Here is a 144,179-nt window from a genome sequence, read left to right on the forward strand (position 1 = left end):
GGCCGGCCTGGAATGTCTTATGAGGAATTGGTACAGGTCGCTGCAGAAGAGACAAAGACAACGACAAAGCAGACAATTAAGGAAAAAAAACCATTCAAGGGTGTGGTTACAGCTATAAACGAATGTTCGCCCATGGTTAAGGAAGTGGGAGAAACATTAAACCCCCATGGACGTGTACCTCAAGAGAGTGGGGTGGAGAAGATGTTTGCTGAATTATGAGTAGATATTCAGGATATGAAGATAGACCTAGTCCAAATTAAGGGGTCACCAGAAGTTAAACATTTTAACAAGGGAAGGCCACTCCCATTCCAAGGTCGAGGGAGAGGAGGTCCACCAAGGTGGGCCCCTCAGCAGCCAAGAAATGGAGTCAAGACCACGGGAGTGTCAGAAATTGCTGGAGAGGAGGGAAATGGCCAACCCTTGCTGTGGGAAGCCCACCAGTAGGGGTAGAACAAGTGGACTGGTCACACAGAGAGTGGAGTAAGGACAGGCTGGTGGGGAAAACTCCATCACCACAGTTAAGATAGGAGGAGTCTTGGTTACATCTCTTCTGGATTCTGGTAGTGAGGTGTCTCTTGTCTCAGACAGTTTATCATAGATATTTTGAATCTAGGGGAGTTGGATTACATTCCCCGGAGGGTCTCGCGTTGAAAGCCGCTAATTAAGGGTCAATATCATACCTAGGCTACATGTTGGTGGATGTTGAGATTCTTGAATATAAAATAGAGCAGGTCGGGGTTCTAGTGAGGAAGGGGCAGGGCCGGTGCAAGATGATTTGGCGCCCTAGGCAAGCCTTTAGATGTGCGCCCCCTTGAAAGTTTTGATAAGCTAATGTAGGTACAGTAACCCATTACTACATTGTTTTCATCTTGTGGCTTTATTACTTCACCCATGCAAATAACCAATTATTGTTATTGCATTAAGTCAATAAATTCTTGACGTAAACTTCAGAGGTCAGGTAACCTTGCCTCATCCCGACAAAGACAGGGAAGGGGCGGCTCAGCCGCCCTGGCAGTAAGGGAGGGGAGGGGGTGGTGGGGTTGGGAGAAGGGTTCCTCAGATGTCAGCCTTCAGGTCACTGCTCGACAGTTCTCCAGGCCGCCAAAGATAAGGACCCGGGTTAGTCCCTCCGGGGGGTTAACGAATAATATTAAAAAAGAAAACACAGTCGGCTACCGTCTACCTACCCTCGCCCCCCCTTCTAACATCCTGCTCCGACCCTCCACAGCTCCACCACAGTGTCCACCACAGTTTTCCCTTCATTTTTAATTTTATCCAAGTTTGCCCTGAATTTGTGGCGCCCCCAGATGTTGGCGCCCTAGGCGATCGCCTAGTTCGCCTAGTGGGTAGCGCCGGCCCTGGGAAGGGGGAGCAGAGCTCTGCTAGTCAGGCCCCCGGATTGATAGGGATGACGGTACTTAGACAATGTCGAGAAGTTCTAGTGAAGGATTTTGGTCCCCAATATGTTGACTGTAGTATTGTAAAGGGAAACAGAATTTTATCTAAGTGCTTCCAAGAGATTGAGAGCATCCATCGATGGCAGCAGAAAGACCAAGTGGGGTTTGCCTCCTCTACAAGGTGGAAACCAACAAGAATCCCTGCAAACTGTCGCCAGGCAGTCAGTATTTACATCCGAAGCTTAAGGAGATGTCCCAAACTTGAAGTCTTGATTGAGCCGATGCAGGCAGGGGAAGGGTGGTTGCCTCCCAACCTCCTCCTTATCCCTTCATACACTACCATTAGCTACGGTAAGGGGGTTGCCACTGTGGCCAATATGGGTAAATCTTGCATGTGGCTAAAGCAAAACCGGCATGTTGGAGTGGCTCGTGGGGCCGATCTGTGTCCTCAACAAGAAACAGCAGAGGTGAGCTCAAACAGTGTTGAATGGGGGACAAAATGCCCAGCTGATGGACAGAATGCCAGAGATCTAAGGCAAATAGGGCTGAAGATTGACCTAAAACAAATACCCAGTAGCACACGAGAGACTTTGGAGTGTGTTGCTGAAGTACCGCGATGTTTTTCTGGACAGCAAGCGAAAGTTAGGATGCACTGGGATAATCAAGCATACCATCCCTCTCGTAGATGAGACTCCCATTAGGCAGCCTTTCAGACGGGTTCCCCCCACTTAAATCCAAATGGTTAGGGACCATATCAACCAGCTGTTGGAGCAGGGGGTCATACAGAAAAGCACTAGTCCATACGCAGCCCCAATTGTTCTGGTAAAGAAACGAGATGTGTCCCTGCGTTTGTGTGTTGACTATAGGAAACTAAACAAAGCCACGCATAAGGATGCTTTTCCACTCCCAAGAATTGATGAGTCTCTTGAGGCATTGGCAGGAGCCAAGTGGTTTTCAACATTCGATCTAGCCTCAGGATATTATCAGATAGAGATGGATGACAAGGACATCCAAAAGACTGCTTTCTGTACACCATTCGGGCAGTTTGAGCATAAACGCATGCTAATGGGATTATGTAATGCTCCCGGAACATTTCAGCGAGTCATGAAGAGCATCTTTGGCAGCAAGATATTTTCAACCCTGTTGGTGTACCTGGATGACCTCATGATATTCTCAAAGACACTTGATGAGCACATAAAAAGCTGGAAATGGTGCTCTCTAGGAAAGGGACATAACTTGAAACTGAAACCATCCAAATGCAACCTGTTTCAGAGGAAGGTTGCCTATCTTGGATATGTAGCGTCACAGAAGGGAATTGAGACAGACCCTGGGAAGATTGAGGCTGTTAAGCAGTCAGTGGCGTAGCTAGAGTGTGTGCCGCACGGCGGCCCTTGAGTTTGCCCCGTGCCCCCAATACATATACAGTGACTCACTCTTTTATATATATATATATATATATATATATATATATATATATATATATATATATATATATATATATATATATATATATATATATATATATATATATATATATATATATTAAATAGTTTGTGTACCATTATAATATTACTGTACTTTCACATACTCAAATATAGTATGCTTTAAATACACACCAAACATACTTAAACTTTATAAGTTTCCTTAATCCTCAACAGGTTACAGGTTGTGTGTGTGGCGGGGGGCCTCATAGCAAGGGTGTAGCTCATGACGTGGCCGTGATGATGTGGGTCAGGTGTTAGGTCAGACACGACAAGGATTAACTTGCCGCCGATACAAAGGAATGGATTAACGTCTCCAGTAGCTGCAGATATGGGCGATGAGCAGACCCAAAAGTGCCGCCCCCCAAAAGTGCCGCCCAGGGCGGACCGACCCCCCGCCCCCCCCTAGCTACGCTAGTGTAAGCAGTGGCAGGTTCCCACCACCATTAAGGAGTTACGTTCCTTCCTTGGGTTTGCCTCTTTTTTCCGATGGCTTGTGCCTGGATTTTCAAAATTAGCTACCCCATTAACAGCTCTAACTTCAGGTGCCACCACCCCAAACCAGTCCATCTGCTCGAGGTGGGCCCAGGTGCACGATGATGCATTCAACCAACTAAAGGGCAAGTTAGTCATGGCACCCATTTTGATTTGTGCTGATTTTAGCAAGCCATTTTTCCTAGAGATCGATGCCAGTTTTCAGGGGCTAGGAGCTGTCTTGTCACAGGAGGTAGAAGGCAGAAAACACCCTATTGCCTATGCCAGTAGGAGCTTGAAGGGGTCGGAGAGAAATATGAAGAATTACAGTAGCATGAAGATAGAGCTGCTAGCTTTGAAGTGGGCCATCACGGAGAAATTCAAAGATTATCTGGCAGGCAGCAAATTTACTGTACTCACTGACAACAATCCTTTGACTTACTTAGACAAGACAAAGCTTGGGGCAGTAGAACAGAGATAGGTGGCTGATTTAGCCCGGTTTGATTATCATCTGGAATATCGGGCAGGGAAAGCAAATGGGAATGCAGCCCCAAGGTTAGCTGATGGCTCAGATGGGACAGATACCTATGATGGTGATGATGAGGATGATGCAGGTTGCCAGGTGGGGGACCCACGTCCTGACAGTGGTGAAAACTCTAGGCACGAGGTAGACACACAAAGTTCTAATGAGGACCTGTACCCCGTAGCAGATAGTGAGTGAGGAAGAGTCTCAGGGTGGACTTGCAGTCCGTAGAAGTAACAGCGCTACGGCGGGAAAACACTCAAATATGTTTAAGTTTCCTCAATCGACAATCCAAAGTATTTTGGTGCAATAGATTTAAGTTTTACATTATTAGTTCCTACCTGGCCGTACAATTTGTAAAGTTCCTCCTACCAACTGCTCAATGCCTCAGAATGTTAGGTCATTTATTTTCTTATATACCTAACATGACAATATCATTAATAAAACATGCAGACATAATGTTGTCTCTGTTCAGATTAGGTTAAGATACAGACCTATCTGGTAAATATCTGAGGTGGAAGATGACCTACACTTCTCTTCCTGTAAACTCTGTAACTGTCCCAATGCTAACATCCTTCAACACTACTGTATTGCCCTGACTGTCCCACTGTCAGGAACCTCCTACCACAGGGAGTCATTAACCACTATACAGCATGTCACCAGCTACTTATTCGTAATAATTTAGATTTAATTCTTGTAAGCTCCCATGCTTTGGTGGGTGCTAACTTCCATTCTCCTTAGATCATATCAATATTGTCTCCATATCACAAGTCATAGCATGTCCTGTGAGACACAAGTACCAATGTACTGTATTAGTGTCTGACTGCATGGTCTTATGACTAGGCTTGTCGCCCCCTGGGGTGTAATAAATTAATTAAATAATAAGCCCAGCAGGGCTAAACAGATGCTCACAAGCAGCAGCCAGGTAGTGGGGTGTTAAGCTTCAGAGATAAGTCACATAATGTTGAGAAAAACCTCAGGCGCTCCATTCCATCCCTGGGCATGCCAAGTAGCTATCAAGCTCCTAAATTTGAGGAGTTTGTGGATTACTGCCTCCATAGTGAATGAGTCTGACTAAGACTCACTGTGAACTGTCCCTCTAATTGGGGTGTGGCTCTGGTGATGTCACTTTTCGATTCTAATTGATGAGTGGCTGAATTTTTCACACCAAGTAACATCTGGTGGGTGCTTGGGGGTCACAGTGCAGTACTTAGTTATTTAAGCAGAATTTTAAATACACTCAGTCTCACATATATGTTTAGATAGAGGCTAAATATCTAAGACAGAATTATGTAAAGCATTTTAGAATCACAGTCTCTTTGAAATTCATTTTAGGTACAGGTATAAGCAGAGAAACTGAAGTCTAGCAAGAACACCAAGCCCCTGAAGGAAAGGTGGAGGAGAAGTGAGGGGATTTGATGGAGGAGGGGGATGAGGTGGGTGGTTGTCAAGATGCTAATGGACACAAAAAGATCAAAAGGAAAGACAGCTGTCATGGCCACTGCCACCTGACCTGACGTCACCTCACGAGGCCTGTAGGTAGGTGACCAAGTGGTATCTCCTCACATCCACACCGGTCCCTTCATGGCTCCACCCACACAACTCTTTTATTATGGTTCATAATAAATATATTAATTAAAAATATATTATAGGTATTAGTTTGCATGTAACGAGTAAAGATTTTTTCCAAAATTATTGGAGTAAAAGTATACAGTATATTAGAAACCCATATTTAAGTGAAAGTACTTAATTTTTTTGAAGTTCAGTACTTTTAAAAAGTAAATACCCAAAAATGTTACTTGAGTACAGTACTCAAGTAAATTTATGCAGTTACTTTACAACTCTGGATATAGGTTACATTACTTTTCAACATTTTGGAGGTATTGTCGAAAGTTGAATTGTTTACCATAAATACACCTCCGAAAAATCTGTCATGTCGCCCCTTGTCATCTGTTAGTTTACAACCGAACCGCTCAGTCTGAGTGTACTCTTACATCCAATAAAAACATAAAATTATACCATGATGCTTCAACAACATTGCTTTCTTTGGTACCAGAATTAGAAAAAAAATACAGTTATTTTTGTTTAATATGGCAGGGGTTCCGGGAAAGAGGCGGGGGTTCAAAGTTAGGTAAGTTTTGGTAGGTTTCTTTGGTTGGTTAGTTCCAAGTACAGTACAGTATATATCTTTGACATGTAAAATCAGCATTTTCTTGAAAAACCATTAATTTCCCAAGGAAATGAAGGTCATATGTGAAGAAAACACACCAAAATACAGTACAAGGTCACCAAAAAAGTGGGTTTTCATGTAAAAAAAAAAAAAAACACGAATATCACTAAAACCAATAATTACCCTCTATTCTTGGACCCACCATGTTTGTGATCTACATACTGTACATGACATAGATGAAAATGTATCAAGCGACATTGTCAAGTTTCCAGACAGCACCAAAACATTTCAGAAGGTAGCAAGTCAAGACAATGACACAATGCATAGACGTGAATGAACCGATAGAATGGAGGTGGTAGTGAAGAAGTTATGCTCAGGCCTTAGCAGGGCCACGGGAGGTGGCGGAAAGTAATGTAGGATCCGAACAGGTTCTACAGCAGCTAGGGACTCTGAAGAAGTGTGTCGAAGAGATAGCATCTACCAGAGCTACTGTTAGGGGAGAGGAGGAACAACGGGAACGTTTGGAGCGCAGGAACAACGTAATAGTTTATGGGGTCCCTGAGAGCCAGTCGAAGGAAGCTGAAGAGTAGGAACACACATGAAAAGTTGCAAGCCTCGCCCCCTCAGGATCACACTAGTGAGTGAGGAGAAGAAATGGAAAGTAATTAGGCAGGCAAAACACTTATAAAGGAGCAGGGCATTTCGGAACGTATTCATTCGCCCAGATCGCACGGTAATGCAGAGGAAACAGCACAAGAAGCAGAGGAAGCAGTAGTCAAGGAGAAATGGGAACGGGTGTATCAAGGGTTATATCCAGGGGGAGGGTAGTGGAAGCAAGAGCCCCAGCACAGAGCCAGGGGGGCAGCTGTAAATTCCCCACCCGCTCTACCTCCCACCCAGGAGGAGGCAAGCGTTTTGTAAACAATGCCATTTCAAACCACACCCTGCAAAATACACTGTACTTCGCAAAGGCTGCAGCTGCTGAGAATGGAGGTGGCCCGGAGTCACTACCAAAATCAGAGACGTTACTGAGAACAAATTCCGCCTTGAATGTCATGTACACTAATACTGACATGTTCCTTGATAGAGAGAGGAGTTTGAAACACAACTGAAGGTACACCAACCCAACATAAGCATTGTAGAACTGTTGTACAAGAACAGGAGAATCGACCCAGAGGAATGAGAGTTCAGTATTGATGGATCATACTTATTTATGAACCTTTCTCAAGAAACTTGCAAGAGGGGTGTGGTTATCTATGCTGGGCAAGACCTAAGAGCCAGCCAGTTGAGGGTACAGGGAGAGGATGTTTTTGAAGAATCCAAGTGGTGTTAAATTAGGGAGTAGACTTACTTATTGCCAGGTGTATCAACAGATCCCCAAAATGTAACTTACAAAACCAAAGAAACTCAAGAGCCTTAATAGACAATGCAGCGATGCTCAACCCTAGCCACCTCCTTATCATGGGGGACTTTAACCATGGCAACATCGACTGGAGAAATGAGTTCACGCCATATGACATAAATAACGCCGCTATTCTTTTTGTAGAAACTCCGAGATCATTTTCTGTTCCAACATGTTAAAGACCTGACGCTTTACAGAGGTGGAGCAAACACCCAAGCCACTGGACCTCATCATAACAAACAAGGGGGGTATAGTTGCCAAACTGGAACATATAACCCCAGGTGGCACCAACGACCATGTAATGTTGTCATTCAGATTTAACTGTTACTTAGCTCACAACAAAACCAGGCCAAGTTGCAAATATTACAAGGGAAATTACAACGGGATGAGCGGTATCCAGACCTGATTCACTAAGGTATAAGAACGCAGACACTACGCTGAATATCATAGCTACTAAAGTGAACCATTTTATTGAGAAATATATATCCAAGACCAAACCCAGTGCCTCTAGGAATACAAGGAGACCCCAACACAGGCACCATGCAGCGGTCGACAAAGTTAAGAAAACCCAGAAATTCAAGAAGTGGGTTAGGTCAAACAATGAGCGGGACAGGAGGATGTATGCAAGAGCCAGAAATCAAGCAAAGTCAGGATGTAGAAAGGCTGAAAAGGAGTTCCAGAGGCTGGTTCGAGCGAGGTAAAATCAAACCCATAGGCATTTTACCGATATGCAAAGTCAAAATTAGAAACGCGAGTAGGAGTATCAGACCTGAGGCTTGAAGATGGTAGTTATGCAGATTCTGACCAGGAAAAAGCAGAGGCATTGAACAGTTCTTTTGCTCGGTGTTCACATGAGAGGATGTGATTAATCTTCCTGTGTTTGAGGACAGACGGTTCGACACAGCACTGACCTACATTGTGTTCACAGAAGAGGTTATATGAAATAAACTGTCAAAGCTAAAGGTTCATAAGATTCCCGACCCTGACATGGTGCTTCCCAGAGTGCTAAGAGAGTTGGGCAACAAGCTTGCTGAACCCCTGAAGAACCTGTTCTGTAAATGCCTGGATGAGCAAAAAGTCCCCAGTTATTGGAAAATGGCTTATGCGAGTCCTATCTTCAAAAAAGGCGATCTTTACTCCACGAATAACTATAGACTGTTAAGCTTGACCAGCATAATATGTAAAGTACTTGAGAGCATTATTAGAGATGCCATGACGGAACATCTAACACAAACCAACCTTGTAAAGGATTGCCAACACGATTTTATGACAGGGAGCTCCTGCTTAACACAATTACTCAAGGTACTGGATGTTTGGGCCTAAATTCTGGAACAGGGTGGTAATATCGACAATAAATACCTAGATTTTGCCAAGACCTTCGACAGCGTACCCCCATGAAAGGCTGTAAATTAAACTGGAAGGGTATGGGATTTGGAAAATGCCCTAGCATGGGTCAGAGACTTTTTACATGACCACAAGCAGTGTGTGGTGATTATCCCTTAAGCCCTGGGTTAGGGTGCTGCTGGTGAAGAGCTGCAGAAGGATCTCTGTAAGCTCCAAGAATGGTCAAGAAACGGCTGCTAAGATTCAATGTCACGAAGTGTAAGAAGCTACACCTGGGACATACCAACGGTAAGGGCGCATATCATATGTCCCAACGGGACAAAGTAACTGCATTAATTGAGACTGAATGTGAAAAGGAGCTGGGTGTGTATGCTAACAATGAGCTAAAGTTCTCGGGCCATTGTGAGAAGAAGGTGAATCAGGCAACTAAATTACTGTATTAGGTCTTATAAGAAGGTCATTCAGATCTAGACGGTCCGTCCCTTGTAACTATCTTCATGAGCGAGGTGCTTCCACGTCTGGAGTACTGTCACCCTGCCTGGTCCCTGAGATATGCTAGGGACTGTCAGTTGATTGAAAATGTCCAAAGCAGGGCCACCAGACTGGTGCCTGCATTTCAGCTACCCTGAGAGATTAAAGCACCTGAAACTGACTAGCTCATACTACAGAAGGGCAAGGGGGGACCTAATTAAGGTGCATAAACATCTCAAGGGGCACTTACTCAGTCGAGTGTCCATACCTGGAGTTGGCGGACACTCGCCCCACAAGGGGTCACAGCTCAAGGGTAAAGAAGCCCCAAGTCCAGAAAACTGTGAGGACAAACTTTTTCGGAGTGAGAGTTGTGAACTCTTGGAACAATCTGCCAGTGTGTTGTGACGGCACCGAGTGTGAGCTCTTTCAAGACCAAACTTGACAAGCACTGGAGCAGGTTCAGATACATTCAGGAGCCAGTGCATGCCCAGTATTTGCCAACAATGCATAACAGAGATGTGACCACTCGCCCAAGTGGCTAACGAACCGATCAGTGGTGAAGAGGATACAAGTCAAAAAGTAAAAAAAATAACTGTTCAAACACTGTAGTTTCGAGACTGGCAAATGCTCTTTAACATAAGGAAATGCAAGACCATACATGTAGGATACAACATCCCTAATCACAGTTATTCTGTTAATAACACTTTCCTGTATACTGTCGATAAGGAGAAAGATCTTGGTGTTGTGATAGATCATTCACTGATGGCAGAGCAACTAGTGGAGCAGCAGTGGAAATGATATAAAGGTTAAGTGTACTTTACCTTTGATTACAAAGAGAAGAAAATGCTCCTTCAACTGTAAAAACTTCCTTTATGTTCCAGTCTGGATTACTGTATACAGGCATGAAAACCGACCTCTAAAAGGATTCAGTAGGTGGCAACAAATACAATACCTTCTATTGTAGTTTTCTGATTTTCAACTCACGATATCTTGGTTAAGGGTAAAATGCACTTAAGTGTCATAGATTTTTTTTCCTGAAATTATCATTAAACAAAAAAGATATTATTTTAGTTTCGGTCATCCGAGGAATCTCGGTAATTAGGTTAGGTTAGATTTCCCAACTATGTTTTTCCAATGGTTTTTGGTGTGCTTTCAACGATTTGGGCCTTCATATGTAGGAAATAGCATAGTATGGATATATAACAAAAGGGATGACCGAAACTAAAATTCTACCCCAAAAATATACCGCTAATGTTTATGACTAACCTGCCAACTCGTTAACTGTTTTATTGTTTAAATTCTTACTATATTTTCATCCAGGTTAATATTGAAGACTAACCCACCAACCTGTTAATTTTTTGTTTGTTGTCTTACTATATGTTCATCAGTGAGTACTGATATGATAATCATTTCTTGTGCAAATGCTTCATTTGGTAGATAATGTACAGTATTTAGGTGCCAAAGGCACTCACTTCTTAGTCATCTCAGCGGTAATGTGGTGGAGACGACTCATCCCCATATGTAAACAGCCAATCATATTGACATTTCAAAACAAGCCACTGCGCTCATTGGAGCTAGTTTCACTTTCACCATGGCATGTGAAGGGTATCGCCAGTCTTGTATGGACATAATTTGCAATTTCAGTGGGAAAAGACAATCTCGCCCTCCAGTTTTTCAAAGACCACGACATCCTTCCTTCCAAAAGAGACTGTTCAGACTGCAGGAATCACTGTGTTTTACAACCGGAGAGGAATTTTTTTGTTGCAATAAAAAACTAATTAATAAGAAAAGCAAGTGGCTGTAACATTGTGGCTTCAGTTCTAGTGTCTTCGAAAGAACTTTGCTTGAAAATGCCAAGATTAAACGAAGTGTTCTACTCCTATTTATTAAAGTTTTTCTTAGAAAATACTTTCACCAGTGTTAAGGGAACTGTACAACGAGCTTGCGGAGCCCCTTAACATCCTGTTCTGCAAATGCCTGGATGAGCAAAAGGTCCCCGATGACGAGAAAATGGCTAATGGGGATCCTATATTCATGAAAGGCGATCGTCACTCCACGAATAACTATAGACCGGTAAGCCTGTCCAGCGTAGTATGTAAAGTACTTGAGAGTATTATCAGAGATGCATAGGATGGAGCATTTACTACGAAACAACCTTGTAAAGGATAGCCAACTCTTTTATGCCGGGATGCTCCTGTTAAACACAATCACTCAAGGTACTGGATGTTTGCACTCAAATTTTAGAATAAGGCATTAAAATCGACATTAAATAACTAGATTTTGCCAAGGCTTTCGACAGCATACCCCCATGAAAGGCTGAGAATTAAATTGGAAGGGCATGTATAATTATACGAAATTGTCATATGCACCTGTGACAAGCAGGGTACAACAGGGCAGTGTATTGTGCCTGTTGTTATTTGTTTGCATCATAAATGATATGCCAGAAGCTATACACTCCTCCATACAAATGTTTGCAGACAATGCCAAGTTATTTAGGTGGTGTATCACATGTCCCAACAGGAGAAAGAAACTGCACTATTTGAGACAATGTGAGAAGGACCTAGGTGTGTATGCTGACAATGAGCTGACAATGAGCTGAAGTTCTCGGGCCATTGCTGAAGTAAATCAGGCAAATAAATTATTGGGTCCTATAAAAAGGTCGTTCAAGAGTGAAGTGCTTCCCCATCTGGAGTACTGTCACCCCGACTGGTCCCTGAGATATGTTAGGGACTGTCAGTTGGTTGAAAAAGTTCAAAAGAGGGCCACCAGACAGCTACCCTGAGAGATTGGAGCGCCTGAACTTGCCTAGCTTATGCTACAGACGGGCAAGGGGCGACCTAATTGAGATGTATAAGCATCTCAAGGGGCACTATTCAGTCGAGTGTCCTTACTTGGAGCTGGCGGACGCTCGCCCCACAAGGGGTCACAGCTCAAGATTGAAGAAGCCGCAGGTCCAGAAAATTGTGAGGGCAAGCTTTTTCGGGGTGAGAGTTGTGAACTCTTAGAACAATCTACCAGAAAGTGTTGTGACAGCACCGAGTGTGAGCTCTTTCAAGACAAGACTTGACCAACACTGGAGCGGGTTCAGGTACATTCAGGAGCCGGTGCATGCCAAGTACTTGCCAACAGTGCGTAACAGAGACGTAACCGATCGTCCAAGTGGTTAACAAGCCGATCAGTGGTGAAGAGGATAAAAGAAAAAAGTATAAAGTAATTAATTTAGTTATTCCAGTGTTGGTTTATGATTTCTACTACTAAATAAATGTCACGCAGTAAATATGTGCTCCATGCAATTAATTTAGTTAATATGTGATTATTCCAGTGTTCACACTGTAAATCCCTGCTTCATGTTAATAATTTAGTTGGTTTATGATTTAACATGGTTTCTACTAGTAAATAAATATCACGCAGTAAATAGAACTTTGTGTAAACCCGGTAAGTGCCAATGTTTAATGTTTCTTGACAAATTGTTTAAGGGCTAGTAAAAATTTATAAGGACTAGTAAATTTTCAAATCTACTAGTCCTGCTGGCGACTTTGAAAAAATGGTGAATTTCTACCCATGAAGAGTGTGGTGCTGTTCCCCGATCTGGTCCCCGACATATGCTAGACTGTCAATTGATTGAAAATGTCCAAAGGAGGGCCACTAGATAGATGCCTGCTCTACAGAACCTCAGCTACCCAGAGAGATTAGAATGCCCGCAAGGAGTAACCTATTCAAAGTGATAAAGCATCTCATGATGGCAATACTCGGTTGAATGCATTGTACATACCTGGAGCTGGCAGACGCACACCCCACAAGGGTCACAGCTCAAGGTTGAAGAAAACAAGTAAAAAAAAAAAAAAACAGCGAGGGCAAACTTTTTCTGGGTGAGAATTGTGAACTCTTGGAATCATCTATCAGTGTGTTGTGATGGCACCGAGTGCGAGTTCATTCAAGGCCCGACTTTACCAACACTGGAGCAGGTTCCAATTTATTCAGGAGCCAGTTCATGCCAGCAGTGCGTAACAGATGTGAACAACTGCCCAAGCGGCTAACGAGCCAATCAGTGGCGAAGAGTATAAAGGTAAAGGTAAAAGTAAAAAAAATACTACAAGCACTACGTCACTAGTTACCTGTTCAGCCACATTCACCGAGACCATAGCACACTCATTCACCACTTCAACGCCGTGGTTCACTGCTTCCCCAGTCTTAGTAACAGTAAGTTTGCCCACAACAGGTATTAAGTTGTGCTAGGTTTTATATTAAGGTTAGGTGAGGTAGGAAATTTTCACTTGTTGACACTAAACAAAATCAAAGATGAAACTATACTTTTCCAATGATTTTTGATATGTTATGAATGCATTTGATCTTTATTTCTGGTGCAAATCAATAGTTTCTGAGATAAGCCACTCCCCCTCCCACCTCAGAATCTAGATTTGCTATAAAAAATCAAGGTAAAACGTATTCAAAACACATCAAAAACCACCGGAAAAGCGGTTAGTAATCTAACCTAACCAAGCCCATGTTATGGGCGTGTACCGCTACATACGTACATATATACATAATTGTTAAATATCTTGCTTATACATAATTGTTAAATATTTTGCTTATACATAATTAGAGCCAGAAATGCAATTGAAGAAACATCTTACAACTGTTAAAATAACCGATTGCAACTATAAAATTACCGATATTTGTTTAGTGACAAGTGAAATAATACTGGTTAGGTTAGGTAAAAAAAAAAATTATAATTAACACATTTGCATGGCTTGGAAGTTCGATAATGTTAGGTAGGTTTTTGGGTTAGATTGGCGAGGTCGTCTATCAACGGTTTTGCTACCTGTTTTTCTTATTAACTAAGGCTAGGTTAGGTTTTATAAATATAGTAACCACTTTTTAACACATTTGCCAAAACTACGAGTGTCCACTATAAAACACAATGAAATTGTGGCTTTGTTAATCATTTTCTATGAAAGACTGATGACGGGTCAGTCATAAATAATTACCAAATATCCTATATTTAATTATGTCCTCTACCATAAATTGACAATACTATATTGTCTGTCCAGTATTAATTCACTTGTTGTCACTAAACAAATCTCAGGAATTTTATGGTTACAATCAGTAGTTTTGACAATTCTAAGAAATGAAGGTCAAATTCGTTAATAACACATCAAAAAAGTCTGAAAAACAATTTCAACTTCAATTTCATATTGTGGCAACAAGAGAAAATTTACCGTCTGCCTACCACGCATGCCCATTTAGCTGCCGTGCCAATAAACATCGACATTTCACATATGACTGCTGTACCTATATCCTGTGGCAATATTTAACCCCTTAATTTTGATTAGGTCAGGTTAGTTCATTTTATGAACTATAAATTATTATGTGGGAGTATAGGATACTTCATCAAGTTCCTTGTCTATATCATCTATTGCGCTTGTGGTTTTATGGCCATCACATACTGTGCATGAAGCAAGGCAGTCCAGCAGGTACAGCATCCTTCTGGGTTAATATTCGTCCACTGGCTGTTTGCAGGTTCCCGACATATTGACCTGAGGCTTTATTCCTCATTTAGTCACTTGTCTCCTCCTCCTCTTTGTAGGTTAAGTTGGTTCCTTTGGTATGAGAATTGGGTTTTTGGTGTTTTACTTAAATTTGGGTAATTATTGATGACTGAGCCACGGCCGATTTTCATAGAAAACGCTTATAAAAATAAAGCAATTTCACTGTTTTTTTTATAGTAGACACGGTTGGAGTTTGTGCAAATATGTTAAAATGTGGTAATTTCTAAATTAAACCCAACCTAACCTTAGTTGATATGAAAACCTAGCAGCAAAAACAGTGTTAGAAGATCTCACCAACCTAACCAAACAAAGCTACCTCACCTAACTTCCTAGCCAGGGAGCTCTGCCCAGCAGCATATTAAACAGAAAGAACTTACTATTATATGGTGTAATTTCACGTTTTTTTGTGAACGAGAGAGCACAGACGGCTCATAAGCATACAGTAAGCATCGGCGCCGATCCAACCAGCGGCGGCGGAGTACTTTGATATACGTCAACATGATTGGCTGTTTACATCCGGGGATGAGACATCACCACCACATTACCACCAAGAAGACAAAGTATACAGTGGTCCCTCGGTTAACGAGATTTCGGTTAACGATTTACCTTCCATAAGATTCTTAACTTCGGTTAACGAGCAATCCCTCGATTAACAAGTTTTTTACGAGCCGACTTCAACATGTTTTCGCTTGCATTTGGCGGTCCACCAGCTGTAGTATTAGTCCGCCAATACATTAATCGGTTTTAGGGCTTAAATTCCTTACTAATTTAGTAAATATCAAGAAGTTTATACTATTCAATAATTTTAAAAGTTTAATATTAACTTTTTTTAAGTCATTTTAACAATTATTGAACATCTTGCTTGAGACTCTCTTCAACTAAACGCTTTTTTCTGTGTTTCCAAGCAAATTATTGGTCATTTTGAAATATATTTCACATATTGACAATATATAATGCAGTGCAGTGTTGATCTAAAAAAAATAATCTTGAAATACACCAAGAGAACTAAAATTTTATGGGTGAAATGGTGCCTTGGGGTGACTTCTCTTCCACCCCAATGCCTTATCTTCTTCCTTCTCCTCCACCCCCATTCTAATTCCCATCATCATCATCATCCAGGAGCCTTCTACATACACACCTCAAAGTAAGTGTACTTTTCTACCTTTTTTGTTGAATTTAGGCAATTTTCGGTGAGCTGGAACCAATTACCCAAAAACCCATTGAAACAATGGTTTCGGTTAACGAGCAACCTGCTGGAACGGATTGCGCTCGTTAACCGAGGGACCACTATACTGTGAGCCAAGGTGCCTAAATATTTACTAAGTATTTGCAAAAGAAATGATTATCTTCTAAGAAATCACCGATGGAAATATCATAAGAAAATAAACCTCAAAACAAATAATGCATTGGTGGGTCAGTCATCAACATTAACCCAAATCTGACCTCCCTTTTTGTGTTAATTGGTGGTTTCAGTTAAAAATGAAGGTACCCGGTAATTATTTACAACACAGCCACGATTTTTCACAAATTTTTTTTTAAAATGCTGCAATTTCCTTGTTTTAAAAGAGGACATTGTTGTAGTTATGGCAAATGTGTTAAAGGAGTGGTTATTTATAAATTAAACCTAACCCAACCTTGGTTGATAAGAAAAACAAGTGGCAGAAGCATTGTTAGAAGACCTCACCAACCTAACCAAAGAAACTTACCCTACCTAACTTCCTAGCCATGAGGCTCAACCCCCCCCCCCTCCCCCTTCCCCAACATTAAACGGAAAGAACATACTGTACTATTATATGGTGTAATTTTATTTTTTTTTTGTGGACGCGAGATTAGCGACCTGATCCATGTGGCTTATAAACACACACTGGACTGGAGTCTAACGTCAATCGGAGATGATTGGCTATGTACCACCGCATCACTCCGAGAAAGACAAAGTAGTGTGCGTCTAGTCCCCTAATTATCCACAAAACATAGCAATTCCCATAAAAATTATTATTATATCAGAACACTGAAGAAAATATTGTAAGAATATAAACATTAAAACAAATAACACGTCGGCTGTGAACTCTTCAATATTAACCTAACCGAAATTTTCATTTTTTTGCAAAAACCACTAATTTGCACATGAAGGTCAGATTTCAGTAAATACAAAAAAATAAAATAAAAATAAAATTTTCTAGTACCAAAACCCGAGGACAAGCCAATAGACGAATATTTACCCCCTTCTAATCCAGGGGTTGGCGGTTTAGAACATAAGGAGTCTGCAATAGGCCGGTTGGCCTGTGCATGGCAGCTCCTGTCGAGAGTTACTAACACACTCTATCATCCATGAATCTATCTAGCCTCCTTTTGAAACTTTCCAGCATTCCAGCACTTACTACAAAGTTGCTAAGCTTGTTCCACTCGTCCACCACCCTATTTGTGAACCAGTTCCTTCCTATCTCCCTCCTAAACCAAAACTTATCCCAGTTAAATCAGTTGCTCCGAGTCCTATCCTGCTCGGATATTATAAGAACTTTATCTATATCCCCTTTATTGATTCCTTTCACCCACTGAAATACTTCTATCATATCTCCCCGCACTCTTGTCTTTCTAGGGAATCCAAGTTTAGTTTCTTTAACCTATCTTGATATGGAAGGTTTCTAAGTCCCGGAATCATTTTCGTCATTCTTCGTTGCACCGACTCCACTGAATTGATATCCATTCTATAATAAGGGCACCAAAACTGAACCGCATAATCGAGGTGTGGCCCGACTAGTGCAAGATATAGTTGCAATAAGACCTGTGCACGCTCCCGGTTCACCCAGTTGTAAATAGGGGTTATTATTTCACTTGTTGCCACTAAATGAATCTCAGTAATTTTACAGTTGCTATCAGTAATTTTTACATTCTAAGACACTTTTCTTCAATGGCATTTCTGGCACAAATTAAGTACAGTGTAAATGAGATATTTAACGTTTTATTATGTTGACTTTCAGATTTAACTGTTACTTGGTTCACAAAACCAGACCAAGGTTCAAATATTATAAGGGTAATTATGACAGGATGAGGGAGGAGATAAGGGGTGATTGGTTGATCCAAAATCATACCCACCAATCAACGTCCAAAGAGCAACTGCTCATGTGTCAGTCTCTAGCGCAGGAGTAATGAACATAGAAACCAACAAATGAAGTTATTATTGTATTTCCGCACCCAACATTCCTACCCCTAATCTATTATCATATTCGAATAAGACGTCTAATTATAAGATAATTTTCTTCAATTACATTACCGTCGCAAATGTATAATAACAGAGATAGCGTATCCAAAATTTTCTCTATTTTCTTCCATTATCGCCGATCTCACGTCCCACACCGTGAGTCTCCTTCATAAATCATCAGGCGCATGTGTTCCGTACACGTCACGCGGCCAATCAAAAGCGTTTTTTTTTTTGCAACCAATTAAAATGATGTGGTTTAATTCGCGGAATTTTTGGCCCAATCTCATGGTGTTCTCCCGACCTCAGTAAAGTGTCCTAAGTGCAAGAACGAATGTAAATGTCGTCAAGACCAACATATGCGGCATTGTGGTAGCTCCAACGATGAACGAGCACCAGGCCAAAAAGGTACGAAATAAGTGATTCCGTCATATGGTGAGTCGGTCAGGTTTATGTTTTTCTAGTGGTTTTTTTTTTGTATTTTGTATTCGCTTAGCCATTATTTTTTTCGGAAAACGCCCCACCAAGATAAAATAAAACGGCCAATTTCCGACGGAAATGAAGGTCATAACCGATCTAAACACACATGAATACACTAGAAAAATATTTTTTTTTTTTACTTTCTAACAGAGTTGGGTGCACTTATACAAATTTACCCAAATGAATACATAGGAACTCTCCGAGACGGTGGTAACAAGAACTTAGAAAAAATATGAAGATTTTCCAATAATTTTTTTAGATTTTCTGACAGTAATAATGAGCAGAGATAATGACACACAAGAATAGTGTCTTAGAATTATCTACGGTATACTCCAGATTCCAAAATTTAAAATCCTAAAAATTGCTGGACGACCTAAACAATAATAATACTGGTTAGGTTAGGTTGGATAGGGTTTTGTTTTTCCGATGGTTTCTGATGCATTTGAACATTTTTCCTTGATTTTTATTGCAAATGTCCAGATACTGAGATAGAAGGGGGATTTCAGAAATTATTCGTTTGCGCCAGAAATTAAGATAAAATTCATTCATAACATCGAAAACCATTGGAAAAACAGTTTTATCTTCGATTTCGAATAATGGCACAGTGAAAATTTACCTAAATGGGTACCTAAGTTCACAACTCGGGGAAGTAAAAGCGGTCGAGTGCAGTACCGGCCATGCTGCCTCCTTGTGTGCAGGTCTAGTAAAGTTCTGTATCCAGTGATCCTTACAGATAATCAAGCCTATGAGCCCCACTTTCACTTTACACATATGTACAAGATTACCCCCAAAAAATTAGGTGCTCGGGCCAAAGTCTTACCTTGACTAAATTGGTGCTTGGCGTCTTCAAAAGCTGAACACCTTGCCTACAACATGTACTGTACAAATGTGTGCTTACTGTATGTGAAACTCACGGAAGTAAAGTTTATAAAAACCTGGTAGAAATGCTTCTTTACCATTAACTTCCGCATTTCCCGAAAATATAAAAGATGCGTTACTCAAATTTCAGTCTTCCTATTAACAAATTTTTTCATGTCCACACCAATTCACATTGATACTTCATTGTTATTACATATACATCATTTAATACATTCCAGTCACAATCCACATACATTATACTTTGGCAAGACTGCAATAGTTTTTGTTTTGACTCAATTATACAACAGATGAAACGAGATATATATAATACCTTACGCTACGTCGTACCAACACACAGCGTTGCAGGACAGGTTACAAGGCGTTCCATTTTCTTTAATGCTCTTATGTAAATATATTTGTCTTAATTTTTATGCCAATTTACTTAATGTACGTAAATTTCATGAATTTTATTATATTTTTAATAACTTATTTATATAATTATATGTATGTATTGAGGAAAACTAAATATTAATCAACATTTCAGAGAGAAGATGTATACCCTACTTTCAGTTCAGTAAGAACGTTTGAAGTGTACAAAACCATTAAAAAAATTGTCTAAATATAGTACATTTAGAATTGACGATAGCTGAAAATATTATTCAAAATTAACAAAATTCTAGGGTTGTATATATAATGCAGGTCATTCAGATGGCATTATTTACTCTATAGCCTGACAAAGTCAGTCTCCTTGTCACCTTATTCTCCTCTAGGCTCTAACTCCACCTTAGACTATTCTAACTCTTTCCCTCCTACCCCTGCTCCTCCAATTGAACCTATGCACTTTCCTATAATCTCCACTCGTAGGGTTGCTGGTGCGTTATCCAGGTTGGATGTGAGTAAGGCGCATGGACCGGACAATACCCGCTCGTGTTCTGAGGGAGTGTGCTGAAGTTTTATCCCGTGCTTGCTCGCCTTTCTCCTTTGCCTTAAAACCCAAACTTTTCCTTCTTCTTGGAAGCATGCCTTGGTTCAGCCCATCCCGAAGAAGGGTAGCCATTCTAATCCCTTTAACTATTGCCCCATTGCCCTAACTTCATCCTTCTCTAAGATTTTTAAAACTGTCTTGAACTCCCATTTTCTCCGTCACCTTGAACGCCATTCTCTTTTGTCGGATCACCAGTATGGCTTTCGCCAGGCGAGATCTACTGGTGATCTGCTCTCCTACTACACCCATCTTTGGTCATCCTCTCTTAGGGATTATTGGGAAACTTTCGTCGTGGCCCTCGGCATCTCCGAAGCATTTGACAGGGTATTGTGGGGTTGTAGTGGACTCCATCTCCTACAAGGGACGACTGAGCCCCCGCGCGCCTACCAGCCAGCGGTGCCGGTAGACTTACTCCCCAGTGCGGGCGCACAGCCGCACACGTAGCAACGCCAGGATCAGAGCGTTTCACACCTTACGCTTAAGCTGCTGTGATTGGCCCTCTCGCTACGCTCACCCCAAATCCTGATCCTCGTAAATTGTATAAATACGGCCATGGCTGGCCAGGGAAACAAAAGGCTACAAAACATTCATCTCCGAAAAACTTGCAAAACCCAGAAACTTGGTAATTAAATTAAAACGCTTCAGAAGCCTGCCAGCAAAAAACAAGTTAAAGTTATATAAAGCCTTTGTCCAATCCCGACTAGTATATCCACCAATTCCCCTACATGCAATAAAACAAACAAACACAAAGAAACTGCAGACAATTCAAAACTTAGCCCTAAGGGATGTATACAACATCAGATATCCTGACATAGTCACCAACCGTCAACTACACCAACGAGCGCAAATAGAACCCCTAAACGTTTACCTACACGAACACTCAAAAAGAATATGGACAAAGAGGGTGCCCAGAAATGTTGTGGGTGAGGTGGTGCTGCAAGGGGGTAATGGTGGGCAGACTGGTGGGGGCTATGGCGTCTACCCGTCTCCGTCGATGTTGCTTCGCCGTGTGGTTGCATAGAGCCTCACAGCGTCTAGCCTAAACACCAAAACGTTGATGGTACCAACAGGGGGTAGATACACTGTGCTGGGGCTGGGGCGTCTGAGGCAGGACGGGTGTGTTGGGGTCGGTAGGACGTGGTGCTTGGGGCAGGAAGAGGAGCAGCTGCATGCTTAGAGGAGCAGAGCTGCTCTAGGGTGTCTAACCTGTGGTGTAGGGATTGTAACTGTAGAGCCGATGAGAGCTGCCTCCGTGTGGATCAGCCAGTCTTCAATGTTGTGATTGAAGACTGGGAGAGTAATTAGTTTCTCCTCCATCCTGTGTGAGTGCGATTCTCCGGGGGTGACCATTTGTGGGGTTTCGTGATGTTGGTTCACACTCAGGATGGGTTGGAGAAAGGAAACTCACAATGCGCTCTCTGTGTATATATTGTATTGGATGTACAATGCAGCTTGATGCTGGGAAGTGGCAGTGTGGTTACAAGCGTGGAGTAGAGAGAGCTGGTTGGGGAGCGTGCTCAGAGGAGGTGTTGCTTGCTGGTGGCTGTAGGTAGAAGAAGGGCAGGTCACGGCGAGGTGAGGTCTTATAAAGCGGAGGTAGGCGTGGCTTGATAGTTGACCTCTGCTCTGTTAGGCGGCGCTGGTTACCGACCTTAGACCACGAGGCGTATGCTGGGGAATTCGAAGAGGGTCAGCTAGTCAGCGACAAACGGCAGTTGCAGGGGAGATATCCATTATAACACTGCCATTATTCAGGTGGGTGTCTCCAGGGCCGGATTTACCTACTTGTGGGCCCCAGGCCAAACTCATCAGTGGGCCCCAAAATTTATAGAAGGTTTCTTGAACTTTATTCTCTCTCTCTCTCTCTCTCTCTCTCTCTCTCTCTCTCCAGTATATATGTATGTATAGACAGATAGATAAATAGATAGATAGATAGATTGATGGTGGGACACGGACATTTAAAAAATGTATATACATTTTTTTATTATCGTATTTTATCTTACTTTCTTCATTTTTCTATAGGGCCTAGTCCGTGGCCCACCTGAGAACCACCCCATGGCCCACCTGTTGAAGACCACTGTGGGCCTATACTTATTGTACAGGGGCCCATATGGTTGTGAATATATTACATAATGAAATACTCGGTGTACACTTGAAACAAGGTTATACGCTGGCACGCTGCGCGACAAATTAGTTTCAGTGGGCCCCCAGATACCGGTGGGCCCTAGGCGAATGGCCTACTTGGCCTATTGGTAAATCCGGCCCTGGGTGTCTCATAATTAAGAAAAATGCTGTAACTGTAGGAAAAATTAACTCATTCACAAACTGCTTCATTCATCTTCTGTTAAATACCATGAAACATTCAAATTTTTCTTACAAAATTATTATGATGGATTTGTTTCATAAATGGGAAAAAAGACTGTGATTGTAAACTGAAAATATCGTAAGGTGAAAGTGACGGTAAACTGTTCACTGTCCTTGCTAATACAATATTAGCGTTACCTTTGGGTTAGGTAGGACATAAATTTTGGTGGGTTGGCCCGCAGAAAATTACCTAAATCGTAATGCGGCCCCTGACTTAGGAAAGGTTGCCCATACCTGGTGTATTATAATATAACATTCGTATGCCAGTAAACATTGGAAGTAGAAATTCACCATAAAATATTATCTTATGGAAATGAGTGCACGTTGATTTTCTTTAAAATTGTGACTATAATTTGTATAGAGTGAAAAACAAGTTTTAACTAGATGGAAAATATTTTAAGTTGTAGTACTTGTAGGTAGAGTTGCCAACTTAGCGACTTTGTAGCTAGATCTAGAGCTTTTTGTTTTTTTCTAGCGACATTTTAGAGCGATTTGCGACTTGTCGCAAATCTAGAGATATCCACAGAAATCTAGCGACTTTCTGGATACTTTTGGACTGTCCATGAAAACTCAGTTTTCCTAATTTCGAGCCATAATATATAGCAACGGGGTTACAGGGACAATAAATAATAAGAAAAGTTTAATACATTTGAACGGGTCGTGGTACAGAAGGAGGGTGTGGGGTTCAAGATGTTTGGTTCACACTCAGGATGGGATGGAGAAAGGAAACTCACAATGTGCTCTCTATATACATGTTGTATTGGATGTACAATGCAGCTTGGTGCTGGGAAGGCAGCATGGTTACAAGCGTGATGTAGAGAGAGCTGGTTGGTGAGGACGCTCAGAGAAGGACAGCTTGTGGGTCGCCATGCTCGCCAGCGGGAGAGAGGACCGCCAGGCAGGCGGAGGTGTTGCTGGCTGGTTGGTGTAGGTAGAAAGAGAGACAGATCACCACGAGGTCAGGTCTTAAATAGCGGGGGGTTGGCGTGGCTTAGTAGTTGACCCCCGCTCCGTGATGTATGGCGGCGCTGGTTGACCTAGACCACGAGGCATACACTGGGGAATTGGTGGGGTCGGCTAGGCAGCGACAAACAGCGTTTGTAGGGGAGAATTCCACTACAAGGGACACGTCTATTTCCTGATCACTTGATGTCAGCCCGTCCATGCATCTAACACCCTAAAATTGTGGTCAGAAGTGGCAAATTACAGAGATGCGACAGGTGAAAACCCTTACCATGATCTGGCTGAAATTGCACTCGCTGCCTTATCTCTTCCGCATTCAAACGCAGATGTAGAGCGCACATTTAGTAATATGAACTTTGTGAAATCAAAATTGCGCAACAAAATGAAACTATCGACATTAAAGGCAATTCTTACAATAAAGTATGGGTTAAAAAGACAGAACACCTGTTGTGCAAGTTATGAACTTCCTAGTGCTATTTTAAGAAAGATAGGGACTGTGGAGGCATACAGTTACAAGAGAACCTGAACCAAGCACTTCACATGCTTCCAGCTCTACAGTTGTTCACACTGCCGACGACTACGGAGAGGACTGGGATGCAATTACTATTGAATAATAGGTAAGTGTGCACATTAAACTTTAAAAAAAATAATATTTTTATTTTTACATAATGCATTTTATTTATACTCCGTCCATTATAGTCGGCATTATGAAAATATTATTTGCATCAAATTACTGAAGGGGAGGAATAATAGCTAGCGACTTTCCATGGAAGATTTAGCGACATTTAGCTACTTTTAGGTACCAGCCTAGCGACATTTGAAAATCCGAGTTGGCAACCCTGCTGTAGGTGTCTCTCAGTTGATCGGTTACAGTAGTCATATGATCGGACAAAACCTCCCCAGCTATGGTAAAGTTATCTTATTTATTATTGTTCTTGTGTGTGAAGAATTGCTACTCTGTGATTTCTTAAACTGTGCTGTAAAGGGAAAATAATATCGGTAGTATTTCTTAATCTATCTTATTTGTATTAGAAGTAAAACCAAATGTATACTTGGTAGGAGGTGGACACCAAAGGTAAACAACCCCCTGCTCATATACAGTAAGCAGTGTATGATATGGCTATGATGTCTTACAGTGAAGCTGGCGATAAATCAAAAAGACACTTCCATTGTTAACTTTTTCATTACCTTTACTAGGTCCGACTAATTACCCAAATGTAGCCGCAATGAAGTCAAATAATGGTCCTACATGAATAGATCTGGGTACCAATCACTTCTCGACTAGTATTTGGTGTCACGAAGTCACAAAAAATTGGTAAACTTAATTTATTCTGAGTTAATAGATCGTGTGCATGTACCGAGGGAGCGAGTAATTACCCAAATGTACCTGCAATGAAGTCAAATAATGGTCCTACATGAATAAATCGGACTGCCAATCACTTCTCGACTGGTATTTGGTGTCACGAAGTCACAAAAAATTGGTAAACTTAATTTATTCCGAGTTAATAGATCGAGTGCATGTACCTAACCTAACCTAACCTCGACTAGTATTTGGTGTCACGAAGTCACAAAAAATTGGTAAACTTAATTTAATCTGAGTTAATAGATCAAGTGCATGTACCTAACCTAACCTAACACAACTCAGATTAAAGTTTACCAATTTTTTGTGACTTTATGACACCAAATAATAATTGAGAAGTGATTCACAGCCCGATTTACGCTTGTACGACCATCATTTGACTTCATTGCGGCTACATTTGGGTAATTACTCGCTCCCTCGGTACATGCATGCGATCTATTAACTCAGATTAAAGTAAGTTTTCCAATTTTTTGACTTTGTGACACCAAATACTAGTCGAGAAGTGATTAGCAATCCGATTTATTCATGTAGGACCATTATTTGACTTCATTGCGGCTATATTTTGCTACATTTGGGTAATTAGTCGGACCGCCTTTACTTGGTTATCTTGGAATATTTATTGTTACAGAAAAGAGAGAATAACTCCAAATTGTTAATGGTGACATGTTAGGTCTAGGGACATATACTACAAAATAGTTGCACAATAGACAAACCTAGATTCTGAATCATCCAATCTACTTTAGGTAAATATGGTAAATATTCGTCCATTGGCTGTCCTCAGGTTTTGATACAAAAATATTGGTATTTTTGCGTTTAGATATTCCACATTCCACCACTAATCTATTATCATAATCTAATAAGACCTCTAATTATAAGATCATTTTCATCTATTACATTGCCGTCGCAAATGTATAATAATGGAGATAGCATATCCAAAAATTTCTCTATTTTCTTCCATTAATCTTACGTCATTATTGCCTGCCTCACCTCCAACACTGTGTGTCTCCTGCGTGTCTCCTTGATTAATCATCACGCGCATGCGTTCCCGTATACGTCACGCGACCAATCAAAAGCGTTTTTTTTTTAACCAATTAAAATAATTTGTGGTATTTTTGGCCCACTCAAAATAAATTTTTATTTTGGGTCTCATATTTCGAAATGCAACTTCATTTCCGACCATGGAAGTCTGTGATGGGTGTCACTTCAATTATATGGAGCTGATTGAGAATTTTGGGAAAAAAACGAAGAAACTAGCATTTTTTCGATTGCATGGTGTTCTTCCAATCTCAGTAAAGTGTCTTAAGTGCAAGACTGAATGTAAATATCGCAAGGAACAACATATGTGGCGTTGTGTAAGAATCTCAGAATCCAATGATGAGCAAGAACCAGTCCAATAAGGTAAGAAATAGGTTATTCCATCATATGGTGAGAGTCAGTTAGGTTAGGTTAGGTTTGGTTTTTGTTTTTCTAGTGTTTTTTTATGTATATTTTATTCGCTTAGCCATTAATTTTTTTCGAAAAACGTCCCACAAAAAAAAATCGAAAAAAAAACGGTCAATTTCCGACGAAAATGAAGGTCATATTCGGTATAAACACACACAAATACACTTGAAAAATATATTTTTTACTTTCTAACAGATTGGGAGGTGGAAGTGCAAATTTACCAAAATATATTTTTTGGTGTATGTGTTTTACTCAAATCTGACTTCATTTCTGGTGCAAATTAGCAGTTTCTGAAAAGGAAATGAAAATTTTCATTTGAAACAAACCGCTAATTTGCACCGAAATGGCAATCAGGTTTGAGTAAAACACCATAAAACACCAAAAAATCCCTAACTTAGCCTAACCTAACCTTTTTTTTGAGCTTACCTGTTACTGTGGTTGAGGATACAGCTGGGCAATGTGGTATGCTTATGGTTACAGACAAAAGAATTTCTGTCTTCTTAAAAGTAAACAATTTCCACCCGTAGGGCACAGTCTTCATTTTTGGTAGGACACTCTGATCTTGTAAAATTTGTTTGCTTTGCTATTGTTCTGATTAACTCGGTGAATAACAGCTAGATATGGGAGAGAGCACTTTTCGCACGCCATCACGAGCCTTCAAAATGGCTTCTTTAAAATGAATGGCCAGCCAAATCACATGACACGATACTTGAAGATCATTGGTTGTCATGTTGCAAAGAGGAGGAGGAGAGGACGAGAAAAGTGACCGGTAACATGGCGGGTACAGAAATTTGTGAGATGCTCCATTAATATTGATTTGCACCAGAGATGATATGAAGAATTTTTTATTTTTTTTAGTTTGTGTATGTAACAATGAAAATTGGAAACCTGCAGACAGCAAATGGTCGAATATTAACCAATGCAAATATGACCTTAATTGACGTTGGAAATTAGCAGTAGTTGAGATATTAAAAAGAAATAAGTGGAAGGTCAAACAAAGTAAAAAACTAAAATTTTACCTTTTAAAAGAGGCAACATTTACTAGAATGTAATGGAACCTGACCTAACCAACCAAAGAAACCTTCCTAACCTTACCTAACTTCCTAGCGTACTTTCACGTCCACAAAAAACGTAAAGTGACACCATGATGCTTCAACGAAGTTGCTTTCATTGGTACCAGATATCAAAATAAGTACTGTACAGTGCAGTACTTTCTGTTTAATATGGCTAGGAAGTTAGGTAAGGTTAGGTAGGTTTCTTTAGTTGGTTAGGTCAGGTTCTATTAGGCTCTAGTAAGTGTCATGGTAAATATTTAGAAGTTGCCAACACCTCCTTACATACAGAAATTGAGTCTTGTACAGTAATTCCTTGTTTAACGTTGTCCCGCTTCAAGTTATTTCGGTAGTATGTCGCTAAACTTTAGAGACCAAAAATTCGTTTAACATCCCAGTGATCGGATACTACCTTGTTATGCGTCGTCAGGGACTACTTTCTATGGCGCATCACCCGCTCTCATCAGGCCGCGCTACGCTGTCCCTTTCTCGGTGCACTGCCCTCACTCGCGGAACGTCACAGCGTCCCCAAGCGACGCCGAGCCAGTCTTTGTTATGACGTGATTAAGTGCTTTTGCTCTAAAACTGTACTCTAGCCATTCGAAATGGCTTCCAAGCACTCAAGTGCTACTGATGCTAGTAAAGTGAAGAGGCAACATAAGACCTTTCCCTGGCTGCGAAAATGGATGTATTAGCCTGTTTTGAAAAAGGGGAATGTGCTGTGGACATAGCTGCTTTGCTTGGTCTAGCCCCCACAATGGTGAGTACTATCCGGACCAACGCTGACAAGATTAAGGTTAGTGCTGGAAGTGGTTCTTCTCTGAGTGCATCTAAGACAACTCGTACTAGAAGCACTGTGATAGAGAAGGTGGAAAAGTTGCTGGCAATGTGGATGGAGGACCAGAATCAACGTAATGCCCCTGTGAACCTTATGGTTATCCAGTATAAGGCCAGATCCTTGTTTGAGAACTTAAAGGCAGAAGAGGGCAAAGGATCGAAGGAAGAGATATTTACGGCCAGCCGAGGATGGTTTCAACGATTTAAGCATCAGTATAACTTCCACAACATAAAGATGACTGAATGGTGTATTGGGTAAACTGTGGTCTGAGTGTTTCAACAGTTTTATGGGATTCGCAGACTTAGTCCCAGCTGTGAATAGGGATATCCTCAGCTTGGCTAGACAGGCAGGCTTTGATGAGCTGGAAGCAGAGGATATTGAGGACGTCCTGGCATCCCATACGCAAGAGCTCACCAATGAGGATTTGCAACAATTAACAGAACACAGTCCCGTTAAAGACGACAATGATGAAGAAGAACCTCAACGAACGCTAACTTCCAAGAGGATGGCAGAAGTGTTCATCATGATCCAGCAAGGAATTTAAATCCTTGTAGATGACAACCCAAATAGAGAACGTAGCTCAAAGATTCAACGCAGCAATGGTGAAAGTCTTGTAGTATTTCCCCAGGCTTTTACAAAGAAATTGACTGCCTGGCTAATGTTATAATTTTTCCAGAAGGCAGTAACAGTCATTGTGGAGGTTGAAGGTACGCCAGGTGGAGCAGGGATGGCGGGGGTTGCAGGTGAGCCAGGAGGAGTGGAGACGGAGGCTGTGAGTGGGCCAGGCACAGTAGCGGAGGCGACGAGGGGTGGACCCTCCTCCTCCTCGCTACTGCTCACAGTTTCAGCAATTTCCTTCACTTCTTCTTGCTTATCAGTTGCCTTCCTCATCTTGTCATGGATATATTTGTAGTACAACAACTTTACATTTGCTATGATTTCTTGGTCTAGTGGCTGTATTTTGGAGGTTGCATTTGGTGGTAAAAGCACAACCTCAACACTAAGGTGACGTCCCACTAGAAATCGTGCATGACTTGGGGCATTGTCTAGAAAGAGCACCACTTTGAAGGATACATTCTTCTTCCGGCAGTATTCTTTGGCATCCTTAACAAAACAATCATCAAACCACTTCTTTGATAACTCCGTGGACATGCAGCCTTTATTTGTCTTTTCCCAGTAGACATTCAGTTTGGACATATCACATCCCTTGTAAGCTCTTGGTCTTTTATTATATTTGTAGATCACCAGAGGCTTCATGAGGCAGTCACCTGAAGCATTACAGGTTAGGAGGACACTAAAGCGATCCTTTGCCATTTTCACACCTTTTGCCTGTTTTTCTTTCTTAGAGATAAATGTTGCCTTAGGGGATTTTCTTCTAAAACAACCCGGTCTCGTCACAGTTAAAAATCTGATCCAGGGTATAACCTCCCTCTTGAATGATTTGATTGGCAATTTCAGGGAAGGAATCTGCAGCCACTAAGTCAGCAGACGAAGCCTCACCCTGATACTTTGCATACTTTGTGCCACTTCTAGTCTTAAACTTATGCAGCCACCCTACTGAGGCATTGAAAGGAGGGGGAGACTTAATGTTTTTCTTTCGAGCTACAGGAGCGTACAATACCCTTGCTTGATCTCGTATCTGAGGGCCGCTAACACTTGCACTGTCTTTCATTCTACAAGCTAACCATTTCACAAGAAAATGCTCTGTTATCACTAACAACCTGTTTCTATCACTTTTATCATTCATAGCTCGCCTTGCATTTCCATCACTACCGAAATATTTTTTAGCCAGCGCAATACTCTTCTTGGTCTCCTCTAAGTTCCTCTTAATATTTCGCACAGTAGACTCAGGACAGTTCCTCTCAATATCAATGTTCCGTGCACCACTTTCAATGAGCTCAACAATCTGTTCTTTATCCTTGACCAAGTAGGCACACTTCTTGTGGCTTTGTCTTTTAGCTTTGGGGTCTTTTTTCTCATTCACATTAAAAGTTCCTGGGCATTCAGGCGTTAAATTTCTCCCTCCACCTCCCCCAGCCCCCACAGGCAAAAACGCGGAAGCCATTGTTGATCACCGACCCTAGCAACCACTGGTTATAGAGGTGAAAATCTCACACGTGGACGCAGCGCTGTATTCCATGTAGCGTGTGTGAGAGTGAGGCGGAGCGGACAACTACGTCATCAACATGGCGGTAAACAAACGCTATCATTGATGCGCTAGGACGCTTCCCGTGAAATCTCTGTTATTCAAGAGAATCCAGATGTTATTATCGAAAATGGGTATCTATTGTAACTTACCGTTATTGTCGAACACGTTATTGTGGAAGTCGTTATTGGCGAGAGCCTACTCTGTGTGTGTGTGTGCGTGTGTGTCACCAGGACACTAAAAGCAGTCCTAGACTCTGTTATATTTCACACAAAGCCTGTTTAACGTGCTTATGGCGCCTTGAACCTCAAATGGATCCTCGTATAATACAGTATAGTCTCGATTTACGCGGATTTGGTTTACGCATTTGGTCATTTACGCGGTGCGTTGCCAGAATACTATGTTTTAATTACGCGGTTCATTGCATCATTTACGCGGCGATAGGTCCAGACTCGCTGTGCCATTTTTTATTTACGCGGTCCATTCGTGACCATAATCAGGAAGCGGTGTGGGGAGGGATGCGCAGTATGTCGCTGTTGCGTTATCGCTGATGTCATATGATATATCGGACTGTGATTGGGCCACGCATCCTTACCTCCCTTCCCCGCTAACTGTGATTCCTCTAATGTATTATGACGTGGCCAGCCATGGGAGGGAAGAAGCTGCTGACCTAGCCGTGCCAGTCTCATTGTTTTCAGTCACCGCGTATACTGTTCTCTCTTGTGCCCGCTAATCTGTTCAACAATGGCTTCTGCTGGACCCCCACCACCCCAGAAAAACCTTGAAGTACCTGGACCAACCCTCCCCAAGCTCAAGAAGATACGATGCGCCCTAAGTTACGAAGTAAAATTCAAAATCGTCCATGACTTAGAAAAGGGAACCCGACAAGTTGATCTCTTGCGCTAGCATGGAGTTAACGAATCTACGATTCGTACAATCAAGAAGGATGCCGCCAAGATAAAAGAACATATGAGCATCACAAAGTCTGCAGGTGCTTCAGTGGTGAAGTATTGTCAGAATAAGGTGCTGCTCAAGACTGAGAATTTACTGGTGAGCTACTTAATTCGTCAGGCAAGACGTAACATGGCTGTCGACACGCGGGCAGTGCAGGACTATGCCCATGAACTCTACGAATCAGTGGCGCGCAAGATGGGAATTGCAGAGTCCAAACCCTTCATTGCTTCCTCTGGGTGGCTGCAATGATTTAAGAAATGTAACAAGATAACCAACATTAACATTGTTGGTGAAGGAACCAGAGCTGACTGTGCTGCCTCCATGGATTTTCCTCTATTCTTACGTGACATTATGGAGGAAGGACAGTACACCGACGACTAGGTGTTCAACATGGATGAATCCAGGCTGTTTTAGGAAAAAAATTACCTTACAAGACCTTCGTTGGCAAGCCTGCCAGCAAGTGTCGGGGCCGGAAGTTGCATAAGGAGCGCATCACTGTCCTGTTTACCACCAATGCCTCTGGCACCTGTAAGCTCAAGTTGTCGGTGATCCACACAGCCCGCAAGCCACACGCCTACAAGAACATGGACATGACCAAGCTAATTGTCCACTTGCTAACCGCACATAAGGCGTGGATGTTCACTGGTCTGTCCCTCTCCTGGTTTGACGACTGTTTCGTTCCCGACGTGAAGAAATTCTGCGAGCAACATAATGTTCCATTTAACATTTTGTTGCTCCTTGACAACGCATCAGGACACTCGCCCCTACTGTTGGATCGTCACCCCAGTGTAAAAGTGGTCTTACTTCCTCCCAACACTACGTCATTAATCCAGCCCATGGACCAGGAGTTGATATGCAACGTCAAGGCTGCATTTTCCACAAAGAAGTTTAAGCTCCTGAACGACTACATCAACACCAAGGATGAGTTGCGGAACCTTCTGAGTGGCACAGATAGCGAGAGGAAAGTTGTTGATTTCCTGGTGGAGGCATGGGGGCAGCTGTCTGTGGCAACGATTCGTCATGCATGGTGGCATGTGTTGCAAGGTATCCCAGGTGGGAGGCAGAGGCAACCTGTGGCTGGTGAGGCTCAGTCTGTTGCAGTGGACCTTGCCAGAGAAGCTGCACAGAGTGTTACAGCTGCAGGCTTCTGCGAGACCACCAACAACGACATAATGGAGGTAATCAGGGGTCCTGAGGTGACTGCCGACGACATGTTGGAAGACGATGATGTCAGTGAGGAGGCAGGTGGTGCGGCAGCACCAGAACAGAAGTTAACACATGGTGATATAAAGGATGCCATCGAGTTTGCCGAGAAACTTAAGCTCATCCTTTCCAAAGACCTTCTCAGTCACCGATTTGAAGTCTCCAATAACCGTCTAGACCAAACTATAGAGCCGTATATCAAGATGTATCACTACTACATCAACGCTTGCCATCAGCATAACATCACCGACTTCGCCCGCAACCCACCACAGCCAGCCCAAGTCAGTGATAGTGACAGTAATGGTGACTTTGAGGGGTTTGTCAGGGAGGCCCTGATATCTGTGGTGGATAGTGATTCACCTGAGGGCCACTAATCTGCCCTCTGCCTCGGAACCAGCCTCCATCCCCGTAAGTGTTAAACCTTGATTTTTCTTTTACCTGGTCCAGTATATTATTCTTTTATTGATATTTCTCTTCTATATTAAGTTATTATGTGTCTGTGCATACCATCATAAAATTAAGATAATATTTTTACTACATCGTACGTATTGTGTCGGAAAAAGTGGAGTTTGGGGGTCGGCCCAGTCTGTATTTCAATTAATCCCATATGTTCTGTTATTTCGTTTACGCGTTTCTCGTTTTATGCGGACCTCCACAGGTTCAATTGACCGTGTAAATGGAGACTATGCTGTATACACATATATATTATTCCTGGGTGTGGGGTATAACTATAAATACCTATTATTTTACGAATTAACAGTGTAAATAAAGGTACTGTAAGGATGCTAAAAAAGCAAAAATAACATGGTTCAATTTTATTCTAGTAAACAAGATAATAATTTTTCATTAATGTAATGCGCATTTAAACAAACTTTAAAGAAGGCTTAATCTTAACGAAACATGTACAGTGGGGTATGCTATAACGAATCTAATTGGTTCTAGAACCTTGTTCGTTATAGCATTCGTTCGTTATAGGATTAATCCGTTCCAGGCCCCCAAATACAACCACTTAACACTGAAAAATATAATATAAAATTGTAAAAATTGTAAAAAAGTGCATAAATATGCATCTAAACCCCTGAAATAAAGAATATCATTAATACTTGTAATAAAAAAACAATAAATTTGCAAAAAAAAAAAAATTAAATAATGTTCGTTGTAGGCGTTTCGTTCGTTATAGCATTCTCAATTTTATAGGTAAAACCGTTCGTTATAGGAATATTCGTAGTAGGATCTGTTCGTTATAGCATACCCCACTGTACTTCAATGTTGAGATGAAATACTATTGTTTGTCACAGCCCACAAAGACTAACTAAAAATGAAAATGTCTCTGATCAACTTTGAAATCAGAGTTGGGTAATCTCATCTAATGGGAGCCTTGAGCCTGGATCTGGCTGGCAAGTTTTTCCAGTCGTGGCTCAGTCGTGGAAAGTGCTACTCTCAAATCGTGTTCAGGTTGCAACCGATTCCTGCTTTTTGTTTTGATGAGAGCCAGAGCGGAAAACCCTGATTCGCACAAATAAGTAGTAGCGAATGGCAATAGCACTTTCACAGCTTCGCTTCCAAGGACTTGTTTCTCCTTCTTAATAGCAGTCCAGAACACTCCGAGTAACTGTCGCTGAAAGTGGAAGCGGAGAGTTTCATCATGTTGTACTTCGATGAGCTCAGACTTCGAATGGAAGACTCTTCTTCTGAGAGGTCTTTGACTTGGACATCGAAGGGTCTGCGCACCCATTTGCATTTCTCGTGTAATTCTTCATCCTGAATATACCTGTAGAACTCATCACTCAACTTCTCAAGATGCTCAACAATGATATGTTGTACGTCCAGAAGTGAGATGTACGTCCAGAAGTGAGATGTCTTCTTCATCTTCGAGAAAAAGGTTCAAGAGTGGAAAGGACGCAGCTTTCCCCCGTTCAATCTTTCCCTTCCACAATCTCAGCTTCTCCTTGAATGCCTTGAGTTTTTCTGACAAAGTGAGATAAGTTTCAACCCTTCCTTGCATGGACATGTTCAGCAAATTCAACTCAGAGAATATATCTGCCAGATATGCCAGCTGAAGCCACCACCTTGGTTCCAAAAGCCTTGATGCCAGTGCGTGTTTCTTCCCGTTCAAGAAGATTTCAACCTGTGTACGCATTTCAAACACTCTCTGGAGCACTTTCCCTCGAGACAGCCACCTGACGGCAGAGTAGTAAAGCTGGTGTTCATACTCCAACCCCATATCAGAGCACATCTGGTTGAACAGCCTTGAATTCAGAGCTGATGATATAATAAAGTTTACTATTTGAATTACATCTTCCATCACAGAGTTAAGCTCATGTGACAGTTTCCGGGAGGCAAGGTTTTCCCGGTGGAGCAGACAATGAACCACTATCATTCCGGGGTTGACTTTTTTACCCTAGCAGTGAAACCCTGACGTGCCCCTAGCATTGCCGGTGTTCCGTCTGAGCACACACTGATCCCTGCTTAGGTTTTCTTCCTTGATGAAGCTGTCAACCAACTTGAACAGTTCCTCACCTGTTGTTGTTGTCTCCAGTCGTTTACAGAACAGGAAGTTCTCTTCCATGTCGCTCTTCCCTTGGTACCGCGCATATACCAAGAGCTGTGCATCGTCACTGACGTCAGTTGACTCATCCAACTGCAAACTGAATTTTCCGCTCTCCTTAATGGCGGCCACTACTTGTTCTTTGATGTCTGCCGACATTTTTTGAATCCGTCGGTTAACTGTGTTGTTTGACAGTGGAATAGTTTCAATCTTTTTCACTGCATCATCTCCGATAACAGTGCGAACCATATCAAAGACTGCTGGCTTCACCAAATTTTCCCCAATTGTGTGTGGCTGTTTACACTTGGCAATTCTCTTTGCAACCAGATAGGATGCAATTGTTGCTTGCCGAACAAAAAACACTGCTGTGTTCATAGGGGTGTCTAACTGCTGATGCTTCAGTTGTTCTTCTTTCCTCTTAAAATACTGGCGGCCCTTCTCTGCCAGCGTCGGATGTTTTCCCTGGAGATGGCGCCTAAGCTTGTTTTCTTTGAGCAACTCGTAGCTGAGCACTTCGCCACATATAACGCATTGAGGTTTTTCTACCCCATGATCGATGAGAAACGTAAACCTAATATCAAGGAATTCTTCTCTGTACACCCGCTTTCTGGACATCACTGAAGAATCTGAAATAAAATATATACTTGCTTACTGATGCATCAGGCAAGAGATGCTCTTTGGTACAAATTTATAAAAAACGCAACTCACATGTATGGAAGGTAAAATTAGCACCAACTTGTGCAACAACCAACAAGTATCACTGACATACTGTGGCACAATACTTTGTCGTCTACCCCTTTCCATTCACCCTCCACCCCTACACCCACTTCCATTCACCTCCCATTCCCTTCCCTTCACCCTCCACCCCTTTCCCTTCACCGCCACCTCCTTCCTACCACCTCCACCGCCCTCCTACTACCCCACCCCCTTCCCTTCTCTTACCCCCCCACCCCATTCCTGTCACCCCAATCCCAGCCCTCATCCCCTTCATCCCCAGCCCATTCTTATCATCCCCACCCCCTTCCCACATCCCCCTCCTTCCTATCACCCCAATCCCCATCCTTCACACCCCACCCCTACCATTCACCCCCGATCCCTTCCTTTAACCCCACCTTCCATTCACCCCAATCCCTTCCTTCAGACCCCACCCCTTCCCTTCACCCCACCCCCTTCCTATCACCTCCCTCACTGTTTCTGGTGATGCTACACTTCTTTTTCATATTCATTTAAAGAAGGATACACTGAGTGTACCTATACAGCACATTCCCAATTCAATATACGGGTAAAAATATATTAACTTACCATCAGAAGATGGACAAGTTACTTTCCCATTCGACCACAGCTCGAGTGGTTGACTGGCTGAGGGGAAACACGTGTGATTCAGGGTTGACGGGGGTTGGCGGTTACTGCATTATATTTATGAAATAATACACAAGTAAGAATTCGCCACCTTATCAGCAGTATTTAACAATATCTCCAAAGCATTCAACCAATATTAGATAAGTATTTTATGAACCTGAGAATCCAGCAAATACTTGTTTTTAGTAGCAACATATAAATATATGCTGGCAACATCTCAGATTTGGGAACTGAACCTGTATGATACACGTAGGGCCGTAGGACGGCGTAGGGCTTGGCGACGGTGTTGCCACTTCTAAGAACGAAAATTCCCATGCACCTTAGCTAATTTCTCCCACGAAATCCCATAGATTTATATCGAAATCCATCAAATTTCATTCTGCACCTCCCATTTAGGCCTATTTCTCCTCCAGATTTGTGGGAATTTTCCATGAAGTGGCAGAACTGCTTCGCGACCCCAGGGTTGGGAAACGGGGATTTAAAGGAAGGGAGCATAGTCTTTGCTCGGATGGGTGGGGGTAAGTTGTTCCACACCTTCACCGTGATATTTTATGGAGGTCTGGGACTGAGAGGAGCGCATGGGGGGTGGTCTTAGTAGCTCTGGGTGCCTTAAGTTGTATCTCTGATTATTCCGGAACTGGAAATAATTATTGTCAAGCAAGTGATTGATAGATTTGTAAACAAAGAGGGCACAGCAGTAGGTGTTAATATTTTGGAATTTTAACATTTTCAATTTAGCAAATTTTTCGTTTGTATGATCTGTTTTTTTCAAGTAGGTCATTGTCCGTACAACTCTCTTTTGTGCAGTAACCAGAGATTGTGTTTTTGAAGAGCCAGAGGCCCCCCATAGTGTGTGACAGTGTATCAGGTGTTGGTAAACAAGATCATGATAGATTTCTTTCATTGCTGTGAGAGTGAGTGACTGTCGAGTGTGATACATGATACCGCACTGTTTATTGACTTTACTGTACTGTGAATGGCTTGTATGTGGTTTCTCCAGTTAAGTTTCTCATCAACAATAACTCCGAGGAATTTAGTATTTTGTTCTCATTTGAGGACTGTATTACCAAGGTACAGGGGGTCCAAGTCTGGGGATAAGTTTTTCCTTCTGTGAAAGATCGTGTAGTGGGTTTTCTCAAGGTTTAAGGTCAGTTTATTACATATTACCCAGGTCCTGACTTTAGTCTATTCTGTGTTCATAGTTCTCATCAAGGAATGGAGGTCTGAGTTGCTGGCATAGAGATTACTATCGTCTGCAAATAAGTTGTATTTTATGAGTGTGCTGGCGTGGACTATGTCGTTTATGTACATCAAAAACAGTACTGGACCAAGAATGGAACCTTGGGGGATGCCATACAAGATTGGTGATGAGTCAGATTGGTGATTATTATAGCAGACATACTGCATCCTGTTGGACAGATATGAGGTAAACCAATTGTGGGACAGGCCCCTAATGCCATAATGTTCAAGCTTTGAAAGGAGGATGGTATGGTCGACAGTATCAAAGGCATTAGAGAGATCCAAGAATATACCGACTGTGAACTGACTGTCATCAAAGGAATTTAAGATGTCATTAGTAAAGGATAGCAGAGCATTCTCATTCGACCCTCTAGCTCTAAATCCAAACCGGGAGTCTGTAAAGATGTTAGGGTGCTAACCATCCACTTTGCTATTACCAAAAATACTTTACTCTGTAAAGATTCATTTTATGCCTTCCTGGGAATTCTATTACTCAAATAGTTGTTTTTTATGTTTTTCTTTGTGATTTAAGCAAATATAATCTTTATTTTTGAGGCTAATGCGTATTTTTTGAAATACGACCTTGATTTGCAAAAAGTGGGCAGGGCTTTGAAGATGAGGGAAAATGTGAGGTTAAAGCATACAAGAAACATCAAACAAATCTTTGAAAACCTGATCAAACCTTTGAAAGTTCTAATTCTATAGGAATAAACTTACCTTCGTTAACCGATAGCAGAGGAAAAGGGGATTTTCCGCTTGTTTTTGGGTGTCTTTAGTGTTTATTTCACGAGGGTGCCATAACGCGAATGAACACTGGTAGATGAACTTTTTTGCACATGCTTATATTTCCCAAGAGATTTCAACTGTCCTTTGTTTGGTCAAAGCAGATCATGTGAAGCTCACGTGAAGAGATATGAATGTAATATTCTGTGAAAATGTGTTTAGTTAACTTAAAAATGTCAATATTGTTGTATCCTCTTCCTGTCCAGATCACTTCTATAATGCGTGAAATACTCATCTAGAAGGTGAAGTAAAAATTTGTAGTTGTAGGGGTGTAGAGGGAGGAAAATGGTAGTGTGACTCTAGGGTGTAAAGATAATATTATGCTGATAACCACAAGGAAAGAAGAAAACACGAAGTTCCCAAGCGCTTTCGTGTAATTCACATCTTCAGGGGTGAGTACAGACTAGAGAGCGAAATACAAATCAAGGTGTATATATACAGAGAAGGGTGAGACCAGGTCCACAATGGTCAGGTATTAGGTAATGACCCTACTAATCTTTAAATAGCACACAACGGTTGGTGGTCAGGTCAGATGGTCAGGTGACCCGGCCTTCTCACCTGGTCACAAATCTTCTTAATTACAAAATTGTCCAGCTTGTACATGCCGTTACTCAAATTCATGTTGAATGCTTCGGTATGTTTAATAAGACTAGATTCTATGATGTTCCTACTATCAATTGAATTACATGGTAATATTGAGGAGGCATTATCCCAGTCAATGCAATGCTTGTTATCCCTCAAGTGAACAAACAGAGCATTGGATTCCTGGCCTGTCCTAACACTGTATTTGTGTTGTTTAATTCTAGTTGCAAGATCTTTACCTGTCTGGCCTAAGTAAAACATATTACATTCCTTGCAAGGAACTTAATAAATGCAACCAATTGTGTTGTTGGGGGAGTTCTTGATTAACATTTGTTTAACAGTGCATGAGCTTTTAAATGCCACATTGACGTTCCAGGTTTTTAGTTGTGAAGGAATGTGTGAGAAATTTTTGTGAAATGGTAATATTAAGATATTCTTATGGTCATGGGTGGGCTTGGGATCAGTTCTATAAAAAGTTTTCTTAGTAATGTTTAGGCATTTGTCTATGAAAGATCTAGGGTATTTAAGGTTTGAGCCAATATTATATACAGTGACCCCTCGGTTAATGAACTCAATCCGTTCCAGAAGGTCGTTCGTTAACCGAAAAGTTCGTTAACCGAAACCATTGTTTCAATGGGTTTTTGGGTAATTGGTTCCAGCTCACCGAAAATTTCATAAATTCAACAAAAATGGTAGAAAGGTTCACTTACTTTGAGGTGTGTTTGTAGAAGGCTCCTGGATGATGATGATGATGATGATGATGATGGGATTTAGAATGGGGGTGGAGGAGAAGGAAGAAGAGAAGGCATTGGGGTGGAAGAGAAGTCACCCCATGGCGCCATTTCACCCATAAAATTTTAGCTCTCTTGGTGTAATTCAAGATTATTTTCTTTAAATCAACACTGCACTGCATTATATATTGTCAATATGTAAAATATATTTCAAAATGACCAATAATTTGCTTGGAAACACAGAAAAAAAGTGTTTAGTTGAAGAGAGTCTCAAGCAAGATGTTACCTCCTGTGAAAACAGAGAGAGACTAACGCCTGTTTGCTGTGTTAAGAGGCTGGATGCCGCGCATTAAACTAGTCACTTTACCTTCAATTATGTTCAATAATCGTTAAAATGACTAAAAAATTGAATATTAAACTTTTAATATTATTGAATAGTATAAACTTCTTGATATTTACTAAAATAGTAAGGAATTTAAGCCCTAGAACCGATTAATGTATTGGCGAACTGATACTAAAGCTGGTTGCCCGGTCAGTGCAAGCGAAAACATGTTGAGGTCGGTTCGTAAGAAATTCGTTAACCGAATTGAAGATCCTTATGGAAGGCAGTTCGTTAACCGAGGCGTTCGTTAAACGAGGGGTCACTGTATATATTTGTATTCCTCATCGATGAATTCCGGACTGCAAATTCTCAAGGCACGTAAAAACATTGTTGAAAATACTGACTGTTTGACTTTATTATGATGGGCAGAATAATAATGAATGTATGAACACACATTAGTTGGTTTTCTATAAATACTGAACTTAAAAGTGTTACCTATTCTGTGTATCAGACAGTCTAGGAATGGCAATTTACAGTCTTGCTCTAATTCCACAGTGAATTTGATCGAGGGGGCTAAGTTGTTAAGTTGTGGCAGGAAAGCTTTTAGGTCCTCATTACATGGCCAGAGACATAATACATCATCAACATATCTAAACCAGACTGCTGAGGGTGGTAAAATATTACTTAATAGTTTCTTTTCAAAGAATTCCATATATAGGTTGCTTAATACAGGTGAGAGTGGATTACCCATTGCCATACCAAATTTTTGAGCATAATATTCCCCATTGAATTCGAATTTGCAATCCTTAATACATAGTTTGATGAGTTCGATGAAGTCGTCTTTCGAGACGGGCAGTGAAATGTCATCCAGGGAATCTATGAGGAACTCTAGTAAATCATCAACTGGGACCTTTGTAAAGAGTGATGTTACATCAAAGCTGACCAGTTTAAAATCATAATTAATGTGTAAGTTATTGAGTTTATCAACCAGATCCATATTATTCTTGATATTGGAGTTAGAAATGTTGCCAACTAGGGGATTTAGTAAAGAAACTAACCATTTAGATAGTTTATAAGAGATTGACCCAACTGAGCTAATGATGGGTCTTGCTGGGTTATTGGGCTTGTGGGTCTTGATTACACCGTACATGTATGGCAGTGGAGGGGACGTTGAAGTAAGATGTTTAATGAGAGTAGCTTTGCCTCTCAATATAAACACAGGCTCAATACAAGTGTAGTACAGTACTGTATATAAAACACCAATGCGTGTTACAGCCTTTTTTGGGGGGGGGGTTAATGGGGGACTCGTACACAATATATTGGTTGATTATGGTGTTCAGTATTCCTATTACCTAAAACCTTCCCCTTCAACTTCTTGTGCCAACTTCACAATTTTTATAACTTCACCACTAACAGAAGTAAACCCTGTGAAGTTGTTCACAACTTCCTTCCACAGGGATTGCCAACATGCATTGTTGGTCGTTGCTTTCATTTCATCTTGGAATTCCTTGATGTTGTTTATGCAGTCAGCAATGTTATAACCCATCCAACATTTATGCACATGAAGGTTCTGATCCTCGTCCATTCCCTGGCGGATCCTGTCAATGGTACGATGAGTATATTATGCTTTGAACGTTGATATAACGTCCTGGTCGAGAGGCTGGATGAGAGAGGTTGTGTTGGGGGTAGAAACAACACCTTAACATTAGGGTTTGCAAATTCCACAGATTTTGGTTGGCCAGGAACATTGTCAATGATAAGGAGAACCTTTGTTTTCTAGGTATATTTCCACTTCCTGTACAGAGCTGTTATGGAACCAGTTCAGAAACATTTGTCCCCTCATCTAGGCTTTCTTATTTGACTTGTAAAATACAGGAAGGCGTTGCTTGTCCTTCCCCTTAAGTACCCTGGGGTTGCAGGAATGGTAAAGCATCATAGGCCTTGTCATAAAGCCTGCAACGTCCCCACACATAAGGAGTGGAACCCGATCTTTTGTTGCTTTAAAACCTGAGGCTCTCTTTTCTTCCTGGGTGAGATGTATGCATGTGGGCATCCTCTTATATCATAAAGCAGTCTCATCTGCATTGAACACTTGCTCAGGCGTGTAATCATTTTCAGTTATTATGTTCTTAAACACAGCTAGATATGCAGCTGCTTTCGAATGTAGGAAAGTAACGGGGAAAAGAAGTAACGGAAAAAGGGTAACGAAAAAGAATCAGGAAAAAGTAATGGCTAAAAAGTAACAGGAAGTAAAGTGTCAGTAAATAGATGTTTTTTTCCAAACTACAGTGGGGTATGCTATAACGAATGGATCCTACTACGAATATTCCTATAACAAACGGTTTTACCTATAAAATTGAGAATGCTATAACGAACGAAACTCCTACAACGAACATTATTTAAAAAAATTTTTTTTTTTTTTTTTACTAATACTTGTATATTGTTTTTTTATTACAAGTATTAATGATATTCTTTATTTCAGGGGTTTAGATGCATATTTATGTACTTTTTTAAAATTTTTACAATTTTATATATTTTTCAGTGTTAGTGGTTGTATTTGGGGGCCTGGAACGGATTAATCCTATAACGAACGAATGCTATAACGAACAAGGTTCTAGAACCAATTAGATTCGTTATAGCATACCCCACTGTACCTCACCTAACCCAACCAGGACCTAGTTGGTAATGCACCCAATATTAAGATCAAAAGAGGTGCTGCAAAACTGCAGAAACGGCTCCGACATCTCTGCCAGGAGAGGGCAGAGGAAAGAATAACCATCTCTGATTTTTTAGGTGTTGACCACAATATCCACCTGAGGCGACTACTAGAATAATGTAATACAGTACAGGTTGTACCTCTCTAGTCCGGCATTCTGTGGTCCGGAAACTCCCATGGTCCGGAACGATTTTAGTTTGTCCAATAGGTAGATAGGCAGTTTTTTTATTTTTTTTATTTTTTTTATGTGAATTATTATTACAGGAGTATTAAATTTTTGCCCCTCAGGCCCCAATGTGGGTCAGTGACCTATGCCTGGGTGGGCTAATCCCCTTAAAAAACAAAAACAAAAAAACAAAGCCGCGGGAAATTAAGGTTTGTTTACATCCGGCAGTTCGGCTGCTCTCTCTCTCTCTCTCTCTCTCTCTCTCTCTCTCTCTGCTTGTCTATACAGAGTACAACATTTAACCCTTCAATATATATGAGCAGTAAATAAGTGTTGCTTTCATATTCTTATGTAGAGTAATGACGATATGTTTTTACATGTGCACACTTACATATGCGCAGTCTCACTTTTTTTTACCATTAATGGTTAGCTACTTATATTGTTCCATTTATTAACATTAAATAACATTACAGGTACTTCAAACAACCATATTAATTTTTTTACATTAATTTTACTACAGCTAAAATCAGGGTCTTATTTTCTTCAGTTTTATATGTAGAACCAATCAGTCGCTGGTTTCGTAAGCTTTAACATAAACAATGCCGGCAGCCGTCTCATCTCCTCTAATATTCGACGTATTATTAATAAATTGTATTGTTAATTTTGCACACGCACACATTAATTCAATAAAAACAAATTCAGAAACATTAATTAAAATATATATGAACAGTAAATAAGTGTTGCTTTCATATTCTTATGTAAAGTAATGACGATATGTTTTCACATGTGCGCATGCGCACTTACATACGCGATCTCTCTTTTTTCTTTACCATTATCGTTAGCTACTTCTATTATTCCATTTATTAACATTAAATAACATTATTTAAAACAACCATATTAATTTTACTACAGCTACAACCAAGGTCTTATTTTCTTCAGTTTTATATGTAGAACCAGTCAGTCACTGGTTTTGTAATCAACGAAAACAATGCTGTGTCATTTCCTCGTTTGTTTTAATATTCTACGTATTATTAATGAATTGTATTGCTCATTTTGCACACATAAACATTAATTCAATAAAAAAGACATTCAGTAATAAACAATAATGAATCTTTTGTACATAAGAGAAATGACGCTGTTTACACGATTATGCATGTCGTCTGCACGTTGGCGGGCCGTTCAAACCCGTCGAAATTCAAGTTTCCGCCATCAAATTTTTTTTTATTTATTTTTTTGTGTGTTCCAATAAAATACGTTAAGAATTAAAAACTCGCGAAATTTGAGAAGCTACTATACGACATTTAACCTTTCAATATGTCTTCAAAGAGACCATGATGCAAAGAAAGTGGTGCTAGTGCTTCCAAGCATAAGCACAAGTCACTATCTATCCAGGAAAAGGGTGAATTTCCATGGTCCGGCACCGGTCAGGTCCCGATGTTGCCGGACTAGAGAGATACAACCTGTATTGTGTACAGTCTCTCCTCGACTTATGACAGGGTTCCATCCCGACGACCGGGTCGTAAGTCGAAAAGGCAAAAATAATACATAGAAATTCTAAAATGAAATACAGTAAAGTAAAAGTAATCAATAATGAAAAATGAATAAAATGTTACTGTGCACTTACCCTTAATGTAGTCAGCTGAATGCACCTGGGGCCTCAATAATTTTTTAGTTAAGCATGGAGACTAGGGTGGTCCCGAAATGGGGGTTAAAATTTTTTTTTCAGAATATGATCACAACCACCCTGCCCCTTTTATAAGAACTACCAAAATAATATAACCCAAACAATTTCAACCAAATTGAGGGATGTTTAGGGGTGCCACCAGCCAGGGGCACAACTTGACACAACTTACTTAATATATATATATATTATATAATGGCAGATTGTTGACATGTTGTGCAGGTGTCTGTATTCTGTCAATCCATGAATGAGCTTGGGTCTATCTGTGAGTGCCACATATCCAATTGGACTTATAGAGAATTTTTTTGTCACTTCTTTGTACTCATTATCAAGCTCAACATCCTAGACTCTACAAACTGGATGTTGGGTGTGAGTTTGTGTTACCTATTGTCCCTAAATTATATATCATATAATATTAATAATAGTAATGGTTTCTCTTTTTAGATGGCTAGTACTAGTGGTAGTGGCACAAAGCCAAAGACAAGGAAAGACAATGAAGTATGGTTGATTGGGCCAACTGCACACGCTTTGACTGGTCTAAAACTGCCTTCTACTGGGGAAGTTATGAGTTTGTTCTTTCAAATTCACAAAGTCAACAAAGCAACCATCAAAGAGAGTGCCAAGGAAGTGATCAAGCAAGTACTCCCATTTTGGGAAATGGCAAGAATACCAACTTGCTCAGAAATTCATGCCCGAGAAAGAGTTGAAAAAATGTTTGTGAAATGGAAAAGCCTTCAAAAAGCTGCCAAGAGGAGAAGCCAAGCTCAGCAAATAAAGGAAGAAGTTTTCAAAGAACAATTAAGTAAACTATTTGACATTGCTCATGCAAATGCTTTGACAATGATCAAAATTGAAGAAGATCGGCAATTCCTTCTAGCACAACGAGATGGAAGGAAAGGATACTTGGGTAGAGTTGATAAAGAACTAGCAGCAAAAGAAGTCCGCTTGGCAATACGAAAAGAAGAAGAACGTGCTCGCTTTTCAAAAGCTTTGGCACAGAAAACAAAAGAAGATGAAAAACAAGGAATGAATCCGCCATTCTCATCATCATCTGAGTCTGAGGAACAAGTAAATTCTTCAGCGTCAGAGTGTTCTCCTCCCAAAAAATCAAAACCTGGGAAACCACGTGCAAAAAACATAATGTCCCCTGTTCTGGCCAAAGCACTAGATCGCACCAAGATTAGTGATCGTGATGCTGTGCATTTGATTGCTGCAGCAGCTCAAACTTTAGGTCACAACGTGGAAGACATAGCAGTCAACCGGAAGACAATTCGACAATCAAGAATGAAGTTGAGAGTTCAGTCTTTTAAGTCTGCCAAAGAACAATTTATACTTAATCTTGATCCAACAATCCCTCTTGTTGTTCATTGGGATGGAAAGCTACTTCCTGAAACAGCTGGTGGTAAAGAAACTTATGATCGATTGCCAATCATTGTGTCCTATGAAGAGAATGAACAATTGCTGAATGTATCAAAGTTGCCCAATGGAACTGGTGAAGCGATGGCTAATGCTGTGGTTGAAGTGGTCAAAGATTGGAAATTAAAAGACTATATAGTGGCAATGTCTTTTGACACTACAAGCAGCAACACTGGACGCCACACTGGGGCCTGTAAGCTCATCGAAATTAAACTGGAGAAAAATCTCCTATGGTTGCCATGCCGTCATCATGTGCATGAGGTTGTGATCGGTGGAGTATTTGACCGTGTAATGGGTCCATCAACTGGGCCAGATATACTTGTTTTTAAGAGATTTCAAGCATTTTGGCCCAACATTGTGCAGAGTGACTACAGTACAGCTGCCACTGATCAAGAAATGGATTTGGTTGTGACTGAAAATCGAGAAGGTCTGCTGAAAAATGCATTGAGCTTCCTTAATGATAATCAGCCACGGGAAGACTATAGAGAATTACTCGAATTGGTTGTTATATTCCTGGGAGGAACTCCACACCGCAAGATATCTTTCAGGAAGCCTGGGGCCATGCACAGAGCCAGGTGGATGGCAAAGCTGTTGTATTCCTTCAAAATATGGATGTTCCGGTCACAATTCAAGTTGACAGCCCGAGAAGTCAAAGGACTCGGTAGGGTGGTTCGATTTGCTGTCCTTGTATACTTTAAAGCATGGTTCCTGGCTACTTTGCCAGTTCAAGCTCCAGCAAATGACCTGCTCTTCCTGAAGAAGATTTCTGACTACACAAAAGTTGACAAGGAGGTTTCAGAAGAGGCTTGCCGCAAATTTATCAATCATCTGTGGTACCTCAATGAAGAAGTTGTTGGCTTTGCGTTCTTTGATATGAATGTTGGTGATGAAACAAAGCAGAGGATGGTGGACAGTCTAAAAAAGGCTCAAAATGGTAACCGCATGAAGGCAGTGGTTAAGCCTCAAGACGTGAATGACATTCACCTTGAAGATTTTGTGTCTTGTGCAACAAGTAAATTTTTTGACATGCTCAATCTTCCAACTGACTTTCTACAGTTGTCCCCATCTTTGTGGCAAACTAATGCAGGTTATTGCAAAGCACAAAAGAAGCTCAAGACAATGAAAGTGGTTAACGATGTGGCTGAGAGAGGTGTGGCACTCATCCAAGATTACATCCATGTAATAACAAAGGATGAGGAACAACGCCAATTTCTACTCCAGGTGGTCAGTGATCATCGAAAGAACTTTCCAAACTCTCTAAAAAGGACTGTAATAGAGGCACTCAAGAAGAATGACCTGTGTTGCTAAATTTAATTGATTTTGCTGTATTACAACTATTAACAACTAACTGTATTGATATTGACTATGTATTGTATACGATTTACACATTTACCGGTACTTGTTCAATATAAAAACTAGATAGTCTTTGTGGCACCTCTAAATTTTATCCAAATTTTAAAAAAAATGACAGATCATTGTTTTAATAGTATACACACACTTAGGCAGGGTGGTCGTTGAAATTTAAACCCAAAAAAATTTCGGGACCACCCTAATGGAGACTACATTAATTGGATTAAGCAGAGGAGGAGACAGGGCTGTCGTATGTCCGGGTTGTCATAAGTCGAGGAGAGACTGTTTTTTATCAATAAAGTGCTTGCATATATGTTTTTATTCATATTTTATTTCATGTACTGTATATGCTTACTACTGTACTAGAAAAATGTAATAATGTGTATTTTATCAATAAAGTGGTTGTAGTATATATGTTTTTATTAATTTTGTATTCACATTTATGCTGTTACTTTTTTCCAGTAAATTGATACTGCCACTTATACTTTTTTGTAGCAAAATTTGTTACTTTTTCTTGTTACTTTCTTTCCGATCACCGCTGCCGCCACATGGTCCGCAGCTGCTGCCTCGCCTCTGAATCTTACGTTGTGCAATGAATAGGTATTAGGCAGCTACCAAACAGGGAGGTACTACCGCCTGGGAAGATATTGGAAGCATAATATATTGTCTAATGGTAGACCCTGCTGCCATATGGCATCACGAAAATTGTGACCACGTCCCAGGTTGCTGATCTGACTTTCTGCCTCATTTACATACAATTGTAGGGTCTCAATTGTTTCTCTTACCATTGACAACACAACATACATATATTGTTTCTCACTCTTGATCTTTTTTCATTTTGTGTTTCTTTATGGTTCTTTAATATTATTGTTATTATTATTATTATTATTATTATTATTATTGTTATTATTATTATTATTGTTATAGTTATTGTTATTATTATTATTATTATTATTATTGTTATTGTTATTATTATTATTATTATTGTTATTATTGTTATTATTGTTGTTATTATTATTATTATTATTATTATTATTATTATTATTATTATTATTATTATTATTATTATTATTATTACCCCCCTAGGCCCCAATGTGGGTCAGTGACCTGTGCCTGGGTGGGCTAATCCCCATTAAAGAAAGAAAAAAAAAAGCTCCTGCTTCCTTGGGAAGGTGTAGAACCTGAACATGTATCCTGGCTGAAATGTTCATAAAGACTCGCTGCTTTATCACGAATAACCTTTTGGTTGACTGGCACATTTTTCCGACTCATGTCCTCAATCCATACACTAAACGCCATCTCCAACTTCTCCATACCTTTATCACGTATTTGATGTGTAAATTTAGCACTGTGCGGTGCACTATGAGCAACACTACTTCTTATTTCCTTGCCTTTCATCTTTATGGAACGAACAGTTGACTCGTTCACTCCAAATGCACGGCCGACCGCTGATGCACTCATGTAGCTATCAGGTTTATCTAACACTTTATTTTCTATGTCCGAGTCATGACTTTCTTCACTCTCTTTGTACCAGATGCACTACCACCAGTTAATGGCCTTTTGGGAGCCATGACAGTTATAATTAAAGTTAGAATTGCCCTCAGATGAGACTAGAGGGTGATGCAGGAGAACTCTCAGACGAGATTGCCTGGAGAACACAGCTGCACGGGATGCAGCGTGACATCATGACGTCGCATCATGGTGGACGCCCATGGTGTTTGAAATAAGCACCTTGCCTTTTTATGTTATTTTAATAGATAAAACCTCCCAGGCTCGTTTCACAGATAGTCAAAATCGCAAGAGTTGAATTTGCGTATGTTGCGGTACTGGTGTTCTTTCGAAAATTAACCTTGTTCTTTTTTTCCAGCAAATTCTTTTATCGGTTTATGTTAGCACACACTTGCTGCCAGTACCTTTTCAATGGAGAGCATAGCCAGTCCACTCAATTTCTCTTGAGACATAGTTGTCCTTAGATACAGTAGCTTTTTATCAATTTACTCCTCTAATGTCACTGTAACTGTCACCTACATGTTACACTAATTCTGCATTTGGGAAGGAATCATTGAGAGATTTTAGAAACTGAAGGACTTGAAGTGCATTTTTTGTTCCTTTGGGAAGGTGTTATTGGAGTACTCCAAACTCTGAAAACAACTCGGCTTCATCAATATCATGAGAATTTCCAACACTCGGTGACTTGACAAAATCAGAGTTGTGCTCAGCTAGTTACTGCACAGCTGCTATAATAAGTGTTAGAACCAAACGCCAATGTTCCTTTTCTTTATTCAAGTCTTGTAACATGTGTATCTATGATATTCATTGAGTATGGACCTTCTTTTCACCTCCAACCATTTGGTTAAGTTGAAGAAGTGTTCAATTGATGACTCATGATAATTTAGTCTCACTAAAATGCTTCCAATCAGCATAGCCTTCATTAACTAGTTTGTGTTGTATTTGAACTGTATAATTACAAACCAGGAGAGTACGAGGCTTGGGGCGGCCAGACTCGCCACCCGCTTGGGACAGCGGTTCTGAGTGCCGTAGTTATGAAAGTCATAGTTGTATGCATATTTTTTGTGCTGTAGGTGAAATTTAAGCAAATGTGACCTCCATAATACCGAATAATCACCTTATGAGCTGGACATGTGGTCCCTATCCCAATCTTGAACTGTGTTGTTCCTGTATAATACTGTTCTCTACTGTACAGTACTGTACTTAGTTTTATATTAATGTATGTTTGTTTAAGCTAAGATTTATTTTCAGCATTTTACAAAAAAATTTGATACCTGATTGATTTCATCAAAATTTGATATTTAGCATTTTAGTATAAATGCTCAGGCCAGTTTTTGTGCTTATGGAAATGTGGAATTTGAAGTAGCTTCATAGTCTGCTTTATGATGCTGAAAATTGTTTGGTAAACTGAAGTAGTGCTTTTTGCTGACTAGATTACACATCTTAAAATGTAACTCTTTTGTTTCATCAGGCTTCATACAGTCAAGAGGATGACGAACATTACCGCGGGGAATTTGGAACTGGCTATGTGGTGGGATCCTTCCCCAAAGATTTTGTGTATGGACCAGATGACCCTGACCAAGATTTGACTCCTATTTTTGCACCAGATCAAAAGCCCAAAATCTTGCTCATGGGCCTTAGGAGGTATGTAAATAAGTACTGTACAGGTAGTAGGTTTGAAATTGTGGTTTTTGAGATGATTAATTCATTTTCCTTGCTCTTGCACAGAAATGATGTTACAGTGAATATCACACAACTGTTGTTACACAAGTATTTTTAATTTCTGTGGATGGTTAACCTATTTGTAGTTTCTATGACAAACAATTAGAAATGCAGAGTTGTAAAAAGTACTGGACTTTGTTACTTAAGTAAAAGTACTGTTACATTGGCAAAATGTTACTCAAGTAGGAGTGCTGTACGTAAAAGTATTGAAATGTCAATGTACTCAAGTAAAAGTTTAAAAAAGTATCTCAATCTAAAAGTATCAAGTACTGAAAGTAAAAAGTAAAAAAAAAATATTTGTCTTAAATATTAAAAAATAAGTCCACAGTAAATTATAAAAAAAAAGTTAAGTAAAGATAAAAATGAAAGACACATGGCATTATACATGTTTATTTTCAAGTCTTTCTATTGAGATTAATCAATAACTGATTCTTGAAATTATGGCTGTCCATTCAGGATCTTTTAGGCCTAAATATACAGTAAGCCCAATATGACCTACCAAAAGAGAATACATTCAGCAGCTCTTCTCCCTACAATCCATCACAGGGATAGTGAATGGGCTGAAATTATATCCATCCAACAGTTTGATCACTTTCTTCATTATCCACACAAGTATCGTCGTCGTGGACTTATGGGCTGCAGACATAATGTTGTCTCTGCTAGTACTTGTATTAGGTTAGGATACAAACTTATCTGGCAAGTATCTGAGGTGGGGGATGACCCACACTTCTCTTCCTGTAAACTCTGTAACTGTCCCAGTGCTAACATCCTTCAACACTACTATATTGCCATGACTGTCCCACTGTCAGGGACCTCCTACCACAGGGAGAGTCACTAACCACTATATGTCACCACCAACTTATTCGTAATAATTTAGATTTAACTCTTGTACGCTACCCACGCTTTGGTGTGTGCCAATTCCCATTGTCCTTAGATCATATCAATATTGTCTCCATATCAAAAGTCACAGCGTGTCCTGCGAGACACGAGTACCAATGTATTAGTGTTTGACCGCAGGTTCTTGTGACTAGGCTTGTCGCCCCCTGGGGTGTAATAAATTAATCTGCCCAGCAGGACTAAACAGATGCTCACAAGCAGCAGCTGCAGGTAGTGGGGTGTTAAGCTTCAGAGATGAGTCACATAATGTTGGGAAAGACGTCAATAACTCCATTCCATCCCCTGGGCATGCCAAGTAGATATCATGCTCCTTCAGTTGAGGAGTTTGTGGATGAATATTGCCTCCATAGTGAATGAGTCTGACTAAAACCCATTGTGAACTACCCTCAAATTGGGGTATGGCTCTGGTGATGTTACTTTTCGATTTTAATTGATGAATGGCTGAATTTTTCACACCACGTAACATCTGGCAGGGGGGGGGGGGCGGCAGTGGTACTTAGTTATTTAAGCAGAATTTTATATACACTCAGTCTCACACATATGAATAGATATAGGCTTTATATCTAAAATGGAATTATGTAAAGCATTTTAGAATTACAGCTTCTTTGAAATTCATCTTAGATACAGGTACAGTAAACCTTCGATAGCTCGGCACATATGGGGCTCTGGCCTTGCCGAGTTATCCCAAATTCCGACCTATCAAGGCACTTTCCCCCTCCTACAAAAATACTACAAAAAAAATTATCGACCCATATATGTGTTCATGTAATTACTAAATGTAAAAAAAAAATTACTAGCACAGCAGGCAAAGATTGAAGCATCATAGTAGGAAACACAGATGCATGGTAGGTGACACAGAGGTATGGTAGGTGAAGCAGAGGCTTGGTAGGTGAAGCAGAGGCATGGTAGGTGACACAGAGGCATGGTAGGTGACACTGAGGCATGGTAGGTGATGCAGGTGGCCAAATGTGCCTAGGTTTTCCCAGATAATTTTATATATCAAGGCATTTCTCGAGTTATACTATAATATATTCCAAGACCATATCCATGTCGAATTATAGGAAATTCTGAGTTATCAAATGCTGAGTTATTGAGGGTGTACTGTACAGTCAACCCTCACTTTACGCGGTCCCACATTCCGCGTTTCCACGTTTACGCGGTGCCCTGCCAGAACCCAGGATGCTCACATTCCGCGGTGGGTGTACCCCTTTACGCGGGTGAAGTATAATTTTTTTATTTAGCTCATAAAATTCATACAAATTATCCAGCCAGAATATAATTTACATTGCTGGAATTCTTACAATTTGATGATCATTTTGAATATAAACATCATAGATTTTGCATTAGACATACAAATTTTAGATATAATGTTTACTCTGAATAAATATGTTATCTTTTGTGCAAAATATATGACATTTATATTCAAAATATCCTGGTCTTACAAGGAATCCAGCAATGTCAATTATATTATCCTAACTTTAGTCTGATTTATTATTTATTACTAAAAAGGTAAACAGTCTGGTATTCCCACACATTTATCTGGTGGGGGGGAGGGAGGGAGGAAGGGACCGGTGACCGACCACCTGGCATGTGTGAAGAATATTTTTTTTTTATTAACTGAAGATATTTGTTTTAGCTCATAAAATTCATACAAATTACCCGGCCAGAATATAATTTACATTGCTGGAATTCTTACAATTTGATGATCATTTTGAATATAAACATCATATATTTTGCATTAGACATAAAATTTTTAGATATAATGTTTACTCTGAGTAAATATGTTATCTTTTGAGCAAAATATATGACATTTATATTCAAAATATTCCTGGTTTTACAAGGAATCCAGCAATGTCAATTATATTATCCTAACTTTAGTTTGAGGTATTTATTACTATACCTGGTTTTCCCCCCAAAATTTCTCAAGAGGGAAGAGCCAGCGAGTGTAGTGTGAGAAGAGGGGGAGGGAGTCAGTCCAATTATTTGAATGGACATTAACTTGGCGACTGTATTTCTCTATTTCTCTTAAGTATTAATTGTGTGCATGTACCATCATAAAATTAAGATGTTATTTTTACAAGAACATAGGTATTGTGTTGGAAAAAGTGGAGTTTGGGGGTCAGCTGGTCTCTATTTCATTTAATCCCATATGTTATGTTATTCACTTTACGCGTTTCTCACTTTCCGCGGTACCCTGTGGGTTACATTAACCGCGTAAAGTGAGGGTTGACTGTATATGCAAATAACAACTGATGTCTAATGGGAAGCCCAAGTCCCTGAAGGAAAGGAAAGTGAAGAGGTTCAATCTGGGAGGGGTGATAAGAGAGTAGGCGAGGGGAGGTGGGTGGTCAAGGTGCTAATGGACACAAGAAGATCAAAGGGAAAGTCTGCTGTTGTGGCCGCTGCCACCTGATGTAACCTGACTTCACCTCACCTCACGAAACCTCTAGGTATGTGACAGCGTGGTGTCTCCCCACACCCACACCGTACCCTTCATGGCTCCACTCACACCATACCCTCCACCCACACAACTCTTTTACTATGGTTAGTATTTAATGAATTAATTAAAAATGTTAATAGTTTGTAACAAACATTAAAATTCTTTGTTTTGGGGCATGTAACGAGTAGCGATTTTTATTTTTTCAGTTGTATTGGAGTAAAATTATTAGAAAACCACACTTTAGTGAAAGTAAAAGTACGTATCTGTGCTAAAAATCTTAGTACAGTAGAACGCCGATTTAAAGCGATTCAATTTAAGATTATTGATTTAAAGCGACACCCACAATTAAGGACAATGTTTTAATTTAAAGTGAATCTTTCATATTTTGCTCGGGTCAATCTGGCATGCTACACTGTCCTAAGGGCAAAGCTGCACTGTACATATACTCAAAATAATGTACTAAGTGATTACTAAAATTTTTGTCTTGTGCAAACTATAGCATGTTTATATTTAAATTAATCACTATCTTATAAGAATTCCAGCAATGTAAATTATATTCTTCCCGGTCACTTCTGCGACATTTTATAAGCAAAAAACATAAACTCAAGCTAAGGGACATAAATAAACAAAAAATACTTCACTAGACCTTCGGCCCCAACTGTCAAACATGTCACTGTCGCTCCCCTCCCTCCCTCCCTCCCTCCCTCCCTCCCTCCCTCCATCTTCCAAGCCAGGGTTTGGTGTTTTAGGTTTAAAGTTTTTATTGTATATAATGTCACAGACTAAAGTTAGGAGAATATAATTTGTATTGCTGGAATCCTTGCAAGACAGCGAATAATTTGAATGTAAACGTCATATACAGGTTGTACCTCTCTAGTCCGGCAACCTCGGGACCTGACCGATGCCGGACCATGGAAATTGCCGGACCATGGAAATTGCCGGACCATGGAAATTCACCCTTTTCCTGGATAGATAGTGACTTGTGCTTATGCCTGGAAGCACTAGCACCACTTTCTCTGCGTCATGGTCTCTTTGAAGACATATTGAAGGGTTAAATGTCGTATAGTAGCTTCTCAAATTTCGCGAGTTTTTAATTCTTAACGTATTTTATTGGAACACACAAAAAATAAATAAATAAAAATTTTGACGGCGGAAACTTGAATTTCGACGGGTTTGAACGGCCCGCCAACGTGCAGACGACGTGCATAATCGTGTAAACAGCGTCATTTCTCTTATGTACAAAAGATTCATTATTGTTTATTACTGAATGTCTTTTTTATTGAATTAATGTTTATATGTGCAAAATGAGCAATACAATTCATTAATAATACGTAGAAAATTAAAACACATGAGGAAATGACACAGCATTGTTTTCGTTGATTACAAAACCAGTGACTGACTGGTTCTACATATAAAACTGAAGAAAATAAGACCTTGGTTGTAGCTGTAGTAAAATTAATATGGTTGTTTTAAGTAATGTTATTTAATGTTAATAAATGTAACAATAGAAGTAGCTAACGATAATGGTAAAGAAAAAGAGAGATCGCATATGTAAGTGCGCATGCGCACACGTGAAAACATATCGTCATTACTTTACATAAGAATATGAAAGCAACACTTATTTACTGTTCATATATATTTTAATTAATGTTTCTGAATTTGTTTTTATTGAATTAATGTACGTGTGTGCAAAATTAACAATACAATTTATTAATAATACGTGGAATATTAGAGGAGACGAGACCGCTGCCGGCATTGTTTATGTTAAAGCTTACGAAACCAGTGACTGATTGGTTCTACATATAAAACTGAAGAAAATAAGACCCTGAGTTTAGCTGTAGTAAAATTAATGTAAAAAATGAATATGGTTGCTTGAAGTACCTGTAATGTTATTTAATGTTAATAAATGGAACAATATAAGTAGCTAACCATTAATGGTAAAAAAAAAAGTGAGACTGCTCGTATGTAAGTGCGCACATGTGAAAATATATCGTCATTACTCTACATAAGAATATGAAAGCAACACTTATTTACTGCTCATATATATTGAAGGGTTAAATGTTGTACTCTGTATAGACAAGCAGAGAGAGAGAGAGAGAGAGAGAGAGCAGCCGAACTGCCGGATGTAAACAAACCTTAATTTCCCGCGGCTTTGTTGTTGTTTTTTTACGGGGATTAGCCCACCCGGGCATAGGTCACTGACCCACATTGGGCCTGAGGGGCAAAAATTTAATACTCCTGTAATAATAATAATAATTCAGATAAGTAAAAAAAAAAAAAAAAAAAAAAGCTGCCTATCTACCTATTGGACAAACTAAAATCGTTCCGGACCACGGGAGTTTCCGGACCACAGAATGCCGGACTAGAGAGGTACAACCTGTATTTTGGACAAAAGATAAAATTTTTTGGTCTGTAATAAAATTCTTAAATTAGAACTAAAATTTGTATGTAATGCGATCTATAGCATACAGTGACCCCTCGGTTAACGAACTCAATCCGTTCCAGAAGGTCGTTCGTTAACCGAAAAGTTCGTTAACCGAAACCATTGTTTCAATGGGTTTTTGGGTAATTGGTTCCAGCTCACCGAAAATTTCCTAAATTCAACAAAAATGGTAGAAAAGTTCACTTACTTTGAGGTGTGTTTGTAGAAGGCTCCTGGATGATGATGATGATGATGATGATGATGGGATTTAGAATGGGGGTGGAGGAGAAGGAAGAAGAGAAGGCATTAGGGTGGAAGAGAAGTCACCCCATGGCGCCATTTGACCCATAAAATTTTAGCTCTTGGTGTAATTCAAGATTATTTTCTTTAAATCAACACTGCACTGCATTATATATTGTCAATATGTAAAATATATTTCAAAATGACCAATAATTTGCTTGGAAACACAGAAAAAAAGTGTTTAGTTGAAGAGAGTCTCAAGCAAGATGTTACCTCCAGTGAAAACAGAGAGAGACTAACGCCTGTTTGCTGTGTTAAGAGGCTGGATGCCGCGCATTAAACTAGTCACTTTACCTTCAATTATGTTCAATAATCGTTAAAATGACTAAAAAATTGAATATTAAACTTTTAAAACTATTGAATAGTATAAACTTCTTGATATTTACTAAAATAGTAAGGAATTTAAGCCCTAGAACCGATTTATGTATTTGTGGACTGATACTAAAGCTGGTTGCCCGGTCAGTGCAAGCGAAAACATGTTGAGGTCGGTTCGTAAGAAATTCGTTAACCGAATTGAAGATCCTTATGGAAGGCAGTTCGTTAACCGAAATTTCGTTAACCGAGGCGTTCGTTAAACGAGGGGTCACTGTATTTATATTCAAATTAATTACTATCTTATAAGAATTCCAGCAATGTTAATTATATTCTCCCAGGTCAGTTTAGTGACATTTTATAAGTGAAAAACTTAAAGTCACTCTTAAGGACAGATAAATAAATAAGCACTAGACCTTGGCATCAACTGTCAAACATATCACCTCACCTCCCTCCCCCCCCCATCTTTCCAGCCAGTAAACAGACCTTTTCGCATCCTTTAATTTTAGCTGTGTTGATTTATGAGTGTTTGTTTTAACATAATACTACAAAAAACTGTTTTGTTTATTCTAGGAATGGGCTGAGGTGCATCTGGGTAGATTGTCAGTCTTTTTAGTATTTTGTGTTTCTCTCAAGTACCAAACTAAATTATTCCATTGAAACAACACTTCGATTTAGTGCGAATTCCGTTTAAAGTTTAAAGCAACCTCTCTTGGAACCTATCTCGTGTTATATCGACGTTCTACTGTACCTTTTAAAAAGTAGATAATAAAAAATGATACTTGAGTACAGTACTCAAGTGAATTTATTTTGTTACTTTACACCTCTATAGAAATGGTATTCTTTAGTCTGAAACTGTTTGCTTATAAGTTACATATATGGGTCTTATGCAGCTCTGTTATTTCATACAGCAGATACATGAGAGGTCTGTATGTATCTTTGGGGCAGAAGACTGGAGTAGCAACACACCTAAAACAGCTTGTACCACATAATGTCACACTGCATTGCATTACTCACAAATTAAGAGTTGGCAGTACTTAATCAAATGAAGAATGTTCGTTAATTAGATATCTTTGAGAGAACACTCATATCAGTGTTCAAGTTATATTACATTTTGCAAAGAAGCAGCATGAACTCCCAGAATTGGACAGCTTCTTGAAAAGAACGTTGTTCACTTTAGTGGATTAAAAAACATATGGTTGTTGCCAAATTGACCGAGGTGTCGGAAATCCAGTGAAAAAGCCGTTTTTTTTTTTCTAAAAAAACAGTTTTGTGATATAGTCCAGAATGCGACGTCTAGCTTTATACCTAGGTATGTAAATGCCTAGCACTAACTCGCCAGGCCAATTTACAGGCAATTAAAACATCTAATAATTACAGTTTCTCTCCGACTTATGAATTACAGTTTTACCCCGCCTAACGCGGTTTCACTTAACGCGTTTTCGCATATACGCGGTGCCTTGCCAAAGCTGAACTTTCACTTAACGCGGATTTTTTCCACATATACGCGGTGAGTGTCCGAGACGCTATTTTTAGATTTGCCCCACCCGCCACCCTGCCTGACTGCCTGTTTTAGCTCATAAAATTCATACAAATTACCAGGCCAGAATATAATTTACATTGCTGGAATTCTTATAATTTGGTGATCATTTTGAATATAAACATCATATATTTTGCTTTAAACTTACAATTTTTAGATAAAAATTTTTCTCTAGGTAACTATGGTATCTTTTGTGCAAAATATATGACATTTATATTCAAAATATTCCTGGTCTTACAAGGAATCCAGCAATGTCAATTATATTATCCTAACTTTAGTTTGAGGTATTATTTATTAAAATTTAGTGGTTATCCCACACATCTCCTTGGGACGGTTGGTGGGGGGTGGGGGGGAGGGAGGGACCAACCGACCATCTGTTACCCTGTGAAGAATTATTATTTTTTTTTATTAACTGAAGATATTTGTTTTAGCTCATAAAATTCATACAAATTACCCGGTCAGAATATAATTTACATTGCTGGAATTCTTATAATTTGGTGATCATTTTGAATATAAACATCATATATTTTGCTTTAAACTTACAATTTTTAGATAAAATTTTTTCTCTAGGTAACTATGTTATCTTTTGTGCAAAATATATGACATTTATATTCAAAATATTCCTGGTCTTACAAGGAATCCAGCAATGTCAATTATATTTTCCTAACTTTAGTTTGAGGTTATCCCACACATCTCCTTGGGACGGTTGGTGGGGGGTGGGGGGGGGAGGGAGGGACCGACCGACCATCTGTTAGCCGGCTGTGTAGTGTGAGAGGGGGAGGGAGTTGAGTCCATTATTTGAATGGACATTAACTTGGCGACTGTATTTCTCTATTTCTCTTAAGTATTAATTGTGTGCATGTACCATCATAAAATTAAGATGTTATTTTTACTACAACATAGGTATGTGCCTTCAAAAAGTGGAGTTTGGGGGTCGGGCCGGTTTCTATTGGAATTAATCCCATATGTTCTGTTGTTCACTTAACGCGGATTTCACTTAACGCGGGACCCTCTGGGTTCAATTGACCGCGTTAAGTGGGGTACAACTGTACTCGACTTACGACCACCCGGACATACGATCGCCTCAGTCGTACCAAAATTTTATCAAATTACGTATTTTCGAGTCCCAACGTTAGTGATTGCGCTGTGTACTGACAAAATTTTTGTTTGTAATTCACTTTAAAATGGCTGGCAAGCTTAAAAGTGAGAGTTTTGTGGTGCTGAGAAGAAAAAGAGACACCCATTTTAGATTTTCTATGTATTATTTAAGCATTTTCAACTTACAACCTGGATTTGGGTCCCTAACCCCGTCGTAAGTCGGGGAGGAGCTGTACTTAAATACGTAATATTAGGAGGATACGTCGCTACCTGGCATTTAATTGCAATTTTCAAAACCCCCTCCCGCATCCTCCATCACACGCACTGCCACCGTCATCTCTTGCCCTAGAGCGAGCAGTAAACAGATGTCAACTCTCGAGGGGTGAAGATGGGTGGGATGTCGACGTCGCATTCTGGACTATATAAAAAAACTGGTTTTTAGAAAAAAACGGCTTTTTGTTCAATCCAGAATGCGACGTCTAGCTTTGAATACCCGGGCAGGAGGTGGAGAGGGAGGTGACATTGCGTATAAGGCTCCGCTGGCTTAGGTCCAGATTATGATTATAAACTGTTTGGAATATTTTCCAATATTAGGAACATTTACCGAAAGATAAAATGTTAATTTACATATCCCAATTAGGATACAGGCATCCCCCGCGTTACGGAAGCCCGGGTTACGGAATTTTGCTCTTACGGAATTTGTAAATTATGACCAATAATTTCGCGTTACGGCCCGTAAATCCGCCCTTACGGAAATTGGGGTAAATTTTAACAAACACAAGGCCTCATACATGCCATTCAGACTGGCAGACTTGACAAGTTTTACCAACCATAAAGACAGTTGAAGCTTTAAACATCACTCACAATGGATCTTGAATATTCCAACTGTAAACAGACATACCAACTGTAAACAGACATACCTAAGTTGCCTCAACAATTGCAACCCCAGTTGCAATATCAAATTCTGTGTCACTACTGGAGATGTTCTGGGTACTTGGTTCTAACTACAGGAGCGAGCATAAACACCTGTAGAGTTCTGTAGGTTCTTATTAACGGAAATATACAGGGGTGCGCTTACAAGAGCAGGTAGTCCTTACACTCCTATAGGGTCAACTGACCTCACTCTGACCTCTCGGGCGACATGTGGTAAGTGGTATACTAGCAGCTTCCAGATGTCGCCAGGTACATTTATCTAAGCGTGCGGTGACATGAAACGGGCATTGCCACACGCTACTGACTAGAGAAATAATGTGTATACAGTGACCCCTCGTTTAACGAACACCTCGGTTAACGTAATTTCGGTTAACGAACTGCCTTCCATAAGGATCTTCAATTCGGTTAACGAAAAAAAATTCGCTTAACGAACTTCTTACGAACCGACCTCAACATGTTTTCACTTGCACTGACCGGGCAACCAGCTACATTAATCGGTTCTAGGGCTTAAATTCCTTACTATTTTTGTAAATATCAAGAAGTTTATACTATTCAATAATTTTAAAAGTTTAATATTCAATTTTTTAGTCATTTTAATAATTATTGAACAAAATTGAAGGTAAAGTGACTAGTTTAATGCGCGGCATCCAGCCTCTTAACACAGCAAACAGGCGTCAGTCTCTCTCTGTTTTCACTGGAGGTAACATCTTGCTTGAGACTCTCTTCAACTAAACGCTTTTTTTCTGTGTTTCCAAGTAAACTATTGGTCATTTTGAAATATATTTTATATATTGACAATATATAATGCAGTGCAGCGTTGATTTAAAGAAAATAATCTTGAATTAAACCAGAGAGCTAAAATTTTATGGGTGAAATGGCACCATGGGGTGACTTCTCTTCCACCCCAATGCCTTCTCTTCTTCCTTCCCCTCCACCCCCATTCTAAATCCCATCATCATCATCATCATCCAGGAGCCTTCTACATACACACCTCAAAGTAAGTGAACTTTTTTACAATTTTTGTTGAATTTAGGAAATTTTCGGTGAGCTGGAACCAATTACCCAAAAACCCATTGCAACAATGGTTTCGGTTAACGAACGTTTCGGTTAACGAACAACCTTCTGGAACGGATTGAGTTCGTTAACCGAGGGGCCACTGTATTTTGCCCCCCTGCGTGGGGTCAGTGACCTGTGCCCGCTGGGCTAATATATATATATATATATATATATATATATATATATATATATATATATATATATAGCAGCAGCAGTATATATATATATATATATATATATATATATATATATATATATATATATATATATATATATATATATATATATATATATATATATATATATATACATATATATATATATATATATATATATATATATATATATATATATATATATATATATATATATATATATATATATATATATATATATATATATATATATATATATATATATATATATATATATATATATATATATATATATATATATATATATATATATATATATATATATATATATATATATATATATATATATATATATATATATATATATATATATATATATGGACAATTGTGTGTATGTAGGGGAGGGGGGGGGTTCTGGATAAATTGGGTAGATGAAGGCACTTTAACCATAACCCTAATATTCTACATCAGGTCAAAGAATCATGACAATATTTCATTACAGATACAGCTCCTCCCTGACTTACGACAGGGTTAGGGACCCAAATCCAGGTCTTAAGTCGAAAATGCTTAAATAATAGATAGAAAATCTCAAATGGGTGTCTCTTTTTCTTCTCAGCACCACAAAACTCTCACTTTTTAGCTTGCCAGCCATTTTAAAGTGAATTACAAACGAAAATTTCTCTGTGTACTGACGTTGGGACTCGAAAATATGTAATTTGACAAAATTTTGGTACGACTGAGGTAGGTCGTAAGTGCGGGTAGTCGTAAGTCGAGTAGGTCGTAAGTCGGGGAGGAGTTGTAACTGCAGGGAGCCCTTAGCCTTTCGGGTATCAGACACTGTTTGCTTAACGACGCGATTTTCGCTATAGACCAACCATTTTCGAACATCTGTAACAACTCCAGCTTCTTAGCTATACTAGTAAGCTTCGTGCACTTCCTTTTGGGTGCCATCATTACACTTCACAACAGTCACAAGGCACAAGAAATCTCGCACAAAATACACGAGGAACAACAAAAGAGGTAGCGAGATGGTGTATACACACTGAGATTACAAGCGAGACTGAGTAGGGATGCTTGCTGTGAGTAGTGGTGGGAGATGCAGACAGGGTCCATTTTAGCACTGGTTGAGTAAATATGGCACATGGACTGAAAGAGAGAGACCGGATTTGAATTTGCCACATCCAGATGTCGTCCGGACCAACCAAAATCCGCATATGAGAGGTCCGGAAGTGCGAGGGTTTACTGTATTATTGATTTAATATTATATTCCACTATGATCAGCCTCTTATGGCGTACTATTCATCGTAAATAATATAAAGTCTTCAAAAACAGAAAAAAGTATACAGTTGGGTCTCACATTACGCGGTTAATGTAACCCGGAGGGTACCGCGGAAAGTGAGGAACGCGTAAAGTGAACAACATAACATATGGGATTAATTGAAATGGAGTCCAGGCCGATCCCCAAACTCCACTTTTTGACGACACACAACTATGTTGTAGTAAAAATATTATCTTAACTTTATGATGGCATGCACACACAATTAATAATTAAGAGAAATATCAATAATATTAGGTTTTTTAACACTTACATTAGTAGAAAAGATGGCTGGGCACACGGGGATGGGCGGTTGGTTCCGAGGCAGAGGGCAGATTATTGGCCCTCACCTGTATCACTTGTATCAATTGTATCACTATCCACCACAGAGGCTTGCAGGGCCTCTTTGTCAAACCCCCCAAAGTTCATTTAAGTCCATATCCTCACTATAATTATCACTATCACTGACTTGGGCCGGCTGTAGTGGGTGGCGGGTGAAGAACTGGTAATGTTTTGATGACTGGGCGACCTTGTGCGCACCATTTTCGCTCCTCTTACACAACATGGCGGATGGCGGGAGGTTTGGATCCAAAAATGGCGCGGCTTGCCAGCCGCTCTCCGCGTAATGGGGTTCACGACCGCGGAATGTGAGCATGTTAGGTTCCGGCAGGGCACCGCGTTAACGGTGAACCGCGGAATGCGGGACCGCGTAATGTGAGGGTTGACTGTATATGTATTTTTACGTGAAAATAAAAGATTAAAGTTTTTCGAAGGTGACGTCTTACTTTATCTACTCTCCCTCCTCCCTCCTTCAACATAGCAACCTAACAAAGAAATTACTCTAAGAGAAGCTATTTATTATGATGAGAAATAAAATAAAATAAGGTATCCTGATAAAGTTATTGACTCTACTTTATAATTTTTATTTAATAATGCCATTATGGAGACTGACTTGATAGAGCATGACAGTGTGCACGACAGAGATATATCAATGGTAGGTGGGAGTTTTTGGGGGGTGGCTGGTTCCTAACCTTCTGAATTTGTTGTACTGTACTGTATTATTATGGGATTTATTGCCTTGAAAATTGTTGATTCACTATCCATTGACTTTTGGCAGTCCGCATATATGTCTGTTTTCGATGTATACTGTACCTGACTAACTGTATATATATTTCAGTTATAACTAGTAAATGAGTTTTTCATTTATTTGAATTTCCTGTATAAGTTATTCCTTGCTTTTTAGTATTGTACAGTAATCACAGTAACTGTAGAATATATTATCATTATCAAGCCTTTTGTTTTCTTCACAATTGTGTTTTAATTAAATTATCTATTTTTATATTTGTAGGAGTGGAAAATCTTCAATTCAGAAGGTTGTGTTTCACAAAATGACACCAAATGAAACTCTCTTCTTGGAGTCAACAAACAAGATTGAATCTGAAAATATCTCAAATTCCTCCTTTGTTCAGTTCAAGATTCTTGATTTTCCTGGACAAATTGATTTCTTTGAGCCATCATTTGATTCTGAGAAGATTTTTGGAGGACATGGAGCACTTGTATTTGTCATAGATGCACAGGTATGTACATGTATTTACTAGTACTGTGTGTGTGTGTTTTAACCCCTTAGCTCATTTTCGCAAGTATATATCCCAAGTTAATTCCAGGGTGGCATTCCCATATGTGGGAAAGTTAACTATTTGTGCAAGGTGGAGGTGTTGGGTGATGTCACTGATGTCTAACTCATTAAAGTCACCGCATATCACTAGTTTAGCACATGGAAATCTGGATCTCAGGGAGTTAGCAGTGTCTATTATATGAGTACAGTAATCAGTACATTGGCGGTTGGTGCGTGGGGGGGGGTTGATATAACAAACAAACAATGAGAGAGGTGTGTGTGTGTGTGATAATAATTAACAGTATTGAAAGAGCATGGCAGCCGGAAGGCTGAAAATATGCAATTATATAATTGGGGAATGGTTCTCTTGATTTACAAATGATGTACAAGTAACATAAGTGATACAAATATGATATATAATAATTAAGTGTTGATAATTTTTACATTGGTTGGGACTGGGCTGTTCTTGTAGCAATCAGTTCGTGCTCGTATGGGCTGGATGCGGTTGGGCAGGTGTGTGGCCACGTGGCCAGGCCAGTAGCTTGGGACACTGCAGGTGTGCTCCATCCTTCAGGTTAGGTCAGGTGAAGCCATCAGGTCAGGTCAGATCCAGCCACAATCAGTAGTGTGTGTGTGTGTGTGTGTGTGTGCGCGTGCGTGCGTGCGTGCGTGCGTAATAATAATAATAATTAACGGTTTATTGAAAGAGCTTGGCAGCCAGAAGGCTGAAAATATACAGTTACATATTTGGGGAATGGGTTACGAATTACAAATAATATACAAGTGACATAAGTGACACAAATAAGACATATAGTAACTTAGATGGGGATCAGCTCAAACTACAGTTCATTTCAACATAGTGTCAGTGTAGGGAGCAGTGTTTACTGGGAGTGAATACACTGATTTATTACATGTTATTGATAATTTTTACAATGGTTGGGACTGGGCTGTTCTTATAGCGATCAGTTCGTGCACGTATGGGCTGGATGCGGTTGTGGTGTCGAACAGCAATTCTCGGACAGGGGATCTCAGGTGGTAGTAGGGGCCGGTGTCGGGGATGGTGTAGAAGCTTCTTACCAAATTTGCAGATGAGGCCGTGGTGATGGTCAGTGAGAGTCGAAAGGGTCAGTGTGTTGAGCGCTTCTTGATATGTGGAGTAGGAAGGGGAGAGAATAATCTTGCATGCCCTCTTTTGCACTTTTTCTAGGTGTTTACGTTGTGTGGCATTTAGGGAGGAAGACCAGGTGGGGGAGGCATAGGTGAGCTTGGGAAGTATGAATGTTGTGTATACACTGAGGAGCTCGTGTGCAGGAACTCCGAGGGACTTGAGTCGGCGGAGGAGGTGGAGACGGAAACTGGAGGATTTGACAACTTCACTGACGTGTGGTTTCCAATTTAGTTTGTTGTCTATGGTGACGCCGAGGAGCTTCGTGGAATCTACAACCTGGAGTGTGTTCGGACCTAGGGTAATGGAAGGAGGTGGGACAATGTCGGAGGAGAGGTTGATGTGCATAACCATGGTCTTGGTATGGTTGATGGTGACATGGTTGTTGGTGGCCCAGTTTTGGAGACTGTTCAATAAATCCTGAAGGGCGGTATAGTTGGGAGCAGAATTGTTGACGCTGATCCCAATGGTGGAGTCGTCGACATATTTCCAGCGAGCAGGGGTTTCTCTTAGGGCATCATTGATGAGCATAAGGAAGCAGAGTGGTCCCATCTTGGTGCCTTGGGGGACGCCACAGGTGAGTGACTGAGAGGTGGAGACAGCCCCTCGGAAGCGTACAGCTTGGCGTCGGTCACTGAGGAAGTCTGTAAGCCATGGTATGAGACTTCTCCGAAGCCCGAGGTCAATAGCTTTGTTTATGATTATATTGTGGTCGACTAGGTCGAACGCTTTAGTGAAATCAATGAAGGCGACAGCTACAGACGTTTTTCGTTTCTCGAGATGGCGGTATATGTAATCGAGAAAGCTGACAAGACAGTGAGTGGTGGAGGAAGTTTTCATGTTGCCAAATTGCTGAGGGTCTACGACTCCTGCAATATCAGCATAAGCCCAGTCAAACACAAAACTTTCACAGATTAGGCTGGGTATTGGGGTGATTGCAATAGGTCGTAGCTGATTTAAGGATTGTGGGCTGGTTGACTTGGGCACTGGTGATACATAAGAGGTCTTCCAGTCAGCTGGGCATCTGGCTTGACTGAGAGAAGCATTGATGATGGAGCAGAGGGGTTTAGCAAGCTCCGGGGAGAACTCCTTGAATAGTTTCATTGGTAAGTCAATGGGGGTGGTAGAGCGTTTTAATTTTAGTTTGTCCAGGCGTTTTGCTACGTCAAATTCCTCTACTAAGTCAGTGGGAAGGGGGCTGGTAGGTAAGCAGGGAGAGTGGTTGTGTCAAGCCGTGGGAGCGTCTGGCATATAGTAGCGAAATGGTTATTTGTTTGCTCAGCTGCGTCAACATTAGTGAGATGGCTAAGGAAGGGGAGGGGGTGTGTCATATTGTTTAGTCCACAGAGTTCTTTAAGCTTACCATACCATTGACTGATGTTGGTCTGCTTCAGGTGTTGTAATTTGGTTGGGTAGTGGGACTTCTTTGCAGTGCGTATTTCGCGGATGACTCTGTTGCGAAGTGACCTGTAGCGGATGTGGTCATTGAGATGAAAGGCTCTGTCTCTCTGTTGCATAAGTCTTTTGATCCGAGGTGTGATCCAGGGCAAGTCAGCTGGGTGAGATCTGACGGACTTCTCGGGGAAGAAGTGGTGGTGAGCTTCGTGGTGGTGTTGGTATAATTTATCCGTGTGTGTGTGTGTGTGTGTGTGTGTGTGTGTGTGTGTGTGTGTGTGTGTGTGTGTGTGTGTGTGTGTGTGTGTGTGTGTGTGTGTGTGTGTGTGTGTGTGTGTGTGTGTGTGTGTGTGTGTGTGTGTGTGTGTGTGTGTGTGTGTGTGTGTGTGTGTGTGTGTGTGTGTGTGTGTGTGTGTGTGTGTGTGTGTGTGTGTGTGTGTGTGTGTGTGTGTGTGTGTGTGTGTGTGTGTGTGTGTGTGTGTGTGTGTGTGTGTGTGTGTGTGTGTGTGTGTGTGTGTGTGTGTGTGTGTGTGTGTGTGTGTGTGTGTGTGTGTGTGTGTGTGTGTGTGTGTGTGTGTGTGTGTGTGTGTGTGTGTGTGTGTGTGTGTGTGTGTGTGTGTGTGTGTGTGTGTGTGTGTGTGTGTGTGTGTGTGTGTGTGTGTGTGTGTGTGTGTGTGTGTGTGTGTGTGTGTGTGTGTGTGTGTGTGTGTGTGTGTGTGTGTGTGTGTGTGTGTGTGTGTGTGTGTGTGTGTGTGTGTGTGTGTGTGTGTGTGTGTGTGTGTGTGTGTGTGTGTGTGTGTGTGTGTGTGTGTGTGTGTGTGTGTGTGTGTGTGTGTGTGTGTGTGTGTGTGTGTGTGTGTGTGTGTGTGTGTGTGTGTGTGTGTGTGTGTGTGTGTGTGTGTGTGTGTGTGTGTGTGTGTGTGTGTGTGTGTGTGTGTGTGTGTGTGTGTGTGTGTGTGTGTGTGTGTGTGTGTGTGTGTGTGTGTGTGTGTGTGTGTGTGTGTGTGTGTGTGTGTGTGTGTGTGTGTGTGTGTGTGTGTGTGTGTGTGTGTGTGTGTGTGTGTGTGTGTGTGTGTGTGTGTGTGTGTGTGTGTGTGTGTGTGTGTGTGTGTGTGTGTGTGTGTGTGTGTGTGTGTGTGTGTGTGTGTGTGTGTGTGTGTGTGTGTGTGTGTGTGTGTGTGTGTGTGTGTGTGTGTGTGTGTGTGTGTGTGTGTGTGTGTGTGTGTGTGTGTGTGTGTGTGTGTGTGTGTGTGTGTGTGTGTGTGTGTGTGTGTGTGTGTGTGTGTGTGTGTGTGTGTGTGTGTGTGTGTGTGTGTGTGTGTGTGTGTGTGTGTGTGTGTGTGTGTGTGTGTGTGTGTGTGTGTGTGTGTGTGTGTGTGTGTGTTCACTTTACGCGGTTAATGTAACCCACAGGGTACCGCGGAAAGTGAGAAACGTAAAGTGAATAACGTTAATAACATAACATATGGGATTAAATGAAATAGAGACCAGCTGACCCCCAAACTCCACTTTTTCCAACACAATACCTATGTTCTAGTAAAAATAACATCTTAATTTTATGATGGTACATGCACACAATTAATACTTAAGAGAAATAGAGAAATACAGTCGCCAAGTTAATGTCCATTCAAATAATGGACTCAACTCCCTCCCCCTCTTCTCACACTACACTCGCTGGCTCTTCCCTCTCTGAGAAATTTTGGGGGAAAACCAGGTATAGTAATAAATAATACCTCAAACTAAAGTTAGGATAATATAATTGACATTGCTGGATTCCTTGTAAGACCAGGAATATTTTGAATATAAATGTCATATATTTTGCACAAAAGATAACATATTTACTCAGAGTAAACATTATATCTAAAATTTGTATGTCTAATGCAAAATCTATGATGTTTATATTCAAAATGATCATCAAATTGTAAGAATTCCAGCAATGTAAATTATATTCTGGCCGGGTAATTTGTATGAATTTTATGAGCTAAAACAAATATCTTCAGTTAATAAAAAAAAAAAATATTCTTCACGACACTATCTGTCAATCAAAGTACCCCACCTTGCCTCCCCCCCTCTTCCAACCGCGCCAGATGGTCGGTCCGTCCCAACCCTCCCTTCAAGAGAAAGGTTGGGTGAAAAAACTAGATTTTAACATTTAGTATTAAATAATACCTCAGATTAAAGTTAGGATAATATAATTGACATTGCTGGATTCCTTGTAAAACCAGGAATATTTTGAATATAAATGTCATATATTTTGCACAAAAGATAACATATTTACTCAGAGTAAACATTATATCTAAAATTTGTATGTCTAATGCAAAATATATGATGTTTATATTCAAAATGATCATCAAATTGTAAGAATTCCAGCAATGTAAATTATATTCTGGCCTGGTAATTTGTATGAATTTTATGAGCTAAAACAAATATCTTCAGTTAATAAAAAAAAAAAATATTCTTCACACCGTGCCAGATGGTCGGTCAGTCCCTCCCTCCCCCCCACCCACTCCCCACCAACCCTCCCTACCAACCCTCCCTACCAGATAAATGTGTGGGAAAACCAGAATATTTACCTTTTTAGTAATAAATAATACCTCAGACTAAAGTCAGGATAATATAATTGACATTGCTGGATTCCTTGTAAGACCAGGAATATTTTGAATATAAATGTCATATATTTTGCACAAAAGATAACATATTTACTCAGAGTAAACATTAGATCTAAAATTTGTATGTCTAATGCAAAATCTATGATGTTTATATTCAAAATGATCATCAAATTGTAAGAATTCCAACAATGTAAATTATATTCTGGCCGGGTAATTTGTATGAATTTTATGAGCTAAATAAAATAAAAAATTATACTTCACGCGTATATGAGTAGCTGGTTATGGCAAGGTGTAAATGAGCGGAGGAAAGTGAAACCGTGTAAAGCTGGGTAATACTGTACAGTATATTTAACAGAAAATTACTACCTCTACAGTCCTTTAAAAAAAAAAAATTAAACACTAAATGAAATGCAAATGAAATTTTAATGTTTACCAGGCTAATTAAATGATAAAATGATAAAATCAGAAGGAATGAGCATGAATACTTGTTAGCAGGTGCAAGCAAGACCCACCATCTGATTCTGGAGTACAGCGCTATCAAAACATGAACGGTGCGTCCAGAAAACAATGGTGCGCCAAGGCAGGAAATTTGAAAATGCTCTCCGAAATCCATGCCGGTAAACTGAAGGTTCCGGTTTATCGATTGCCAGATTTTTGATGGTCAACCTGTATTATTAATCTGCAGTATGTTCCATCAGAAAATAACATTGTTCACTAAACCAGTATCTAAAGAGAAACTAAAGAAGTTTGGTATTATAAGAGTTGTACCCTAGTTTAAAAGGGTGTGTTAGATATAAACTAGGTTACCCCATATTTATGTGAATATGTTATATTATGTTTTGTGTTAGTTGTGGAATAAAGCGCCACTTTGAATGCGCATGTTATGTTTCTTTTGTTTTTACGGATGGTCCCGAAAATATACTGGAAAGAGCAACATCGTTGGTGTCATTGTCTGAGCCTCTTGCATCATATTTCGTTGATATCCACCAAAAATGAACACTGTAACTTTAACATGAGGTGCATTTGGGTAGACTGTCAGTGATTTTAGTGTTTTGTTTCTCTCAAGTACCAAACTAAATTATTTCATTAAAACAACACTTCAATTTATTGCGAATTCGGTTTAAAGCGACCTCTCTTGGAACGTATCTCGTGTTATATCGTTGTTCTACTGTACTTGGCATGCCCAGGGGATGGAATAGAGCTACCGAGGTCTTTTCCGACAGTTGGGAACTTATCTCTCAAGCTTAACACCCCAAACACCCCATTACCTGCATCTGCTGCTTGTGAGTGTCTGTTTAGCCATGCTGGCCTTATGTTTAGGTCTAAAAGATCCCGATTGGACAGCCATAATTTTGAGAATCAGTTATTGTTAATCTCAATAGAAAGATTTGCAAATAAACATGGATTTATTTTAATGTTTGAGACAATAAATTTTGTTTTACTTTTTACTTTCAGTACTTGAGTGCTTTATGAAATGAGATACTTTTTACTTCTACTTGAGTACATTGAACTTTGGATACTTTTACTTTTACTTGAGCAACATTTTGCCAATGTAACAATACTGGTACTTTTTACAATTCTGCTTAAAATTAAGGGGATAGGCTACACCAGGGAGTAAATTAAAAACGGTGCATTTTCTGTATTAGTGGCGATGATGTTTATTATAATCTTTATATTGTTATCAAATTATCAAAGGAGTATTTAAAGTTAGCAGTAAAAAAAAATTCTTTTCTTTCAGGATGATTACATGGAGGCATTAAACCGATTGCACCAGACTGTGTTAAGAGCACACAAGGTCAACCCACACTTGAGATTTGAAGTATTCATTCACAAAGTTGATGGTCTCTCAGATGACACGAAGATTGAGACCCAAAGAGATATTCATCAAAGAGCAAATGATGAACTTATAGATGCAGGTAATGTAATCATGGTTATTTTTGGTATGTGGTATAAGTGTAGTGCAACCTGTGAAAAGAGGCGTGGAAAATACTGTGATTTGTTACAGGACTGTACAAGTAATCTGGAAAGAAAAAGTACAATATTCGAGCTAAAATAAAAGTAGTCTTCATCAATTGTACTTAAGTTAGTGTATAGAAACTACTAATTTATTATGTACAATACTTAAGTACAGTAGCTTTTCAAAAGTTTGTTCAGCATTTCTTCCACACGTCCCCATCTTTGCCTTATTTGACATGGTTATCTCTTAGTATATACATTTATCAATCCATCTCTTATTCTTCTCTTTTGTAGCTCTGAGAGTCAGCTCATCACTCATCATTACTCTTGCCGTCTCTTAATTTACTTTAATATCCAGGTTCTAGGTGTAACCAAACAAAAAAAGTGAAGTAAATTAAAAGGGAATAAAAATAGAGAAAGTTAACCTTTAAGAATTTAATTAAATTAAATATTAACACAATAAAGAGCCTTGTAGGCTGTCACAACAAATTGATTCACTATCGAAACCTTTAAGACACAAATGATACTAAACATCGAAACATCAAAAGAACTGCTTAAATATATAGAATAAAAATAAAGCACTGGATTAAGTTAACACTACATAAACATATAAAATAACTAACACTGAAATTAACTAATGTGAAACAACACTGAATTACTTAAATGTAACTAAGCAAGCACTGATGGACACATAAGAGACATAAATAGGTACTCACATAGATATACCACATTGGTGGTGACAGGAACAACACAGAAATAAAATGAAGTATAAGTAACAGGTGACAAGTGTCACTCAAAAGAACGTGAACTGAATAGTCTCTTTACTCTGTTATTTTCGTCACTTGCTTTTTTTTCTTCACATTAACTGTTAATGATTTCCTAGTAAAACACTCTTTCTAACTCTGCTCCAGAATAATTTTCAAGAGCAGTGTCATTATAACTCCATCTGACTCACCTCCCAAGTACAGCTCATCTAATTACTCAATAAACTAATACTTTTCTCTACTAATGTCAGCTACTTACATCTCTCTTACTAGTCATTGGTTAGAATTCAATACAGCCTTTGATATCCGTCTATTATCAAGAACCAGTTTCCCTTTTCTCCTCTCACTCCAACACGTCCGGATAAATCGGACGAAATCTGAACTGTCTGTATCAAATTTCTGGTTCTGGGATTATCCCAGTTGCAATTGGGGTTGCAATTTCAAATTCTGTGCCACTACTAAGGAATAACAAAGTCCCTGGTGCACTGCACTCTAAGATTAAAAGAAAACGGACGACTCGGGCATCCTGAAGTGAGAGAAAACGGACTCCTATGACGGGGCACTCAAATAAAGAGACATGGTTACATGTTTTGTGGACTACCCATTGTACAGTATTGATAGTATAATTTTCATCACTTTGTAATAAACCTCGTCATGCCTATGTGTGTTTCTGATAATTACCATAACATTATATATTTACATATTTCACTGTTGTACAAACACAAGGCCTCACACATGCCACTCAGACTGACAGACTTAAGTTTTACCAACCATAAAGACAGTTGAAGTTTTAAACATCACTCACAATGGATCCTGAATATTCCAACTGTAATCAGACATACCTAAGTTGCCTCAACAATTGCAACCCCAGTTGCAATATCAAATTCTGTGTCATTACTAAGGAATAACAAAGTCTCTGGTGCACTGCACTCCAAGATTAAGAGAAAACAGACGACTCAGGCGTCCTGAAATGAGAGAAAACAGACTCCTATGATGGGGCACTCAAATAAACATACACATAGCTACATGTTTTGTGGACTACCCACTGTGCAGTATTGAGCGTATCCTTTTCATCACTTTGTAATAAACCTAGTCATGCCTATGTGTGTTTCTGATAATTACCATAACATTATATATTTATATATTTAGCGGTTGTACAAACACAAGGCCTCACACATGCCACTCAGACTGACAGACTTGACGAGTTTTACCAACCATAAAGACAGTTGAAGCTTTAAACATCACTCACAATGGATCTTGTAAATTCCAACTGTAATCAGACATACCTAAGTTGCCTAAAAAATTGCAACCCCAGTTGCAATATCAAATTCTGTGTCATTACTAAGGAATAACGAAGTCTCTGGTGCACTGCACTCCAAGATTAAGAGAAAACGGAAGACTCAGGTGCCCTGAAATGAGAGAAAACGGACTCCTATGACGGGGCGCTCAAATAAACATACACATATCGGTTAATTCGGACAATCAGCTAAAACGGACACCCTTCCCCTCCTATTAGTCCGTTTTAACGAGGGTCGACTGTATAGTGATTTAAGGGCCATTTAGGAGTGTTTCTAACTTTACACGAGGTCCCAGGAACATAACCCTCGCGTAAGTTGCGAGTCTACTGTGTATTGGATAATTCCGATAATTTTAATAGTACAGGTTGTACCTCTCTAGTCCGGCAACCTCGGGACCTGACCGGTGCTGGACCATGGAAATTCACCCTTTTCCTGGATAGATAGTGACTTGTGCTTATGCTTGGAAGCACTAGCACCACTTTCTCTGCATCATGGTCTCTTTGAAGACATATTGAAGGGTTAAATGTCGTATAGTAGCTTCTCAAATTTCGCGAGTTTTTAATTCTTAACGTATTTTATTGGAACACAAAAAAATAAATAAATAAAAATTTTGACGGCGGAAACTTGAATTTCGACGGGTTCGAACGGCCCGCCAACATGCAGACGACGTGCATAATCGTGTAAACAGCGTCATTTTTCTTATGTACAAAAGATTCATTATTGTTTATTACTGAATGTCTTTTTTATTTAATTTATGTTTATGTGTGCAAAATGAGCAATACAATTCATTAATAATACGTAGAATATTAAAACACATGAGGAAATGACACAGCATTGTTTTCGTTGATTACAAAACCAGTGACTGACTGGTTCTACATATAAAACTGAAGAAAATTAGACCTTGGCTGTAGCTGTAGTAAAATTAATATGGTTGTTTTAAGTAATCTTATTTAATGTTAATAAAAGGAACAATAGAAGTAGCTAATGATAATGGTAAAGAAAAAAGAGAGATCGCGTATGTAAGTGCGCACACATGAAAACATATCGTCATTACTTTACATAAGAATATGAAAGCAACACTTATTTACTGTTCATATATATTTTAATTAATGTTTCTGAATTTGTTTTTATTGAATTAATGTTTGTGTGTGCAAAATTAACAATACAATTTATTAATAATACAGTGACCCCTCGTTTAACGAACGCCTCGGTTAACGAAATTTCGGTTAACGAACTGCCTTCCATAAGGATCTTCAATTCGGTTAACGAATTTCTTACGAACCGACCTCAACATGTTTTCGCTTGCACTGACCGGGCAACCAGCTTTAGTATCAGTCCGCCAATACATTAATCGGTTCTAGGGCTTAAATTCCTTACTATTTTAGTAAATATCAAGAAGTTTATACTATTCAATAATTTTAAAAGTTTAATATTAAATTTTTTAGTCATTTCAACAATTATTGAACATAATTGAAGGTAAAGTGACTAGTTTAATGCACGGCATCCAGCCTCTTAACACAGCAAACAGGCGTTAGTCTCTCTCTGTTTTCACTGGAGGTAACATCTTGCTTGAGACTCTCTTCAACTAAATGCTTTTTTCTGTGTTTCCAAGCAAATTATTGGTCATTTTGAAATATATTTTACATATTGACAATATATAATGCAGTGCAGTGTTGATTTAAAGAAAATAATCTTGAATTACACCAAGAGAGCTAAAATTTTATGGGTGAAATGGCGCCATGGGGTGACTTCTCTTCCACCCTAATGCCTTCTCTTCTTCCTTCTCCTCCTCCCCATTCTAAATCCCATCATCATCATCATCATCATCATCCAGGAGCCTTCTACATACACACCTCAAAGTAAGTGAACTTTTCTACCATTTTTGTTGAATTTAGGAAATTTTCGGTGAGCTGGAACCAATTACCCAAAAACCCATTGAAACAATGGTTTCGGTTAACCAACTTTTCGGTTAACGAGCGACCTTCTGGAACGGATTGAGTTCGTTAACCGAGGGGTCACTGTACGTGGAATATTAGAGACGAGACGGCTGCCGGCATTGTTTATGTTAAAGCTTACAAAACCAGTGACTGATTGGTTCTACATATAAAACTGAAGAAAATAAGACCCTGATTTTAGCTCTAGTAAAATTAATGTAAAAAAATTAATATGGTTGTTTGAAGTACCTGTAATGTTATTTAATGTTAATAAATGGAACAATATAAGTAGCTAACCATTAATGGTAAAAAAAAAGTGAGACTGCGCACATGTGAAAACATATCGTCATTACTCTATATAAGAATATGAAAGCAACACTTATTTACTGCTCATATATATTGAAGGGTTAAATGTTGTACTCTGTATAGACAAGGAGAGAGAGAGAGAGAGCAGCCGAACTGCCGGATGTAAACAAACCTTAATTTCCCGCGGCTTTTTTTTTTTAAGGGGATTAGCCCACCCGGGCATAGGTCACTGACCCACATTGGGGCCTGAGGGGCAAAAATTTAATACTCCTGTAATAATAATAATAATAATAATTCAGATTAGTAAAAAAAAAAAAAAAGAGCTGCCTATTGGACAAACTAAAATCGTTCCGGACCACGGGACTTTCCAGACCACAGAATGCCGGACTAAAGAGGTACAACCTGTAGTGATAAATTTGAAATATTTCCTGCCAGATTTCCCTCGTGAAATAAAAAAAATATCGCTATATACCTGTATAGGAAAATGTCGATAAATTTGGTAGCCCGCGATGTAAAAAAAATCTTTATATAAAGTCGCTAGGTATCCTGACCCTACTGTAAATGGCTTGTTCCTACCCAAAGAAACACTTTTGGAATATCCAAAAATTTGGATCATTTGGACCACCTTCCATCAAGGTAGTGTCGATTGTCAACGATTTACTCTATCTGCATAGAACTCCCATTAATGTACCTCTTTTGCACACATATTCTTTTTTTACTGAATTAATAATTCCTTTCCATTATTATTTGGAAATCAAGTGTTGTACTGTACTTATTCCATACACATTGGTACTTTTTAAATGTTCATGACATTTTCCTGCCTTTAGTTTATCAAGTGCTCTTTTCTTCATTACTCACTCTGTCAATTTACGAATTCCATATCACTGTGTACAAAATCATTTTGGAATGTATTTATTGAACTTTTGAAAATGTCCTTTGTCTTTGCAGGCATGGAACAGATTCACCTGAGCTTCTACCTTACATCCATCTATGACCACAGTATATTTGAAGCCTTCAGTAAGGTTGTTCAGAAGCTTATACCACAGCTTCCAACGCTTGAGAATCTCCTTAACATATTTATATCTGTGAGTTTTGAGTAATGCAGATTTATGATTTGTTTCAGATTTGTTTATTGGTTTAGAGCTAGTAATTAAAGGATTGCTAGCTTTACACAAGCTTTGTTTGTTATAAGATAGGCACTTGAATGAGAGTGGATTATTTAATCTTCCGTAAATGAAATGTGAGAGTGTAAAGCATTCATTTTCAATTTATATTTTGATCGATAGTCAGAGTGTCCATGTTTATTTAATCAAGATTTATACAGTACTTAAGTAGTATTTAGAATGATATACAGTACTGGAAAAACTTTCCGAGTGTGTAATCTATGCATCTTGCACAAACACTTGCCCACATCCTCATAAAGTTTCTGTGTACTGGGGAGTTTTCCAAGAGGGACTAATCTAAAAATCTATATGATATGGTCGTGAATGAAGCTTTGTGTTAGAGCAAAGACTGGTATTTTCCACTCCCTTGGAGCTGTGTGGGATTAGTGGATCTCATGTAAGTGACCTGACACAATGTCAGGTGGAGGTAGGTAAGGTGAGGTATTGGTGGTCTCATATTACTGACCTGATACAATGTCAGGTCACCCACTGTTGGGTCGGGGATTAGTAGGTCTCAGGACCTGAAGATGTCTAGAATAAACATGAAAACTAAAATACATTATTTTTATACTTACACTTATCACATTGTATCCCTTCAACATTACATTACATAAAGAATTTAAAATGTGGAGTAAGAAAGCTGAATAACATGCACCAGTGTTGCCAAGCGCTAAGCTCCTCAACAGCTGATCTTTTAATTCACCACCACGCAGTTAACCACACTTAAATTTATGTCATACAATATAGGGGTGTCTGGGTTTGATGTTAATTAATAAATAAGCAATATTGCATCGTCAATGACAGTCGTTTGAAAAATAGCAGCGTACTACAATTGTCACTACTATTCAACAAACCACTGTACTGTCATTAGCAATACAATATTGTTTATTATTCATTAATGAATACCCCAACACCACATCATACAAACATTCTTTTGTGTGAGACACTGCGAGTTGGAGGGAGGCATGATGCTGGCAGGGAGGCAGGAGGGAGGAGATACACACACCTCCAACACACACACACTCCACCATTTATTATTTATATTCTCGAATGATCAGCTTCTTACGGTGTATGTTTTATCATGGTCAATATAAAATATTAAACACACAAGAAAATATACGATGTATAATTTGACATCAAAATTAGATGACAAGTTGAATAATAAGGCAAATTTTTCACCCAGACCTTTCTACTGGGAGGAGGGTTGGTGGCGGGTAAGCTTAGCCATTGCCAAATATAACAGTTTTTTATTTAATCATTACAGTACTGATACATTATAAAAGTATTGTGCTGTATTATATTTGTAGGGTACAGGTATTAATAAGCACAGAATATTACAGTAAACATATCTTTATTAGTAAATAAAAAACAAAGTAAAAATTTTTACAATGGTAATGGTAGGCCTGAGGAGACAAGGAACCATTTTGGGGGGTTGTGCAGTCAGTTTCCTCCCCTCCCTCCCTCCCTCCCTCCTCACCTTACTCCTTACTGAATTTTAAATGAAAGAAAACATTATATAATTTGTATAATGAACATCCTCAAAAATTACCGACTCATGAATTATTGGAATAGAATATGAATTATACTGTACATTATTAAGATACTGTACAAAACTAGATTTGGGTGCATACAGTACTGTACTTACTTGAGGGTGTCTTGGTACAGTAATGTGTGGTACACAAACAATGGCTGCTCCTATGTGAGGTAATGTATGCACTGTGTTCACACAATGTTAATTTCCAGTAAAATTGTACAGTAGAACATCGATTTAAAGCGATTCAATTTAAGATTATTGATTTAAAGCGACACCCACAATTAAGGTCAATGTTTTAATTTAAAGCGAATCTTTCCTATTTTGTGCGAGTCAATCTGGCGCATCATATTTAAAATTTGCGCCTAATGTTTCTTTGGCCATGCTACACTGTCTTTAAGGGCAAAGCTGTACTGTACATGTCCTCAAAATAATGTACTAAATGATTACTAACATTTTTGTCTAGTGTAAACTATAGCATGATTATATTAAATTTAATCACTATCTTATAAGAATTCCAGCAATGTAAATTATATTCTCCTCGGTCACATCTGTGATATTTTATAAGCATGAAACATTAACTCAAGCTAAAGGACATAAATAAACAAATAAACACTTCACTAGACCTTCGGCCCCAACTGTCAAACATGTCACTGTCACTTCCCTTCCCTTCCCTTCCCTTCCCTTCCCTTCCCTTCCCTTCCTCTCTCACTCCCTCCCTCCGTCCCTCCTCTCCCTCCCTCCTCCTCCCTCCCTCCCCCTCCCTCCCCCTCCTTTCCCTCCTCCCTCCCCTCCCTCCTTCCCTTCCTCCTCCTCCCTCCCTCCCTCCCTCCTTCCTCCTCCCCTCCCTCCCTCCCATTCCTCCCCCTCCCCCTCCCATCCTCTTCCCAGCCAGGATTTGGTGTTTTAGGCTTAAAGTTTTTATTGTATATAATATCACAGACTAAAGTTAGGAGAATATAATTTGTATTGCATGAATCCTTGCAAGACAGCAAATAATTTGAATATAAACGTCATATATTTTGCACAAGAGATAAAAAAATTTTGCTCTTTGTAATAAAATTCTTAAATTAGAACTAAAATTTGTATGTCTAATGCGAGCTATAGCATGTTTATATTCAAATTAATCACTATCTTATAAGAATTCCAGCAATGTTAATTATATTCTCCCATGTCAGTTCAGTGACATTTTATAAGAGAAAAACTTAAGTCACTCTTAAGGACAGATAAATAAATAAGCACTAGACCTTGGCATCAATTATCAAACATATCACCTCACCTCCCTCCCCCCCCCCACCTTTCCAGCCAGTAAACAGACCATTTTGCATCCCTTAATTTTAGCTGTGTTGATTTATGAGTTTTTGTTTTAACATAATACTACAATAAACAATGTTTTGTTTATTCTAGGAGATTGGCTGAGGTGCATCTGGGTAGATTCTCAATCTTTTTAGTATTTTGTGTTTCTCTCAAGTACCACACTAAATTATTCCATTGAAACAACACTTTGATTTTGTGGGAATTTGGTTGAAAGCGACCTCTCTTGGAACCTATCGCGCGTTATCGTCGTCCTACTGTACACTGAAATCACTGTTGACGTCTTAACACAGCTTAGACGCTGTGTTGTAGGTTGATTGTGTACTCTGTACAGCAGTTGTACAGTACTGCACAACAAACAGGAGTGAGCAACAGATGAACCTTGTAGGGGGGGGACTGGTGACAAAAATTTATGCACTAATCCTGCCCTGAGGCTAGTCTGGGGAGGGGGAGGAGGGGGGCATCTAGAAGATGCATCAGCCAATTACAGATGTCTCATGAGGTCACATGACAGCATCAGCCAATCATTGTGCGTGAGCCTACGACCTAAGTTGCCTCGAGCGTCCCCTTGTCACCCACGCACAGAGGACCGGGACTCGGGAGAATGACGTAATATTTCGTCATTTTTCTATACCGATACATGTTATAGTACGTACAGTATTTAATATTTTATATTATCAATGATAAACATACACCATAAGTGGCTGATCATACGAGAATATATACAGTAATAATAAATGTTGGAGGTGTGTATCGCTTTATTGGTATTAATAGCTAGGCCCTTTTCTCAAAATTTATAAAATACATTAATGAAAATGATTGGAAATTAGAAGTAATAGATTTAAAAATTGCAAAAAGTTGGATGCTTCATCATTATTTTTATTTGTATTCTTTTCATAAATACTGTATGGTATACGTATGTATGCCAAAAAAATTCCCTGAAAATCTCTTGATTTTATACTGTATTACTCATTAATGAGTCATCCATCATGCCACAAGTTGACTTGTGTTTCATGAACTATACACCTATGTGTAGTGATCTTTTGGTGGGGGGGGGGGGGTTGCAGTCAGTATCTCCTACCATATGGACAGGACTGATTCACGTCAGCTGACAGTTGCCATTTAGGGATTTTTCCAAAGCAATTATCCAATAGTATTTGGGATGAAATGAGTTGGTATTAGAGCTTATTGTAATGATTTTGTGTACATTAAAGCCTTGACTAACGATGTTTGCAGATGTACAGTAGTAAAATTGATATAAAAAATACTCCATGTATCTTTTAATTAATGTTATGTAATGTAAGTACAATAGAAGTGATCAATAAATTGGTAGATAAGTATGTATGTATGCACTCATTGAAACAGTGTCACATACACACACACACACTAAATAATTGTCCTAAGGGCAACAAACACATAAGGGAATATACATTTCTCTGTACATAAATAAAAATGTTAACCCCCTCCCCGTCAGCAAACGTTGTTTGCGGATTTGGCGATTCACGGCCATTTTGAGAACCTAACCCCCGCAAATTTGAAGGGCCTGCTGTCCCAGTGTTTCACAACGTTATTTGAAAGGATCTATTTTTGTATGTCCTACTAGGCTTGAGCATTTTTTTTTCTGAAATGGCATAAAAGTTTAAAGATAATTTTTTTTTTTCAGAATTCTGGCATAGAGAAAGCATTCTTATTTGATGTACTCTCCAAGATTTACATTGCTACAGATTCCTCGCCAGTAGATATGCAAAGTTACGAGCTTTGTTGTGAAATGATCGATGTTGTGATAGATATATCTGACATCTATGGGTAAGAATATTTTGTATTTATCCAGTCTTCTTTTTATTGACCTACATTCTTATTAGCTTATCATCATATCACTTGTGATATACATTTTTTTTTAAGTCCATTCTCTTGAGACTCCTAAGTCATCTTTGCACCTCACAGAATGATTCAGATTACTTTTGTAGGTAAATGTTACCTGCTTACTGCTTACATTTTTATTCCTGATTTAATATTAGATAGCTTTTGTATCCAGGGTACTCTGGCAATAGTAACTGGGCAGCTAATCTAATTTTATGTTACTCCCTCCCTGTAATAATCATTGCCTTTAAGTTGAAAATATAGAAGCATTGTGTGTCATTGAAAGCAGGAAGTCATCATTTGTTTATGTTATCACACTCGTGAACAGCACTTCTCTGTTAACACTTTTGGGTTTTGGGAGGTGCTCTCTGGCGAGACGCTCGGGGTCTGACCGGTTACTCACTTCACCCAGGGATTGATTTCTCCCTTTTTTTTCCAGTTTTCCCGTTTTTTCCATCGTTTTAGGCGACCCACGTGAATCGCGTTGATCCGTTGAGAAAAATTTAGGGGGGGTGTGGTATGACCATGACGAGATAAATGTTTGACAATTAATAACAATAATGACCCTCTAGGGTTGATGGGTCTGCCGCGTGAGGATGATGAGCCAGTATACTGAGTATAGTGGCCGCACTCTACATATTCATGCATTACATCATATATATTTCTCATTGGCTGAGTATTGCTTGTTTTGCATTCCATTCTTTGATTCTTTACTATTTCATTGACCAAAGATAAATGACGTCATACAATGCCACTATTAGAAGCATTATAATATGCCCCTCCACCCTTTCCACTTGACCTACCCCTGACCACCTGGGGGACACCAACATGCCCTACTGAGTTGTCTATACAACTATGAAATATGGCATGGGTTATAGAATAATTGTGATCATCAAAAATTGTAAAATGATTAAAGAAACTTAGTTATATTGAAAAATTCTTAGTACCTGTATTAAGCATTGTTCAATATAACTTAAGTTTCTATAATCATTTTACACTTTCTAATGATCAATATTATCTAACCCATGCCATATGTCAAAGTTGTATAGGCAACTCAGTAGGGCATGTTGGTGTCCCCAGGAGGTTGGTTGTAGGGCATGTGTGTGTGTCCCCCAGGGGGTCAGGGCTGTAGGGCATGTGTGTGTGTCCCCCAGGGGGTCAGGACTATAGGGTATGTGTGTGTGTCCCCCAGTGGGTCAGGGCTGTAGGGCATGTGGGTGTGTCCACCAGGTCTGGGCTGTAGGGCATGTGTGTGTGTGTCCACCAGGGGGTCAGGGCTGTAGGGCATGTGTGTGTGTGTGTCCACCAGGGGTCAGGGCTGTAGGGCATGTGGGTGTGTCCCCAGGAGGTGGGGCTAGGGCATGTTTGTGTCCACCAGGGGTCAGGGCTGTAGGCATGTGGGTGGCAACCAGGGGTCAGGGCTGTAGGGCATGTGGGTGTCCCACCAGGGGTCAGGGCTGTAGGCATGTGTGTGTCCCCAGGAGGTCAGGGCTGTAGGGCATGTGTGTGTGTGTGTCACCAGGGGTCAGCTGTAGGGCATGTGTGTGTGTCCCAGGAGGTCAGGAGCTGTAGGGCATGTGGGTGTCCCCCCAGGAGGTCAGGGCTGTAGGGCATGTGGGTGTGTCCCCAAGAGGTCAGGGTTGTAGGGCATGTGTGTATGTCCCCAGGAGGTCAGGGCTGTAGGGCATGTGGGTGTGTCCCCAGGAGGTCAGGGTTGTAGGGCATGTGTGTATGTCCCCAGGAGGTCAGGGCTGTAGGGCATGTGGGTGTGTCCCAGGAGGTCGGGCTGTAGCATGTGGGTGTGTCCCCAGGAGGTCAGGGTTGTAGGGCATGTGTGTGTGTGTCCACCAGGAGGTCTGGGCTGTAGGGCATGTGGGGTGTGTCCCCAGGAGGTCAGGGCTGTAGGGCATGTGGGTGTGTCTACCAGGGGTCAGGGCTGTAGGGCATGTGTGTGTGGCTCACCAGGAGGTCTGGGCTAGGGCATGTGGGGGTGTGTCTACCAGGAGGTCAGGGCTGTAGGCATGTGGGTGTGTCCCCAGGAGGTCAGGGTTGTAGGGCATGTGTGTGTGTCCACCAGGAGGTCTGGGCTGTAGGGCATGTGGGGTGTGTCCCAGGAGGTCAGGGCTGTAGGGCATGTGGGTGTGTCTACCAGGGGTCAGGGCTGTAGGGCATGTGGGTGTGTCCCAGGAGGTCAGGGCTGTAGGGCATGTGTGTGTGTCTACCAGGGGTCAGGGCTGTAGGGCATGTGTGTGTCCCCAGGAGGTCAGGGCTGTAGGGCATGTGTGTGTGTGTCTCCGGGGGTCAGGGCTGTAGGGGGCAGTGTGTGTGTGTGTGTTCACCAGTCAGGGCTGTAGGGGCATGTGTGTGTCCCCAGTGGGTCAGGGCTGTAGGGCATGTGTGTGTGTGTGTGTCACCAGGGGCAGGGCTGTAGGGCATGTGTGTGTGTCCCCCAGTGGGTCAGGGCTGTAGGGCATGTGGTGTGCCAGGGCATGTGTGTGTGTGTGTGTGTGTCCACCAGGGGTCCAGGCTGTAGGGCATGTGTGTGCCCCAGTGGGTCAGGGCTGTAGGGCATGTGGGGTGTCTGGTCTGGGCTGTAGGGCATGTGTGTGTGTCCACCAGGTCAGGCTGTAGGCATGTGTGTGTGTGTGTCACCAGGGGGTCTGTAGGCATGTGGGTGTGTCCCCAGGAGGTCAGCTGTAGGGCATGTTTGTGTGGGTGTCCAGGCCAGGGCTGTAGGGCATGGGTGTGTCAACCAGGGGTCAGGGCTGTAGGGCATGTGTGTGTGTGTCACCAGTGGGTCAGGGCTAGGGCATGTGGGTGTGTCAACCAGGGGTCAGGGCTGTAGGGCATGTGTGTGTGTGTCCACCAGTGGGTCAGGGCTGTAGGGCATGTGGGTGTGTCCCCAGGAGGTCAGGGCTGTAGGGCATGTTTGTGTGGGTGTCCACCAGGGGTCAGGCTGTAGGGCATGTGGGTGTGTCAACCAGGGGTCAGGGCTGAGGGCATGTGGGTGTGTCCACCAGGGGTCAGGGGGCTGTAGGGCATGTGTGTGTGTCCCCCAGGAGGTCAGGGCTGAGGGCATGTGTGTGTGTGTGTGCCAGGGGGTAGCTGTAGGGCATGTGTGTGTGTGCCCCAGGAGGTCAGAGCTGTAGGGCATGTGTGTGTGTGTTCACCAGGGGTCAGGGCTGTAGGGCATGTGGGTGTGTCTACCAGGGGTCAGGGCTGTAGGGCATGTGGTGTGTTCACCAGGGGTCAGGGCCGGGGCATGTGGGTGTGTCTACCAGGGGCCAGGGCTGTAGGCATGTGGCTACCAGGTCAGGGCAGCATGTGTGTGTTCACCAGGAGGTCAGGGCAGGGCATGTGTGTCCACCAGGTCAGGGCTGTAGGGCATGTGTGCACCAGGAGGTCTGGGCTGTAGGGCATGTGTGTATGTGTCCACCAGGGGTCAGTGGTGGGGGTGTCCACCAGTTAGGCTGTAGGCAGTGTGTGTCCCCAGGAGGTCAGGGCTGTAGGGCATGTGTGTGTGTCCCCCAGGAGGTCAGGGCAGGGCATTGTGTGTGGCCACCGGGTCAGGGCTGTAGGGTGTGTGTCCCCAGGAGGTCAGCTGTAGGGCATGTGTGTGTGTGTGTCCACCAGGGGTTAGGGCTGTAGGCATGTGTGTGTGTCTCCCAGGGGTCAGGGCTGTAGGGCATGGGGTGTGTCTACCAGGAGGTCAGGGCTGTAGGGCATGTGGGTGTGTCCCCCAGGAGGTCAGGGCTGTAGGGCATGTGTGTGTGTGTGTCCACCAGGGGTCAGGCTGTAGGGCATGTGTGTGTCCCCAGGAGGTCAGGGCTGTAGGGCATGTGTGTGTGTGTGCACCAGGGGTCAGGGCTGTAGGGCATGTGTGTGTCTCCCAGGAGGTCAGGGCTGTAGGGCATGTGTGTGTGTCTCCCCAGGAGGTCAGGGCTGTAGGGCATGTGTGTGTGTGTGTCCACCAGGTTAGGGGCTGTAGGGCATGTGTGTGTGTGTCCCAGGAGGTCAGGGCTGTAGTGTGTGTGCCACCAGGGTAGCTGTAGGGCATGTGTGTGTCTGGGGTCACGGCTGTAGGGCATGTGTGTGTGTCCCCAGGAGGTCAGGGCTGTAGGGCATGTGTGTGTGTGTTCACCAGTCAGGGCTTACAAAGTCCCCCAGGAGGTCAGGGCTGTAGGGCATCTGTGTGTGCCCCAGGAGGTCAGGGCTGAGGTTATGTGTCTCAAGAGGGGACCCTGTGATGTGTAGGAACATAAAACTCTCCAGCAGTAGGTATAGAAGCATGTTAAAGCAGAAGAGGTTGCAGCAAGAAGAAAATAAGCGGAAAGATTTGTTAAACAGTCAGAATAAAAAAAAACTGTGTGAGAGGAAATGGCTCAAAAATCAAGGAAGAGTAGAGAGGCCTTCCAGCAACAAAAACAGAAGCGTTTCCTCTCCCTGAAAAAACTAGCTGATGCAATTAAAACTATGAATAAAACAAAACCAAATGGGTGAATATTACACGGGAAAGAAAATTAAATATTTTGTTTGTATACAGTATATCATGGAACATGCTTATTTTTCTTATTTTAGTATACTACATATGCTATTGAAACCCCAGTTGCTGGTGCATTAGAGGTAAGTATTAAATTTTGAATTCTCACACAATGCAGTGCAAAAAGAGCTTACCTTTTAGTTTATCTTCTCTCAATAATGGTGCATAATTTAAAATATTAAGCAAATTCAAGTTACAGGTACACCACCGATTATCCGGGAGCTGATGGTCCGGCACCTCCTTTAGTCCGGACAAAATTATGAGAGGGCACTTAACTTCCCTCCCTTCCTCCCAGCTTGGGTGAAGCTAGTTTTAGGCTTAAAGTTTTTATCTTATAAAATGTAGCTGACTTGTTTAAGCAGAATATAAATTGCATTGCTGGAATCCTTGCAAGATAGTGATTAATTTGAGTAAAAACATCACATAGTTTGCACAAGAGATAGAAATTTTAGTCTAGTGTAGTACATTTGTGTACAAGTTTTTTAACTCATATTTTTGGGAAGATATACCATATATACTCGTCTATAACCCCCCCTCGTGTATAGGTCGACCCTGATTTTTTTACCAAGAAATCGTTAATTTATGATATTCCTCGTTTATAGGTCGACCCAAGTTTTTGAGGGTAATGGAACAACAAAACCTTCAGTAAAAACACTACGTCCTATAAACTGAGGCTCGCTGTGCCAGAAACACCGAGTGCCGAAGGCAAATTGTTTACCATTTATTATTACGACACGACACTTTACACCACTTTACACTGAAACGAGGGTAGTTTCAACAAAATTATTGTATATTTCCATTCAAGTATTTATTCAAGTCAATTAGGAGGGAATATTATTGTAATACAACAGTTTCTTAACTAAACCATTCAAAAAGCGATTACGGTAACGACTTTTGAACGAAAGAAAGTGAAAGTCATTGTTTTCGTCACGATTTTATCCCACTTTCCACTGTAATACGTATGTAATTTCAGCAAAAATATTACATTTCCGTGAATGCATTATATCAAGCACAATATGAATAGAATATCATTGTAATATAACAGAATTTTAACCCAAAACTATTAAAAAAACGAGTAACATCTCAAGAACATCGGAAGCTTAGGTAAAGTCTTTTGTTTTCGTCATGTATTTTATCCTATTTTACATTGAAATACATCACGTTTCAGCAAAACTACTATTTATTTCCGAGAATATATTCACTCAGGTGCAGTTTAGGTAAAATATACGTGTGATGTAATAGTTTTTAACTGTAAACGATTCGAAAAACACGTGTACCGTCTAGCCCTGTTCAAGGAGAGGACTGGGAGAAGCTGTTTGGTGCTGCAGACGATGACAAGGAAAATGATTTTGATGGATTTTAATGAAAATATTCCGAAATATGGTATCGTAGTATTTATTCAAGTGAATTAGGATAGAATATTATTGTAATACAACAGTTTTTTAACTGAAAACCATTCGAAAAGCGATTACGGTAACATCTTTTGAACGAACGAAAGTGAAAGTCATTGTTTTCGTCACGATTTTATCCCACTTTCCACTGTAATATGTACGTCATTTCAGCAAAAATATTACATTTCCGTGAATGCATTATATCAAGCACAGTATGAATAGAATACCATTGTAATATAACAATATTTTAACCCAAAACTATTAAAAAAACGAGTAACTTCTCTTGAATATCGGAAGGTTCGGTAAAATCTTTTGTTTTCGTCATGTATTTTATCCTATTTTACATTAAAATACATCATGTTTCAGCAAAACTACTATTTATTTCCGAGAATATATTCATTTAGGCGCAGTTTAGGTAAAATATACGTGTGATGTAACAGTTTTTTTACTGAAAACGATTCGAAAAACACGTGTACCGTCTAGCTGATACTCAACAGCTGGTGGTGCATCATGCGTCGTTGTAAACAATAGGAGGTTGAAGTAGATTACCGGGTATTATATTAAGTGTGAATTATAGAAAAGGTTTTTATTACCGGTATTTTTTGTAGATCAATGAGAACTGTGATACCGTATATGATATGATAAGTTAGCCTGTGCTAAGAACTTCAACATAGACTACTGAAAACACGTTGTAAGGTAATTTAGCCTATTGTAAGTTGGTGAGCTTCATTTACTGAAGGAACTGCACAACTTTTCATTACTAATTGGTACATATTTTACGTTTCCATTGTTTACTGGCAGTAAATGGTAAATATTTTTCATGTCTGAAGCTGAAAGTTGCTCCTCGCCCTTCCCATCATGCACGGGTTCAACCTAACAAAACTGTTACGCATGTATAGGATGACCCCCAATTTTTTGCCAAAAAATTTGGTCTTAAAAACTCGAACTATACACGAGTATATACGGTATGTAACTTTCTTCATTTATTTTTTCTCATTTACATGCACACACCATCCTAAATATATATTGTGAAAAAAGTAAAAGAAATAATTGTCCTAAGGGTAAACTTGTATAGATTGAACCTCCCTAATGCGGTACTATATTGTCCGGCACCTCCCGTCGTCCGGCTAAATTTTAGTTTGCCGGACGGCCGCTAGTACCCACCAGCGCTAGTATCCGTGGTTCGGCATACCCTTTGTTTACATCTGGTCCTCGTGGGGTTTGGTGCGTTCCTAGGTATTTCAAGTGTTTCTGTAATATTTCACTTGATATTTACCCTTAATATGCCTCCTAAGCAAATTTATTTCATTATTTCATTTACTGTACAGATATTTTTTTCTTCTTTACAGGTGAACATCACCAATTAATGTACAGGTACCATAACTATTTGGTCATTTTAAGTGCAGAATGATAATTATTGTTTATTTATTTTCGTTTATTATAATTACACTGTACAGTAGAATGTGGATATAACATGAGATACGTTCCAAGAGAGGTTGCTTTAAATCGAATTCCCACTAAATCGAAGTGTTGTTTCAATGGAATAATTTAAATTGGTACTTGAGAGAAACACAAAATATTAAAAAGACTGATAGTCTACCCAGATGCACCTCAGCCGATCTCCTAGAATAAACAAAACATTGTTTTTTGTAGTATTATGTTAAAACAAACGCTCATAAATCAACACAGCTAAAATTTAGGGATGCAAAATGGTCTATTTACTGGCTGGAAAGATGGGGGGGGTAGAGGTGATGTGATATGTTTGATAATTGTTGCCAAGGTCTAGTGCTTATTTATTTATCTGTCCTTAAGAGTGACTTAAGTTTTTCTCTTATAAAATGTCACTGAACTGACATGGGAGAATATAATTAACATTGCTGGAATTCTTATAAGATAGTGATTAATTTGAATATAAACATGCTATAGCTCACATTAGACATACAAATTTTAGTTCTAATTTAAGAATTTTACTACAAAGAGCTAAATTTTTTATCTCTTGTGCAAAATATATGACGTTTATATTCAAATTATTCGCTGTCTTGCAAGGATTCATGCAATACAAATTATATTTTCCTAACTTTAGTCTGTAACATTATATAAGATAAAAACTTAAAGCCTACTGTATAACCACCAAACCCTGGCTGAGAGGGGGGGGGAGGAATGGGAGGTAACAGTGACATATTTGACAGTTGGCGCTGAAGGTCTAGTGAAGTATTTATTTGTTTATTTATAGTTTTTGCTTATAAAGTGTCACAAGTGACTGGGGAGAATATTATTTACATTGCTGGAATTCTTATAAGATAGTGATTAATTTGAATATAAACATGCTATAGTTTGCACAAGACAAAAATTTTCGTAATCATTTCGTACTGTACATTATTTTGAGTACATGTACAGTTCAGCTTTGCCATTAGGCTCAAAATTTTAAATATGATGCACCAGATTGACGCATCAATAATACTATGTATTTTACAAAGACCACCTGTGGTTCGGAAAATTCTATAGTCTGGCACCGGTCTGGTCCAAAGGGTGCCGGATTAGGGAGGTTCAACCGGTACTAAGTTAATTACTGAAAATTTTATGTCTAGTGCAAACTATATGATGTTTATACTCAAATTAATCTCTATCTTACAAGAATTACAGCAATGCAAATTATATACTGTACTGCCAAGTCAATTCAGTGACATTTTTATAAGGGAAAACTAAAACTCCTTCTGTTTTGATAACTATGCACTTTGTTATCTCCCCTCCCTGACAGCTGTCAACACATCAACCCCTCCCCCTCCTCCCCTTCCTCCCCCTCCTCTCCTTCCTCCCCTCCTCTCCTTCCTCCCCCTTCTCTCCTTCCTTCCCCTCCTCTCCTTCCTCACAGCCAGGGTGAAGGCGGTTTAGGCTTAGAGTTTTTATCTTATAAAATGGCGCAGACTAGACTTAGCAGAATATAAATTACATTGCTGGAATCCTTGTAATATAGTGATTAATTTGAGTGTACCGTATATCACGGCCTATAAGGCGGCGGGGTGCATAAGACGCCCCCCCAAATTTCCATTTAAAAAGTAGCTTTTGAGCTGTATTTGCTGTATAAGACCAGTACCCCAAATGTGACACTTACCCACTGACTCAGTAGTCCTTTACCAACCATCCTTGATTTTTTAAAATAAGGCCAATTCACTTCAAGTAATGTCATCAAATTATACCCGCTGGTGTAGTGTAAACACTAGTGACGTCACTGAAGCGTGGTGGGAGTGTTCCCTCGTCTCGGTGGTGTGACTATTTATACAACATGTGGTTCAACAGCAACCACCGTATTCTAATTGTGGTGTTTCATTAGGATTTGAGTGAAAAAGGTTACCAGTATGTACTTACTACATACATTTATTACACAAATATATATATATATATATATATATATATATATATATATATATATATATATATATATATATATATATATATATATATATATATATATATATATATATATATATATATATATATATATATATATATACTGAATATACTATGTACAAAAAATGAATGTTCAATGAATTATTTATGGTGCATTAGGGTACTGGTCACTTCTGATGGGCTATAAATAGCCTCCCCTATCTCCCCTACATCTCACCCTGAGCCAGACGGAAGGGTCTTGGTAAATAACATGTTTGCTTATTTTCCATTTACTTTAAATAGATTTACTGAATTATTTGTTTTATTTATTTATTTATAATATACTGTAATATATTAAACACACTGTAATTATTTTCTTTAATTTATAAACTGTTTTGCGACAAAGGAATGTTCTCCAGTAGTGTTTCATTAGGATTTGAGTGAAAAAATATTACGTACTTACACAATTGTTCCTCTTACTTTGACAACACAACATACATACAGTATATTATTTCTCAGTTTTGATCTTTTTTTTAATTTTTGTATTTATTTATAGTTAGTTACTTAAAATAAGGCCAATTCACTTCAAGTAATGGCATCAAATATTACCAGCTGGTGTAGTGTAAACACTAGTGACGTCACTTGAGCGTCTGTAATTAACCGTCGATAGTTTCAAGAATTAATGCACTCATTTACTGAATATTCTTTGTAAAAAAATAAAATTTAAATCAATTATTTATAGGAGATAAATATTATTATGAGTAAATATACCGATACCGGTATGCATTACTGACCACCTCCACGGCTAAAAATAGCCCAATCTCGGGTCACTTTCCCTTTCTTGTCTCCTCACTGGCAAATGGGGGGGGCGTGGGGAGGGGTGTGTGATGATAGCTGTGTTTATTACAGGGGTATAAATCTCTTTTACGGTATGTTAGACAGGTTTATAATACATTTTTATTATTTTAATATACCGGTAATCTTAATTTGAATCCAGCTTGCCAAACGTAAGTTTCAGTATAAAATAATTAGTGGTAAGACCTTGTGAGTGGCTTACGATGTTTTCATCACCACTCTTGACACACTAAACCACAATATTTAAGAGGTAAGAATTTTAAACTTGGTGGTTTAGACGACCCCCTAACTTTGGGCAGATTTTTTTAATGTTCAAATTTCGTCTTATAGGCCGTGATATACGGTAAACCACATAGTTTGCACAAGAAATAAAATTTTTAGTCTAGTGTAGTACAGTACATTTGAGTACAAAGTGTGTACAGTTATGTTGCTCAAAATTATGGCTTTTTCACATTTAATTTACATTTAATATTTGTTTCATTTAAATTTCTAGCAGTCCATGGTGCTTTAGAAACACAGGTGTATAATTAGTGAGTCAGAGGTGTATTGTTGAATTATTATTACCTGACCTCGGTTGGTCTAGCAAAACGGATAATCCGGCAAGGCATTGGAACCAAGGGTGCTGTAAAATCGGTGGTGTACCTGTAGTAACAGCTAAAATTTGTTGCATTAAACATACCTGTTTGATTTTGCATTCTGTGTATTTTAACTATTAGGCACTCACAAAATGAGTAACAATGCGAGAAATTAATTTAAATACAGTATGGTAAAAATTTCCCGGGTAGGTGTTTCCCTGGACCTCCAGCTCAATTTTTTTTTATTTTTTTTTATTTATTTATTTTTTTCAAGACCCAGTCACCTTGCTCACCGCACTTGAGTGCACCACATGAGAGATAATTGTACGTACAGTAGGCACTCGCCAATAACGACTTCCACAATAACGTTTTCGACAATAACGGTAAGTTACAATAGATACCCATTTTCGATAATAACGTCTGGATTCTCTTGAATAACGGAAATTTCGTGGGAAGCGTCCGAGCGCATCAATGATAGCGTTTGTTTGCCGCCATGTTGATGACGTAGTTGTCCACTCCGCCCCACTCTCACTCTCACACATGCTCAGTGGAATACAGCGCTGCGCCCACGTGTGAGATTTTCGCCACAATAACCAGTGGTTGTTAGGGTCGGTGATCAATAATGGCTTCTTCATTTTTGCCTGTGGGGGCTAGGGGAGGTGGCGGAGGGAGTGATTTGCCACCTGAATGACAGGGAACTTTTAAAGTGAGGAAATTGAACTGTCCTGAGTCTACAGTGTGAAATATTAAGAGGAACTTAGAGGAGTCCAAGAAGAGTACTGTGCTGGCTAAAAATATTTCGGTAGTGATGGAAATGCTAGGCGAGCTATGAATGATAAAGGCGATAGAAACAGGTTGTTAGTGATAACAGAGCATTTTCTTGTGAAATGGTTAGCCTGTAGAATGAAAGACAGTGCAAGTGTTAGTGACCCTCAGATATGGAACAACCATCACATCAAGCACCTCAAAAACTCCCCCAAGCTAAGTGTTATATTACTCAAACTCTTTATTTTGATGATTGAACAACAATTCTTTTTATTTCAGCTAACAAAAAGTGTTAGGAGGGCTTCAAGGGGAAAAAATGGGTGAAATTCTTGTGGCGGCGGCACCGATAAACCCTTTTTACATGTATTTTAATGTCACACAAATAACGTTTTCGCTAATAACAGTGTTTTTCAGGCATCTATTAAACGTTATTGGTGAGAGCCTACTGTATGAGTCATAGCAAGTTTGCGATTTGAGATAAAAAGGTGGGGTTTGTTGTATTAGCATTGTAAATAAATACAGCAACTCCCCGACTTACGACGGGGTTAGGGACCCAAATCCAGGTCGTAAGTCGAAAATGCAAAAAATGATACATATAAAATCTAAAATGAAATACAGTACAGTAAAAGTAATCAAAAATGAAGAATGGATACAGTGTTACTGTGCACTTACCTTTAATGTAGTCAGCTGAATGCACATGGGGCCCCCATAATTTTTTATTTACAGGAATACATGGAGACTATATTAATTGGATGAAGCAGAGGAGACAGGGCTGGGTGGGTCATCAATGTCGCTTTCTTCAGACAGGTTTATGTACAGGGGAAACTTGCTGGTTGAAGGTATTGGATCATCTTGAGGGAGTGAAGAGGCAGCACTGGTGGGGCGTGAGGAGACAGCACTGGGGGACTTCTTAAAATAGATGTCCAATTTAGACTGCACAGTTATTTTTTTCTTTTCATTATAAATCTCCCTGTAGCAAGCAAGTGCATCTTGGACCATTCTGTCAACTTTGGCAAAACGCTCAACATTTGGATCCATTCCATCAAACATTTGTATCCCCTTATTAATTGTAGCAAATGCCTCTGTCATTTGCTTCACTGAAAAATTTTTGGGGGGTGCAGGTTCTTCTACATTTAGACTCTCTTCTTCCTCTGCATTTTTCTGTGCTTCCAGTTCAATAAGATCCTCGTTACTTAGCTCTTCTGCTACACTTTCAACCAACTGGTCAACATCTTCATTATCAATTTCTAACTCAAGCTGTTTACCCAACTCCACTATCTTGTTACTAATCTCAGAAATTACTTCATCTTCATAAATCCTCTGAAACTGTTCACATATCTTTTCAGGACTTTCTTCCATATTCCATTCATGCACTGTCCTGTAACCTCATCCCATGCTGCACTATTGTTCTTTATACATTTCAAAATGTTGTAGTCCTTCCAAAACTCTCGGAGCGTTTTCTCACCTTCAGTAGCAGCAACAGCCTGAGCGAAGGTCGTACTTAAATAATTAACTTTAAAAGCTGCAATAGCACCTTGATCCATGGGTTGGATGATAGAGGTAGTGTTAGGTGGAATGTAGAATTACCTTAACATCAGGGTGCATGTCGTCCAGGAGTGGTGGGTGTCCCGGAGCATTATCCAAAATTAACAAAATCTTGAATGCACTCTCTTGTTGCAGACAATACTCCTTGGCTCCTGGAATGAAACAAGTCATGATCCAATCCTCAAACAGTACTAGGGTCATCCAGGCTTTCTTGTTACTTCGATAAAACACTGGCAGTGTGTGCTTGCTGACATGTTTAAAAGCCCTTGGGTTCTCTGAATGATAGATCATGAAGGGCTTTATCTTGAAACCAGCTACATTACCCCCCAACAAAAGTGTAATTCGGTCCTTGAATGCCTTGAATCCTGGCATTATTTTCGCCTTTTTGTGGATGTATATCCATTCAGGCATGTGCTTCCATAATAATCCAGTTTCATCCACATTGAATATTTTCTCAAGCAAATAATTTCCCTCCACGATGACATGATCTAGCTCCTCCTTAAAAGCTTCGGCAGCACCAACATCAGTACTAGCTGCCTCTCCACTCACCTTTACACTATGTAAACTGTAGCGGTTCTTAAATCTTTGAAACCACCCATGACTTGCTGTGAAGGTTTGGTCGCAATCATCTCCTGCCTGCTCCTTCAGGCTTTCGAAAATGCTTCTTACCTTAGCCTGTAGGGTTAGAAGGCTTAAGGGTACATGTTTTTGTATCTGGTCTTCCATCCATATCACAAGTAATTTTTCCATCTCATGAATGAGACCTTGTCTTTTCTTCTTTATTATAGTTCCCTTTATAGGTGCTGATCCTATCACTGCCTCACGAATACGTTTCTTGTCCTTCAAAATTGTAGATATGGTTGAGTGCGAGAAGCCTAGGCCGCATGAAATGGTTGCTACAGTTTTTCCATTTTCATACTGCATTATTATCTTAATTTTCGTCTCAAAAGTAATTGACTGTCTCCTTTTCTTCTGAGCACCACCAGCACTCTCACTTCTACGCTTTCCAGTCATTCTAAAGTGAATTAGATACGAAAATAATGTCAGTAATGTACACAGCGTGATCAGTTGCAGAAACAACGACAGCCACACACCAACTACCGTATTTTTCGGCTTGGAAGATGCTCCCTGATTTTGGAAATGAAATTGAAATTTTTTTTTTTTTTTTTGTGGGTATTAGCCAACCTGGGCACAGGTCACTGACCCACATCATGGCCTAGGGGGCAAAAATGTAATAATAATAATAATAAAGAACCATAAAGAAATACAAAAATGAAAAAGAAAATCAAGAGTGAGAAACAATATATGTTTGTTGTGTTGTCAAAATAAGAGAAACAATTGAGACCCTGCAATTGTGTGTAAATGAGGCAGAAAGTCAGATCAGCAACCTGGGACTTGGTCACAATTTTTGTGATGCCATATGGCAGCAGGGTCTACCAATATCTTCCCAGGCAGTAGTACCTGGTACCTCCCTTCTACCGACACCAGTGAAAATGTTGCTTGATATACAGCCCTTTTGGCACAAGTACACACACCTCTTTGAATATCATCACTTAGAACTGCTTATCAGTCGTCATTTTCATCAATTTAAAAAAAAAACCTGTATAAGAAGGTGAAATCTTTAATACAGCACTCATTTTATACACCTGGTCACCTCCACGTCTATCAAGCTGTAGTGTTTACATTCTTCCAGTAGTAGAAGGTAAACAAATGTAAACATGTATATCAACGTCTAAATAAAAAAAAAATCTTTATTTAAAAACAAGAAAATAGAAGTAAAAAACAACTTGTTGTTTGCAAAACCAGTGACTGATTGGTTCTACATAATTATAAAACTGAAGAAAATAAGTCCCCAGTTGTAGCTGTAGTAAATTTAATGTAGAAAAATTAATATGGTTGTTTTAAGTAATATTATTTAATGTTAATAAATGGAACAATGGAAGGAGCTAACAAGGGTAAAAAAAAGTGAGATCGCGTATGTAAGTGAGCACATGTGTAAACATATCATTACTCTACATTAGAATATGAAAGCAACACTTATTTACTGTTCATATATGTTTAAATTAATGTTTCTGAATTAAAAAAAATTCTACCCACCAGTGGTAGTAAAGTTGAAAACATAAGGACAGCCAATGTTGTTGTGTGTGTATGTTTTTACTTGGATGACGAAGTTGTATTTAAATTTGGAAGATTTTAATTTTGTGGGGTTGATACAGTTTAAATGGGTCTCCAAATATGAGAGCCTACTGTAAATAGGTGTCCAAATATGAGAGCCTACAGATAAAGAAACAAACAATCCTGCGCTTTGAGACCAGCAGACAACCTTTAGCAATTCCTCAATAGATGGCGCTGCTGCACCACTGCCATTAGTAAACAAACCACACAGCAGCAAGGGTTTATTTTTTATTTTTTTTTGCAATATATCAACAATATTAGTTAAATCAATAGTCTTATAGTACTGTATAGAGAATACTTGTAATTGTTAAGTACTGTAATGAGGTAACAGTCTTTGTAAGGGGCTGATTTCAAAAACCTCTGCTACAACTCATCGACTAGTGTCCTGGATGACGCGTGGTAATTTTCGAGGTATATTTTTGTCATAAAAAGTGCGTCTTTTAAGCTGAAAAATACGGTAAGCGTTCTACGGCGTGGGTGCTGTAGCCACGAGGCGACCCAAGCCACACGACGCTCTCGTACAGGACGGAAATGTTTCGGTCTAGAAAATACGCGCTTCAGTTGAAAAAAATTTTGGTTCCGACTGCGGCGGTCGTATGTGCGGGTGGTCGTACCGACTGAGGCAGGTTGCAAGTGTGGGTGGTCGTAGGTCGAGTAGGACGTAAGTCGAGGAGTAGCTGTACCTACAAACTATTTTATATGAGTACAGGTACTCCTCGAATTACGACCTACTTGACTTACGACCACTCGGACATACAACCGCTGCAGTCGTACTAAATTTTTTTCAAATTACGTGTTTTCGAGTCCCGATGTTAATGATTGCTCTGTGTACTGACAAAATTTTCGTTTGTAATTCCCTTTAAAATGGCTGGCAAGCTTAAAAATGAGAGTTTTGTGGTGCTGAGAAGAAAAAGAGACACCCATTTTAGATTTTCTATGTATTATTTTTGCATTTTCGACTTACAACCAATTCGACTTACGACCTGGATTTGGGTCCCTAACCATGTCATAAGTCGGGGACTGCCTGTAATCATGATAAAATAATTATTTCTATACGTAAGTGCGAGTAGAGCACAAAATTTTTCTTTACACTTACTGAAAATGTTTATATATCACTTCATGCCTTCGCTATTTCATGTGTTTGCAATACAGTATTACCCCGCCTTACACGGGTTTTACTTCCCCGCGATTTCTCATTTACACGGTACCTTGCCAGAACCAGACTTTCACTTATATACGCGCGGTGAAGTATAATTTTTATTTTTATTTTTATTTAGCTCATAAAATTCATACAAATTACCCTGCCAGAATATAATTTACATTGCTGGAATTCTTACAATATGATGATCATTTTGAATATAAACATCATGGATTTTGCATTAGACATACAAATTTTAGATCTAATGTAATAATTTGGTTTACACAAAGGAAATATTTTATCTTTTGTGCAAAATATATGAAGTTTACATTCAAAATATTCCCTGACCTGCAAGGAATCCAGAAATGTCAATTATATTATCCTAACTTTAGTCTGAGGTATTATTTATTACTAAACGTTAGAATCTAGTGGTTTCACCCAAACATTTCTCAGAGAGGTAGGGGCCAGTGAGCTGGGAAGAGGGGGGGGGGGATTTGAGTCCATTATTTGAATGGACATTAACCTGGCGACTGTATTTCTCTTAAATATTAATTGTGTGAGCATACCATCATAAAATTTAGATGTTATTTTTACTACAACATAGGTATTGTGTCGGAAAAAGTGGAGTTTGGGGGTCGGGAATTAATCCCTTATGTTCTGTTGTTCACTTTACGTGGTTTTCACTTTCCACGGTACCCTGTGGGTTCAATTGACCGCGTAAATCATAGAGCAAACATATTTAGCAAAAAATAGGTATAGAAGAAAATTTTTGAAAAAAATTATATTTCACAAGGCAATAGTGGTGTAAATTGTGTGGTCGGATGAGCACGTCCAGGCCAAGTACAGATTATTCATTACAGTATTTCCCTCTGAGCGCAAAAGATAATTGTACATATTGAGTCATAGCAAGCTTACTATTGGTGATAAAAAGGCCAAGTTTGTTGCAATAGCAATTTGTAATGCGTGGCTGCCACTCAAGCTCCCAAATACAATTATTTCTTATTCAAAGTTTCTATATTTGTTACATAAATTATGCCCCTCAGTGCCTGAACAAGGTAACTAGTCTAGTTTTAGTGGGAGTATGGGTAGTGCACACTGTGTTGAAATGCCACATGAGCAACACTTTTTATTTTTTATTTTTAGTGCAATAACATGCAGGGAGCTCCTTCTGCACTAGGACTGCTTATTGAAGGGCCAGACATACTATTACTTGCACTAGAAGGGCCAGGGATACTGGGAGAGGCCTCAGGATGCACAACACTATCACCACGTGGTGCAATCTCCTTGCACTTTTTACGTTTTCCCACCTATCCACCTTCACCAGCAACACAAGGCATGGTTCAATTCTCTTACAACACTGTTATGAATAAATGGACTCACTGTGCTGAGCAAGAAATCAGCACAAGCCATGAGAAAATGGTGGAAAATGTAGGTCAAGATTACGTCATGCATTGTTGAACCACAAAGGGCGACTGGTGTGGTCACTCACCTAACCTTGGAGGTAATCTACATAGGTGCCAGATCACTCCGATGTAGCCAATTGTGTGTGTTGCATATCTAGCGTTTAAAATTATATATAATTTTTCTTTGTAATTCTTTAGTTCATACTTAAATTTGTGTATGAAAACCCTAAGGCAATAATTTATATCATACGCAAATTTGCGTATAAAAATCCGAAGTGTTAAATAGCCAGGCTTTCATATCTTGGAATTTCAGATGCAACCCTCCATTTGCTTCCTTGCTTCTTATTGCTGTCTACAGATACATTCCAGGATTCACATCCTCTTATTTTCTTACCTAAGCATTACAATCCAATGAATTCCTTCACATTTGAATGTTATAGGCTGAAACTAGCAGTGATATCATCACCTTCATCATCAATGTTTTACAATTGTCCACACTTCCAGAGGTCACTTGCAGTTACCTGGTGGCAGCTCTGGTGCAAAGCCGATTGTCCGTATCTTCCGGCGAATGTACTGAGTGCATAAAAATGATAATGATATAAAAAAAACACTAAAACTACAGTATCATATTTTATGACCTAACACCTCACAGCTTGGCCCATTAGTTTGGTGGTTACAATGCCATGATTAATCACTACTAAGCACTCTTATATCAGTAAACACTAATAATAACAGAAAATCCAGTGAAATATGGCAGGTAACAAGGAGAGTTAGAACTGCAGACGATGCTGAACTAGCGGTCAATCACTCCTCTTACTCCACCCGTTGCCAGGCATACAATCAAAATATGTATGGGAGAAATATATATCTTGTACAGTGTAACCCCGCTTTACGCGGTCAATTGAACTCACGGAGGCCCGCGTAAACGGGAAACGCATAAAGTGAACAACAGAATATATGGGATTAATTGAAATAGAGACTGGGCCGACCCCCAAACTCCACTTTTTCAGACACAATACCTACGTTGTAGTAAAAATAACTTCTTAATTTTATGATGGTATGTACACACAATTAATAATTAAGAGAAATATCAATCATATTAGGTTTTTTAACACTTACATTAGTAGAAAAGATGGCTGGGCACACGGGGATGGGGGGTTGGTTCCGAGGCAGAGGGCAGATTATTGGCCCTCACCTGTATCACTTGTATCAATTGTATCACTATCCACCACAGAGGCTTGCAGGGCCTCTTTGTCAAATCCCTCAAAGTTCATATAAGTCCATATCCTCACTATCACTGACTTGGGCCGGCTGTGGTGGGTGGCGGGTGAAGAACTCGGTAATGTTTTGATGACTGGGCGACCTTGTGCGCACCCTGCCTGCGCCGCTTCCCGCGTATATGAGTAGATGCACTGCGTAAAGTGAACATTCCGGTTCTGGCGGGGTACCGCGTAAATGTAGAAACGCGTAAAAAAAAATAGCGTAAAGCGGGGTATTACTGTAGTCTAATTTGAAAATGGTGATGGGCACAGTGATAAATTATATAAACCATGCATTTATCTACACTAACATAATGAGAAACATTGTATCATTACTAGAGTGAATGAAATAATATTGCCACAAACAACAATTGATAACTATGTTTCCTGCCTCAGGCACCTGTGTCCCACATGCTGACATCTAAGTTACACAGGCCTGAAACGATCTTTGCTCTGCTTTGGGAATGCTTCTTCACCTCTGGAACCCCCAAATTTTGATTGAATCTTCCGAAATCCAGATTTACCAGGTCCAAATCTTCGAGGTTTCACTGTATTATAAAGTCAAATACATAAAAGGGATAAACATTTCTTTGTGTTTGAGAGCAGGAGGGAGATCATTCCCAGTTGGGCTGCACATCTATGGCAAGGCTTGAGGCCATACAGCCAGCGTCTATTCAATTAGCGTTGTTAAATTTCACTTAGCTTCTCCTTAACCTGATAACTGCGACATACATTCTCGAATGATAAGTGGAGGAGACCGACAGACATTCTGAAATTCAGAGCATTTTGAATGCAGTGCACAAAAAATATATATCTCGTGGGCTCAAGTATGGGATGTTTATACTCGCCAGTTTCATGAGTCCCCCCCACTGAGACTTACTTTTTATCTATCATCTTTTTCAGAAACCTAACAAAATCTTATGTTGCTGTTGTATATAAGTCTCTCCTCGACTTACAACGGGGTTCTGTCCTGACAACCAGGTCGAAAGTCGAATTGGTCGTAAATCGAAAATTCGAAAATAATACATGGAAATTCTAAAATGGGTGTCTCTTTTTCTTCTCAGCACCACGAAAACTCTCACTTTTATGCTTGCCAGCCATTTTAAAGGGAATTACAAAAAAAAAATTTGTCAGTACACAGAGCTATCACTAACGTCGGGACTCGAAAATACGTAATGTGAAAAATATTTTACACGACCATTGCTGTCGTATGTCCGGGTTGTGGTAAGTCTAATATGTCGTAAGTCGAGGAGAGACAGTATATGTAAAATTACTGTACGAATGAATGCTTATGTGATACTGTAAGATATATATACTGTACGTACTTATAGCTGAAACATTCAAGATCCATTCAGAGTGACGTTGAAAGCTTCAACTATATACAGTATTTACGTTTTGCAAAATTGTCAAATAAGTCGAGTGATGGGGTGAGCAATAGAGGCTAGAATCCTTTTTCCACCCTCTGAGAGACTGGCAGCCAAACTAAGGTAAGTACTGTATTGGATTCATATTTGATTTCCACATTTTTCTACATACAGTATTACCCCGCCTAACGCGGTTTCACTTAACGCGTTTTATCATATACGCGGTGCCTCGCCAGAGCTGAACTTTCACTTAACACGGATTTTTTCCACATATACGCGGTGAGTGTCCGGCTCGAGACGCTATTTTTAGATTTGCCCCACCCGCCACCCTGCCTGACTGCCTGTTTTAGCTCATAAAATTCATACAAATTACCCGGCCAGAATATAATTTACATTGCTGGAATTCTTATAATTTGGTGATCATTTTGAATATAAACATCATATATTTTGCATTAGACATACAAATTTTAGATAAAATGTTTACTCTTGAGTAAATATGTTATCTTTTATGCAAAATATATGACATTTATATTCAAAATATTCCTGGTCTTACAAGGAATCCAGCAATGTCAATTATATTATCCTAACTTTAGTTTGAGGTATTATTTATTAAAAAAAAGTTAAGTATTCTGGTTTTCCCACACATCTCCTTGGGACGGTTGGTGAGGGGTGGGGGGGAGGGAGGGACCGACCGACCATCTGTTACCCTGTGAAGAATATATTTTTTTTTTATTAACTGAAGACATTTGTTTTGGCTCATAAAATTCATACAAATTACCTGGTCAGAATATAATTTACATTGCTGGAATTCTTATAATTTGATGATCATTTTGAATATAAACATCATATATTTTGCATTAGACATACAAATTATAGATAAAATGTTTAATCTGAGTAAGTATGTTATCTTTTGTGCAAAATATATGACATTTATATTCAAAATATTCCTGGTCTTACAAGGAATCCAGCAATGTCAATTATATTATCCTAACTTTAATCTGAGGTATTATTTAATACAAAATGTTAAAATTTATTTTTTTCACCCCACATCTCTTGAAGGGACGATTGGTGGGGGTGGGGGGGAGGGTTGGGACTGACCGCGCGGTTGGAAGAGGGGGGAGGCAAGGTGGGGTACTTTGATTGACAGATAGTGTCGTGAAGATTATTTTTTTTTTATTAACTGAAGATATTTGTTTTAGCTCATAAAATTCATACAAATTACCCGGTCAGAATATAATTTACATTGCTGGAATTCTTATAATTTGGTGATCATTTTGAATATAAACATCATATATTTTGCATTAGACATACAAATTTTAGATAAAATTTTTTCTCTGGGTAACTATGTTATCTTTTGTGCAAAATATATGACATTTATATTCAAAATATTCCTGGTCTTACAAGGAATCCAGCAATGTCAATTGTATTATCCTAACTTTAGTTTGAGGTATTATTTATTAAAATTTAGTCGTTTTCCCCCAAAAATTTCTCAGAGAGGGAAGAGCCGGCAGTGTAGTGTGAGAAGAGGGGGAGGGAGTTGAGTCCATTATTTGAATGGACATTAACTTGGCGACTGTGTTTCTCTATTTCTCTTAAGTATTAATTGTGTGCATGTACCATCATAAAATTAAGATGTTATTTTTACTACAACATAGTTATGTGTCTTCAAAAAGTGGAGTTTGGGTGTCGGGCCGGTTTCTATTGGAATTAATCCCATATGTTCTGTTGTTCACTTAACACGGGACCCTCTGGGTTCTATTGACCGCGTTAAGTGGGGTACAACTGTACTCTCTTTTAATCCACAAGAGTTAAAATGATGTTCGGGGAAAATCGATATATGTGTTTTTTTTGCGCACTAGGTGCTGATCAGTGAATTACTACTGCAATTATCAGGTTATTGGTTTAAGCGGCATATTTTCATCTCTATAGAATTTTAATGTTTTAAATGTCTTAGGTAGTAAATTACAGTACTGTAGTTCTGTAATATTTATTTATTATAATTATTTGTTAGGATTTTTATTTTTATTTTTTTATTATTATTATTATTATTATTATTATTATTATTATTATTATTATTATTATTATTATTTTGTAACTGATTTCTTTGTTCTTGGGGTATGATATTGAGGTTTTCTTGTCGTTGGAGAACTGAATCCTATTTTTCCCATATGTTCTTTTATTATCTTTACAAAATGCCACTTGACAAATGGTTTTCAGGAACTTAACACATTCATATAGCAAGACATACCTGTACATGCTGGTACAGTACAGTAATGTACAGTTCTGCCCAACACAGATCATTTGTGAAAACACTAGTGAGCAAGTGAATAATCCTGTACAATGGCAACAGACAGTGAACTAAGAGTGTCATGATGAAAGAGTTTGAGGAGATTGTCTTTGTGTTGTTTATGCTCCATGGTTGTATTTGTGTTGAGTACAAGGTTGTCTGTGTTGATTACTACTCTAAGGTTGCCTTTGTGTTGAGTACTGCTCCATAGTTGTCTTTGTGCTGAGTACTGCTCTAAGGTTGTCTTTGTGTTGAGTCCTGCTCCAAGGTTGTCTTTATGTTGAGTACTACTCCAGGTTTGTCTTTGTGTTGAGTTCTGCTCCAAGGTTGTCTTTATGTTGAGTACTACTCCATCTTTGTCTTTGTGTTGAGTACTGCTCTAAGGTGGTCTTTGTGTTGAGTACTACTCCAGGTTTGTCTTTATGTTGAGTTCTGCTCCAAGGTTGTCTTTGTGTTGAGTTCTGCTCCAAGGTTGTCTTTGTGTTGAGTTCTGCTCCAAGGTTGTCTTTGTGTTGAGTTCTGCTCCAAGGTTGTCTTTGTGTTGAGTTCTGCTCCAAGGTTGTCTTTGTGTTGAGTTCTGCTCCAAGGTTGTCTTTGTGTTGAGTTCTGCTAGAGGTTGTCTTTTGTGTTGAGTTCTTAAGGTTGTCTCTGTGTTGAGTTCTGCTCCAAGGTTGTCTTTGTGTTGAGTTCTGTCTCCTCCAAGGTTGTCTTTGTGTTGGTTCTGCTCCAAAGTTCTCTTTGTGTTGAGTTCTACTACCAAGGTTGTCTTTGTGTTTGAGTTCGCTCCAAGGTTGTCTTTGTGTTGAGTTCTGCTCCAAGGTTTGTCTTTATGTTGAGTTCTGCTCCAAGTCTTTATGTTGATTCTGCTCAAGGTTGTCTTTGTGAGTTCTGCTCAGTTCTGCTCCAAGGTTGTCTTTGTGTTGAGTTCTGCTCCAAGGTTGTCTTTGTGTTGGGTTCTGCTCAAGGTTGTCTTTGTGTTGAGTTCTCTCAGCTTTGTCTTTTGTGTTGAGTTCTGCTTTATCTTTGTGTTGAGTTCTGCTCCAAGGTTGTCTTTGTGTTGAGTTCTGCTCAAGGTGTGTCTTTGTGTTGAGTTCTGCTCCAAGTTTGTCTTTGTCATCTTTTATCTGAGTTCTGCTCCAAGGTTGTCTTTGTGTTGAGTTCTGCTCCAAGGTTGTCTTTGTGTTGAGTTCTGCTCCAAGTTTGTCTTTGTGTTGAGTTCTGCTCCAAGGTTGTCTTTATGTTGAGTTCTGCTCAAGGTTGTCTTTGTGTTGAGTTCTGCTCCAAGGTTGTCTTTGTGTTGAGTTCTGCTCCAGGTTGTCTTTGTGTTGAGTTCTGCCCAAGGTTGTCTTTGTGTTGAGTTCTGCTCCAAGGTTGTCTTTGTGTTGAGTTCTGCTCCAAGGTTGTCTTTATGTTGAGTTCTGCTCCAAGGTTGTCTTTATGTTGAGTTCTGCTCCAAGGTTGTCTTTATGTTGAGTTCTGCTCCAAGGTTGTCTTTATGTTGAGTTCTGCTCCAAGGTTGTCTTTGTGTTGAGTTCTGCTCCAAGGTTGTCTTTGTGTTGAGTTCTGCTCCAAGGTTATCTTTGTGTTGAGTTCTGCTCCAAGGTTGTGTTCGTGTTGAGTACTGCTCCACATTTACGTATGTTGATCTGAACAACACAAGCATTCTTTGATCAAGAGCCTTTAATTTAAAAAATGAAAAATTATTATGAGATGCATAAAAACTGGGATGCATCACTGACATGAACTGCTCCAAAAGCAATGGATCACATTGCAGGTCAATAAGCCTAGTTTGAAGGTCAACTGGGGCTTAATGAACATCAAATGAGAAAGGAGAGCCAACCAAGGACATATCATTTTCAGTCAGTTTGAAATCTTGGAATCAATGAGTAAGTTTGGTATGTAAGTCAAGTGCCTAGAAACAAAGAATACTGTACTTTTCCAGGTTGTATAAAAAAACAGTAATCTGTTGCTAAGTTGCAAAATGGGCTAATTGCTTGTTTCCTACCTGATGAAATAAAAGAATAATATCACAAATGCCTTGATGGTTAGTCTTTGATTACCTCAGAGATTTGCATGGAAATTGGCTGCTATATGATGATGGTCCTGGGAACTTTTTCCGTTGTACAACTCCACAAAATCATTTTTCGTCAACAGAATCATCTGACAAGTGTTTTCAAAAAGAGTATAAGTGTCAGGACATTGGAAGTAGTGGGACAAGAATTATTTTATTATTTTTCTAAGGTGCCAGCTCTCACTGACTTCCAAATATTTTAACTGATTTGTGAAATTCCATTGTATCTAACTCTCCTACCTCTCTCTTAACTTGGCAAAGTTGGATCTCCCAAATATCATCTGATACCTCAGGCCAGGGAGAATGAAAACCTGGCACAAATCCCCAAAAAATTCATAAACCATCCCAGCAGTCAGCTGAGGGGTATAAATTGCTCACTGAGTTTGTGATTCACTAACCATGGCTGTTCAGTTACCATCTAATGAAATGATGCTATTCTCCTGGATCACATCATCATCTTTCCTTGCTATAAAAAGAGACTTCACAAACCCAATTCACTCTTGATAAGAATACATTTCAAGTTTACGCAGCTATTCAGTACAGGTGTACTTAGAATATAGATTTCTGAGTTAAATTTTCTTTTGAATTTCCTCCCTTGGTTTTATAGGGATTCTTTGTTCATGGTGTATATCAACACAGTCATCATCATCATCATCATCATAGTAATAATAATTATTGTTGTTAAGAAGAATGCTTTCCAATTTCAGAAAGGATGAAGGTATGCAAGTACCCTTTGATAAAGAAAGTTCAAGCATCATTAAGCTGAATAATGCAACTATACTCTACTTAAGGGAAGTTGGTCGGTATCTAGCACTAGTCTGCATATTGAGAGAAGACAATTTTGACAGACAAGGTAAGCACCCCTTCTTTGCACTTTATGTTGTCATAAAATTAGAAACCTTATATAGCATGAGTTATACATTAAAACCCTGAGTACCAGACTAATTAAGCCACAGTGATGGAATACTTTATTCAAACATCCATATCATCTGGGAGGCACAACTGTTCAAAACAACACCTAGTATATAACACTAATACAGATTGGCTAATTTAAGTTCATAATAAATGAGTAAAAGTAAAATAATCATACCTATGTACAGTACAGTGGTCCCTCGGTTAACGAGATTTCGGTTAACGAGTTACCTTCCATAAGATTCTTAACTTCGGTTAACGAGCAATCCCTCGATTAACGAGTTTCTTACGAGCCGACCTGAACATTTTTTCGCTTGCATTTGGCGGTCCACCAGCTGTAGTATTAGTCCGCCAAGACAGTAATCGGTTCTAGGGCTTAAATTCCTTACCATTTTAGTAAATATCAAGAAGTTTATACTATTCAATAATTTTAAAAGTTTAATATTAAATTTTTAGTCATTTTAACAATTATTGAACATACTGTAATAGGTAAAGTGACTAGTTTCATGCGCGCCATCCAGCCTGCCAACACACCATACAGGCGTCAGTCTTTGTGTCTTTTCAGTGGAGGTAACATCTTGCTTGAGACTCTCTTCAACTAAACGCTTTTTTTCTGTGTTTGCAAGCAAATTATTGGTCATTTTGAAATTTATTTTACATCTTGACAATATATAATGTAGTGCAGTGTTGATTTAAAGAAAATAATCTGAATTACACCAAGAGAACAAAAATTTTATGGGTGAAATGGCACCATGGGGTGACTTCTCTTCCACCCCAATGCCTTCTCTTCTCCCTTCTCCACTCCCATTCTAATTCCCATCATCATGATCATCATCCAGGAGCCTTCTACATACACACCTCAAAGCAAGTGTACTTTTCTACATTTTTTTTTAATTTAGGCAATTTTTGGTGAGCTGGAACCAATTACCCAAAAACCCATTGAAAAAATGGTTTCGGTTAACGAATTTTCGGTTAACGAGCAACCTTCTAGAACGGATTTTGCTTGTTAACCGAGGGACCACCGTATATACTTTCAGTAAAAAAAAAAGAAAAAATTATATAAAGTGTTAATAGTTGTAGGTAAGGTTCTCGATTCTAGAAGCTTTCAGAGCCACAAAGAAGATTTTTTAAGGTTATGATTCCCGATGTATGTGGCATGAATGGACTTGTGCAGTGTGAAAGAAAGTGGACGATGTGAATGTGTATAGTATACCTCTGTCAATGATTGGCTTTGTTCATGAAATCCACTTCATTCTCGGGAACTTCATTGTCATAGGTAGATTTAACTGAGTAAAAGTGAATACTGTAGCTTCCAGTACTTCATTATTCTGTATTTTACATACCGTATACAGTCGGCCCTTAACATACCTGGGGATTAGGTAACAGATACCCGTGAAAGTTAAAAGTCCGTGTACTTTTGCTGCCCCCAAAAACCCTGGCCCCCCATGTCCCCCTGTTGTACCGTACTGTATTACAATACAGTAATAATCTATCCTATCATTAGCCTCATAATCCCACAACTGAATACCATTTGAAAAGCGATTGCGGTAAAATCTTTTGAACGAAAGAAAGCGAAAGTCATTGCTTTCGTCATAATTTTATCCCACTTTCCACTGTAATACGTACGTCATTTCAGCAAAAATATTACTTTTCCATATTCTCAGAAATAAATAGTTGTTTTGTTGAAACGTAATGTACAGTATTTAATATTAAAATGCAAAAAGAGCTATAAAAACAATTAATACTGTACACCCGTAATGTACTGGCTGGCATCTCCACTCGTCCCTGCTCCCGCCAGTCACTGACTCACCACTCCTCCCCGCTCTATCTCTCCGCCTCCTCCACATCGTCACTACTGTTGTATTACAATAATATTCTATCCTAATTCACTTGAATAAGTACTACGATACCATATTTCTGAAAATTTTCATTAAAATCCATCAAAATCATTTTCCTTGTCATCGTCTTAAGCACCAAACAGCTCTTCCCAGTCTGCTCCTTGAACAAGGCTAGAGGGTACATGTTTTTCGCATCGTTTTCAGTTAAAAAAATGTTACATCACATGTATATTTTACCTAAACTGCGCCTGAATGAATATATTCTCAGAAATAAATAGTAGTTTTGCTGAAACATGATGTATTTCAATGTAAAATAGGATAAAATACATGACGAAAACAAAAGACTTTACCTAACCTTCTGATGTTCAAGAGATGTTACTCGTTTTTTTAATAGTTTTCGGTTAAAATACTGTTATATTACAATTATATTATATTCATACTGTGCTTGATATACTACATTCACGGAAATGTAATATTTTTGCTGAAATGACGTACGTATTACAGTGGAAAGTGACGAAAACAATGACTTTTGCTTTCTTTCGTTCAAAAGATGTTACCGTAATCACTTTTCGAATGGTTTTCAGTTAAAAAAACTGTTGCATCACAAGTGAATTAGGATAGAATATTATTGTAATACAACAGTTTTTTAACTGAAAACCATTCGAAAAGCGATTACGGTAACATCTTTTGAACGAAAGAAAGCGAGTCGTTGCTTTCCTCACTTTCCACTGTAATACGTACGTCATTTCAGCAAAATATTACATTTCCATATTCTCAGAAATAAATACCGGGTAGTAGTTTTGCTGAAACGTAATGCATTTCAATGTAAATTAGGATAAACTACATGAAAACAAAAGACTTTACCTAGCCTTCCGATGTTCAAGATATGTTACTCGTTTTTTTAGTAGTTTTCGGTTAAAATACTCTTATATTAGTGATATTCTATTCATACTGTGCTTGATATAATACATTCACGGAAATGTAATATTTTTGCAACTACAATGCTGATGTCAACACAAGCGTGGTTACAGCGAGACTGACTGAGTGAGGGAGAGCTATGCGTGTGTGTGTGTGAGGTTGCGGGAGCGGGCGGTGCCCCGTGTTCGGTGCCGCGCGCGAGTTGAATGGCGCGCGATTTGAATGTACTTCAATTACTTCAATGTACAGAATATTCCTCCGGCGGGGCAATCCGCGTATTTGCAAATCCGTGTATTATAAACCCGCGTATGTTAAGGGCCGACTGTATATATATGTATATTAATGCTATGCAAATATGCAAAATTAATTGTCACGGCTGCTTCAAGGTTACATAGCGCCAAAGTGTGTGCCGGATGGGGAGGGGGGGGTGTGTCTTCGGGAACGTCCTCTTTTTTAATGTTCAGACATGGCAACCCTAACACAAACACACATATTTATATTACAGGTAAAGGAAATTACTGTCTCTATTACGAATGACTCCCTGTCCTAGCTGCGAAAATGCCGGTAACTTTAAAACTGCCCACAGATATTCTTGGGTACATCCAGAGTATCATCCACGAATAATAGAGGGCCGTGAAATAAAAATCCGCGAATTTGGGGGCCCCTGTATTGTATTTTTATTATTTTGTCTTTATTACAGCATTGTATTGCAGTATTATATTTGAGATATTTTATGGGGGTTTCAGTAGAGGTTTTGGTGTATAAAATATAGTTTGGTAACACAAGACCAAGTAAATATCATTAATAATATGTACATCAAAGAATTTGGTAACACAAAGATATAGCTCCTTCCCTGGCTGGTCAGCCTGTTCTTCTATGTATACAAGGCATTAGGAATTTAATAGAGTACCCATACAACATAATAAGTATAGTAATACCCCGCTTAACGCGGTTTCGCTTAGCGCGATTTCACGTATACGCGGTGCCTCGCCAGAGCCGAACTTTCACTTAACTCGGGTTTTTTCCACATATACGCGCAGAGTGTCCGGCTCGAGACGCTATTTTTAGATTCGCCCCACCCGCATGCCTGCCTGTTTTAGCTCATAAAATTCATACAAATTACCCAGCCAGAATATAATTTACATTGCTGGAATTCTTACAATATGATGATCATTTTGAATATAAACATCATAGATTTTGCATTAGACATACAAATTTTTGATATAATGTTTACTCTGAGTAAATATGTTATCTTTTGTGCAAAATATATGACATTTATATTCAAAATATTCCTGGTCTTACAAGGAATCCAGCAATGTCAATTATATTATCCTAACTTTAGTTTGAGGTATTATTTATTAAAATTTAGTGGTTTTCCCCCCAAAATTTCTCAGAGAGGGAAGAGCCAGCGAGTGTAGTGTGAGAAGAGGGCGAGGGAGTTGAGTCCATTATTTGAATGGACATTAACTTGGCGACTGTATTTCTCTTAAGTATTAATTGTGTGCATGTACCATCATAAAATTAAGATGTTATTTTTACTAGAACATAGGTATTGTGTTGGAAAAAGTGGAGTTTGGGGGTCGGGCCAGTCTCTATTGGAATTAATCCCATATGTTCTGTTGTTCACTTAATGCGGTTTTCACTTAACACGGTACCCTGTGGGTTCAATTGACCACGTTAAGCGGGGTACTACTGTATTATTTTGGGGGGGGGGGTGATTAATTTACGATAATGTGTTATTAGCCAAATGAACCTAAATAAAATGGAAATTATGGTGAAATTGCATAGTTTCGTTTTAAGGGGGCCACAGGACGAGGTTGTTGTTTGTTTTGTTTTGTTTTTTACTTGTAAATAGAGGAGTGACTTGCAATAATAGGAGGAATATTTTCTGTCTGCTGATGTTAGCTACAGTGTAACATAGATATAAATGCCAGTACTATACAGGAAATCCTCAATTTTTACACAGAATAATTTACTTGGTTTTGATTATACAGTCATTTGATTATGACCATTCTTTAAAATGCAGTTCAGTATAGTTTCGGTTTACGCGGATTTTTTATACGTGGTTGGTCATTTACGCAGCACCTGTCCAGACACGCCAATTATTAGTGACGCGGTACATTCCTGAATTTACGTGGGAAGCGGCGCAGACAAGCTGCATGCTAGGTCGCGCTTACGCCACCGCTGACGTCAGATGACGTTTCGGATGTGATTGGGCGACACATCCTTACCACCCACGCATCCCCTCCACCGCGAGCTGTGATTGGTTTATTTAACCTTGCTTGCCCAGTCAACAAAACATTACCGAGTTCTTCACCTGCCACCCACCACTGCCAGCCCAAGTCAGTGATAGTGAGGATATGGACTTTAAGGGGTTTGACAAGGAGGCCCTGCTAGCCTCTGTGGTGGATAGTGATACAGGTGATACAAGTGATACAGGTGAGGGCCAATAATCTGCCTTCTGCCTCGGAACCAACCCCCCATCCACGTGTGCCCAGCCATCTCTTCTACTAACGTAAGTGTTAAAAAAACCTAATATTATTGATATTTCTCTTAAATATTACTTGTGTGTACATACCATCATAAAATTAAGATGTTATTTTTACTACAACGTACGTATTGTGTCGGAAAAAGAGTAGTCTGGCGGTTGGCCCAGTCTCAAATTCGATCAATCCCATATGTTCTGTTATTTCGTTTATGCTTTTTGCGTTATTTTCGGACCTCCATGGGTTTAATTGACCGCGTAAAACAAGACTACAGGTAGTCCCCGACTTACGGCTGACTCAACTTATGTCCATCCGCACTTACAACCTGCTCTGACCTTACAACCGTCGGAGTTGTGAGCATTTTTTTTTTCTCCTCCAAATGGCGCGCATATTTTCTATACCGAAACGTTTCCAGTTAATGTCGTCTCCATGTATAATTAGAAAATTATGGGGGCCCCGTGTGCATTCAGCTGACTACATTAAAGGTAAGTGCTCAGTCACACTGTATCCATTCCTCATTATTTATTACTTTTACTGTACTGTATTTTATTTGTAGATTTTTTTTATTTTTTTTTATTATCATCTGTCGGACTTACGACCATTCCGACTTAACGACCTGGATTTGGGGCCCTAACCCCGTCGCAAGTCGGGGTCTACTGTATAAACTCAGTTATACACTACAGACATTCCCCAATTTATGAAAGGGTTCTGTTCCTGAAAAACCTTTCATACATTAATTTTTCGTGAATTGGATTCCATTTTCGACTTGATTTTCTTTATTAAAGATGAGATATACAGCATATGTTTCCTGTGAAAAAAACTTCCCCAAAATGTCTTAAATTCCACAAAACATGTTTTTAATTATGATTTTTATTGTACGTAATGATTGTAAGCCAATAATAAACAAGTGAGTGAAATGTTTGTAGTACTGTAATAATTCCATACTCACAAGATATCATAGTGCTTGAAACCTACTGAAAAACTGTGCCACTAGTTATGATGCAGTGCAAGACTGCAAGACCCAGCCAAGACATATGGTTTTAATTTTTTAGTGACACGAACAGTAAGAGTACTGCACCTTATGTACAGTATACTGTATGCTTTTTGAGATGTTTTGTATAAACTGGATTTGATTTTTGTTGTGGCAATAATAAAGGTTAACTTTCTTGTCATTCTTAGGACTGCTAGACCAGTTTACATATCTTGTTTTCCAAATTTATTATTTACAGAACTTCCATTGATTAAAATTATCAAAACCATTTTCACTATCTTCATAATATTTATATATTTATGTTGGTACAGTATTTTGTTTTCCTCAGGGTTAATAGACTACAACTTCCTGTGTTTCCGTAATGCAATCCAAGAGGTGTTCGATGTACGGACAAATCAACTTCAACTTCAACAGCTGACCAACATCACTTCTTCTCCACACCTTCAGAACAGCCACACCAATGGTCCTACCTCCTAGTACATCTTTAATAATTGTAACTTGCTGTCATTTCTGCTCATTTTCACTCATGGGTGCATGAGATGAACTAATAGCATTTTCTTTTGCATCACTGATTTGAAATTGATTTGTGGACAGTCACATGAATGTTTGAGCATAGTAACTCTGCAGTGATATAATTGATGAGTGACATACAGAAGTAAAACACATTTTTTGGTCAAAGTTCAAGAATAAGAATAATTGAATAACTACAAATAAATTAAATGTGTGGGTGTGTGTGTGTGTACTCCTGTTTCTAGTTGACCAGCTTTAAGTGAGAAAATGCTTGAAAGAGTAAAAAAATATATATGGATGGAATTTCCAATTGAGGGAAATGGAGACAGGTAGTGATAGAACTCAGAATATTTTTGCTCATCTTCAAAATAATCAGATGTTTCAGGTACGATATATATACCTTATCCATCATTACTTGATAAAGATTTCTAAAAGATATCTTTCCAGTGTACTGCTACATGTAAATTTGTGTACCATAGATGAACACAAGGCTTTTAGAGATTTAGTTTTTAACTTGATAAATAATTCTAAAAATGTTGAAGTAAATATTAACTTTAAATCACCTGTAGAATAGTTGTTTACAATGAATAGCACAAATTTCCTCTTGATAATATAATTTATGTATCCACAGAGTGGTGTGCACTTGATTGGTTGCTTTCACTTTCCCAAAATCAGGAACCCATGTCCAATTCACAGCTGGGTTTCTTGGAGTGCTTCAGGCATGAACCTGTTACCTTTAAGGTGAGTCCATATGTGCATACATTTTGTTGCCAACATATGATCAACAAGACGAAATGAGGCACAGGGTTCCGACTGGTATGGTGTGGCCACTTGCACTAGATCGGTGTTTCAACGTGTTGATCACATGTTGGGGACAAATTGTACACACATGTGGATGCACCTTTAGGATGGCAGGCAAAATGCTGTATTCTCTTGGGTCTGCACCCCTTTTGACAAAAAAATATTATAAATATCTAAATGTAAAAAAAAATCCCTGGAAACTATTCTTTCCAATATTTATCAAACTCTAATTCATGTGTAACATCATAATTTTAGATATTTTGAGTATTCTGTCAGTCAATAAGGATACCAGAATAGCTTTAGTGTTTAGTGGGAAAAACATAAAGTCAGACCTGGTGACTTGACAGTGTATATTGCTTTTCTGTGAACTGAAGCTAGAAAGCTATTATCTTTTGTGAATGTCAGTACAGTATCTATAAACAATACATATGGTGCCAAATACATTATTTATTTGAAGTTGCCATTTTTAGAGGGTGTGGAGACTTAATAGAGACAACTCTCACTTTGTCCTAAAGGTTGCCACAATTCACCCACCTTACATCTCAGCTGGGAAGTGAAGGCAGTTGAGTGCTTCCTTGAATACCAAAGGCTTAGTATGCATTGTGTCATATCCACATCATCTCTTAATGGGCTGACTTGCCTATGTGGCCTATTTTCATTTTCACGACAAGCTGTGCTCTCAAAAGAAAATTCAGTTGATTGCAATCACCTCTGCAGTTAAGGTTGGTGATATAAAGGTTCCTTTATATCCATAATTGGTATATAAATTTACATATAGCAGTTATGAGGTTGTTCACATATTGGAATGATTCTTAGAGCCTTTTTTATTCTCATAGCTATATATTATGGGAGATCCTCTAGGACAGGTAACTATTTGAGTAAACCAATGGAGAGTATAAATATATTTTAGAAAAAGTTCATGATAAAATTATGGCTAAAGCTATACAGAGCGACGTGTGGTGGGGGTTCCCCAGATTGTGAACACAGTTATTTGAGGCCATGAGGAATGGAGGTTAATTTCAATTGTTCTAGGGACTTTCGATTAAATTTCTGAACTTCTCAGTTTCCTTATTTTTCATGTTTTACTTATAAACTATTTTTCATAATTTGGAATTATGGTAAGTTTTATTAATTTGTCCTCCCAAAGCCAGAATATTCTGGAAAATTCCGGCTTTTGGAATGATTTTCCGAGAAAATTTCAATTCCGGCTATCGGAGAGTTCCGGGTTTGAGGGATTCCGGCTAATGGAGATATTACTAGTAATAACATAACAACAACTGATTTTCTTCAAACAGTTCAGATAAGCAGTGTTATCTCCACCCCCCACCCCCTTAATATATTCGCTTTTTTTCACCATAGTAACGAAGATGAGCTGGGACGCCGATCTTCTCCCTTACTCAGCCAGCTAAATCATGTGCAAAGAAATGTATGTTCCCATTACGTGTTTGCCCTTAGGATTTTTTTTTATTTTATTTATTTTTTTACAATATGTATGTAGGATGGGGTGTGCATGTAACTGATTAACAATAAATGAAGAAAGTTACGTGTATCTACCTAAAAATACAAGTTGACAAACAACCATAACACCTCACAGTTTGGCCAAGTAGCCTGGTGGTTACAATGATGAGTCTAAGTTGGCTACAATGCTGTGATTAATCTTTATTAAGCACAATTATATGAGTAAACACTAATAATAACAGTAAATCCAGTTAAATATGGCAGGGAAGGAGGAGAGTTACAACTGCAGATGACACTCTACCTAGCAGTCAGTGACTGACCTTATTTCTATTTTTATTTTATTTTTTTAATGTGTCACAAATTACCCTGCGTCTAATGCGCCCGTGTTACAGATGGGAGGTTTAGCGCTGTAGGCTGAGGTGCCTAGCGAGGGGATCTGGGACGAACAGTAGTCCACTAAACACAAAAATTGTGTTACTAATAATAAAATACTGAAAAACAAGCCAAATTATCACAATCTATTTTCACAACCTTACAGCAAATTTGCCGAAGACATAAATAATGACTTACATTGGCTTAGCAGCAGAGGGAAGCTCACAGCATCTCACTGTACCTCCTTCCCCAGCATACGTAACCCACACCAGATACATGTCTTACATTATTTAAGGACTGTGTTACCTTTAAGAAACATTTGTTTATTATCTAAATGAAAAATGCCCCTTGATAGATTAGAGAAATGTTAACATAAAGTTCAGCCGCCAGTCAGCCATTTGCAACGAGTCGATGACGCCAAAACAGTAGCGATGGTGCTACACCCTGGTGGCAGATCACGGCAAAACAAAACATCACAGCCAAAAATACGAGTTTCATTTTCCGTTGGTAATTCTCTTGACCAAAATATAAACAAGCCACATAGCTGCTCTGATCAGAGGTAGAGTTGGGTTAGTATAATGTTACTATATATAATTTCCTACTTGATTCCAGTATATATTGTATTTACATGCACAAAATCATATTTCCCCCAACAAAACCACTTTAAAATCACTCAGTAATTGTATGATGAAACGTACTAAAAAAAAATTCCACAAAATATCCTTGTAAAATAGTGGTGCGTCTTATGCGGTGGTGGGTCTTATACACCGGTATAAATAATAATAATAATAATAATAATTAACGGTTTATTGAAAGAGCTTGGCAGCCAGAAGGCTGAAAATATACAGTTACATATTTGGGGAATGGGTTACGAATTACAAATAATATACAAGTAACATAAGTGACACAAATAAGACATATAATAACTAGATGGGGAAAAGCTCAAACTACAGTTCATTTCAACATAGTGACAGTGTAAGGAGCGGTGTTTACTGGGAGTGAGTACACTGATTTATTACAAGTTATTGATAATTTTTACAATGGTTGGGACTGGGCTGTTCTTATAGCGATCAGTTCGTGCACGATGGGCTGGATGCGGTTGTGGTGTCGAACAGCAATTCTCGGACAAGGGATCTCAGGTGGTAGTAGGAGCCGGTGTCGGGGATGGTGTAGAAGCTTCTTACCAAATTTGCAGATGAGATCGTGGTGATGGTCAGTGAGAGTCGAAAGGGTCAGTGTGTTGAGCGCTTCTTGATATGTGGAGTAGGAAGGGAGAGAATAATCTTGCATGCCTCTTTTGCACTTTTTCTAGGTGTTTACGTTGTGTGGCATTTAGGGAGAGAAGACCAGGTGGGGGAGGCATAGGTGAGCTTGGGAAGTATGAATGTTGTGTAAACACTGAGGAGCTCGTGGTGCAGGAACTCCGAGGGACTTGAGTCGGCGGAGGAGGTGGAGACGGAAACTGGAGGATTTGACAACTTCACTGACGTGTGGTTTCCAATTTAGTTTGTTGTCTATGGTGACGCCGAGGAGCTTTGTGGAATCTACAACCTGGAGTGTGTTCGGACCTAGAATAATGGAAGGAGGTGGGACAATGTCGGAGGAGAGGTTGATGTGCATAACCATGGTCTTGGTATGGTTGATGGTGACATGGTTGTTGGTGGCCCAGTTTTGGAGACTGTTCAATAAATCCTGAAGGGCGGCATAGTTGGGAGCAGAATTGTGTGTGTGTGTGTGTGTGTGTGTGTATATATATATATATATATATATATATATATATATATATATATATATATATATATATATATATATATATATATATATATATATATATATATATATATATATATATATATATATATATATATATATATACACACAGTAGTACCCCGCTTAACGCGGTCAATTGAACCCACAGGGTACCGTGTTAGTGAAAACCGCGTAAGTGAACAACAGAACATATGGGATTAATTCCAATAGAGACTGGCCCGACCCCCAAACTCCACTTTTTGACGACACACAACTATGTTGTAGTAAAAATTTTATCTTAACTTTATGATGGTATGAACAAACAAGTAATATAGAAGAGGTTAGGTTAGGAAAAATAAAGGTTAAGTTAGGAAAAATAAAGGTTAGGTTAGGAAAAATAAAGGTTAGGTTAGGAAAACTAAAAGTTAGGTGTAACACTTACGTTAGTAGAAGAGATGGGTCGGCATACGGGGATGGAGGCGGAGGGGAGGGAGGGAGGGAGGAGGAGGAGGAGGGAGAGGCGAGGCAGGCGGGAGCGGGTGGCGGGTGGGGCGAATCTAAAAATAGCGTCTCGAGCTGGACACTGTGCGCGTATATGGGTAGATGAACCGCGTTAAGTGAAAGTTCGGTTCTGGCGAGGCACCGCGTATATGAGAAATCGCGTTAAGTGAAACCGCGTTAAGCGGGGTACAACTGTACTTATATATATATATATGCAAGTAAATCACTGTAGGTGCGCGTGATCTAGGTATATGCTGATAACCACAAGGAAAGAAGAAAACACGAAGTTCTCAAGCGCTTTCGTGTAATTCACATCTTCAGGGGTGAGTACAGACTAGAGAGAGAAATACAAATCAAGGTGTATATATACAGAGGAGGGTGAGAACAGGTCCACAATGGTCAGGTATTAGGTAATGACCCTACTAATCTTTAAATAGCACACAACGGTTGGTGGTCAGGTCAGATGGTCAGGTGACCCGACCTTCTCACCTGGTTACAAATCTTCTTAATTACAAAATTGTCCAGCTTGTACATGCTGTTACTCAAATTCATGTTGAATGCTTCGGTATGTTTAATAAGACTAGATTCTATGATGTTCCTACTATCAATTGAATTACATGGTAATATTGAGGAGGCATTATCCCAGTCAATGCAATGCTTGTTATCCCTCAAATGAACAAACAGAGCATTGGATTCCTGGCCTGTCTTAACACTGTATTTGTGTTGTTTAATTCTAGTTGCAAGATCTTTACCTGTCTGGCCTAAGTAAAACATTACATTCCTTGCAAGGAACTTTATAAATGCAACCAATTGTGTTGTTGGGGGAGTTCTTGATTAACATTTGTTTAACAGTGCATGAGTTTTTAAATGCCACATTGACGTTCCAGGTTTTTAGTTGTGAAGGAATGTGTGAGAAATTTTTGTGAAATGGTAATATTAAGATATTCTTATGGTCATGGGTGGGCTTGGGATCAGTTCTATAAAAAGTTTTCTTAGTAATGTTTAGGCATTTGTCTATGAAAGATCTAGGGTATTTAAGGTTTGAGCCAATATTATATATATATTTGTATTCCTCATCGATGAATTCCGGACTGCAAATTCTCAAGGCACGTAAAAACATTGTTGAAAATACTGACTGTTTGACTTTATTATGGTGGGCAGAATAATAATGAATGTATGAACACACATTAGTTGGTTTTCTATAAATACTGAACTTAAAAGTGTTACCTATTCTGTGTATCAGACAGTCTAGGAATGGCAATTTACAGTCTTGCTCTAATTCCACAGTGAATTTGATCGAGGGGGCTAAGTTGTTAAGTTGTGGCAGGAAAGCTTTTAGGTCCTCATTACATGGCCAGAGACATAATACATCATCAACATATCTAAACCAGACTGCTGAGGGTGGTAAAATATTACTTAATAGTTTCTTTTCAAAGAATTCCATATATAGGTTGCTTAATACAGGTGAGAGTGGATTACCCATTGCCATACCAAATTTTTGAGCATAATATTCTCCATTGAATTCGAATTTGCAATCCTTAATACATAGTTTGATGAGTTCGATGAAGTCGTCTTTCGAGACGGGCAGTGAAATATCATCCAGGGAATCTATGAGGAACTCTAGTAAATCATCAACTGGGACCTTTGTAAAGAGTGATGTTACATCAAAACTGACCAGTTTAAAATCATAATTAATGTGTAAGTTATTGAGTTTATCAACCAATTCCATATTATTCTTGATATTGGAGTTAGAAATGTTGCCAACTAGGGGATTTAGTAAAGAAACTAACCATTTAGATAGTGTATAAGGGATTGACCCAACTGAGCTAATGATGGGCCTTGCTGGGTTATTGGGCTTGAGGGTCTTGATTACACCGTACATGTATGGCAGTGGAGGGGACGTTGAAGTAAGATGTTTAATGAGAGTAGCTTTGCCTCTCAATAGGGACTTCAGTTTTTTGTTAAATTGGGTGTTGACAGTGTTGAGAGGATTATTTATGAGTTTAGAATATGTTGTAGTATCACATAAAACGTCATTCATTTTAGAGATACACCTAGACCCCGGACTTACGACGGGTTAGGGGACTCAAATCCAGGTCGTAAGTACGACATGGTCGTAAGTCCGACATAGATAAAAAAAAAAAAAAAATTTTTTTTTTTTTTTTTTTTAAATAAAAATCTACAATGAAATACAGTACAGTAAAAGTAATGAATAATGATGAATGGATACAGTACAGTGAAAGTAATAAATAATAAGGAATGGATACAGGTGACTGAGCAATTTAACTTTTAATGTAGTCAGCTGAATGCACATGGGGCCCCCATAATTTTCTAATTATACATGGAGACTACATTAACTGGAAACGTTTCGGCATAGAAAATCGTGTGTTATTTAAAATTTTATTTTTTTTTTTTTTTATCTATATCTGAGGCGGTCGTAAGTCCCGACGGTCGTAAGTCCACGTAGTCGTAGTCGGGTCTAGGTGTAGTCATCTTTGTTTAAAATCACTACTGTGTTGGCTTTATCTGCTTTAGTGACATGTAGATCCTTATTTTCTTAAGGGCTTGGATTGCTTTGGTGAATCTTTCTGGACAGTTTGGAATGCAAGGCTTGGACTTAGATGTACACAACACCTTTACACATGTTCACTTCTTCTCTTCGTGTTTTCTTCTTTCCTTGTAGTTATCAGCATATATATATATATATATATATATATATATATATATATATATATATATATATATATATATATATATATATATATATATATATATATATATATATATATATATATATAAAAGTGTATGATGGAAGGCAGTTAGTTAATCGAAATTCGTTAACCGGGTGTTGGATTAAGCGGGTCACTGTATATATATACAGTCAACCCTCACTTTGCTGTACATTCCGCTTACACGGTGCCCTGCCAGAACCCAGGATGCTCACATTCCGCGGTGGGTGTACTCCTTTACACGGGTGAAGTATAATTTTTTTATTTAGCTCATAAAATTCATACAAATTATCCGGCCAGAATATAATTTACATTGCTGGAATTCTTACAATATGATGATCATTTTGAATATAAACATCATAGACTTTGCATTAGACATACAAATTTTAGATATAATGTTTACTCTTGAGTAAATATGTTATCTTTTGTGCAAAATATATGATATTTATATTCAAAATATTCCTGGTCTTACAAGGAATCCAATGCCACTATATTATCTGCAACTTTTTGTCATTGGAGTATTATTTACAGCCACACCAAAATTCAGTGTTTTTCCCCAACATTGAACAGAGAGGGAAGATTTACATAGAAGAGGAGGGAGTTGAGTCCATTATTTGAATGGACATTAACTTGGCGACTCTATTTCTCTTAAGTATTAATTGTGTGCATGTACCATCATAAAATTAAGATGTTATTTTTACTAGAACATAGGTATTGTGTCGGAAAAAGTGGAGTTTGGGGGTCAACCGGTCTCTATTTCATTTAATCCCAATGTTATGTTGTTCACTTTACGCATTTCTCGCTTTACACGGGCCTCCTTGGGTTCAATTGACCGAGTAAAGGGAGGGTTCACTGTACTATGCCTAAGGTTCTTCTCTCAGACAATGGGACAGAGTTCAAGAATCAGCTAGTAGTGCTAATATGTGCCCAATATGGAATACAGCAATGTTTTGTGACAGCCTATCATCCACAGGCTAATGGCCTTGTTGAGAGAACCAATCGCTAGATCCTGGAGATACTTCGCCCGATTGTGTGTGATTTGCAATACACATGGGAAGATTGGTTACCGCAGGTTGCAGCGTCTATTAATGGGTTGATTAATAGCTCTACGGGCAAATCACCCTACTACATTGTCTATGGTACAGACAAACGTCTGCCTTATGATGTACTTACGGACACGCCAAAACCTGTTTATAATATGGATGATTTCGCGGCAAAACAAATCTGTGTTTTTACGAATATTAATGGCCAAGTACGAGCACATTTAGCAGTGTCACGCACTGAAATGGTGGTCAAGCAACATAAACAAGCTAAACCTGTCATGTTAAGAGATAGGCGATGCTGTTATGGTGAGAGAACCTGAAAGGAACTCCAAGCTTTTGGCTAAGTTTTCGGGTCCATTCCGCATTACTGCCAAAGAAGCGGGCAACAAATTTAAAATTTGGACACCTAATGCACAGATCGCAGATGTCGTGCATGCGGACCGTCTTAAGAAGACCCATGAACATTCATTACCCACAGATGGTAATGATGTAATAGACACCTCTTTGCGCACTGTACAAGAGCAGAGTGTGCCTAATGATTATTGTACGAAGCTTCGTTCTGCAAGCAGATATTAAAACAAATGTAATCTCTTACAGAATGGCTTGCAGCATCAATGTGGTGCCCTACTGTGTTGTGGCATCGATGTGTTGACAGACATGTCCACATCCGTCCTCAAGCCTGGTGCGCTGGTTGCACCCCTTGGACGCGTTCTCATAGTAGAGGACGTGCAGTGGTGAACATCAAGTATGAGTTGCATGGACTGCTCAAGCTTCCCCGTCAGATGGAAACGGTCGACGCGCAACTACAGTCAGCATTGGCAGTCCTAGATGATATCCGTTCAGCTCCTAATGTATCGACAATGGTTGCACAAACTATTGACCTTCAACAACTTCGTCTCAGGACCCTTCACAAGCTTCTCGTCGCTGTCGGAAAAAGAATACCAGCGTCTGAGGCTGATCTTGCAAAGGAAGTGCGTTCTCAAGCTGCCGCCTATGTTCTAGTCGTAATGTATATGGGACTAAACATTTATATTGTATTGGGTAAGAGTAGCAAAACCCAATTGTCTGTTTCTTCTTTTATTGAAAAACTATCATTTATATAATTCCTGAGAGTAAATCAACCGTAACTTCCAATATTTATGAGTGTGAAGGGAGAGGACGGCGGCTATGTAAATAGACCGTTTAATCATGTCCTTTCGATGTGAAATTACGAGTGAGACTGCCCGTGGGTGCCGGCTTATCCGACCTGACCCATGTGCTGACATACAGTCAATGGGCCGCACCCCAAGGAGGCTACCAATCACGTGATAAGAGCATGACAACTCAGAGCCAGTGGAAAGTTACAGGGGGTGAATCAGTATATAAATCAAATGTAATGAACCCATTTATATAATGCTTCTCTTGATGAGACAGGGGCCATTACATACAAGTACTGTTGTAAGTATAGTAAGAATTACATGGTTTTCCTAGATTAATCCAAGGTATAGAATATAACCAAGCCCTGATAAGAAGTTGAGAGAAAGTAGTAAGAGAATGATATAAGAAATATAGACTGACACTGAAAGAAAGAAACAATAAATAAGAAAGGTGAAATATAGAAAATAAATAAATAAGCATACTGAAATAAGGACTTAGAAATAATAATAGAAAATAGAAAAGTATAGAAAAGAATATTAACTTTGAAAATATAAGCAAAGAACTATAAGATAGATACAAATAGACAGAAAGACTTAGAAAATAAAATTATTTATATATTATACAAGAAAAGATAACTCATCAAATCTCTCTTACACAGATCTACAATGAACAAGAAATAATAATTGATGTCAACCCCCTCCTCCCTCATTACAACGGTGGCAGCGATGGGATACAAACGTTCACCTACCTGGAGAGGCGATGAGGAAACGTCACTGGCGTGTGAGGCTTCTTCATGCATTAGTTTATATATGGGCATCTGGCAACTCAGCCATGTGCCAGACATACCAGAAAGGCTAATTACGCAATGACAGGAATTACATTTAAATCAGCTGTTGGACATTTAGCTATGAAAATCAGTGTCATGGGTCAGGTGAAATTCTTTTGTCTATTTTTATAATCTAATCCGAGGTTCAGCCTGCCAGGAAAAAGTGAAATGGAAATTAAATACACAAACTGACAGCGTTGATTTTACATTCTAAGCAAAACTACACACAAGGGCCCTCTATGGGTATACGTTTAGATCTTGGAGATGAGGAGTTTGACCTGTTCTTTTCAGGAGATTTATGGCTTTTAAAACTATATAACTGACAGGCATCCCCCAAGGGCAACATTCGTACTCCGTCGTTCTTACTGGTAGACTCAACACTCATTTATTTGACAATTTTCACTAACAGTAAATACAGTTGAAGCTTTCAACATCACTCAGAAGGGATCTTGAATGTTTCATCTGTAATCAGACATATTTAATTTGACTTAACATATACAACTACAGTTGCAATTTCAAATTTCGTGTCGTGCCAGGAGAGACTTAAGGATTAACAGGGTCTTGGGTGCACTCTAGGATTGAGGGAAAACGGAGGACTCAGGCGTCCTGAAGCAATGAGAAATCGGACGCCTCAGCTGGGGAACTCAATAAAGAAGGCATAGCTACATTTTTTGTGAGCTATTGAGCGTAATATGAATCGTGTGATTTTACGTTAACTAACATCGATGACCGTGTTCATTACATGAGAGGCTAGTTGCAAGCGAGGTCAAGTCAAACCCAAAGGCATTTTATCGCTATGCAAAGTCGAAATTAAGAATGCAAGTAGGAATATCGGACTCGAGGCTTGAAGATGGTAGTTACGCAGATTCTGACCAGGACAAAGCTGAGGCATTGAACAGCTTCTTTTCCTTGGTGTTCACACGAGACGACGCGAACAATCTTCCAGTGTTTGAGGACAGACTCGGCACTGATCCACATTGTGTTCAGAGAAGAGGTTATAAGAAATAAACTGTCAAAGCTAAAGGTTCATAAGAGTCGTGGACCTGACGTGGTGCATTCCAGAGTTCTATCTTCAAGAAGGGCGATCATCACTCCACGAATAACTATAGACAGGTGACCCTAACCAGCATAGTATGTAAGCACTTGGAAGTATTATAAGAGATGCCAGGAAGGAACATCTACTACGAAACAACCTTTTAAATGATTGCCAACACGGTTTTATGCCGGGGCGCTCCTGCTTAACATAATTACTCAAGGTACTGGATATTTGGACCCAAATTCTAGAAAAGGGTGGTAATATTGACAATAAAGGGGGCGCTGGTGGAGTGGTACCGCACTTGCCTCGCAAGCAAGATGTCACGGGTTCGATTCCCGGGCCGTTGGAAGTTGTTTGGACACTCTTCCTAGCCCCCTTGGTCCCTGTTCACCTAGCAGCAAAGTAGATACCTGCTGTAAATCGAAAGTTGCGAATTCATATTCAGGGATAAGTTGTTGGAGTTTCCAATAACTTGCTTAGACATAAAACCATTGACTCTTCAGGCTTCTACGCCCTTAACTCATGAGACATAAGGCAATCATGAACTTCGCATGCTTCCCTGTTGGGCGCTGTAAACGCTTCTGCGCTTCACCTTACCCAAGGATGTAGGGGGGGGGGTTCCCAATAATAAAAAAACAAAATTGACAGAATATACCTAGACTTTGCCAAGGCTTTCGACAGTGTACCCCATGAAAGGCAGAAAATTAAACTGGAAGGGTACTAGATTCAGGGAAATGCCCTAGCGTGGATCGGAAACTTTCTCCATGACTGCAAGCAGTGTGTGTGTGTGTGGTTATTAATGGCACGAAATCATCATGTGTACCCATCACAAGTGGGGTACCACAGGGCAGTGTATTGGGCCCGTTGTTGTTTGTTTTCTTCATAAATGACATGCCTGAAGCTGTACATTCCTCCATGCAAATGTTTGTGGAAGACGCCAAGTCATTTCGGGAAATTAAGAACCAAGCAGAGTGTGAAGAACTGCAGAAGGATCTCTGTGAGCTTCAAGAATGATCGAAGAAATGGCTGCTAAGACTCAATGTCACGAAGAGTAAGAGGCTGCACCTGGGACGTACCAATGGTAAGGAGGCGTATCATATGTCCCAACAGGACGAAGAAACTGAATTAATTGAGATTGAATGTGAAAAGGACTTAGGTTTGTACGTTGATAATGAGCTGAAGTTCTTGAGCCATTGCAAGAATAAGGTAATTCAGGCATATAAATTATTAGGTCTTATAAGAAGGTCGTTTAGATATCTAGACGGTCCGTCCCTCGTAACGATCTTCAAGAGTGAAGGGCCTCCCCATCTGGAGTACTGTCACCCTGTCTGGTCCCCGAGATATGCTAGGGACTGTCAGTTGATTGAAAATGTCCAAAGGAAGGCCATCAGATTGGTGCCTGCACTCCGGCACCTCAGCTACCCTGAGAGATTAGAGCACCTGAAATTGCCTAGCATATACTACATGTAGTATCTTACATGCCGAGTCTTACTCAGGCCGTTTATTATTGTTGTTCTGTACCACGTGCCTAACACATTCTAACTTTGGTAAGAAGTAACATAATATAAAATGTATATATAATCAATAAAGGCAGCATATAAACATACACATATATAACACTATTTCTCCTTTTCAAAAGAGAGCATAGATCCTATAAATTCTAAATAAACAAAACTTACAGAATTACATATGGCAGGGAAGAAGAGAATAGAATACAAGAAATATAACTTCATAACGAAACAGTTTTGAAATGCCTGTTCACAATTCAGATGATCAGAGGTCTAACTTCATTACAGGTCTCCTAACTCTGTTTGATCTTCTAGGACTAGTCCCTCCATCAAGTTTTACAGGGATTTCACATGCACTCTGTGCATTATCAGTGACAGTCGTATCATCACTACAGTCAGTTGACACAGTGAGTGAATGCTGGGAAACATCATCTTTGACCTCATCATCATCATCTGCAACTGTGTCAAGTTTAACATCGTGTTCTGGTGCTACATTCATCTCGTCATGTGCCTGCTTGATGTGTTCCACATGAAAATATCTCAAAGAATAATCACATTTCACTAAATATGCCCTAGATCCACATACCTTGTCAATGACACCAGTTATCCACTTTGCATGTACAGTACTATAACCTTTAGCCATGTTCCTAACTCTCTCCCTATCATTTACCTTGAACACTCTTTCACTGGAACTCTTATTATGACACATCTTTTGTTGAGCTTGTTTCCTCTCTACAACTTCAAACAGACTTGGCTTAACTAAACTTAATCTTGTTCTCAACTGTCTCTTCATCATTAACTCTGCAGGAGTACATCCTGTCACACTATGTGGTGTGGTTCTGTATCTGAGTAAGAAATTTGGTAGTCTGTGTTTCATTGATTTTCCTACAGTTCCTTGAATTACCTGCTTGGAAAGTGCTTACTTTACAATTCTAACTGATGTCTCAGCTGCACCATTAGAGGCAGGATGATAGGGTGGGGTCAGTACATGCCTTAAAAGGTTGAGTCTCATGAAGTTTTTAAACTAATGATTGGAATGGAGGACCATTGTGAGATACTACCTCTTCTGATATTCCACGTTCAGCAAATATTAATCTTAATTCATCAATGGTGCTACCAGCATTAGTACTGTACATATGCTTAACATCAATCCACTTTGAATGACTGTCAATTAATACAAGAAATTTGTATGTTCCCTTATCACAGAAGTCAATGTGTACATTTTGAAAAGGATGGGTAGGCCATTTCCAGGTTTCAAAGGTGTGCTGGGTGGCATGCTCCTAACATTCTGACAAACGGAGCACTCACGTATTTCACCATCCAGTTTAGGCCACCATACAAAACTTCTGGCCAATGGTTTCATAGCACATATATCTGGATGTTCAAAATGCAGTTCAATCAAAATTTGCCCTCTAAAACACTGGAATTAACACCCTCATATTCCACAACACACATACCTGTTCTACTGATAATTGACATCTTCTTAAATGATACGGTTTTGTTTTTATCCTCTTCGCCACTGATCGGCTTGTTAGCCGCTTGGGCGATCGGTCACGTCTCTGATTACTTTTCCTTTTCATTTATCTTCTTATCACCAAAAGATCGGTTCACTAGCCGCCCGGGCGATCGGGCACGTCTCTGTCACGCGCTTTTGGCAAATAATGGGCATGCACCGGCTCCTGAATGTACCTGAACCCGCTCCAGTGTTGGTCAAGTCTTGTCTTGAAAGAGCTCACACTCAGTGCCGTCACAACACTCTGGTAGATTGTTCCAAGAGTTTACAACCCTCACTCCAAAAAACCTTGCCCTCACGATTTTCTGGACTTGCGGCTTCTTCAATCTTGAGCTGTGACCCCTTGTGGGGTGAGCGTCCGCCAGCTCCAAGTAAGGACACTTAACTGAGTAGTGCCCCCTGAGATGCTTATACACCTCAACTAGGTCCCCCCTTGCCCGTCTGTAGTATAAGCTAGGCAAGTTCAGGCGCTCCAATCTCTCAGGGTAGCTGAGGTGCCGAAGTGCAGGCACCTGTCTGGTGGCCCTCCTTTGAACATTTTCAACCAACTGACAGTCCCTAGCATATCTCGGGGACCAGATGGGGTGACAGTACTCCAGATGGGGAAGCACTTCACTCCTGAAGATCGTTACGAGGGACGGACCGTCTAGCTATCTGAACAACTTTCTTATAAGATCCAATAATTTATTTGCCTGATTTACCTTCTTCTCACAATGGCCCAAGAACTTCAGCTCATTGTCAAAATACACACCTAGGTCCTTCTCTCACAGTCTCAACTAGTGCAGTTTCTTCATCCTGTTGGGACATATGATACGCCTCCTTACCGTTGGTACACCCAGGTGCATCCTCTTACACTTCGTGACACTGAATCTCCGCAGCTATTTCTTCGACCATTCCTGGAGCCCACAGAGGTCGTTCTGCAGCTCTTCAGTCCGCTTGATTCTTAATTTCCCAAAATAACTTGGCGCCATCGGCAAACATTTGTATGGAGGAGTGTACAACGTCAAGCGTGTCATTTATGAAACAAACAAACAACAGCGGGCCCAATACACTGCCCTGTGGTACCCCACTTGTGACTGGTACAGATGACGATTTCGTACCATTAATCACCACACACTGCTTGCGGTCATGTAGAAAGTCTTCTATCCATGCTAGGACATTTCCCCGAATTCCTTACCCTTCCAGTTTGATTTTTAGCCTTCGTTTGAAAGTCTAATGATGGACAAATCTCTAGCCATCCATTTAGCGTATATTCCAGGACTCTTCCTAATACAACATCTTTCCTAGTTTCAAGAGCAATCATTATGGAGGTGACTGGAAAATCTTCTGCTAACATGGTTACAGCATAAACCTTAGGCTCTACTCCATCATTTGATCCACTACATGGCAACCTGGACAAAGCATCTGCATTGGAATGATCCTCTGAACGTCTGTACTGTATCTCAGTCATATGCAGACAATATCACAGCCCATCTCTGCATTCTTGCTGCAGCAAGTGTAGGAACAGGTGATTTAGGACCCAAAATTGACAAGAGAGGCTTGTGATCAGTTATTAAGACAAAATTCCTCCCATAAAAATACTGGTGAAATTTCTTTACTCAAAATATGATAGACAAAGCCTCTTTCTCCATTTGTGCATAATTTTTCTTGCTTTGGGTAAGAGTTCTCGAGGCATATGCAATGGGTCTTTCTTCACCGTTATCCATTATGTGACTTATGACAGCACCTAATCCATAGCCCGATGCATCAGTACTAGACAGAGCAGCTTTACAATCTTCAAATGACTTGAGTTGCACTGTTCCATTTCCATGGAATCCCTTTCTTTAACTTCATGCAGAGGGGCTAAAACTGATGAAAGTCCACTCAAGAACCTTGAATAATACTGTATCATACCCAGGAAAGCTTTCAATTCACTGACATTTTTTGGAGCAGGTAAATTTACTGTGGCTCTTACTTTATCTTCTACAGGTCTCAGCCCTTCTGCATTTGCTTTGTAGCCAAGATAAGTTACTTCTTTAGCTAGGAATGAACATTTGCTCTTGTTGAGCCTGACATTGTGTGCCAACAATCTTTCGAATACTGTGGCTAGGGTTTTGACATGATTTTGGATGTCACTGTCAACAATAAGGACATCATCCTGAAAACATAACACATTGGGAAGACCCACAAGAATTTTGTCCATGATGCACTGAAATAACTTTGGTGCACTTTTAACACCATAAGACAACCTTTTGAACTTATACAATCCTTTATGAGTGTTGATGGTAAGGTACTGTTGACTTTCAGAATCAATACAGACCTGAGCATATGCCTGGGGCAAGTCTAACTTGGTGAAAATGGTTCCACCTGTCAGTGCAGCAAACAAATCTTGAGATGTGGGTAAGGGATATTGCTCGTCCTCAACAGCTTGATTAATGGTAACTTTATAATCCCCACATAGTCTATCAGATTTATCAGCTTTAGGTACAATTACTATAGGAGCAGCCCAATTGCTCTTGGCAGTTTTCACAATAATTCCCTCACTCACAAGTCTGTCTAATTCCTTCTCAACCTCACCTTTCAATGCATAAGGAACAGGTCTGGACATAGCATATATGGGTGTATCATCTTTGTCAATGGTGATACGAGCTTCATAACCCTTTATACCATCCTGTCCCTTTACAAATAAAATCTTGTATTTTTCAAGCAATTTCTCAAGATCTGGAACACTGTTACACATTCTAACACTAAATATCTCCTTCCAGTCCATCTCAAGGTCACACAACCAGTTCTTACCTAACAAAGTTGGTCTATTCACATAACTAGCTATAATTAATGGCAACTTTAAATTCTGATATTTGTACTTTACCTCACACTCTAATTTACCTTCTGTGTTCAAAATCTCTCAAGTATAGGTTCTCAACTTGACATCCGAGTCTTTTAAAGGCACTTGCGCAAATAACTTCTCATACATATCTCTACTCATTGTGAAGAAATCAGCTGCAGTATCCACTTCCATGGTTACAGTTGTGTCATTAATACACAAGTCCACATTATACCTATGTTTAACTTTCTCTTCATGACTGGTGTAAATAGTAAACACATGTGCACTCTCATCATTATCAGGTTCAAAATTACTAACACACTCATGAATACTGTTTTTCATTTTCTTCGCATTACCTTCAACGACATATCCTCTACCTTTATCACTTCTGGTAGGGGCTGTAATTTCTTTCTCACAGGCAGGAGCAATATGACCAATACGCTGCCAATTGCAATATCTTGGATTTTTTAACTTACACTGAAAGCTTTCATGTTTCCCTTGGCATCTCTTACATTTTAAATCAGCATGTGTTCCTTGTTTTGTGGCATAATTCTTCCTTTAAGCTGTAGTTACTTTACACACTGAGCCACTACTGCCAACTGTTTCACTACCGGCATTGAGAACAAATTTGCTGGTGTTTTTCTCTGCTAATTCCATGCTTGTAGCAATCTGACATGCTTTTTCAAAAGTTAAGTTAGTTGTGTTCATTACCTTATTTTGTATTTTTTCATAATTCAGACCTATCACAAACCTGTCTCATAAAGCTCGGTTCAAGAACTATCCAAAGTTACAGTGAATGGATAACTTCTTCAAAGCTACTATATAATCACTTACTGATTCATCTTTCCCTCTATCTCTTGTGCCAAACTTGTAATTTTCAGCAATCTCAAGTGGAGCAGGATCAAAATGTTGCTTCAGAATCTTGGTAATCTGAATCAGTGAGGAGTCTTTTGGTTTGTCAGAAGCAAGCAGATTGACCAGAGTAGAATAAACATTAGCTCCTACCTCTGTCAAAAAGATTGCTTTCTTTTTCTCTTCAAGGGTCTTCTTCTTCTGAACATCACCACCGTCATCCATTGATGCATTTGCCAGGAAGAAGAAGTCCATTCTCTCACAATATGATGTGAAGTTCTCCTTGTCTGCATCATACTCCCCCACTCGTCCGATGTATCCACTGACGCCAGCCGTGGTTGCTCTCTTCACTTAAATTCTCCAGGTTCAGAGTAGCCTTCCCGTCAGTGGTCACTATCCTCTCTTCAAGGACTTTACCAACACTTTGTGAATCCCATCCTCGTCGCCATGATTTAATGGGAGAATGAGAAGCCACATGCTGAGTCTTACTCAGGGCGTTTATTATTGTTGTTGTTCTGTACCACGTGCCTAACACATTCGTGATTACACAGGCCTAAACACATTCTAACTTTGGTATGAAGTAACATAATATATAATGTATATATAGTCAATAAAGGCAGCATATAAACATACACATATATAACACTACAGATGAGCAAGGGGGGATCTAATTGAGGTGTACAAGCATCTTAAAGGGCACTACTCAGTCGAGTACCCTTAAGTGGAGCTGGCGGACGCTCGCCCCACAAGGGGTCACAGCTCAATGTTGAAGAGGCCGCAAGCCCAGAAAACTGTGAGGGGTAACTTTTTTGGAGTGAGAGTTGTGAACTCTTGGAACAATCTGCCAGAGTGTTGTGATGGCACAGAGTGTGAGCTCTTTCAAGACAAGATGGATAAACACTGTAGCAAGTTCAGATACATTCAGGAGCCAGTGCATGCCCAGTATTTGCCAATAGTGCATAACAGAGACGTAACTGATCGACCAAGCGGCTAACAAGCCGATCAGTGGTAAAGAGGATAAAGGTAAAAGTAAGTAAAAGTATTCTGAAATGTAAACACCAAACGTATTTACCGCTAGAGTTAATGGAAAGGCTCAGTTATCTGCTCCTGAAGCTCTGCCCATAGTACACTGCTATTCTCAGTATTTGTCGGCAGTTTAATTCTTGTCTTTGAGAGCTCAGTCACTACTTAGTTTGAAAAGTTAAACTTAGAAGATTAAAATGAGTCCGTAGCCTCATTTTCAAACGTCGCTGTGTAGAGTAAATTAGTTGCCGACTTATCTGTTAAAAAGTGACGACTTGGTAACTCATGGTTGGGAGATCCTGGCTGGAGAGAGTCAGCGGGCCCGACCTCACTCAAGCCATGATTCTCATCGCCGCTCACAGGTAAAGTACAGTGTCCATTCCACCTCATCATATTAAGTGCTTTTGACTTGGTTATTTTGTTTGAATATGCAGTGATCCATTAATGTTGCTTTGATGTGATTTAAGTAGTGTTCCTGTGCCTTCAGTCTAATTAAAATGTATGGTATTCGTGTCAAGACTCTAGCCACGATTCTCATCCCACTCACAGGTGCTATAGCCTATAGGCAGACCCTGGCTTGTTGGTGTATGGCCAGACGACACCCACGTCGGCCAGCATCATTGTTGGAGAAGGATGGCGGATTTTACGATCAGATAGCGTCGTGTAACACAGTCATGGGGTGAGCCGAGATCTCACACACAACCAAGCTCAGCCACCCGCTGGGAGATGGTTGGCCCGGACGCGTTCACCTGTTGCGTACTGTATGTGGCCAGTTGTCAATTCTCTTTAGTTGTCTACTTTTTCTTTGTATGGGCACACAAACGTACGTACATGTAGAAATCTCACACTCAGGAATGAGGTAGAATAGAAACTCACAATGTGCATTCTGTATATATATTGTTGTACAGTGCAATGCTTAGGAGTGACTAGGTGAGGAGTAGTTTGCTCAGAGGTCCTGTAGGGCGAGGAAGTTTCTGAGGAAGCTGGGTGGTGAGGAGCTGTTGAGAGATGTTGCTGGTCCAGTAGCCGAGTGTAGAATGAGTTCCCGGTCAGCTGGGGCCGTATTTATGTGATTTAGGAAAATCAGGATATGAGGTGCTCGTAGCGCGAGGGCCAATCATGGGAGCTGGAAGTTGAAGGTCGAGACTAGGTCGGCGATCGTACCCCTACGTTCACTGCATAGACCTAGTCTCTCGGCGTAGCTGGCTGTACGCTGATTGGCTGGTAGACGCGCGGCCGGAGCTCAGTTGGGAGTTGTAGGGGAGAGGAACCACTACACACTGTCCACCTGTTGCTCACCTGCAACGTAAACATGACCAGCTCATGCAGGGTTGTTGTTACAATGAGTCCACCGCTAAGTACCGATTGCTTTGGGTGTGTTATTCGTCCGAGAATTCATGTGTATAATCTCAGTTCTATGTATTTGTAGAGTTAGCAAGAGTATGAGGTAAGCCACTTTTTCATGGCGAATGTAACCAGGGTAGCTCTAATAGGAATTTAGTTGTGGGGCTACTGCAGAGTCCTTTTACTACTTACAAGCTACATACTCAGGTAACCTGTATGGTTGATGCTCCAGTGTACTCCATGTGTTGGGTGTTTTTAACATGTACAGTTTTACCCCGCCTAACGCGGTTTCACTTAACGCGTTTTCGCATATACGCGGTGCCTTGCCAAAGCTGAACTTTCACTTAACGCGGATTTTTTCCACATATATGCGGTGAGTGTCCGAGACGCTATTTTTAGATTTGCCCCACTGCAACCCTGCCTGACTGCCTGTTTTAGCTCATAAAATTCATACAAATTACCAGGCCAGAATATAATTTACATTGCTGGAATTCTTATAATTTGGTGATCATTTTGAATATAAACATCATATATTTTGCTTTAAACTTACAATTTTTAGATAAAAAATTTTTCTAGGTAACTATGGTATCTTTTGTCCAAAATATATGACATTTATATTCAAAATATTCCTGGTCTTACAAGGAATCCAGCAATGTCAATTATATTATCCTAACTTTAGTTTGAGGTATTATTTATTAAAATTTAGTGGTTATCCCACACATCTCCTTGGGACGGTGGGTGGGGGGGAGGGAGGGACCAACCGACCATCTGTTACCGTGTGAAGAATTATTATTTTTTTTTATTAACTGAAGATATTTGTTTTAGCTCATAAAATTCATACAAATTACCCGGTCAGAATATAATTTACATTGCTGGAATTCTTATAATTTGGTGATCATTTTGAATATAAACATCATATATTTTGCTTTAAACTTACAATTTTTAGATAAAAAATTTTCTCTAGGTAACTATGGTATCTTTTGTGCAAAATATATGACATTTATATTCAAAATATTCCTGGTCTTACAAGGAATCCAGCAATGTCAATTATATTATCCTAACTTTAATCTGAGGTATTATTTAATACTAAATGTTAAAAACTCTGGAAGGGAGGATTGGTGGGGGGTGGGGGGGAGGGTTGGGACTGACCGCGCGTTGGAAGAGGGGGGGAGGCAAGGTGGGGTACTTTGATTGACAGATAGTGTCGTGAAGATTATTTTTTTTTTATTAACTGAAGATATTTGTTTTAGCTCATAAAATTCATACAAATTACCCGGTCAGAATATAATTTACATTGCTGGAATTCTTATAATTTGGTGATCATTTTGAATATAAACATCATATATTTTGCTTTAAACTTACAATTTTTAGATAAAAATTTTTCTCTAGGTAACTATGTTATCTTTTGTGCAAAATATATGACATTTATATTCAAAATATTCCTGGTCTTACAAGGAATCCAGCAATGTCAATTATATTTTCCTAACTTTAGTTTGAGGTTATCCCACACATCCCTGGGACGGTTGGTGGGGGTGGGGAGGAGGACCGACCTATTTTGTTTGAGGGTTACAATGGACATAACGCGCTGGTGTGGTCCTGCTATGATGGTTTCAGTTTAGTCGGACCAATCCCATATGGGCTGTTGTCCCCACTTAACGCGTCAATTGAACCCAGAGGGTCCCGCGTTAAGTGAAATCCGCGTTAAGTGAACAACAGAACATATGGGATTAATTCCAATAGAAACCGGCCCGACCCCCAAACTCCACTTTTTGAAGGCACATACCTATGTTGTAGTAAAAATAACATCTTAATTTTATGATGGTACATGCACACAATTAATACTTAAGAGAAATAGAGAAATACAGTCGCCAAGTTAATGTCCATTCAAATAATGGACTCAACTCCCTCCCACTCTCACACTACACTGCCGGCTCTTCCCTCAGAGAAATTTTTGGGGGAAAACCACTAAATTTTAATAAATAATACCTCAAACTAAAGTTAGGATAATACAATTGACATTGCTGGATTCCTTGTAAGACCAGGAATATTTTGAATATAAATGTCATATATTTTGCACAAAAGATAACATAGTTACCTAGAGAAAAATTTTTATCTAAAATTTGTATGTTTAATGCAAAATATATGATGTTTATATTCAAAATGATCACCAAATTATAAGAATTCCAGCAATGTAAATTATATTCTGACCGGGTAATTTGTATGAATTTTATGAGCTAAAACAAATATCTTCAGTTAATAAAAAAAAAAATAATCTTCACGACACTATCTGTCAATCAAAGTACCCCACCTTGCCTCCCCCCCTCTTCCAACCGCGCGGTCAGTCCCAACCCTCCCCCCCACCCCCCACCAATCCTCCCTTCCAGGGTTTTTAACATTTAGTATTAAATAATACCTCAGATTAAAGTTAGGATAATATAATTGACATTGCTGGATTCCTTGTAAGACCAGGAATATTTTGAATATAAATGTCATATATTTTGCACAAAAGATAACATAGTTAATTTGAGAAAAATTTTTATCTAAAATTTGTATGTCTAATGCAAAAATATGATGTTTATATTCAAAATGATCATCAAATTATAAGAATTCCAGCAATGTAAATTATATTCAGACCGGGTAATTTGTATGAATTTTATGAGCTAAAACAAATATCTTCAGTTAATAAAAAAAAAAAATAATTCTTCACGGGGTAACAGATGGTCGGTCGGTCCCTCCCTCCCCCCCACCCCCCACCAACAGTCCCAAGGAGATGTGTGGGATAACCACTAAATTTTAATAAATAATACCTCAAACTAAAGTTAGGATAATATAATTGACATTGCTGGATTCCTTGTAAGATCAGGAATATTTTGAATATAAATGTCATATATTTTGCACAAAAGATAACATAGTTACTCTGAGAAAATTTTTTATCTAAAATTTGTATGTGTAATGCAAAATATATGATGTTTATATTCAAAATGATCACCAAATTATAAGAATTCCAGCAATGTAAATTATATTCTGGCCGGGTAATTTGTATGAATTTTATGAGCTAAAACAGGCAGTCAGGCAGGGTGGCGGGTGGGGCAAATCTAAAAATAGCATCTCGAGCTGGACACTCACCGCGTATATGTGGAAAAAATCCGTGTTAAGTGAAAGTTCAGCTCTGGCGAGGCACCGCGTATATGATAAAACGCGTTAAGTGAAACCGCGTTAGGCGGGGTAATACTGTACATGAGTGTTACTTATGGTAGGTGTGTGTACTGGAAGACGGCATAAGTCTAGCATTGTGTAATAAATCCTTTTTATTATATGTTAGGGGTATTATTCTCCCACAGTGTCCACCTTTGTTTCTTCCCATAGCTTGGTACCAGAATTACAGTTTCCTACGTGTCCTACCCTCGAGCCAACGCTACCACAGGTCAAAGGTTGGGTAGAAATTTGGAGTAGAGTAAATAAGACCAAGCTAACATCTGGAGTTCCAGTATGAAATTGAGAGAAAGAAGTTTGCAGAGCTAATAAGTTAAGAAAGAAGAAAAGTAATGGTTAAAGTAGTGGAACAGAGAAAGGGAATTACAGTAAAATAGACAAGAGAAGAGAAAATCCCCCATGAAAGGAAAATATTTAAAAAATAAAATTACCGTCCCTTACATTGAAACAGCACACATTTGGTGCTGGCACAACATTCTCTGGTAGGTTGTTCCAAGAGTTCACAGTTTTCTGGACTTGCTGCTTCTTCAGCCCTGAGCTGTGACCCCTTGCAGGGCAGGCGACCACCAGCTCCAGGGACGGACACTCGACTGAGTACGTAGTGCCCTTTGAGACGTTTATACACCTCAATTAGGTCCCCCCTTGCCCGTCTCTAGCATAAGCTAGGCAGTTGCCGGCGCTCTAATCTCTAGATAGCTGAGGTGCCAAAGTGCAGGCACCAGTGTGGTGGCCCTCCTTTGAACATTTTCAACCAACTGACAGTCCCTAGCATATCTCGGGTACCAGACGGGGTGACAGTACTCTAGGTGGGGAAGCACTTCACTCTTGAAGATCGTTACGAGGGACGGACCGTCTAGATATCTGAACGACCTTCTTATAAGACCCAATAACTGATTTGTCTGATTTACCTTCTTCTCGCAACGGCCCGAGAACTTCAACTCATTGTCAACATAAACACCTAGGTCCGTCTCACATTCAGTCTCAAATAGTGCAGTTTCTTCATCCAATTGGGACATATGATACGCCTCCTTACCGTTTGTACGCCCCAGGTGCATCCTCTTACACTTCGTGTCATTGATCCTCAGCAGCCATTCCTTCGACCATTCCTGGACCCCACAGAGGTCCTTCTGCAGCTCTTCACAGTCAGCTTGGTTCTTAATTTCCCGAAATATCTTAGCGTCATCGGCAAACATTTGTATGGAGGAGTGTACAACGTCAGGCATGACATTTATGAAACAAACGAACAACAGCGGGCCCAATACACTACCCTGTGGTACCCCACTTGTGACAGGTACGGATGACGATTTCGTGCCATTAATCACCACACGCTGCTTGCGGTCATGTAGAAAGTCTTCTATCCATGCAAGGACATTTCCCCGAATTCCTTACCCTTCCACTTTGATTTTCAGCCTTTCATGGGGTACACTGTCGAAAGCCTTGGCAAAATCTAGGTAAATATTGTCGATATTACCACCCCGTTCCAGAATATGGCTAATCACGCAATGACAGAAATTACATTTACTTCAATTGCTGTATATTTAAATATGAAACTCAGTTGCCACGGGTCAGGCGAATTTCTTAAGTCGATTTACATAATCTAATCAGAGATTGAGCTTGCCAGGAAAAAGTGGAATTACCCACGTTGATAACTTTAGTTTCACAACTGGGCAGGACTTCTAGACAAGGAGCCTTTATGCATATACGTTGAGATCTTTGAGATTGACATGTTCTTCTCAGAAGATTAATGACTTTCTTAAATAGACAACTGACAATAACTAAGCTACAACCATCAGATTCTCTGATGTTTGGGCAACAAAATAATCTAACTTCAGTAGCAATTGGAAACGCATGGTTATTCCTAGGGACCATAACGCGGGATGTCGTTTGTACTGGCAGACTCAACACTCACTTACTTAACCAATGTTACTAACAATAAAGACAGTTAAAGCTTTCAACACCACTCACAAAGGATCTTGTATGCTTTAACTGTAATCAAACATATCTAAGTTGACAATGGTGTTCTCTCTCATATTCAAATCCACTTTATAGAGAGGTTGGTTTCAGTAAGTCAGAGAAAATGGGATAACGGAGGACTGAGGCGTCATGAAGCGATGAGAAAACGGACTCCTCATATGGGGGATTCAAAAGAAGGCATAGCTACATGTCTTGTGGGCTATTGAGCGTAATATGAATCATCTGATTTTACGTTAACTGACGTGTATGACCGTGGTCATTACACTGTCACCCCGTCTGGTCCCCGAGATATGCTAGGGACTGTCAGTTGGTTGAAAATGTTCAAAGGAGGGCCACCAGGCCGGTGCCTGCCCTTCGGCACCTCAGCTACCCTGAGAGATTGGAGCACCTGAACTTGCCTAGTTTATACTACAGACGGGCAAGGAGTGACCTAATTGAGGTGTATAAGCATCACAAAGGGGCACCACTCAGTCGAGTGTCCTTACTTGGAGCTGGTGGACGCTCGCCCCACAAGAGGTCACAGCTCAAGATTGAAGAAGCCGCAAGTCCAGAAAACTTTTTCGGAGTGAGAGTTGTGAACTCTTGGAACAATCTACCAGAAAGTGTTGTGGCGGCACCGAGTGTGAGCTCTTTCAAGACAAGACTTGAGCAACACTGGAGCGGTTTCAGATACTTTCAGGAGCCGGTGCATGCCCAGTACTTGCCAACAGTGCGTAACAGAGACGTGACCGATCGCCCAAGCGGCTAACGAGCCGATCTTTTGGTGAAGAGGATAAGAGAAAAGGAAAAATAATCAGAGATGTGACCGATCGCCCAAGCGGCTAACGAGCCGATCATTGGTGAAGAGGATAAAAAGTAAAGTAAATTCGGGATCACCCTAGATGGCCTACAAGATATACAGCAATACTTGCGTCCCAGATAGAGTTAAATAGAGTAAACGGAAGAACTAAGACGTCCTGAAATGGTTAGAGAACGAAGACCTCTGCTGGGGGACTCAAAGGTTCACATGTTTTGTGGGTGATGTAGCATAATATGAATAATTAAGCGTTGAACGAATTAACCACGCTAACGTGACCATGACATAAAGACCAGACTTGACCAACACTGGAGCAGGTTCAGATACATTCAGGAGCCAGTGCATGCTCAGTATTTGCCAAGAGTGTGTAACAGAGACGTGACCGACCACCCAAGCTGCTATCCAGCCGATCAATGGCAAATAGGATAAAAGTAAAAAGTAAAAGTAAAAGGACATTAAAACTCTTTGTTTTGGACTTGTACCGAGTTACAATTTTAGTTTTTTCAACTGTATTGGAGTGAAGTATTAGGAAACCATACTTAAATAAAAGTACAAAAAATCTCAGTACTTTTAAAAAATACCCAAACATGTTACTTGAGTACAGTACTCAAGTAAATTTATTTTGTTACTTTACAACTCTGACAAAAACAGAGAAATACCTCGACAAAGCTTCACTGTGCTTTCTTGTTGTCAGGAAGTAGACCAACACTGCTGCACCTGACATGAAAGTACAGGTATCTTAACCACTGTTAAAGTTGTTATTGCTGTTAACTCAGTTAACAAGTGGGTATTTTAGTCCGATCTATGGTTAAAAGTTTTATTATGAGTAGTAGATTGTTACTCTTTGAATTGGGAGAATTTCCATGCGAAAATCAATTATATACGTTTAAAAAAGGCCTTTAACGAACACGCCCACCTTGGCTAACTGGTGTTATTGGGCAGTGTTCTCCACAGAGTGACTTACCGGCAACAGTGTTCCTTTAAGAAATGATTATTGTGTTATAGTTTTGAAAATCCATTAATAATATAATTGAATGATCAAAAAATATTTGTTTCATAATTTACTTTAGAAATATGTATCCTTATTTGTAAAATTCTTCATGTAAAAAGTCATAAAGTCCGTAATCTATTTTCTAAAAGAAGACCACACTCCTGGCCGAGCACATGAACTCTCCTGTTGTTATTGTCAGGCCACTTGGGCTGGAGCTGTCAACGGAACTGTGCGAGTTATGATACTTAAAGTTTTTCAATTTTTTTTGTAGAATAGAACATTATTACGATGGCAGACACACTGTCAAATAACTTTTGTTCATTATGCGGTTATTCATTCGACCGGTTTGGCACTGACGAGTCGAATATAAGAACATCTTTGGCTTCAAAAGTTGTGGAACAGTCTGGTGAGTTGTTGAGTTAGGCCGTAATTGTTTTAAATATAGGTTCTTAAATTGACAGGGGAATTAAGCACATAACATGTTTTTGTTTTTTCTCAGGGAAGAGAAATTCATAGACTGCTTTACATGGGATTCATTTTATTTCATTGAAAACGAATATTTTTGAGGCCATAAATTTGAGTGCTGCCCAGAACGTGTCCATCGTCTAGCGTTACCTAACCAGTGTGGAGAAGGTGTCTGTCTTTTGGGGTGTTGGTAGACACATAGACAACACCGGCCCCTTGATCCTGTAACGAGATTGTTTTTCTAGATTTATTATTCTGGTTAATTATTGATGACCAACCGTGGCCGATTTTTCAATAAATTTTTTCTTTAGGACATGAGTCCTTAGGGGTTGACCAATATATTTTTACAGCGCATTTTGGTGTGTTTTAAACGAATCTGACTTTCATTTTTAGTGGACATCCCCAATATTTAGGGAGAGCCTGGGAAATCGGGGTTTTTGGGTGTGGGAGAAAAAGTAAACGAGTCATCCAACCTAACATAACCTAACCCCTACTCAGGACCCCAGGTAGGCCTAGCTTAAACTAACTTAACTGTTTCAGTAGTTTAAAACTTTGGGGCGCACCATGTCCGAAAGTACAATGCCTTAGTTGTTTGATCTTATTTTATTGAAATTTTAGGCTTAGTGTTTTTTTCACTGTTCTTGGTAATGTTACAGATAATAAACCTAACCCAAGCTACCTAACCTAACCCAACATGACCCAAGCTACCTAACCTAACCTAATCTAATCTAACTTAACCTAATCTAATCTAATCTAATCTAACCTAACTTAACTTAACCTAAGGTACAGTTGGCTCCACTTCTGGATTTACAACTTAGCATTGCCATTCCTTTCTCTCTCCCTGTGTGAACCCCAAACTCTTAAATGTGAATTCGAAGCATTTACTAGTAAGCGGAAAAGGGAGAGGAGGGGTGTATCAGGGTAGGTGTGTCTATGCGGGTACTGCGGGACTCGTTCTCTTTATTTAGAGCATGCTTCCTCTCACTGACGGACTATCTATATTTACACCAACAGCTTTAAGTCCAATGCAGGGGTGGATTTTGGGGATAGTGTTTCCTGAATTCTGGCGGGACGGTAGTCTCCCCAGTATGGCATCTATTTTTACTGCAGAGGTGTCGGGTATTTTACTTACCCTCAAGATTATTTTTACCCAACCTCTATAATTTTAAAATTTTTAGCAACTCTCGTAGTGCTCTCAGCTAGTGTCTCATCGTCCCATACATTGGTTATAGGTAGTAAGTATTAAGCAGCCACCAAACAGGGAGGTACTACCGTCTGAGAAGATATTGGAAGCATAATGTGTTGTCTATGGTAGACCCTGCTACTATATGGCATCACAAAAATTTTTACCAAGTCCCAGTTTGCTGATTGGACTTTCTGCCTCAATTACACACAATTGTAGGGTCTCAATTGTTTCTCTTATTATTGACAACATAACATACATGTATTTTTTCTCACTTTTGATCTTTTTCTAATTTTT

The 144,179-nt window shown here is 39.6% G+C and overlaps 2 protein-coding genes across 2 annotated transcripts in view; both read left to right on the plus strand.

Annotated features, from left to right (window-relative positions):
• The first annotated feature begins 24,468 nt into the window (after window positions 1-24,468).
• LOC121873208 (ras-related GTP-binding protein C-like) lies at window positions 24,469-116,425 on the plus strand. The gene is made up of 8 exons (XM_042376561.1): window positions 24,469-24,565; window positions 50,527-50,699; window positions 64,594-64,822; window positions 71,768-71,945; window positions 77,236-77,372; window positions 81,959-82,101; window positions 107,618-107,763; window positions 114,384-116,425. Exons 1-8 carry the CDS (start codon window positions 24,563-24,565, stop codon window positions 114,530-114,532), a joined length of 1,158 nt encoding a protein of 385 aa, XP_042232495.1. The 5' UTR covers window positions 24,469-24,562; the 3' UTR covers window positions 114,533-116,425.
• Window positions 116,426-142,451: 26,026 nt separating this feature from the next.
• LOC121873209 overlaps window positions 142,452-144,179 on the plus strand; it is a 209,441-nt gene continuing 207,713 nt past the window's right edge. The window contains exon 1 of the mRNA XM_042376562.1: window positions 142,452-142,640. Coding sequence (XP_042232496.1) covers window positions 142,523-142,640 — 118 coding nt within the window. The 5' untranslated portion in view covers window positions 142,452-142,522. The remainder of the gene's footprint in view (window positions 142,641-144,179) is intronic.

The sequence above is a fragment of the Homarus americanus genome, unplaced genomic scaffold (genome assembly GCF_018991925.1).
Source record: "Homarus americanus isolate GMGI-L3 unplaced genomic scaffold, GMGI_Hamer_2.0 scaffold32929, whole genome shotgun sequence".
In the NCBI taxonomy this organism is placed as follows: Eukaryota; Metazoa; Arthropoda; class Malacostraca; order Decapoda; family Nephropidae; genus Homarus; species Homarus americanus.

What these genes read in the sequence shown, in the direction of transcription:
- LOC121873208 (XM_042376561.1), top strand. An exon ending in TATTTGTCATAGATGCACAG is followed by an intron (nt 64,823 to 71,767) that starts GTATGTACATGT and finishes CTTTTCTTTCAG; the next exon opens with GATGATTACATGGAGGCATT. An exon ending in TCCTTAACATATTTATATCT is followed by an intron (nt 77,373 to 81,958) that starts GTGAGTTTTGAG and finishes TTTTTTTTTCAG; the next exon opens with AATTCTGGCATAGAGAAAGC.